Here is a 144,179-nt window from a genome sequence, read left to right as displayed (position 1 = left end):
TTTACTCACCAAATCACATTGATAGAGGGTCTTCAATGTGTCTTCTTTGTGATGTCACACACTGTCACATGATTACCATCATGTGATATGCTTTAAAATGTATTTTTACCTTTATTATACTGAATGACATTGATGAAGCGCCAAAGTCCAGACAAAAGTTATTCAAGTTATAAAATAATTTTTTAGATACAGTATGTCACCCATTATTCTAAATTCAGCAAAAAAAGAAACATCCTCTCACTGTCAACTGCGTTTATTTTCAGCAAACTTAACATGTGTAAATATTTGTATGAACATAACAAGATTCAAGAACTGATATATAAACTGAACAAGTTCCACAGTCATGTGACTAACAGAAATGGAAAAATGTGTCCCTGAACAAGGGGGGGTCAAAATTAAAAGTAACAGTCAGTATCTGGTGTGGCCACCAGCTGCATTAAGCACTGAGGTGCATCTCCTCCTCATAGACTGCACCAGATTTGCCAGTTCTTGCTGTGAGAATGTTACCCCACTCTTCCACCAAGGTACCTGCAAGTTCCCGGACATTTCTGGGGGAACGGCCCTTGTCCTCACCCTCCGATCAAACAGGTCCCAGACGTGCTCAATGGGATTGAGATCCGGGCTCTTCGCTGGCCATGGCAGAACACTGACATTCCTGTCTTGCAGGAAATCACGCACAGAACGAGCAGTATGACTGGTGGCATTGTCATGCTGGAGGGTCATGTCAGGATGAGCTTGCAGGAAGGGTACCACATTAGGGAGGAGGATGTCTTCCCTGTAATGCACAGCGTTGAGATTGCCTGCAATGACAACAAGCTCAGTCCGATGAAGCTGTGACACACCGCCCCAGACCATGACGGATACTCCACCTCCAAATCGATCCCGCTCCAGAGTACAGGCCTCGGTTTAACGCTCACTCCTTCGACGATAAACGCGAATCCGACCATCACCCCATGTAAGACAAAACCGCGACTCGTCAGTGAAGAGCACTTTTTGCCAGTCCTGTCTGGTCCAGCGACGGTGGGTTTGTGCCCATAGGCGACGTTGCTGCCAGTGATGTCTGGTGAGGACCTGCCTTATACAACAGGCCTACAAGCCCTCAGTAGAGCCTCTCTCAGCCTATTGCGGACAGTCTGAGCACTGATGGAGGGATTGTGCGTTTCTGGTGTAACTCGGGCAGTTGTTGTTGCCATCCTGTATCTGTCTCGCAGGTGTGATGTTCGGATGTACCGATCCTGTGCAGGTGTTGTTACACGTGGTCTGCCACTGCGAGGACGATCAGCTGTCCGTCCTGTCTCCCTGTCTTAGGCGTCTCACAGTACGTACATTGCAATTTATTGTCCTGGCCACATCTGCAGTCCCCATGCCTCCTTGCAGCATGCCTAACACGGAACCCAAACCGGCTGCGCGCATGCGCCATCGTGCGCCATCGTGTATAAATGTATTTTGTTCCCCCACACCAACTGAATCACGACACGCAGGTTAAAATATCAAAACAAACTCTGAACCAATTACATTCATTTGTGTGGACAGGTCGAAAAGCATTAAACATTAATGGCAATTTAGCTCGCTAGCTTGCTCTTGCTAGCTAATTTGTCCCATTTAGATAGCTTGCTGTTGCTAGCTAATTTGTCCTGGGTTATAAACATTGAGTTGTTATTTTACCTGAAATGCCCAAGGTCCTCTTCTCCGACAATTATTCCACACATAAAACTGTCAACCTAATTGTTTCTAGTCATCTCTCTTCCTTCCAGGCTTTTTCTTTTCTTTTTGACATTATATTGCGATTGGCAACTTTCATAAATTAGGTGCATCCCCGCCACTGACCTCGTTCGTCTTCAGTCACCAACGTGGGTATAACCAATGAGGAGATGGCAGGTGGGTACCTGCTTCTACAAACCAATGAGGAGATGGGAGATGCAGAACTTGCATCTGAAATATAACTGATTTATATTTTAGCACTTGGCAACGCAGACGCTCGTTGGCACACGAGAGCAGTGTGGGTGCAATAATTGAATAACATAGTGTGGTTAGCCTATAAGGCACGTTCACTCAAATGAGCAGGGACCCTGGGCATCTTTCTTTTGGTGTTTTTCAGAGTCAGTAGAAAGGCCTCTTTAGTGTCCTAAGTTTTCAGAACTGTGACTTTAATTGCCTACCGTCTGTAAGCTGTTAGTGTCTTAATGACCGTTCCACAGGTGCATTTTCATTAAATGTTTATGGTTCATTAAACAAGCATGGGAAACAATGTTTAAACCCTTTACAATGAAGATCTGTGAAGTTATTTGGATTTTTACAAATTATCTTTGAAAGACAGGGTCCTGATAAAGGGACATTTCTTTTTTTGCTGAGTTTATATATTGTTGCAAACACTAACACAATTATGCCATGGGTGTTCATTTATATTTTTAGGATGAATTTCTACATTTTAAAAACACTTTTGTCATTAGAATTTTAACCCGGACAGTTACACTGCAGGACATTTTGACGCTTTAGAGCTCAAAATGTAATAGTTTGCAAAACAAATATTTCTGGGTCAAAAGAAGGGTACGAGTTGAGTGATTTAATATAATATTCATACATATTTATCTTTTTATGTTAAATGAATGGCCTTTGGACACCAAATTTACACGTCTCGTCTTTGACCCTTTTCATAACCTTACAGTCACAAGGATTTGGCAAAGTTAGTCTTGTCCCTAATGTCTTTTAAAGTGAGAGTTTTTTTTTGACTGAAATTGCATTATCAAGATGCTTTCCTTTATTTGAAAGATGGGTTTGAATGTCTATGCTTCTTGCTGGTTGTTTGATCTGATCTCTTCTTTTGTTCCAGCTGTTGGCATTGGTTCCTGGTGCTTCCATATGACGCTGCAATATGAGATGCAGGTGAGCTGACTTTTAGTATCTAAAAATAAATCATGATTTGTCAGCATACTGTATGCATCCACCATAGATCACTGTGTTCTCATAATTGCATGGACTTTTTCAGCTGTTAAGGACATAAAAAATGACACCTCATCGTTTCCTGCAGAATGCTCAAACTGTTTTTCAACTCTCCTTATAAGTAAGGTTGGCGCCGACCATCCCATTATACATCACTATCTGTGTCTCTGCTGTCTGTCCCCCACAGTTGCTGGACGAGCTGCCAATGATCTACAGCACCTGTGTCTTTGTCTACTGTCTGTAAGTACCCAACATAATGAATTTACACTCCAACTTTCACAGTGCCATGGCCATTGAGCAGCCCAGGCCCAAAGCCCACTGAAAGTAATTTGAGGGCAGTGTACATGTGATCAATGAAAAGTTAATCCAATCCTACAATTGATTTATTTATCCCAAGAAAACACACCTTTTTCATGGCTATAGATGACATGGTACAGAATTGATGTCTATTGATTCAGTGCCACTTGCACTTCCCCCATTTTAACTGGGTCATCGTTCCTCATCTTGCTCTCCATCCCTCTCAAAAGCCTTACTGTATACTGTATGTCTATAATTACAAATATGTGTTTCATTAGAGGAATGAGAAATTAATTCATTTTTTTCTGTTGCAGATATGAATGCTTCAAGCAAAAAAACACTTTGGGTGTATTCCCTATCATGTTGTTATTCATCTTCAGTGTCTCAGTCAGTGTGGTGAGTGTCTTATATTTCCCACATAACTGTTTTGCCCCTTTTCATTCCATGACTATATCTCAATGATTAATGTCACTATCTCAAATCTCTTTTTCCCAGGTGTATTTACAATGGAAAGAGCCAGTCTTTCACCAGGTAAGAAAGAGAGTACATTTTCGCTCTTCGGTGAGCATGCTCTTTGTTTGCTTTTAGAGTTTACTGTTTCATTAGTACATATTGCCCCTGGCTAACTGTGGAAACAGCCGGACATGAGGTCCTGTTAGATCCAGTTAGATTGCTATTGTGGCATGTCCGCTCAAATGTCTCTGTTCAGGAATCTAATATTTTGCAGCATTGTCACTTTGGGCTATTGACAATGTCGCACAACACCTTTTGACTATGGCTCAGTCTGATCTTACAACTCCAGGTTACAGTTGTATTATAAACTCCTCTCTAGCATACCTCACAATAGTCAGTGTGGCTGTGGATATTGAGAGTCTAGAGAAGCGTCTGTGTTGCTCCACAACAACAGAAACAACGTGACAAAGCAACCTTTGTTTACACTTCAGAGCCCTCTCTGCTTACTAAACCCCACCGCTCCATGGTGGCACACATTTAGCCATAAACATGCCCACAACAGTCAGTTTTAGCAGACATGGAATTGATTTATTAGATAATTACAAGAAGTAGGCTGCTCCAGCCATAGACAACATTACATACATAAAAAATGATTGAGGATAAAAACACATTAAAGCCCAAAGGCTTATTTCCATTGTGGTCCTTGGAGACAGTTAGATTGCAGGTGGTCATGAGCTCTATATCAGCATATTATTTAAATGGATTCTTACCAAACTGATGCAAGTATTTGATTTTCTACAGTGTACCCATTTAGATACAATACAACAACGGTGACCATTTATACGTTCCATTAACCGTCACAAAATAGCAGTCTTTATTTGAGCATGGATTTAGCACAACCTGGTGGTTGGAACATGTACACACTGTACAGTAGTGTGGTCTATCAAGGTCCTTAGTGTTGAGCAGATTGGTATAAAACATGTGCATTATACACTTCATTTCACCTCTGTTCTGAAAACACCAGGTTTAGGCTACTGTAAAATATGACAGGTCTAGATTTGGTTGCTTTTCAAAATGTGTTCTTTGTGTGTCCTCACCCCTCAGGTCATGTATGGTGCACTTGTAGCATGCTTGGTGATGCGCTCTATCTTCATAGTTACATGGTAAGTGGCAGTGTGGCAGCAGAAATGTGGCCCGGTAGTTTGGGAAATTAACTGAGAGGTCAAGAGTACATTTATTATCCTTACAATGTACATCAATTGTTTAATAGCCACTCATTCACTGGATTCTGCTGGTATCCTGATATTTGTGATTCTGGATGACTTTTTCAGAAACTACAGTACAAAGTAGGGCTATGTTATAACAGTGTTTATACATCTCATCGGACTCCCTGTGTTTCCATTGCAGGGTGTACCCCTGGCTCAAACCTGTGTGTTACATCTCCCTGAGTGTCTTTCTGCTGGGGTTCATGTTGTGGAACATTGATAATCTGGCCTGTGACTCACTCAGGTGAGTACAATCAAATGACAAACGCTGCCAACAGAATATGGACATCCATTTGTAGACAGAATCAAAATGTAAAACTCTCTCTCTTTGCTCGACACTCTCCTTTTAGATCCACCAGACAGAGACTGCCCCCTGTTGTTGGGGCGGTGACACAGTTCCATGCCTGGTGGCACATCCTCACAGGCCTGGGCTCCTACCTACACATACTCTTCAGGTAAGCCATGAATAGATCTATAGGATTTAAATAGGGTCTGCTCTTTGTATTTGTTCCCACTTAAATTGATTTATGCAGCTTCAAGAACATCGTCATTGTTTAATGAAAACAATTGATTGGTATCTTGCGTAGTTTATGATTTAAGTATAATGACTGATTAGATGATTCCTACAACAATGTATCACAAAAAAAATCTAAAATGTTCTGTTGTCACGTAGCCTCCAGATAAGGTCAACCTTTCTCAAACACAGACCAAAAGTAAAGGTAAGCGTTCTTTCCTCCCAGTTCTTCAACACATCCCAGTCCTATGCTTGTGTATATGGCACCACAATACCAACACTAACTTAACACTGGTCTACAATGTGTTCAATCAGTTCCTATGTGGAGTGTGGCCCATGTTGCACATTGAGGCACAAAAGACTAGCTGAGTGACTGGGGACCATGAAGGATGGTGACTGCCATTAAACAGGCATCAGCACAGAGACCTGACCTGCCAGTCTGCCAACCCCCCTCTGCTGTCTATGGGACATATGTACCCCACTACCAGAGGGCAGCCAGGCTACACCCCAACCTACCACTCCGGGGACCCTTTGGTTCTGCACTGTGACGATTTGCCAAGTACAGTATAGCATTGAGAGTTTATATGGAATTATCTGATTTTTCACTTTCATCTATCAACATATAGTAGATTATTAGATTTTGGTGGTGATGTTGTAGTGACATTTTGTTTAAATTTACTCGAACATATTTCCTGGAATATGGATACCGCAAAAAAAATATATATATATAAATCATACTAGTGTATCTATTAGAGGTCGACCGATTATGATTTTTCAACGCCGATACCGATTATTGGAGGACCAAAAAAAGCCGATACCGATTAATCGGCCGGTTATTTTTATTTTATTTGTAACAATGACAATTACAACAATACTGAATGAACATTTATTTTAACTTAATATAATACATCAATAAAATCAATTTAGCCTCAAATAAAATGAAACATGTTCAATTTGGTTTAAATAATGCAAAAAAAAAGTGTTGGAGAAGAAAGTAAAAGTGCAATATGTGCCATGTAAAAAAGCTAACGTTTAAGTTCCTTGCTCAGAACATGAGAACATATGAAAGCTGGTGGTTCGTTTTAACATGAGTCTTCAATATTCCCAGGTAAGAAGTTTTATGTTGTAGTTATTATAGGAATTATATGACAATTTCTCTCTATATGATTTGTACTTCATATACCTTTGACTATTGGATGTTCTTATAGGCACTTTAGTATTGCCAGTGTAACACTATAGCTTCCATCCCTCTCCTCACTCCTACCTGGGCTCGAACCAGGAACACATCGACAACAGCCACCCTCGAAGCAGCGTTACCCATGCAGAGCAAGGGGAACAACCACTCCAAGTCTCAGAGCGAGTGATGTTTGAAACGCTATTAGCTCGCACCCCGCTAACTAGCTAGCCATTTCACATCGGTTACACCAGCCTAATCTCGGGAGTTGATCGGCTTGAAGTCATAAACAGCGCAATGCTTGATGCGTTGCGAAGAGCTGCTGGCAAAACGCACAAAAGTGCCGTTTGAATGAATGCTTACGAGCCTGCTGGTGGTGCCTACCATCGCTCAGTCAGACTGCTCTATCAAATCATAGACTTAGTTATAACATAATAACACACAGAAATACGAGCCTTAGGTCATTAAAATGGTCGAATCCGGAAACTATCATCTCGAAAACAAGACGTTTATTCTTTCAGTGAAATACGGAACGGTTCCGTATTTTATCTAACGGGTAAGTCTAAATATTCCTGTTACATTGCACAACCTTCAATGTTATGTCATAATTACGGAACATTCTGGCAAATTAGATGTCCCAAACTTGCAAACACACTGACTCTGCGTGCAATGAACGTAAGAGAAATTGACACAATTTCACCTGGTTAATATTGCCTGCTAACCTGGATTTCTTTTAGCTAAATATGCAGGTTTAAAAATATATACTTCTGTGTATTGATTTTAAGAAAGGCATTGATGTTTATGGTTAGGTACACATTGGAGCAACGACAGTCCTTTTTCACAAATACGCACCGCATCGATTATATGCAACGCAGGACACGCTGGTAACGCTAGTAATATCATCAACCATGTGTAGTTAACTAGTGATTATGATTGATTGATTGTTTTTTATAAGAAGTTTAATGCTAGCTAGCAACTTACCTTGGCTTCTTACTGCATTCGCGTAACAGGCAGGCTCCTCGTGGAGTGCAATGTAAGGCAGGTGGTTAGAGTGTTGGACTAGTTAACTGTAAGGTTGCAAGATTGAATCCCCGAGCTGACAAGGTAAAAATCTGTCGTTCTGCCCCTGAACAAGGCAGTTAACCCACCGTTCATAGGCCTTCATTGAAAATAAGAATGTGTTCTTAACTGACTTGCCTAGTTAAATAAAGGTGTAAACAATTTTTTTTAAATGGACAAATCGGTGTCCAAAAATACCGATTTCCGATTGTTATGAAAACTTGAAATCGGCTCTGATTAATCGGTCGACCTCTAGTATCTATTGTAACATTCAATATAACACCTTAGCATATTCACAAACCATAATAACGTCAGGTAGTCGGCATTAGCTGGCTGTATGTCATGGTTGTGTTTAGACCTGGGAACTGTTTGTTACCCATCCATCCTCCTCTGAGGGAATCTGGTCTAGATGATGCAGTGTGTTGGTCACAGACGGGACTGAAACAGGGACACAGGAAAAGGTTTGATGTCCATTTCTTTCCTCTGCAAGGGATTGGTCACACAGGAAAACTCTGACTTCAATATTTGATTTATGCCAAGTGTGGATCTGCATTGCAAAATCTGAAGTTGCTCTGAGATTGTGTTTTTGATGATTTCTTTAATATTATTAACAAATCAAAGGGATATGATACAATTTCATCTAAGGATTGTTCCACTGCACAAAATTCAGTATCATGTATATCATAGTGGGAATTCCACATGGTCATTATTTTCATGTGTACTATTACAAAAAAAGTGTATTTCCCAACGCAAAATATCATAAAGGCTTACCTAAAACATATACCCTACCGTTCAAAAGTTTGGGGTCACAAATGTCCTTGTTTTTGAAAGAAAAACAAAAAAAATTGTCCATTAAAATAACATCAAATTGATCAGAAATACAGTGTAGACATTGTTAATGTTGTAAATTACTATTGTAGCTGGAAACAACAGATTTTTTATGGAATATCTACATAGGCGTACAGAGGCCCATTATCAGCAACCATCGCTCCTGTGTTCCAATGGCACATTCTTTAGACTAGTTGAGTATCTGGAGCATCAGCATTTGTGGGTTCGATTACAGGCTCAAAATGGCCAGAAACAAATAACTTTCTTCTGAAACTCGTTAGTCTATTCTTGTTCTGAGAAATGAAGGCTATTCCATGTGAGAAATTGCCAAGAAACTGAGATCTCGTACAATGCTGTGTACTACTCCTTTCACAGAACAGTGCAAACTGGCTGTAACCAGAATAGAAAGAGGAATGGGAGGCCCCGGTGCACAACTGAGCAAGAGGACAAAAGTACAATAGAGGGTCTAGTTTGAGAAACAGACGCTCACAAGTGCTCAACTGGCAGCTTCATTAAATATGACCCGCAAAACAACAGTCTCAACGTCAACAGTGAAGAGGCGACTACAGGATTCTGGCCGTCAGAGTTGCAAAGAAAAAGCCATATCTCAGACTGGCCAATAAAAATAAAAGATTAAGATGGGCAAAGGAACACAGACACTGGACAGAGGACAGAGGAACGACACATATATGTCTACACTGTATTTCTGATCAATTTGATGTTATTTTAATCTACAAAAAAATATTTTCTTTCAAAAACAAGGACATTTCTAAGTGACCCCAAACTTTTGAATGGTAGTGTTTTATCTGCACAAGCTTTGATATTGCTGTCAAAACAAGGAATGGGGGATGGGAAAATAGTGTTTTGACTGACCACTGACCCTGACTAAATAATTTGGAGTGGTTTGTTTTTGGATGGATTTGTCAATTGATATCTATACTTTGTCTTAGCAATGAATACAGGCATCTGCATGTCTGCAATGTTTAAATTATTATCATTGTCCCGTATTATCCCACACACATTTGCCTGAAGGATGACACTTTTGAACCTGTTAGTATCTACTGTACCGCTCAGTTCATGCATATCTTTTCGAATGGCCACTAGATGGCATGGATTGCCATATTTCAGTATCTGGTTATGTTCATTTGCCAAAGGATCCTGTCCTGTGAAAGGTTTGCCTGCTAAACACCCTCCGGTTTTATTTGTTTAACTCTTACGGGTCACAAATGTAAACATATTGGGGAAATACTGTAGCTCACAATGCAGCATTTTGGGGATGTGGCTATGTGAAACTTCATGTGACTTTGATCTTCAAATGTGAAAATGTAATGTACTTATGTATGGGAATAATATATATGTCTCTTAAGTAATGGAATAACACAGATATGAAGTGAATACAGAGTGTGATACAAGAACCCATTAACCTTATGGAGTACCTGAACTGCTACATGCTCAGACATTGTGACACATGCATATCAGTGTTTTGATTAGTGTTACATTCGCATGGTCTTTGTTCTCAAACCTTAGATTAGGTTACAATAATGTTTATATGTTCAGCAGCACCATATGAAGGAGAGATAAGTAGTCATTTAGAAATTACAATGTATTTAATGACCTTAATCACTGCTTGTAAAATTTGGAAGGTGGACGGTTATTACTGATAAAAGGCGCCTTGTTTCAAGTGACCTTGATGTTCACGATCAATCTAAACTGCTTAAATAAAATCCCCTGTGTGTTTTAGGAACACTTGTCTACTGTGATAAAGTGATAAAGCCAGTGAAAATAGCTTTTTTTGGATGATGCTATAGACCATGTAATAATCATTCATAACCTGTCTTGTCTGATGTTCCAATCTTCCAGTATAGCTACATAATACATATGTCTTTTGTTTTATGTAATCTGTTATCTAATCGATAGCCAGGAGCTACTGTAGTTGTACATAAATACTCAATCTGATGATTCTGGATGACAGAATCACAATCGTCTATATATTTAGTTTGTTTAGTTGGTAAATGTTCAAAGCTAAAACCTGTTATTCATAATCTAAGCTCATGGTGGCAGTGTTAACAGAAATAAATCTCAGGTTTACAACACACCCAACGCTTCTACAGTAGCATGCTATGCTTGTTTAGTGATGAATACAGTGGAAAAATACTGATCACTAAAGAAACACCCATGAATGATTCATGGTTTTGATACCATGTCTGCCACCACTTTTATATATCTTATCATAATGGAGCATAATTGTAACTAGTCGGACATAGTGTGTTGGGTCATGCACCTTTGAGATGTGTCAGATAGTAGTAGTGAGCTACGTCACTGTTGGTTTACTGCCAATAAAGAGACAGCATATTTACCTGAATGACTAGTGACATGCTGAAGTCCAATGTACTACTTACTGAAAGTGAACAACATTCAAGATGTACTGTAAAGTACTACGTTCAATCAAAGTGTATGAGGAGTAAGAGCAAACAGCCCCAAGCCAAAATATCCATTTGTAAGGGGAAGATTGTAGAAGGTTGTTTTTGATTGTTTGAAAGCTTTACTGAGAGACATATTACATAATTGCCCCTCCTCTCTTCTTTGTCTCACTTGTAAAATGTGTAGTACATAGGCTAGGCAATATTGACTCACTGTCATGTGAGTATGTAGGAGCATAATGATGTCTGGCTGTTGTGTTGACATGAAACTGCAAACTGATGTGGAATTCCCACAGAGCATGGAAGGCACTTATGACCAGGGGAAACCAACTGTGTGTTGGTCAGGAGTATTGATAGAGAATTGTCTGTTAATTGAATGATTAGAATATTCCGCCCTGAAACATATAATTGTATGGAATTGATTAGAATGTATAAAATCATAATCAATAAATGTGTAGTCCTAGTCAGAATCAGGGTAAAACAATATGTCTTTATGGTATTTTAAATACAGACTGTCTGAGCTTGGTGCCGACCTGACTAGAGATTTAGGAGAGAACGGGGAGTACGTCTCAAGGACAAGGTCACTATCTCTGTCGGCTGGGTAGTGAGACAGACAGTGTGTGTAACGGCTGTCGTAGGTGGAAGAAGGTGAGGACCAAGGTGCAGCGTGGTACGTGTTCATACTTTCAATAATGGAACTGAACACTGATTAACAAAACACAGAGAACAACCGAAACAGTTCTGTCTGGTGCAGACACAAAAACAGAAAGCAAACACCCACAACCAAAATGGGGAAAACAGGCTACCTAAGTATGATTCTCAATCAGAGACAACGATTGACAGCTGCCTCTGATTGGGAACCATACCACGCCAAACACATAAAAATACCAAACATAGAACAAAAACATTGAATGCCCACCCCAACTCACGCCCTGACCAGAGAGTAATATAGTTAAATTGGGTGATGTACCTGGAGAACATAATTCTCTTATCAAGTATGCGTTATCCAAGAGTCAAACACTTAATGCAAGGATTCATCTCCCAAAAAACATTACAATTAGTATTTCCTTTAAGTCACCATGCCGTTAGAGTCTGATCAGACAAGTCTGAAAAATGCACTGGGCGACAAAAAATATATGAAATGTTATTATTATTTTCTACTACAAACCTCATTAAAAAAGGTTCACAGAACAGATATGGAAGTTTTTACAGTTTAGACTCTAGAGGCAAGTCAGAAAAAATCTGTTCCACCAAAGAATTACAACACAGCTAATCTGCCCCAGCTCCTTCTCATCGAATCAACAAGCTGTTCAACACTAAACACACAAAATCACACAAAATCACTATCCCATTTTCCAAGCAGGTTCTCTAGGGCTTTTAGGAAATGTGTGTATTTCCTGCCTCAATAATTACAGTAGATTATTTGTTTTCATAGATAGGGATTTTATCAGATCAACCCAAGAACTACATGTCATTTTGTTTTTTGTTTTTAAGCATCTTTGAGATGATTTTATAATGAAAAGTGCTATATAAAATAAATGTATTATTATTGTTATTATTACTCTTAGTTTTGTGAATTCTATGAATTATTTTGCAATCAAAAGAGTTTCTGGGTTCAATGACTGAGAACATTCTTCTTGGGCTGTGAGAATACAAGATTTATCTAACACATTAGATAGTGAAAACTATGAATTAAATGCAAATAAACTCAAGACAAAACCACAAAATACAAGTATTGATTTCAATTAGATTTGATCATGTATCTTGTGCATCTCAGTTTTGTCCCTGTATTTAGTTGAGCAAGTACCAATGCATGTACTGTAGAAGGTATACAAACGTGTGGAAATTAGGTAAACATAAAAAATAAATAAAAAAAACTGAAGTTTTCGGTAGTGGTAATCAATCTGAAGTCCCTGAGTCATTCTTCCTGTGTAATTAACACTCCCTGCTCTGAGACGGTAATATCACTGGGCAGAGCTCTGGACGTGTGCTACCTTTGCATGTCGTGTTTCAGTTAATATGTAATCTAAGAGCTGGGAACAACATGGTGTAGGTAGAATAGTTTCCTCACATAGAAACCTGGGACATACAGTACATTAAAGTACATATTATGATTCTCTGTCTCTGCTCCTTATTGATTGTTTTTGTTCTAAGGTTCACATTCATCCCCGTTCTCTCTTGCAACAGAGATGTTATTTCAATGAAACAGACTAACCTGGATAATTAAAGGTTAAACAAGGCAACAGTAAACATGTCGTCCCTCACGAATGACGCAGCAACCCCCTTGTGCCAATTGAGATATCGTGTGACTAACAGATTTCAGTTAATCACTATATTTCCCACCTTGGGCCAATCAGTGTAATTTTGTAAATGGCGGATCTCTATGGCAAGACGCATAATTCACTCAAGTTTAGTCAAAATCGGGCCAGTACTGTCTGATATATCAAGTGACTAACGTACTAATGGACGGAAACAGATCCAAAGTCCCCTCCCCTTCATCGTGGGGGACAATAAAAATATTTTGTGCCCAAATAGGGTGAAGGGTCAGAAAGTTACAAACTTATTTAAACTGTACAAAAATATAAATGCAACATGTGTTGGTCCCAAGTTTCATTATCTTAAATAAAAGTTCCCAGAAATGTTCCAAAAGCACAAAAAGCTTATTTCGCTCAAGCCTGCTGCTTCGCTCAGTTGTGTCTGTTTTTTTTTAAAAGTCTTATGTTTTCTATCTTGTATTTATTCATTACACTGTATGTAATACAAAATGTGCAGTATTTTCTGAACAAAATGACATTTGTGCAGGTACATATCTATAGGGGAGGCATGTTCAATGGGAGGCATTGGAACTGTTCCATCAGATGATTCCTCCCCATAAAACCATGGTTTCTCTCTTTTTAGCATTTCAGGCATTGGGTAGGTACACAGGTGCTACTGTAGGCTGCTATGTGACAGCCTGCAGAACAGCCACAGAGCCACTTGTATCCTTAGGGGTTACTGGCACAGGCTTAGCGTATACTAAAGGCCAAGCCAACATTTTAATGAGAGCAATACATGCATGATGAAGGCCATTAGCAAAGAATAAGACCCAGCGTTTCCTGTTTCAAAATGATTCAGCATGAGTTGCACAAGACAGAAAACTAGCTATGAGTTTGTTTTAGTGGTCACACGCCCTTGGCTTGGGTTGCATCAGTTTGAGCTGATTTATAGTTGTCCAAATGTTGATGTGCAGCAATTACGAATTTGGACCATCATTACAGCATATCAGTCAAACATGATGGAAAAGGAGATTGCAGCAGTGGTGTTTTTCCTGAAAAGACTGATCAAGAAGGTGGAAAAGTTGGAGACCCAGAAAGTGGACATGTTTGTGGAGCGGTTGACTGTTGCCCTGCAGGAGAATTCAGGGTGCATTGGTACCCTTCAGACCCCAAGGGAGACACACCCAGCCCTTCACAGACAAAATGTCTGGAATCTGCTGGCCAGAGAGGGGGGCATGGGTACTAGGGTGGAACTCCAGGCCTCGCTTACTGTTAGTGACCACTGTAGCAAGTGTTGACATTAGTATTAGCCTGTTCCAGGGGGAAAATCTGTCGATGTGCCCTTGAACGATTCATCTAACCGTAAATCGCTCGGGATAAGAGCGTCTGCTAAATGACTCAAATATAAATAGGGCAGCGTGGGTGAGACAGGTATGAGTCACTTAATGAGAGCTTAACAATTAGGAACTGAGTCATGTCTGGAATACCAAGATTAATAGATTGTTCAAATACACTAAATTACCAAAAGTATGTGTGAGCCGTTCTGTGAGCTTGTGTCCACTTCGCGTCTGAGCTGTTGTTGCTCCTAGACATTTCCACTTCACAATAACAGCACTTACAGTTGACTGGGGAAGCTGTACTGTAGCAAGGCAGAAATTTGACCAACTGACTTGTTGAAAATGTGGCATCCTATGAAGGTGCCACGTTGAAAGTCACTGTGCTCTTCATTAAGGTCATTCTACTACCAATGTTTGTCTATGGAGATTGCATGGCGGTGTGCCTGATTTTATACACTTCTCAGCAACGGCTGTGGCTGAAATAGCTGAATCCACTAATTTGAAGGAGTGTCCCATACTTTTGGATATGTAGTGTAGTTAATGATAGTTTCCAAGATGGTGGCACAGTAGGACGTTTATATCTATCTTCGTCTTATCCCTTATAAATAGCCGGTCTTTTTCATATATATCTTAATCTCACTTCTATCTACGAACTAAATATACTGCAACCCACCTCACCCAATGTGGTACGGATCTGCTATTTTTATTCCTTACAACTGGAACTTCCATCAGGAGCTAGCCAGCTAACTAGCTACTAGTCTTTGTTAGTCACGGCTAGCTGTCCTCTCCTTTTTTCCCCGGAATCAGCCAGCCTTAGCTCAGACAATCACCTGCCAGTATGCACCGCGCGATATCAACCCAGAGCATATCGGACTGATTCTCTCTACCATATCACCGGATTCCTGCCGCTCTGGATCAATACACTGGATCATTAATCCTAGCTAGCTGCTAGCTAGCTAGCTAGCTGCAAACGACTGGCTACTGATAGCTAACGCCTCTGTCCCGGAGTAAGCACCAGCTAGTCTCGAGCTAGGCCCATATACCAACTAATTCTAGGGCTACAATTACCTCCTTTGCCAATCGGCCTGGACCCTTTATTGTCAACATGGAGCCCCACCGCTCCACCATGATTGGACTGCCGACGTGATCGCCTGATGTGGTCTCAACAGGCTATTCTGTTACGATATCGCCGCAGAACCATCCACTAGCCCCGGCCCATTAGCTTTTTCTGAATGCTGTGTCCCCTGCTCGCCCAGTGTAGTAGTGAATACCGTATAGCACCCTGTCTAACCTATTGCTACTCTTTTGACCCTATGATCACTTGGCTACACAGCTGATGCCCCCTGGACTGTTTCAATAACGCCGTACCTCATTTTGTTTACCTGTCGGCCTCAGCCTCGAACTCAGGTCCTGTATGTATCTAACTGACCCGCTCGGCCATTTCTTCGCCATTTACCCGTTGTTGTCTTAGCTCTCCTGATCAACACCTGTGATTGCTTTATGCCTCTCTAATGTCAATATGCCTTGTTTACTGCTGATTTGGCTAGTTTTTATTGTTTTATTTCACTGTAGAGCCCTCAGTCCCGCTCAAATTGCCTTAGATAGCCCCTTCGTTCCACCCCACACACGAGGAGACCTCACCTATGTTAATTGATGCCTCCAGAGACAAAACATCTCTTATCATCACACAACCCATAGGTTTACCTCCACTGTACTCACATCCTACCATGCCCTTGTCTGTATATTATGCCTTTAATCTATTCTACCACACCCAGAAATCTACTCCTTTTATTCTCTGTCCCCAGCGCACTAGACGACCAGTTTTTATAGCCTTTAGCCATACCCTTATCCTACTCCTCCTCTGTTCCTCTGGTGATGTAGAGGTTAACCCAGGCCCTGTAGCCCCCAGTTCCACTCCTATTCCCCAGGCACAGTCATTTGTTGACTTCAGTAACCGTAAAAGCCTTGGTTTCATGCATGTTAATATCAGAAGCCTCCTCCCTAAGTTTATTTTTTCCACTGCTTTAGCACACTCCACCAACCCTGACGTCCTAGCCGTGTCTGAATCCTGGCTTTGCGAGACCACCAAAAATTCTAAAGATTCCATCCCCAACTATAACATTTTCCGCCAAGATAGAACTGCCAAAAGGGGTGGAGTTCCAATCTACTGAAGAGACAGCCTGCAGAGTTCTGTTATGCTATCCAGGTCTGTGCCAAAACAGTTTGAGCTTCTACTTTTAAAAATCCACCTTTCTAGAAATAAGTCTCTCACTGTTGCCACTTGTTACAGACCGCCCTCAGCCCCCAGCTGCACCCTGTACACCATATGTTAATTAATTGCCCCGCATTTATCTTCAGAGTTTGTACTGTTAGGTGACCTAAACTGGGATATGCGGCCATTCTACAATATAAGCAAGATGCCCTTAATCTCACTCAAATTATCATGGAACCTACCAGGTACAACCCCAAATCCGTAAACTCGGGCACCCTCATAGATATCATCCTGACCAACCTGCCCTCTAAATAAACCTCTGCAATCTTCAACCAGAATCTCAGCAATCACTGCCTCATTGCCTGTGTCCGTAATGGGTCCGCAGTCGAATGCCCACCCCTCATCACAGTCAAACGCTCCCAAAAACACTTCAGCGAGCAGGCCTTTCTAATCAACCTGGCCCGGGTATCCTGGAAAGATATTGACCTCATTCCATCAGTTGAGGATGCCTGGTTATTCTTTAAAAGTGCTTTCCTCACCATCTTAAATAAGCATGCCCCATTCAAAAAAAATTGAAATGGGAACAGATATAGCCCTTGGTTCACTCCAGACCTGACTGCCCTAGACCAGCACAAAAACATCCTGCGGCGTACTGCATTAGCATCGAGTAGCCCTGTGTTTCTTGTTTTGTTCTATGTAAATGTATTTACTAAATACAGTCCCTGAACTTGCTTCCCGACTCCCAGTGTAAAGGGTACAGAATAATGCTTCACCAAAGCGAAGCATCAGGGAGTGTTTTTTTTTGTTAGTATGGGTGACGTTGGGTCCGGGTGTTGCTACTGGAGCAACCGGGGACGCCTCAGCTGGCTCGTCAGGCTTCCATGCCTCAGCTGGCTTGACGAGTTTACAGACCCGGTTGGCCTGTCAAGTGTCCGTTGTCGAGTCTACCGAGGATGCCTTTGAAGAGGGGGATGACCGCGGCAGCTTTCCAATCTTTGGGAATCTCAGACGATACGAAAGAGAGGTTGAACAGGCTAGTAATAGGAGAGGTTGAACAGGCTAGTAATAGGGGTTGCAACAATTTCGGCAGATCATTTTAGAAAGAGAGGGTCCAGATTGTCTAGCCCGGCTGATTTGTAGGGGTCCAGATTTTGCAGCTCTTTCAGAACAGCAGCTATCTGGATTTGGGTGAAGGAGAAGTGGGGGAGGTTTGGGCGAGTTGCTGTGGGGAGTGCAGTGCTGTTGACCGGGTTAGGGGTAGCCAGGTGGAAAGCATGGCCAACCGTAGAAAAATTATTCTTGAAATTCTCAATTATTGTGGAATTATCGGTGGTAACAGTGTTTCCTAGCCTCAGTGCAGTGGGCAGCTGGGAGGAGGTGCTCTTGTTCTCCATGGACTTTACAGTGTCCCAGAACTTTGAGTTTGTAATACAGGATGCACATTTCTGCTTGAAAAAGCTAGCCTTAGCTTTCCTAACTGCCTGTGTATATTTGTTCCTAACTTCCCTGAAAAGTTGCATATCACGGGGGCTGTTCGATGCTAATGCAGAACGCCACAGGGTGTTTTTGTGCTGGTCAAGGGCAGTTAGGTCTGGAGAACCAAGGGCTATATCTGTTCCTGGTTCTACATTTTTGGAATGGGGCATGCTTACTTAAGATGGTGAGGAAGGCACCTTTAAAGAATAACCAGGCATCCTCTACTGAAGGGATGAGGTCAATATCCTTCCAGGATACCCGGGCCAGGTTTAGAAAGGCCTGCTCGCTGAAGTGTTTTAGGGAGTGTTTGACAGTGATGAGGGGTGGTTGTTTGACTGGAGACCCATTACAGATGCAGGCAATGAGGCAGTGATCGCAGAGATCTTGGTTGAAAACAGCATATGTGTATTTGGAGGGCAAGTTGGTTAGGTTGATATTTATGAGGGTGCCCATTTTTACGGATTTGGGGTTGTACTGTAACGCTAATCTTCCTCTTCTGATGAGGAATAGGATGGATCGGAACAATGCGCAGCTTGGTAAGTGTTCATGTTATATTTATTAGAACAGAAACACTAAACAAAATAACAAAGAGAGTGAAACAAAATGAAAAAGTCCTGTAAGGTGCAGCAACACAAAACAGAAAACAACTACCCACAACCCATAGTGGGAAAACAGGCTGCCGAAGTATGGTTCTCAATCAGAGACTACAAATGACAGCTGCCTCCCAATCGAGAAGCATACCAGGCCAAAACCAGAAATACAAAACCTGGAACAAAACATAGAATGCCCACCCCAACTCACGCCCTGACCAAACTACAATAGAGACATAAAAAAGGAACTAAGGTCAGGACGTGACATGTACCTAGTGGGTTCATTGATAAATTGCGTGAGATTTAGGGCATCAAGCTTAGATTGTAGGATGGCCGTAGGTAAGGTGACAGACACTATCTAACACTGATCTGAATAAAAGGCATGGCAAGTCACATCAATTTCTAATGACTAAATGTACTCTAAACAGTATGATGGGAAAGTAAAGACTAGTGTTTAAAATTCAAACACTTCTGATATATAGGTGTTGCCCAGGTTGGAAACTGACTGGAAAAAGCTGACTATCATGTTTAATCTTGCATTCTAAATGCCTGTGTTTTAGATGACGTTGAGGTTATAAATGCCATCTCCCGAGTGGCGCAGTGGTCTAAAGCACTGCATCTCAGTGTTAGAGGCGTCACTACAGATCCTGGTTCGATTCCAGGTTGTATCACAACCGGCTGTGATTGTGAATCCCATAGGGTGGCGCACAATTGGCCCGGCGTTGTTAGGGTTTGGCCGGGGTAGGCCGTCATTGTAAATAAGAATTTGTTGTTAACAGACTTGCCAAATTAAATAAACATCTCATGGTTTTACAGTGTAGGCCTACGCAAGTAAATATAATATGTTTTTGTTGTTGTTGTTGAAGTTACTGGTATTTGAAAAAAGGTATTCAATATTACAGTTAAGCAGCATTAAGCAGTCTCACAAAGTAAGGGATACGGCTGTTGTAATATCTGTCAGTATGAGTAGGGGGAAGGTTTGTGACTGGATCGTGTGGATCTGCCACTGACATGGCCTCTCATCTGAGGAGACAGCCATTGCTTTAATCCTGGGATCTTCTGGGCAAGGATCTGCAGAGGTGGGACTCCAAGGACTGCAAGCCCAGGTCATTGTATGCAGATTCGTAGGAGGCGTCGGTGGAGGCCATGATGATTTTGGTTGAATGCCTTTTGATCTTTTCAAGTTGTTGTGGGCTGTGAGACCTGGTGCCACACCGGAGCTGCATAATCAAGCGCTGGACTGACAAAGCAGATGTTGACTGTCAGAGGGTGGGTTGCATGTGAAGATGGTTGCATGTCCCATTTTATATTGGCTTGGAATGTCACGCTGAGCGCTTAGGCGCTGGATACTACCTCAAGTGGAGCGGTAGCCTCGAGGTTAGGGAGGTGGGCCGGTATTCGAATCCCCAAGCTGCCTGTGGGGAAATCTGCAGGGAGTGAGCGAAAGGGCTTGTATATCCTGTAAACTACCTACCGCTATTGTGCTCTTCAGCAAAGCACTTTACACCTAAGTGATCAAGGGGCGCTGCTCGGCAGTATAAAGAATATCTATGCAAATGGCCCAATAAAGCAAGTATTGTCTTGTATAGAGAACATATGGCTGCAATTTTCTTATTTTACATCTTGCTCTACTTGACTTCTACTTAAAGGGTAACTCCAAACCTGTGTACATAGGTGAAAGCTGCGTGTTTCTATGATCTGTGGTTAAAAAGATAGAAGAAAGGTCCTAAAAAATGCTTTTCTGTGACATCACTGGGTAAGATTAAAAGGAAGAAAAACAGTGATTTTCAAAACCAGGGGCGATATTTTCTTGCTCACCGCAAATATCATAATGTTTGAAAATCATTGTTTATAAAATGTTTCAACTTTTGATGATGTCATCAGGTATAACTTTTTAATGTTATATTTTTTTCTACAAAATATAGAAATGAACTATTTTCACATAGACTGGAGATAATGAACATGAGGTTGAAAAGTAGGGGAGTTGCCATTTAACTTTTATTTGAGCATAAAACAAGGCTATTTTTGCCTCTGTATGTTTTTATTTGGCTACAATGGGAAGCTGTGTACGGTTATTGTAACTGAACTTACTGAGAACCACCACAACTACAGACTTACAGTCAAACTGCCAGACCATTCTGAATCTGAAGCAAGGTTCTAATTCACCAACTCCAAATTCTGCAGTATAATTTAGTTTAATTTGTCGGAGCAATTGCTACAAAATAAGCACAAACATGCACAAATTGGGTACAAGGTACCTTCCCATACCTTGTCTTCAGAAAATAACAGGGATGTTTATGAGTCTTGCAAGACAGAGGAGATTGTGTAAATTTATATAACATGTTGGTTGACATCCCAGAGATAAAATTAACTGTGGTGCTGATAGATACTGCTGTGCTGGCAGACACCCCATAACAACTCAAAGCGATGTCATGTCAGATTCATGTGGCATAGGTTTCCTCACTTTGACGAGACAGGCATCACCCTGATCACCAGCCTGTGGTCAGATACACAGTACATCCTTACATGGACGGTGCCTATGAAAACATTGAGATGAACAACATGCTGTTTTTCAAAGATACTGTAGCACTGCACAGGAATAATTTGAATCAAATTAACTGGTTGATAACAAATGCTTTGATGTGTCAATAAATATCCTGCTGTTGCAACTCAATAATAGGAGAGTGACAGTAATTGACAAGAGCGTTGAATGTAGGTACTGCATAATGTGATGAATTAACACATGACATGTTTGTTTTTCGTAGTGAATGGTAATTTGTTTTGTATCTTTCATGCTCCCAGTGAATCAGCAAAATCTCCTCGAGGGCTACCCCATAAACATCTCAGACTTTGGCTTCCCCTCCAGGGTGAAGGCACAAGTGCTGGAGGTACTCCTTAGACCTATCTAAGACTCTGCCATAGACTGACTCCTTTAAGACGGGCTCCCTTTAGACTGACTTTACTCCCATGAGACTTCCTCTTTATCTGCCCACTAACACTGTCACATATAATGATTCAACAAATGTGGGTAATGTGGTTATGTCTAATATAGTTACAACATATGCTAACAATTATATTGCATCTTCTGGAACAATGGATCAAGAAACTGTTTTGCTCACAGAAAACGTCAGTTTATTGTGTTCAACAAGGGGAACCATGTTGGTTTCAACCAGAATGGATATTAGGCTACATGTACTGTGTATCATAACCTGGTGGGTGGCATTTCTGATTCTGATTGATCTTCAGGTATGATGAGGAAACCTACTGCCCAACTGTGGCCAGGCATACATGACCTGGATGCAGCCATTGTATATGAAGGTAGCTATTGTATATAAATTGCATCCATGAAAATCAGATACCTTTCTAAGTCCTCCCCCAAACCATAAATACATACCATAGAACTTGACTTATGACTGATTTTGAATGTCATCGCACTCCACATACTAATCTACCTGTTTTATTTCCAAAATAATTAAACTACTTCCTATATTTTGAGTATAAAAATGACCCCAAATGCAAACATGTCACTGCCACGGGGCCTGCATATGAGTTACTGGACTGTAGACTGTACAGAACAAATTAACGACAACAACACGCTAAAGAGGCTGATATATCTTCTGCTCAAAGTCTTACACGCTACCTGGCTTCACCCCAGAGACGGTTGTCCAAATTAGGGAGGACAATAGAGGAATGTAGTCATATGCATGAAATAGATGTGTCATTCTGTTGTGGTGAAAACCACAACAAATTGGTTTACATCACAGGAGACTTACGCCATTCACAGGTTTTCATTAAATAGACTGGGAAATGTCTTTTTACAGTATCCCACAGCTGTAAGCAATTAAATGCTTGTTTTGAAATCCTGGGATGAATTGACAGGATGCTGTCTGATGAAAGATGTTGCATGATTATGTGATGTGACACTACTTGATAATGATGGCATGTTTACCATATTAATGATTGTCACGTATACTCCCTCTCCGGCACTCGAGGTCACCAAGGCTGCTCATTATTATGCACACCTGTCACCATCGTTACGCGCATCAGCGCCTCATCAGACTCACCTGGACTCCATCACCTGCCTGATTACCTTCCCTATATAAGTCACTCCCTTAGATTATTTTCCTAGGTGTTATTGTTTCTGTTCCAGAGTTAATGTCTTTACCCTACCTGTGCTTCTTGTTTTGTCCTATGTAAATGTATTTACTAAATACACTCCCTGAACTTGCTTCCCGACTCCCAGTGTAAAGGTTACAGAATAAAGCTACATCAAAGGGAAGCACCAGGGAGTGTTTTTTTGTTTGTTAGTATGGGTGACGTCAGGTCCGGGTGTCGCTACAGGAGCAACTGCGGACGCCTCGGCTGGCTCGTCAGGTTTCCATGGCCAGAGAATTGAATGTTCATTTATATACCATAAGCTGCCTCAAATATAATTTTAGATAATTTGTATAGCATTGTAGCTGGGCTCTGCCTGGCCAGAGAGGGGGGCACGGGTACTGAGGTGGCACTCCAGGCCTGGCTTACTGTTTGGGACCACTGTTGCAAGTGTTGACGTTAGTACAGTATTAGCCTGTTCCAGGTTCACTGAGTTGTTGAGGGTAACTAATAGAGCAAGCAATAATTAATGGGTGGCAGGTAGCCTAGCGGTTAAGAGCGTTGTGCCAGTAACTGAAAGGTTGCTGGTTTGAATCCCCGAGCTGACTAGGTAAACAAATCCGTCAATGTGCCCTTGAGCAAGGTACTTAACCATAATTGCTCCTGTAAGTTGCTCTGGATAAGAGTGTCTGCTAAATGACAAAAATTAAAATAGGGCAGCGTGGGTGAGACAGGTATGAGTCACTTATTGAGTGCTTGCCAGTTAGGAACTGAGTCATGCCTGGAATACCAAGATTCATAGATTGTTCAAATACACTACATGACCAAAAGCATGTGGACCCCTGCTTGTTGAACATCTCATTCCAAAACCTTGGGCATTAATATGGAGTTGGCCCTCCTTTGCTGCTATAACAGCCTCCATTCTTCTGGGAAGGCTTTCCACTAGATGTTGGAACATTGCTGCGGGGTCTTGCTTCCATTCAGCCACAAGAGCGTTAGTGAGGTCGGGCACTGATGTTGGGCGATTAGGCCTGGCTCGCAGTCGGTGTTCCAATTCCTCCCAAGGGTGTTTGACTGGGTTGAGGTCAGGGCTCTGTGCAGGCCAGTTAAGGTATGCCACACGATCTCGACAAACCATTTTTGTATGGACCTCGCTTTGTGCATGGGGACATTGTCATGCTGAAACAGGAAAGGGTCTCCCCCAAACTGTTGCCACAAGGTTGGAAGCACAGATTTGTCTAGAATGTAATTGTATCCTGTAGCGTTAAGATTTCCCTTCACTGGAACTAAGGGGCCTCGCCCGAACCATGAACAACAGCCTCAGACAATTATCCCTCCTCCACCAAACTTTACAGTTGACACTATGCATTCGGGCAGGTAGCGTTCTCCTGGCATCCACAAAACTCAGATTGATCCGTTGGACTGCCAGATGGTGAAGCATGATTCATTACTCCAGAGAATGTGTTTCCAATGTTCCAGAGTCCAATGGTGGCGAGCATTACACCACTCCAGTCGACACTTGGCATTGTGCATGGTGATCTTAGACTTATGTGCGGCTGCTCGACTATGGAAACCCATTTCATGAAGATTCCGACGAACAGTTCTTGTGCTTTCATAGGCAGTTTGGAAATCGGTTGTGAGTGTTGCAACCAGGAACAGACCATTTTTACACCCTACGTGCCTCTGCACTCGGTGGTCCCGTTCTGTGAGCTTGTGTGAACTTCCACTCAGCGTCTGAGCTGTTGTTGCTCTTAGACATTTCCACTTCACAATAACGGCACTTATAGTTGACTGGGGCAGCTATAGTAGGGCAGAAATTTGACGATCTGACTCGTTGAAAAGGTGGCATCCTATGAAGGTGCCACATTGAAAGTCACTGTGCTCTTCAGTAAGGTCATTCTACTGCCAATGTTTGTCTATGGAGATTGCATGGCGGTGTGCTTGATTTTATACACTTCTCAGCAACGGGTGTGGCTGAAATAGCTGAATCCACTCATTTGAAGGGGTGTCCACAAATGTTTGTAGATATAGGGTAGTTAATAGTTGTATCAAAGCCATTAATATATTTAAGGTTTATATATATTTAAGGTTTATTTTGAATTGTACTCATTTGCAGCTTAAAGCTGAATTGCAGCATACATACATTGTAAAACTACGTTTTCAGGATCTGATCACACTGATCATTTTCTGTAACACTTTTTTAAATACGGAAAGGCATTTAGAATTTCAATGAAAATGCGTCAAAGTATTTAGATTGCAAACACTAACACTTTTTAAACACATCAACACATGTATTCAGCACAAGGTGTTTCATTTTTAAACACTAAATCACTGGAGGTGTTGTTTTAACACTGTAGGGTGTAAAGCCATATTTTAATATTTCCCAGCATGCCTTTCAAGTGAATGTGAGAGAGACATGGTTGTTGTATTCAATAACTTCTATTCCTGGAGCTAATTATTGTGTTTAAATTAAAAGTAAATCCTTTATGATATTAAAGATTTCATAAGACCTAGTTATCCTCAACATTGTTGTCTGAAAAGCTTTGCTCATGAGCAACATCAGATCTGCAATTCACAATACACTAGTTTGTGTAGTGATTAGTAATTCTAATCCAGCCAGAGGGATATTATCCAAGAATTTGAATATTTCATCAATCAATATCTGCACTCAAAATGACTACTATGATGTAGAATATATTAGACAATACAACCTAAAACATCTAAACAGGAACAACCATCTCAGTAACGGGTGCAATAAATCCAACCCCTACAGATTGGATTAGTTTAGAAAAATGTAAATTATTTATCTTTGTATAGTATGAGATAATAATCAATCAATGTGCATGAGATATAAAAACAAACTATTCTATAAAACCTGTTGGGAAGTATGATAATGTCGCCCTACCACGTCTTTTTCACTCAGAGAATTAACGGAAATTAACTCAACTGTAATGGTTTTCTTCATCTGAACGAGAGGCGGACCAAAGCGCAGCGTGGTGGTTATTCATGTTTTAATAAATCACTTCACATGAACAAACTAACAAGAAATGTGAAACCGCAAAACAGTCCCGTCTGGTGCAAACACAGAGACAGGAACAATCACCCACAAACACACAGTGAAACCCAGGCTACCTAAGTATGATTCTCAATCAGAGACAACTAATGACACCTGCCTCTGATTGAGAGCCATACTAGGCCGAAACATAGAAATACACAAATCATAGAAAAACAAACAGACGGCCCACCCCAACTCACGCCCTGACCATACTAAATAATGACAAAACAAAAGGAAATAAAGGTCAGAACGTGACATCAACGCAGTTGAGTAACAACAACATAGCGCGATTGAAAATATTTCTTGAATCAAACGTCCTGTTCAGTTGCGCTGAAATGTAGGTATCCCAGAGATCAAATTAACTGTGGTGCTGATAGATATTGCCGTGCTGGCAGACACCCCAGAGCGATGTCATGTCAGATTTATGTGGCGTAAGTATCCTCACTTTGACGAGACAGGCATCACACTGATCACCAGCCTGTGGTCAGATATACAGTACCTCCGTACATGGACGGTGCCTATGAAAACATTGAGATGAACAACATTCTGTTTTTCAAAGATACTGTAGCACTGCACAGGAATAATTTGAATCAAATTAACTGGTTGATAACAAATGCTTTGATGTGTCAATAAATATCCTGCTGTTGCAACTCAATAATAGGAGAGTGACAGTAATTGACAAGAACGTTGAATGTAGGTACTGCATAATGTGATGAATTAACACATGACATGTTTGTTTTTCGTAGTGAATGGTAATTTGTTTTGTATCGTTCATGCTCCCAGTACTGGGCAGTGAATCAGCAAAATCTCCTCGAGGGCTATCCCATAAACATCTCAGACTTTGGCTTTCCCTCCAGGGTGAAGGCTATAGATGCTGCACTTCACTTTCACATTGCCTGCCTCACAGTGTTCTTCACCGGGCACAAGTTCTGGAGGTACTCCTTAGACCTATCTAAGACTCTGCCATAGACTGACTCCTTTAAGACGTGCTCCCTTTAGACTGACTTTACTCCCATAAGACTTCCTCTTTATCTGCCCACTAACACTGTCACATATAATGATTCAACAAATGTGGGTAATGTGGTTATGTCTAATATAGTTACAACATATGCTAACAATTATATTGCATCTTCTGGAACAATGGATTAAGAAACTGTTTTGCTCACAGAAAACATCAGTTTATTGTGTTCAACAAGGGGAACCATGTTGGTTTCAACCAGAATGGATATTAGGCTACATGTACTGTGTATCATAACCTGGTGGGTGGCATTTCTGATTCTGAATGATCTTCAGGTATGATGAGGAAACCTACTGCCCAACTGTGGCCAGGCATACATGACCTGGATGCAGCCATTGTATATGAAGGTAGCTATTGTATATAAATTGCATCTGTGAAAATCAGATTCATTTCTAAGTCCTCCCCCAAACCATAAATACATACCATAGAACTTGAGTTATGACTGATTTTGAAAGTCATCACACTCCACATACTAAACTACCTATTTTATTTCCAAAGGAATTAATCTACTTCTTCAAGGGGTATGTTGAGTATATATATTTGACCCCAAATGCAAACATGTCACTGCCACGGGGCCTACCAATGAGTTAATGGACTGTACAGGACAAATTAATGACAACACGCTAAAGAGGGGAGATGGCTGATCTATCTTCTGCTCAAAGCCTTACACTCTACCTGGCATCACCCCAGAGACAGTTGTTAAAATTAGGGAGGACTCAACAGAGGAACGTAGTCATATGCATGAAATAGATGTGTCATTCTGTTGTGGAAAACCACAACAAATTGGTTTACATCACAGGAGACTTACGCCATTCACAGGTTTTCATAAAACAAATTGGGCAATGTTTTTTTTTTTACAGTATCCCACAGCTGTCAGCAATTAAATGCTTGTTTTGAAATCCTGGGATGAATTGACAGGATGCTGTCTGATGAAAGATGTTGCATGATTATGTGATGTGACACTAATTGATAATGATGGCATTTTTACCATATTAATGATTGTCATGTATACTCCCTCTCCGGCACTCGAGGTCACCAAGGCTGCTCATTATTACACACACCTGTCACCATCGTTAAGCACACCAGCGCATCATCAGACTCACCTGGACTCCATCACCTGCCTGATTACCTTCCATATATATGTCACTCCCTTAGGTTCTTTTTCTAGGTGTTTTTGTTTCTATTCCAGAGTTTATGTCTGCACACTACCTGTGTTTCTGGTTTTGTTCTATGTAAATGTATTTACTAAATACACTCCCTGAACTTGCTTCCCGACTCCCAGTGTAAAGGTTACAGAATAAAGCTACACGAAAGGAAAGCACCAGGGAGAGTTTTTTTTGTTGGGTGTCCCTAGCATTGCCAAAAGACAACGATGGCGCCGACAGACATGGCAGCTCTGCTTCCAGACGAGAAGGAAAGTATTTTTGCGTGTTATTTCTTACATTATTAGCCCAGAACATTTTATGTGTTATTACATACAGTTGAATTCAGAGGTTTACATACACCTTAGCCAAAGACATTTAAACTCAGTTTTTCAAAATTTCTGACATTTAATCCTAGTAAAAATTCCCTGTCTTAAGTCAGTTAGGATCACCACTATTTTAAGAATGTGAAATGTCAGAATAAAGCAGAGAATTATTTATTTCAGCTTATACATCTTTCATCACATTCCCAGTGGGTCAGAAGTTTACATTTACTCATTTAGTATTTGGTAGCATTGCCATTAAATTGTTTAATTTAACTTGGGTCAAACATTTCGGGTAGCCTTCCCCAAGCTTCCCACAATAAGGTGGGTGAAATTTGGCCCTTTCCTCCTGACAGAGCTGGTGTAACTGAGTCAGGTTTGTATGCCTCCTTGCTCACCCAAGCTTTTTCTGTTCTGCCCACAAATTTTCTATAAGATTGAGGTCAGGCCTTTGTGATGGCCACTCCAATACCTTGACTGTGTGATCCTTAGGCCATTTTGCCACATCTTTGGAAGTATGCTTGGGGTCATTGTCCATTTGGAAGACCAAGCTATAACTTCCTGACTGATGTCTTGAGATGTTGCGTCAATATATCCACATAATTTCCCTTCCTCATGAAGTCATCTATTTTGTGAAGTGCACCAGTCCCTCCTGCAGCAAAGCACCCCCACAACATGATGCTGCTACCCCCGTGCTTCACGGTTGGGATGGTGTTCTTCACCTTGCAAGCCTCCCTTTTTCCTACAAACACAACAATGGTCATTATGGCCAAACAGTTCTATTTTTGTTTCATCAGACCAGAGGACATTTCTCCAAAAAGTACGATCTTTGTCCCCATGTGCAGTTGCAAACCGTAGTCTGGCTTTTTTATGGCGGTTTTGGAGCAGTGGCTTCTTCCTTGCTGAGCGGCCTTTCAGGTTATGTCGATATAGGACTCGTTTTTCTGTGGATATAGATACTTTTGTACCTGTTTACTCCAGCAAGGTCCTTTGCTGTTCTGGGATTGATTTGCACTTTCCACACCAAAGTACGTTCATCTCTAGGGGACAGAACGCGTCTCCTTCCTGAGCAGTTTGACGGCTGCGTGGTCCCATGATGTTTATACTTGCGTACTATTGTTTTTACAGATGAACGTGGTACATTTAGGCATTTGGAAATTGCTCCCAAGGATGAATCAGATTTGTGGAGGTCTGCAATTTTTTTGAGGTCTTGGCTGATTTCTTCTGATTTTCCCATGATTTCAAGCAAGGAGGCACTGAGTTTGAAGGTAGACCTTGAAAAACATCCACATGTACACCTCCAATTGACTCAAATTATGTCAATTAGCCTATCAGGAGCTTCTAAAGCCATAACATAATTTTCTGGAAATTTCCAAGCTGTTTAACTTTAGAGTACCCCCCTTCTCAATTTCCGCCTAAAGACACACCCTAATCTAACTGCATGTAGCTCAGTCCCAGAAGCAAGGATATGCATATTCTTGGTATCACTTGAAAGGGAACTGTCACGTTCTGACCTGTATTTCCTTTATTTTGTATTTATTTAGTATGGCCAGAGCGTGAGTTGGGTGGGCAGTCTGTTTGTTTTTCTATGTTTTGGGGGATTTCTATGTTTCGGCCTAGTATGGTTCTCAATCAGAGGCAGGTGTCATTAGTTGTCTCTGAGAATCATACTTAGGTAGCCTGGGTTTCACTGTGTGTTTGTGGGTGATTGTTCCTGTCTCTGTGTTTGCACCAGATAGGACTGTTTAGGTTTTCACTTTTCTTGTTTTGTTTAGTCTGTTCATGTATAGTCGTCTTTATTAAAAACATGAATAACCACCACGCCGCATTTTGGTCCGCCTCTCCTTCAGATGAAGAAAACCGTACAGGAACACTCTGAATTTTGTGGAAATGTGAATTGAATATAACACAAAAGATCTGGTAGAAGAAAATACAAGGAAATAAACATACATTTTCTGTTTTTTTATTGTTGTTGCATCTTTCAAATGAACAAGAACAGCCAAACATACAGATAGGATGCTGGGGATGATTTGAATGAAGACCATAAGATAGCAACAATAGCTGAGCAAAGTTTTAGACAGAACTTCAAAAATGAGTGAGCTGCATGACGTCACCCAGGTGTCCCACACAAATGTACCCAAGTGGCCAAATTGGTACAGTGATACATTTTGAAGGAAAGAGCTATATACAAATTACATAAATGCTATTCTAACACACCCCACAAAAATATTAAAAAAATAATAATTAAACAAAACAAGGGTAACTACTTACACTTTCTATTTACAATATTGTGAAGACCCTCAGTCCTCTACACAATATTGTGCTGCTGGTGCCATGGCCCATAGCAGTCTCTTTCTGCTGTAAAGCAGAGGCTTACTGAACAGGTGGTGCAGGTGATGGGGCATTTCCTGTGACAAAGGGCACATTCATGCCTGCAGAGATGAATCTGGGCAGGTGAACACCACTGGTTGGAGCAGAAGAGACAGAGGTAGAGGGGACAGAAGGTGCTGCATTGGACTTGCTGTAGCTAGCAAGCTCCTGGATAAGCAGCTCCCTGAAGGCTAGCTGTGAGATGGGGGGCTGTCCACAGCTCTTGGCCATTTCCTTCTGGAGGATGAAGGCTTTCACCACAGCAATGTTAATGAAATTATAGAAATATTTCTTATACCATTTCATGGTCTTGTGGACAACATTGTAGTATCCTATCAGTGCATCTGAAAGGTCCACACCTCCCATGCCCTTGTTGTAGTCCTTCACAGCAGCTGGAATCGGAAAAAAAGTGGTCCATGCCCCGCTACCGTCCTTCACATGCCTGACAACGTGATCACCACTGAAGGACTTGTGGATAGTTGTGCACATGACCACCTCTCTGGTATCCATCAACCTTACAAAGAGCAGGCCATCTTCACGAATCCATCGCATGGTACCCCGCTCAGCCCGCTTAGGCATGTCATTCACCTTTGTTTTTGGAAAGCCCACTCTGTTGGTCCGAATGGTGCCACAAGCCCACACATCCTGCTTTCTCAGCTCTGTAAACAGGGTAGGGCTTGTGTTGAAGTTGTCCACAAACAGTTTGTCGCACTTCCCCAGCAGTTGAAAATCCAATAACTCCATAACGGAATCATAACTCAGTCCATTACCGGTACCGGAAAGCGGTCTCGCTTTCTCTATCAATTTCCTCTATAATTTGGGTTAAATCTGTATACCTAGACTTTGTTTTAGCTTTTCCTGATTTATTCGCCATAATATATATATATAAACTTGCTGAAAATGCTATTGACTATGTACTGCTATGCGTAACACTCGTGGCTCTGTCAAGTAGGATTTGCAATGGCGAATGAACCTCTTTTACGCCAGAGTTTACGACAAAGGCTGATCTTCGAACGTATAACCTTTACATATTGCAGTTTACCTAAGCTCATTGGCTATCTTCCAAGCTAGATTTCAAGAAGATCAGTGGTCATTGGGCCAAAATAGTCAATCAACGATAGACCGGTCCTACCATTGGTGCGCAATGAGGTCATTGATTGGTGTCTTCAAATCGGTCAATACGTCCCGGGAAAAGAACCATCAAGTATGGTTGTGTTAATAACAACCAGAGGATTGCAATGAAACCAACCATGACTGGATAAACGTTTTGTTTAGTGTTGTTTAGTGTTTAGTGTGTTAGGCTATATAAATGGATGTTATCAAACATTCACTGTGTAGTTAGGACACTTGGCATTGTCACCAGAGGAAGATCTTCAAATGTAAGCGATTTGTTATTTCTGACTTTCGTGATGGTAATGCTTGGTTGGAAAATACTAGTAATACTTGTGTGTGCGGGGCGCTGTCCTCAGAAAATCTCTTGGTTCGCTTTCGCAGTAAAGCCTTTTGGAAATCTGACACAGCGGCTGGATTAATAAAACGTTCATCTTTTAAATTATGTAAGATGCATGTATTTACAAGAATGTTTAATACAACAAATGGTGTATTTAGAATATTAGCACTCTGCAGTTTCACCGGATGTTGGCCTGGTGGGACGGTAGCGTCTCACCTACCCTAAAGAGATTAAAGGCACAGTCAACTTAGTGTATGTAAACCTTTGACCCACTGGTCAATTTGTGGAGTGGTTGAAAAATGAGTTTAATGACTCCAACCTAAGTGTATATAAACTTCCAACTTCAACTGCATAGCCGGAAATACGTTTGGATATCAGAAAGGCTGTAACTCACCAGCATTATGCACAGAAATATGACTTTCCTGATTGGATCCTTTGTTTGTACCCCCAGGGCAATTGAAGTCATCCCAGAGGCTGCTCCAAAACACAGTCGGTGGAGAAGAAGTATTCGGAGTGGACTTCTAGTCCGAGGCGTGCACACCATCCACTGCTTCCGAGTATTTTACCCGCTAATGTTCAGTCCTTGGACAATAAAGTAGATGAGCTCAGGGCGAGGATCTCCTTCTAGAGAGACATCTGGGACTGTAACATATTCTGTTTCACGGAATCATGGCTCTCTCCGGATATACTGTCCCCATCCATACAGCCAGCTGGGTTCTGAGTATATCATGCACACATGAATAAATAACTCTCCTAGAAGAAGAAAGGCGGTGGTGTATGTTTCATGGTGTGATTGTGATGACTTCCTGTCCTTTTGTTCACCCGACCTAGAATGTCTCACAATAAAATGCAGACCGTATTACCTCCCAAGACAATTATCTTTAATTATACTAACAGCCGTGTATATTCCCCCTCAAGCTGATACCACGACGGCCTTAAAGGAACTACACTGGACTTGTGCAATCTGGAAACTACATCCTGAGGCCACATTTATTGTAGCTGGAGATTTAAAAAATCTAATTTGAGGAAAACGCTACCGGAGTTCTATCAACACAATGCCTGTAGTACTCGTGCTACAAAAACTATCGACCATGATTATTCCCCCTTCCGGAATAGCTACAGGGCACTCCCACGTTCTCCCTCCATTTTGCTCCTCTCTTCTTATAGGCAGAAACTCAAACAGGAAGTACCCGTGCTAAGGTCTATTCAATGCTGGTCTGACCAAGCAGAATGCATGCTTCAATATTATTTTGATCACACGGACTGGGATATGTTCTGGGTTGCCTCAGAGAATAACACTGACGTATACACGGACACGGTGACTGAGTTCATCAGGAAGTGTATAGAGGATGTTGTTCCCACTGTGACTATTAAAACCTATCCAAACCAAAAACCGTGGATAGATGGTAGCATTCACGCAAAACTGAAAATGCGAACCATCACATTTAACCATGGCTGGGTGACCGGGAGTATGGTAAAATACAATATTCTCTCTGTAAGGCAATCAAACAGGTAAAACGTCAGTACAGAGACAAAGTGGAGCCGCAATTCAATGACACAAAACATATGTGGCAGGGTCTAGAGACAATCACGGATTACAAAGGGAAAACCAGCCACATCCCGGCCACCGACGTCTTGCTCCCGGACAAGCTAAACACCTTCTTCGCCCGCTTTGAGGATAACACAGTGCCACCAATGCGGCCCGCTGCCAAGGACCCTCCTTACCTGACACCCTAGACCCACTTCAATTTACATACTGCCCCAACAGAGCCACAGATGATGCAATCGCCATTGCACTGCACACTGACCTGTCCCATCTAGAGGAGGAATACTTATGTAAGAATGCTGTTCATTGACTATAGCTGAGCCTTTAACACCATAGTACCCTCCAAGCTCAACATTAAGCTTTGGGCCCTGGGTCTAAACCCCGCCCTGTGAAACTGTGTGGACTTCCTAACGGGCTGCCCCCAGGTGGTGAAGGCAGGAAACAACACCTCCACTACGCCGATCCTCAACACAGGGGCCCCACAAGGGTGCGTGCTCAGCCCCCTCGTGTACTCCCTGTTCCTCCATGACTGCGTGGCCACGCACGCCTGCAACTCAATCATAAAGTTTGCAGACAAGGTCCCTGGTGGAGTGGTGCCAGGAAAAAAACATCAACAAAATGAAGAAGCTGATCGTGGACTTCAGGAGACAACAAATATAACACACCCCCTATTCACACGACAAGACTAAAGTGGAGAGTGAAAAGCTCCAAGTTCCTCGTCGTACACATCACTGACAATCTGAAATGGTCCACCCACACAGACAGTGTGGTAAAGAAGGTCCAACAGCACATCTTCAACATCAGGAGGCTGAAGACATTTGGCTTGGTCCATAAGGCCCTCATAAACATTTACAGATGTACAATTGAGGGCATCCTGTCGGCCAGGATCACTGCCTGGCACGGTAACTGCACCGCCTGCAACCACAGGGCTTTGCAAAGGGTGGTAAGGTCTGCCCAACGCATCACCAAGGGTACACTGCCCTCCAGGACACCTACAGATCATGAAGGACATCAGCTGGTGCGCAATGTCTAAAATGAAAAATCTTGAGGTATTGCTCGCCTGAAGTAGAGTACCTTATGATAAGCTGTAGACCACACTATCTACCAAGAGAGTTCTCATCTATATTATTCGTAGCTGTCTATTTACCACCACAGAACGAAGCTGGCACTAAGGCCACTCTCAACCAACTCTATAAGGCCATAAGCAAAGAAGAAAATGCTCACCCAGAAGCGGCACTTCTAGAGGCCGGGGACTTTAATGCAGGCAAACTAAATCAGTTTTACCAAATTTCTACCAGCATGTCACATATCTATGCATAGTCACGTCACCTCTACCTACATGTACAAATTATCTCAACTAACCTGTACCCCCGCACACTGACTCGGTACCCCTGTATATAGCCTCGTTATTGTTATTCTTATTGTTACTTTTTCTTATATTTTTACTTTAGTCTATTTGGTAAATATTTTCTTAACCAACAGTGCAGTTCAAGAAGAGTTAAGGGCTTATAAGTAAGCATTTCACGGTAAGGTCTACACTTGATTTATTTTGATTTGAACCACCCGAGCCATGACCTGTTCACTCTGCTATCATCCAGAAGGCGAGGTCAGCACAGGTGCATCAAAGCTGGGACCGAGAGACTGAAAAACAGCTTCTATCTCAAGGCCATCAGACTTTTAAATAGCCATCACTAGCAGGCTACCACGCGGTTGCTCTACCCTGCACCTTAGAGGCTGCTGCCCTATGTAGAGAGACATGGAATCACTGGTCACTTTAAATAGAACACTAGTCACGTTAATAAAGTTTGCATACTGTTTTACTCATTTTATATGCTTTTCACCCAGTTTAACTTCTCCCTTTCCTACCGCCCGGGTTCCCCTCAGTATCTGCCACCCGGGCTCCCGTCGGACCCTGGCCTATATACGACAATGCTTTTGGTGGCCTACCATGGTCCCTGACGTGTGTCCGCGTTCGTCGACGCCTGCACGATCTGTGTGCAGAATAAAACTCCTTGGCAAGCTCAGCTCTGGCTGTTCTCCTTCAACCACTTCCTGTCACTCATCGTCCTTGGTCACACATATCCCTGGACTTTGTGGCTGGACTTCCCCCATCTGATGGCAACACCATCATCCTTACAGTAGTGGACTGGTTTTCCAAGGCCGCCTGTTTCATTCCTCTCCTCAAGCTACCCTCTGCCAAAGAGACAGCTCACGGTGCAGCACATCTTCCAGATCCATGGACTCCCAGTGGACATGGTCTCTGACCGGGGTCTTCAGTTCTCATCCCAGGTGGAAGGCCTTCTGCACGCTCATCGGGTCGTCGGACAACCTGTCCTCCGAGTTCCACCCCTGTCTAACGGCCAGTCGGAGCGAGCCAATCTGGACCTGGAGAAAACTCATCGCTGCCTTGTCTCTGCCAAAACCACCACCTGAAGCCAGCAACTCATCTAGGTTGAGTATGCCCGCAACACCCTCCCCTACTCTGTCACTGGTCTCTCGCCGTTTGAGTGTTCCCTGGGATATCTGCCCCCGATCTTCCCAGAGGAAGAGGTCGGCATACCCTCTGCCCAGATGTTCGTCCGCTGCTGTTGCCGGACCTGGAAGAGAGCTCGGTTGGCTCTTCTCAAGACTACTTCCAGGTATCGATGACAGGCAGACCACCACTGGCTTTTCACTAGGGATCTGCCCCTCGGGCCCTTTCCCCATCTCCAAGATTCTTAGCCTCCCTGCTGTTCATTTTCTGCTGCCCCACACCCTCTGTATACATTCCACTTTTCATGTGTCTAGGATTAAACCTGTGTCTCACAGCACTTTGTCTCCTGTTTCCAGGCCCACCCCTCTCCTCCGTCTCATCAACGGCCAACTAGCGTACACGGTGAGGCGCCTCCTGAAGGTTTGACCGCGGGGCAGGGGATTCCAGTACCTGGTTGACTGGGAGGGTTATGGCCCGAAGGAGAGGTGCTGGATCCCCGCTAGGGACATCCTGGACCCAGGCATCATCGCTGAGTTCCACCGCTGGCACCCCGGTCAATCAGGTATTGGTCAATCAGGTATGCACCCAGGTAGGACACCAGGTTGCTACTGTCACACCCTGATCTGTTTCACCTATCTTGGTGCTTGTCTCCACCCCCCTCCAGATGTCACCCATCTTCCCCATTATCCCCGGTGCATTTATACCTGTGTTATCTGTCTGTTGCCAGTTCATTTTGTCTCATCAAGCCTACCAGCGTTTTTTCACGTACTCTCTTGTTAGTTCCTGTTTTCTAGTTCTCCCGGGTTTTTGACCATTCGGCCTGCCCTGACCCTGAGCCTGCCTGCCATTCTGTACCTTACGGACTGCCCTGGATTACTGACCTCCACCTGCCCTTGACCTGTTTATCTTCCCCCTGTTTCGAAAATGAACATTTGTCACTTTGAACTTTGTCTGCATCTTGGTCTTATCCTGAGGTCTGATAATTTAGCTGATTTGACTATTGATTTGATTTTTGTGTCTGAATCAATTTGAGGGTATTTTTTCCTCCAAATTATAGTACATAATGAACAGTTAGATGTAGTGATAAAAAGTACACACTTCATTGGGATATAACATGATTACCATAACAATCAATGACAAATGACAAATATGACAATGTGTAAATATAGTAGATGAAGGCAGGGTTTTTGTCTTTGTCATAATTCCTTTGTTGTGGAAAATGTATTTGGTGATGTCATCACCTTGATTTCCTTCCTCTTGTTTGATGGAGAGGGTTTTGACAGTTATTACTCACCTGAGACATTGCTCAACTTCCCATGCTTTAAGCGTATATAAGACATCCCCTGGCCACACACCACACAAACAAGAACCTCTCAAGAAAGAAGCATCATGAAGACTTTCAATCTGTGCTTACTACTAGTCAACCTGGCAATAGTGGTTTACTCTTTGCCAATATTGCCACCTACTGAAGAAGATGAAGCCCTTGCAGATGTATGATTATTGTCAAATATTTTGGAAGGAAGGTCTTTATGGGTTTTACAACTGAAAATATGATGGACCAGATGTGTTCATGTAACTTCATATGGCTCAGTCAGGTTGAATGTGTTATATTATATTCATAACACTGTAGTAAATGGTACTATCATTATAACATCATGCTTGCTGTGTTTTCTGTAGACATACCTGAAGAAGTTCTTTAACCTGACGGAGGAGACGGGTCCAATGTTCAGACGGGGGCCCAGCCAGCGGAGCAGGAAAGTCAGCGAGATGCAGAGGTTCTTTGGCCTCAAGGTGACAGGAACCTTGGACGCTGAGACCGTAAAGATGATGAAGAAGCCACGCTGCGGGTTACCTGACGTCCAACTCGGCCGATTCACCACCTTCGATAACCTTAAGTGGCCAACAAACCAGCTTACCTACAGGTGAGAGGAGTGAGAAAAACAAGTTGACCATGGTGAATTGATACTAAGCAAAAATAGGGTTTGTAATGTTAACATTTAGTTAGTTGCAGTACCAATTAGGTTGTCTGTAAACTTTGAGAAATACACTAAACTACACCAAACTGTTTGTTGCACTCACCACGGTAGGTCGCTCTGGATAAGAGCATCTGCTAAATGACTCAAATGTAAAACAAAATGTAAATGTGTCAATCATAAAGGTTTTGTATTTGCAAACATCAAATTATACACAGAGACACTGTGAGTGATAGGCCAAAGTCAGGGTTTGCTTAACAAACCCCCCAAAAAATTCTACATTGAGAAATATTTTTCTAATGTTGACTGTTGGTGTATTGTCTTTTTCAGAATTGAGAACTACACTCCTGACATGTCTGTGGCTGAGGTGGACAACTCCATAGAGAGAGCACTACAGGTGTGGGCCAAGGTCTCCCCCCTAAGGTTCACCCGTATCTACCGCGGCACCGCTGACATCATGATCTCCTTCGGCAACAGAAGTAAGAAACTTTTATCTTACCTAACACAATGTTAATATGACCAACTGAAACAGAATTCATTCAATATTTAGAAAGTGTAACCTGGAATTAATTGGATGGGATTCTGAATGTTTGTCAAAGCTACTAATAACCTATTATAACAATAATATTGGTAAAATACAATAGGTCTGATGCACCAACATGTCATGCTGTACATATACACTAAGAATGTATACATTTAAAGATCCACTCCATATATACACTACCTTTCAAAGGTTTGGGGTCACTTACAAATGTACTTGTTTTTGAAAGAAAAGCCAATTTTTTTGTCCATTAAAATAACATCAAATTGATCAGAAATACAGTGTAGACATTGTAAATGTTGTAAATGACTACTGTAGCTGGAAACGGCTGATTATATATGGAATATCTACATAGGCGTACAGAGGCCCATTATCAGCAACCATCACTCCTGTGTTCCAATGGCACGTTGTGTTAGCTAATCCAAGTTTTAGAAAACCTTTTTGCAATTATGTTAGCACAGCTGAAAACTGGTGTGGTGATTAAAGAAGCAATACAACTGGCCTTCTTTAGACTACTTGAGTGTCTGGAGCATCAGGATTTCTGGGTTCGATTACAGGCTCAAAATGGCCAGAAACAAAGAACTTTCTTCTGAAACTCATCAGTATATTCTTGTTCTGAGAAATTAAGGCTATTTCATGCGAGAAATTGCCAAGAAAGTACATTAGTGTCTAGTTTGAGAAACATAAATAATTAACTGTAATTGCTGCCAAAAGGTGCTTAAACAAAGTACTGAGTTAAAGGTCTGAATACTTATGGTAATGTGGTATTTCAGTTTATGTTTAATACATTTGCAAACATTTCTAAAAACCTGTTCACAAGTCCTCAACTGGCAGCTTCATTAAATAGTACCCACAAAACACCAGTCAACGACAACAGTGAAGAGGTGACTCCGGGATGCTGGCCTTCTAGGCAGAGTTACAAAGAAAAAGACATCTCAGAATGGCCAATAAAAATAAAATAATATGTTGGGCAAAGGAACACAGACACTGGACAGAGGAAGATTGGAAAAAAGTGTTAATGACAGACAAATCTAAGTTTGAGGTGTTCGGATCACAAAGAAGAACATTAGTGAGAGGCATAAAAAATGAAAAGATGCTGGAGGAGTGCTTGATGCTATCTGTCAAGCATGATGGAGACAATGTGATGGTATGGAGGTGCTTTGTTGGTGGTAAAGGGGGAGATTGTACAGGGTAAAAGGGATCTTGAAGAAGGAAGGTTATCACTCCATTTTGCAATGCCATGCCATACTCTGTGGACAGTGCTTAATTGGAGCCAATATCCTCCTACAACAGGACAAGGACTCAAAGCACAGCTCCAAAATATGAAAGAACTATTTAGGGAAGAAGCAGTCAGCTGGTATTCTGTCTATAATGGAGTGGCCAGCACAGTCACCGGATCTCAACCCTATTGAGGTGTTGTGGGAACAGCTTGACCGTATGGTACATAAGCAGAGCCCATCAAGCCAATCCAACATGTGGGAGGTGCTTCAGGAAGCATGGGGTGAAATATCTTCAGATTACCTCAATAAATTGACAACTAGAATGCCAAAGATCTGCAAGACTGTAAATGCTGAAAACGGTGGATTCTTTGACGAAAGCAAAGTTTGAAGGACACAATTATTTCAATTAAAAATCATTATTTATAACCTTGTCAAAGTCTTTACTATATTTCCTATTCATGTGTCCCTGAACAAAGTGGGGGTCAAAATCAAAAGTAACAATCAGTATCTGGTGTGGCCACCCGCTGCATTAACTACTGCAGTGCATCTCCTCCTCATGGACTGTGCCAGATTAGCCAGTTCTTGCTGTGAGATGTTACCCCACTCTTCCACCAAGGCACCTGCAAGTTCCCAGACATTTCTGGGGGGAATGGCCCTAGCACTCACCCTCCGATCCAACAGGTCCCAGATGTGCTCAATGGGATTGAGATCCAGGCTCTTTGCTGGCCATGGCAGAACACTGACATTCCTGTCTTGCAGGAAGTCACACACAGAACGAGCAGTATGGCTGGTGGCATTGTCATGCTGGAGGGTCATGTCAGGATGAGCCTGCAGGAAGGGTACCACATGAGGGAGGAGGATGTCTTCCCTGTAATGCACAGCGTTGAGATTGCCTGCAATGACAACAAGCTCAGGCCGATGATGCTATGACACACTGCCCCAGACCATGACGGACCCTCCACCTCCAAATTGATCCCGCTCCAGAGTACAGGCCTCGGTGTAATGCTCATTCCTTCGACGATAAGCGCGAATCCGACCATTACCCCTGGGAAAACAAAACCGCGACTCGTCAGTGAAGAGCACTTTTGCCAGTCCTGTCTGGTCCAGCGACGGTGGGTTTGTGCCCATAGGCAACATTGTTGCTGGGGATGTCTGGTGAGGACCTGCCTTACAACAGGCCTACAAGCCCTCAGTCCAGACTCTCTCAGCCTATTGCGGACAGTCTGAGCACTGATGGAGGGACTGTGTGTTCCTGTTGTAACTCAGGCAGTTGTTGTTGCCATCCTGTACCTGTCCCACAGGTGTGATGTTCGGATGTGCCGATCCTGTGCAGGTGTTACACGTGGTCTGCCACTGCGAGGAAAATCAGCTGTCCGTCCTGTCTCCCTGTAGCGCTGTCTTAGGTGTCTCACAGTACGGACATTGCAATTTATTGCCCTGGCCACATCTGCAGTCCTCATGCCTCCTTGCAGCATGCCTAAGGCGTGTTCACGCAGATGTGCAGGGACCCTGGGCATCTTTCTTTTGGTGTTTTTCAGAGTCAGTAGAAAGGCCTCTTTAGTGTCCTAAGTTTTCAGAACTGTGACCTTAATTGCCTACCATCTGTAAGCTGTTCGTGTCTTAATGACAGTTCCACAGGTGCATGTTCTTTAATTGTTTATGGTTCATTGAACAAGCATGTGTTTAACCCCTTTACAATGAAGATCTGTGAAGTTATTTGGATTTGTACTAATTATCTTTGAAAGACAGGGCCCTGAAAAAGGGATGTTAAATTTTTTGCTGAGTTTATATATATATATTTTAATTTCTTTGTTGAAAAACATCATTCCAAGTATAATTAGTAAAGTCAGTCGTTGACTTTGAGTAAAAGTTAAAAAGTTAAGATACCTTAAGAGACAATTACTCAAGTAAAAGTGAAAGCCATCCAGTAAAATACTACTTTAAAAGTCTAAAAGTATTTGGTTTTGAATATACTTAAGTATCAAAAGTATATGTAATTGCTCAAATATACTTAAGTATTGAAAGTAAAAGTTTAAATAATTTCAAATTCTCTATTTTAAACAAACTAGATGGCACCATTTATTCACTGATAACCAGGGGCACACTCCAACACTCGGACAAAAGAAGCAGTGTTTAGTGAGTCCACCAGATCAGAGGCAATAGAGATGACCAGGGATGTTCTGTTGATAAGTGTGCAAATTTGACCATTTTCCTGTCCTGTTAGACATTCAAAATGTAATGAGTACTTTTGGGTGTCAGGAAAATGTATGGAGTAAAAAGTACATTTTCTTTAGGAATGTAGTGAAGTAGATATAAAATATAAGTAGAGTACAGGTACCCCAAAAAACAACTTAAGTAGTACTTTAAAGTATTTTTACTTAAGTACTTTACACCACTGAGTAAAGTACACACACTTAAGGGTGAAAAAACAAAATAGTGTTATTTTTTACACAATTGCTAAATTCAGTTGGTCTGGTGGTTGCACTCTGATATCATTGGCCTCCCCCTTGCTTATGGCAACAACAGAGGAGCAATAGTGGAAAGGCCAAACCCCCCCAACTTGTTCCATGTAATTAGGAGCCCTGCACCATCTACTAAAATGCAACTTTTGTGGGGTAAATCAGGTGATAACTGAGGTGCTAGGGAGGCTGAATTGGGTCTTCAAAACTGAAACATGAAAGATGGACACTTAAAGCTCTCAGAATGTTTGAGTAGCAGGGTTAGAAAGGGAGAGCGGGAGATATAGTACCTGTGGAGGATCCACTCTTTACATTCCTCCTGTCAGAGCACAGTGCAGGTATATTCAGACATTATTACAGTATTCCCTGACAAAAAGCTTTGAAACAGAGGTGCACCCTACGCCCTTCCCACTTACATAACCAACATCACCACCACTCGTAAAAAAAAAAACACATGACATCAGTATCAGATCACTGCTTGTCCCCCTCACTGTAATCTGTCTACAGTTTGACGAGTTGAAAGAGTGTTAATTAGAGTCACTTTGCCTTATTACATTGGGCATCGGTTTGAGAAACTAACATAAATAAAAATAAAAAAATTATACAGTATGCATTTGTCCTCATCTCTGATGGCTCATACTATTATTTCTCCTGTCTGTGTAGATCATGGTGATTTCTACCCCTTCGATGGCCCTGAAGGCACCCTGGCCCATGCCTTCTCCCCCGGCGCTGACATTGGAGGAGATGCTCATTTTGATGATGACGAGTACTTCACATTCAGCTCAACCAGAGGTGAGAACCTCTATCACAACAATAAATGTGGAACATAACTTAATTTACTACATTACCCTGTTTCAAATGTAGGACAATCCTGGGTGAAGTGTCAGGTAGCCGAGGGGTTAAGAGCATTGGGTCAGTAACAGAAAGGTTGCTGATTTGAATAACCAAGTCGACTAGGTGAAAGATATATCAATGTGCCCTTGAACAAGGCACTTAATCCTAATAGCTTTTGTAAGTCGCTCTGGTTAAAAGCGTTTGCCAAAATGTAAATGTCATGAAAATGTCCACAACAGAGTAGAAGAATTATATATTTTCATCATATAGGGTACAACCTGTTCTTGGTGGCTGCCCATGAGTTTGGCCATTCCCTGGGTCTCAGCCACTCCAACGACCCTGGAGCGCTGATGTTCCCAGTGTACAGCTACACAGAGCCCAGCACCTTCTCTCTGCCTCGTGATGATGTCACCGGTATCCAGTACATATACGGTCAGTATTAAATTATCTTTTCTCTTTCTGACCTGTTTGATTTACATTTATATTGCTGTATTCCACTTCTTTTGACTGACTAACAAAAAGGCTCATGCTAAAAATCTCCAAGTAACACATTTTATGAGACTTTCCAATATTGGAACCGGAACTAATGAGTATCTGTGTCCTCCAGGCCCAAACCCAGATGTTAACCCCAACCCAGATAAGCCCGACCCTACACCTGTTTCCACCCCTGATGCCTGTGACCCCACCCTGGTCCTGGATGCTGTCACCACTCTGCGTGGGGAGAAGATGTTCTTCAAGGGCAGGTACAGCACATCATGTAGCCTAGATCAGATGTTCAGTGACTTATGGTAACCTACAGCTCAGACACAGTCAATGAATGACACTGTTTCCCAGAGAAACAAAATGGTTGCCTTTTAATCTGTGATCCAGAGCTCTAACGTTCTGATGACTTCCCTTCATCTTTAGGTTCTTCTGGCGTATTTACCCTCAGAGCAGCAAACCACATCAGAACCTCATCAAGACTTTCTGGCCTGAACTCCCCGACAACATCAATGCTGCTTATGAGAGCCAGCTATCTGACAGAGTGTTCCTCTTTAAAGGTATTGCCTCAAATTAGCCCTTGTATGGCTGTAGTCTCCACATGGTGTCTAGACAACAACTGTGGAGGCTACAGCCATATCAGTGCTAGCCTCACTCTTTGCCTGTAATGAATACTGTGTGAATGCATTGAGCTGTTTATTGGAGTCAAATCTCAGTAATACTCTCTCTGTCCCTGCAGATCATCAGGTCTGGGCTCTCTATGGCTATGACATCGTCCCCGGCTATCCCAGAAACCTGAAGAGCTTGGGTCTGCCCAGGACCGTGAAGAAAGTTGACGCCGCCTTGTACGATGAACATTCTCGCAAGACCTTGTTCTTTGTTGGCGACAACTACTACAGGTTAGTGGAGTATAGTATATCAATACAAGCAATGTAATTTTTGGTCACTTTTTCTATGTACTGTATGTTGCCATTATACTGTATATTTATGTCAAGAGTATCACAATCTCACTAATATTGCTGTTACCGTAGTTACGATGAGGAAATGAAAAGCATGGACAGAGGTTTCCCCAAGCGTGTGGATGAACAGTTCCCAGGCATGACAAGCAAAGTGACTGCAGCCTTCCAAGTCCGAGGTGAGTGTGATACAGCATCTAAGCACACAACTGTGCATTACAAGCCAAGGAGACGTAAATATACAAAATATTATTTCCTACCTTCTAAAGTATTCATTGAATATAAGAAAATCCCCTTAATAGTCCTTTTAAGTCATATTTTAGATTTTCTTGAGCATTGATAGTTTGTCAGTGTGGCATGTCGCTAACCTCTCTACCCTATATGTTTTTTAGGCTTCACCTACCTCTATAGTGGCCCCTACGTATTTGAATACAACATGAGGACCAGAAGACAGTTCCGCGTGCTAGGAAACAACTACTTCCTGCCTTGTTAGACCATCGACCATGATGAAACGCTTAAGAAGCAGCCGTGAACAATTATGAATTTAGCCAAATTACAAAGTTGTTTCAAACATGAAGTTGTTGTATTTTTGGGAGATTTTACAGATTTGTTTTCTCAGAAATATTATTGCCATATATCTATTTAAATATATATTTATGTATCTAAATTATTTTATATTTTTCTTGACTAAATAATCTGAAAACATGAATGTATATTAAATAAAGGACGAACATATTTGTATATGTTGCATATTCAAATAAATTCCAAGTTTTTGTGATTCTTTGTTTTTGGCTTTTACTATTTATTTTTTATTTCACCTTTATTTAACCAGGTAGGCTAGTTGAAAACAAGTTCTCATTTACAACTGCGACCTGGCCAAGATAAAGCATAGCTATTTGACACATACAACAACACAGAGTTACACATGGAATAAACAAAACATACAGTCGAAAAAAAGAAAACAAAAAGTCTATATACAGTGAGTGCAAATGAGGTAGGATAAGGGAGTTAAGGCAATAAATAGGCCATGGTGGCGAAGTAATTACAATATAGCAATTAAACACTGGAATGGTAGATGTGCAGAATATGAATGTGCAAGTAGAGACACTGGGGTACAAAGAAGCATGATAAATAAATACTGTATGGGGATGAGATAGGTAAATGGGCTGTTTACAGATGGGCTATGTACAGGTGCAGTGATCTGTGAGCTTCTCTGACAGCTGGTGCTTAAAGCTAGTGAGGAAGATATGAGTCTCCAGCTTCAGTGATTTTTGTAGTACGTTCCAGTCATTGGCAGCAAAGAACTGGAAGGAAAGACGACCAAACGAGGAATTGGCTTTGGGGTTGACCAGTGAGATATACCTGCTGGAGCGCGTGCTACGAGTGGGTGCTGTTGTGGTGACCAGTGAGCTGAGATAAGGCAGGGCTTTACCTAACAGAGACTTGTAGATAACCTGTAGCCAGTGGGTTTGGCGACGAGTACGAAGCGAGGACCAACCAACGAGAGCGTACAGGTCGCAATGGTGGGTAGTGTATGGGGCTTTGGTGACAAAACAGATGGCACCGTGATAGACTGCACTCAATTTGTTGAGTGTTGGAGGCTATTTTATAGATGACATCACCGAAGTCGAGGATCGGTAGGATGGTCAGTTTTACGAGGGTATGTTTGGCAGCATGATTGAAGGATGCTTTGTTGCGATATAGGAAGCCAATTATAGATTTAATTTTGGATTGGAGATGCTTAATGTGAGTCTGGAAAGAGAGTTTACAGTCTAACCAGACACCTAGGTATTTGTAGTTGTCCACGTATTCTAAGTCAGAGCCGTGCAGAGTAGTGATGCTGGACGGGCGAGCAGGTGCGGGCAGTGATAGGCTGAATAGCATGCATTTAGTTTTACATGCGTTTAAGAGTAGTTGGAGGCCACGGAAGGAGAGTTGTATGGCATTGAACCTCGTCTGGAGGTTAGCTAACACAGTGTCCAAAAAGGGACCAGAAGTATACAGAAGTATACAGAACTATGGTGGACTTATGGTGGAAACATTATGAAGCATAGATGTTAATTTGAACCCTTTTCTGATGAAACCTAAGACAACTTTACCAAACAATTAACTTAAACAAATATACAACCAACATGTGGACATCCCTTCAAATGAGTGGATTTGGCTATTTCAGATAGACCCGTTTCTGACAGGTGTATCAAATTGAGCACACAGCTATACAATCTCCATAGACAAACGTTGGCAGTAGATTGGCCCATACTGAAGAGTTCAGTGACTTTCAACATGGCACCGTCATTTGATGCCACCTTTCCAACAAGTCAATTCGTCAAATTTCTGCCCTGTTAGAGCTGCCACGGTCAACTGTTGGTGATGTTATTGTGAAGTGGATACATCTTGGAGCAACAACGGCTCAGCCGCAACATGGTAGGCCACACAAGCTCACAGAACGGGACTGCTGAAGCGCATAAAAATTGCCTGTCCTCAGTTGCAACACTCACTACCGTGTTCCAAAATGCCACTGGAAGCAATGTCAGCACTATAACTGTTTGTCGGGAGCTTCATTGAAATGGGTTTCCATGGCCGAGCTGCCGCACACAAGCCAAAGATCACCATGCGCAATGCCAAGCGTCGGCTGGACTGGTGTAAAGCTCAAAGCGCCATTGGACTCTGGAGCAGTGGAAACGCATTCTCTGGAGTGATGCATCACGCTTCACCATCTGGCAGTCCGACAGACGATTCTGGGTTTAGTGGATGCCAGGAGAATGCTACCTGCTCTAATGCATAGTGTCAACTGTAAAGTTTGGTGGATGAGGAATAATGGTCTGGGGCTGTTTTTCAACTTTCGGACAAGGCCCCTTGGTGCCAGTGAAGAGAAATCGTATCGTTACAGCATCAATGACATTCTAGATTATTCTGTGCTTCCAATTTAGTGGCAATAGTTTGGGGAAGGCCCTATCCTGTTACAGCATGACAATGCCCCCAGGCACAAAGCTAAGTCCATACACAAATGGTTTGTCGAGATCGGTGTGAAAGAACTTGACTGGCCTGCACAGAGCCCTGACCTCAACCCCATCAAACACCTTTGGGATGAATTGGATAGCCGACTGCGAGCCAGGCATAAGCACCCAACATCAGTGCCCGACCTCACTAATGGTCTTGTGGCTGAATGGATGCAAGTCCCCACAGCAAGGTTCCAACATCTAGTGGAAAGCCTTCCCAGAAGAGTGGAGGCAGTTGTATCAGCAAAGGGGGGACCAAATCCATATTAATGCCCATGATTTTGAAACGAGATGTCTAAGGAGTAGGTGTCCACATACTTTTGGCTGTGTAATGTATCTATATTAGGGTACATGAAAGCATAACAAATGGAATTGATCATATAATAAGATAGATGGAGAATAACAATGAAGAAACACTGTGGCATACCCATTTCAATTTCATGCATGCAGCACACTGATTCAGTATACCGCAAAGTATTGAAGTACATTATATGGTGTGTGGCTTTGATCTGATCAGCCTAGACTGCTATGTCTTTGATTATTTCCATACTACAATTTTTATGACAAAACTCAGAACCGCTATGGCCATATGAAACAATGTCCTCTTGTAATAAAATACAAAGACCAATGAGTATGAGCAGTGGAAAGAAACCATGAACTTACGTGGCAGTCCCCAGGCTAGAGAAAATAAGGTATGAATCTCCAACTCCATGTACTGCTTTGCTTGGTCAAACCCACATTATAGTCCAGTGACGCAGGACAAAATCAGAGGTAAGTGTTGCACAGATAACAATTATATGTTACAAAACGTTAGAAACAGGTTATCTGTTGTCACATCAGTATGAGGCATCGTGACGACGCAGTTGCAAGGCATTGGGGCAATGATCCTGCCTTAAAAGAAATGTCAATTAAGTTTTTAGAATTGCCTAATTCCCTGTTTCCGCTCTTTGAACTCAAAATAAACACACTGCACTAATCTGGGCAGTTACTTACAGTAGGTTAAGTGAAGCCTCAATATTGCCTACCCTGGAAGCCTGTGTTTCAGACATTAGGAAGTGGATGGTGGCAAATGTTTTACTTTTAAACTCGGACAAAACAGAGATGCTAGTTCTAGGTCCCAAGAAACAAAGAGATCTGCTGTTGGATCTGACAATTAATCTTGATGGTTGTTCAGTCGTCTCAAATAAAACTATGCAGGACCTCAGCATTACTCTGGACCCTGATCTTTCTTTTGATGAACATAATCAAGAATATTTCAAGGACATTTCAATTTAGTAACATTGCAAAAATCTGAAAAAAATTATGCAGAAAAGCTAATCCATGCTTTTGTCACTTCTAGATTAGACTACTGCAATGTTATACTCTCCTGCTACCCAGATAAAGCACTAAATTATCTTCAGTTAGTGCTAAACACAGCTGCTAGAATTCTGACTAGAACCATATTTCTCCAGTGCTAGCCTCTCGACATTGGCTTCCTGTTATGGCTAGGGCTGATTTCAAGGTTTTACTGCTAACCTACAAAGCATTACATGGGCTTACTACCACCTAAATCTCTGATTTGGTCCTGCCGTACATACCTACTGTACACGTACACTACGGTCACAAGACACAGGACTCCTTATAGTCCCTAGAATTTATAAGCAAACAGCTGGAGGAAGAACGTTCTCCAACAGAGATCCATTTTTATGGAATGGTCTGCCTATCCATGTGAGACGCAGACTCGGTCTGGACCTCAAAGTCTTTACTGAAGACATCTCTTCAGTAGGTCCTATGATTGAGTGTCGTCTGACCCAGGGGTGCGAAGGTGAACGGCAAGTCACTGGAGCGATGAACTGCCCTTGCTGTCTCTGACTGGGTGGCTCCCCTCTCTCCACTGGGATTCTCTGCCTCTGACCCTACTACGGGGGCTGAGTCACTGGCTTACTAGTGCTCTTTCATGCTGGCCCTAGGAGAGGTGCGTTACTTGAGTGGGTTAAGTCACAGATGTGATCTTTCTGTTCGGTTTTGCGCCCCCTCGGGCTTGTGCGGTGGAGGAAATATTTGTGGGCTATACTCAGCCTTGTCTCAGGGTAGTAAGTTGGTGGTCGGTTGATATCCTTCTAGTGGTGTGGGGGCTGTGCTTTGGCAAAGTGGGTAGGGTTATAACCTGCCTCGTTGGCCCTGTCCGGCGGACGGGGCCACAGTGTCCTCCGACCCACCCGTCTCAGTCTCCAGTATCTATTCTGCAATAGTCTATGTGCCGGGGGGGGGGGTAGGGTCAGTCTGTTATATCTGGTGTAATTCTCCTGTCTTATCTGGTGTCCTGTGTGAATTTAAGTATGCTCCCTAATTCTCTCCCTCCCCTCCTGGAGGACCTGAGCTTTAGGATCATGCCTCAGGACTACCTGGCTTGATGACACCTGGCTGTCCCCAGTCCACCTGGTCGTGCTGCTGCTCCTGTTCTGCCTGTGGCTAGGGAATCCTGCCCTGTTCACCGGACATGCTACCTTGTATCAGACCTGCTATTTTAGACTCTCTCTCTACCACACCTGTTGTCTCGACCTCTGAATGCTTGGCTATGAAAAGCCAACTGACATTTATACCTGAGGTACTGACCAGTTGCACCCTCTACAATCACTGTGATTGTTTTTTGACCCTGCTGGTCATCTATGAACGTTTGAACATCTTGAAGAACAATCTGGCCATGTACTCTTAAAATCTCCACCTGGCACAGCCAGAAGAGGACTGGCCACCCCTCAGAGCCTGGTTCCTCTCTAGATTTCTTCCTATGTTCTGGCCTTTCTAGGGAGTTTTTCCTAGCCATCATGCTTCTACATGTGCATTGCTTGCTGTTTGAAGTTTTAGGCTGGGTTTCTGTATAGCACTTTGTGACATCTGCTGATGTAAAAAAGGTTAATAAATAACCTTGATTGGTTGAACAAGTTTCTCCCACAAGAAAATATTCCACTGTGATTTATCCAGATTTTGGAATACTTCTGAATGCTTGCTTGGATTTAATTAACCCGCAACTTTAAATAATAAGCGAACAATATAATTATTTTCTTCTCAATCCTTTTTTAATGTTTTTACATGTTGTGTAAATTTCAGTGTGTATCCTGTATGTTAGAGGCTGTATGCAAATTTGCTGTAATCAGGACGTCAGAAGCCAGCCATACAGTATAATGGTAACGCATCCTGAGTCTTGCCTGTCTGGGCATGAGTAAAGTAAACATTTGCAGAGAAACCTCTCTCACCTCTGGCTATTCTTGTACTTTAGCGTGTCCTTCAAAGCTTACTTAAAGTACTTTAGATTGACAGTTGTGCATATCACAGGGCTCTTGGTGTAGGAGTGGGTGTCGGATTAGCTACACGTCATTTGGGGGATTCAGGATTTCCCCCAGTTTTCCAATCCAGATCTAGCAGCTGACTCACGTATTCCCAGCAATACCGTACTTCCCTAATGGCAATTGCCAGCTAAAACACACCAACCTAACTTGCTTTTATTTGTTTGATCACAGAGAGAAGTAAAGTTCTTCATACTTGATTTGAGGTTTTTAACCCTAACCAAATTTGGTATGCATCCGACTTTGGGATACAACATTTGCATTCGTCGTTTTGGTTTGTGTTGTAAGTAGGCATTGATCAATGCCAAATGTTAAAATCTTCTTACCATCACAACTAAGCCAATATGACTATGGAGGTAGGCTACACAACACACGCTCGTCTTCCGTCATGTTCCATTCATGTCTGTTCTAGGTTATTGGCAAACAGGTAATTCTCATAGGCTCCATTACACAATCGGCTGACCAAGAGAGATATAGCTTTAATTGTTCACATAAAGTAATGACAATGTGCTGAACACAACAAGTGTAGACTACCGTGAAATGCTTACTTACAAGCCCTTAACCAACAGTGCAGTTCAAGAAGAGACAGTGCAGTTCTAGAAGAGTCAACAAGAGGCAACGCATAAAACATAACCTATGTAACCTATGTATTATGAAGTGAAATGGTTGATTAAGCAAGGTAAGCAATTAGACAATTATAAGTGATGAGTCTATAGGCTACACATCAGTCATAATAACTGTATATCAGTGAGCCAAGAATGATGCTTCATGTGCGTAAAGCACCAAGGAGCATTTGCCTAATTGATGAGTGCAGAGATGTCATCAGTGTTCCAGCCAAAGCTTCAAAGATTCTTGTGGAATTGTTTTGTCTGTAATACATTTCCAACCTCCAGCTCTGGGAGGATCACTGCTGTCAAACAGCTTGTTGTGAAGGGGAAATTAAACAAAGACATTTATACAACGGCTGAGTCTAATCCTGGATGCTGATTGATTAAAACTGCATTCCAGCTGGTGCCTATTCCACAAATTGCCACTGGCTAAATCTATGACGTTGAAATGCCTATTTACTCTTTCCCATCTGAATGCGCAATCCACTTTCTCATCAGCTCAGCTGGGCAATTTACATACTAGATCTACACTGTAGAAACAATCTAGACATTATGCCGCATTTCCTTTAGACTAGCATTTGGTTTTCAACAGCGGAGATTTGTAATAACCTTGCTGTCTGTCTCTCTGACATTTGCAACATTGTTTCAATATTGAAATTCGATCTCCAGCTGTCCTATGGTAATGAGACAGACAGGCTGGCAGCCTTTCTCAGCCAGTCAAAATCATGAATCCGCATCATTTGTATTGATATATATGTTGATATATACAAAGAAATGTCAATAGAAAAACACAAAATGTCATTCCAGCTTAATTAAGTTTAGCTGTGTAGTTGGCTCTCTCTTCAGTTCAGCAGCCTGGCAAGAAAGCACATTTCCTATACCAGGTGAAATCGCACATCATTAGCTCATTGTTATGGATGTCACTAGAAAAAAATCACTAAAAAAATCACTAGAAAAAAAATCACTAGAAAACCGCATAAACAAACACAAATGCAGCTACTTTGCTGTTATTCTGGCTGCACTGTTGGCTAGCTAGCAAGCAAGGGATAAGAACATTGCTAGCCATCATTTGTAATGGAACATTTAGAAAGAACGACTGGGTCCATAGAGGGCTTGCAGTTGATATAAAAAGCCTCCTGGTGGCCATGTTGGAAGACCACCGCATTAATTCTTCTGACAACAACAGCCGAGTGGCTACCCCAAACTGCACGACAACAGTGCCTAAAACTAGTTGATTCATCAAATTGTAACGGAGACGCTGGGAGTTGAGAATCAGGTGCAGATGAACCATATAATAAAATAACAAACATGAAACGAGACAACATAACAGTATCGTCTACGCATAAGCACAGGAACAATGATGATAAGGAGCCGGCCAGTCCGGGCGGCGAAGGTGGAAATCATGGATGACGTTGGGATCCAAAATGTCCTCCACCGGAACCCAACACCGCTCCTCTGGGCCATACCCCTCCCAGACCACCAAATACTGGAGCCGACACACACAACATCGGAATTCCAGTAGAGATCTGACGGAATAGGCCAGACTCCCCTTGATATCCAGGGGGGGGGGGTTTCGTGGGGTACAGCATCAGCTAGGGGACCAGGAACCACCGGCCTGAGAAGGGAGACATGAAAAGAAGGTGAGATACGGTAGTGCCTGGGATGTTGTCACCATATATGTTACCTTGTTGACTCTCCGGAGAACCTTGAACAGCCCCACAAACTGGGGGCTCGGTTTCTTGCAGGGCAGTGGAGTGGGAGGTTCCTGTTAGAGAGCCAGACACGATCCCCAGGGTGGAACACAGGGGTCGTACCAATACAAAGAACATTACATTTTAAAGAGAAGATCAAAATGACGTCATCAGTTCTCACACTTTCTCCGATCCACCTGTCTTCAGGTCTGGAGATTGTCTCCTACTCCCCTCATAAAGCAAACATTCCAATCTGTCTAAAAGATATACTCTTCTCCACTAATGGAACATCAAAGAACATTCTTATCTGTCTAAAGAGATATACCCTCCTTCTCCCTTAAACCCGCAAGGTACAGACAATTCATTCGTTTTAACTACATTTTCAGTCCTAGTTTAACTAAAAACCCATACATTTTCATACCACAACATAATAGTATTAAAATAAATAGTTATAATTTAAATGTATACATAATTAATCATTTCAACTATAATTTCCTCCAACACAAAGTCAATGGGATAGATCGGACTAGGGAAGCTGAGGCACAGGAAGGAGAAAGATTTTCCCTGTTGGAGCGTTCCGGGGGGATTTGGTTTGGGCACATTCGGAACAGAAGTTGACGTCACAAGTGACATCCTGAGCCAAGGTGGGCCACCATTATTTCTCAGAGATGGATTGGGTAGTGCGAGAAATACCTGGATGTCCAGCGACAACAGCTGTGTGTGCCCAGGTCAGCAGCCGGTCCCTTATCCCCGTTGGAACGTTGATGTCCTCGGGAGGACAGTTAGTGGGTGTGGGCTCCCTCTCCAGAGCCTGGCGGATGTCCACATCTACATCCCAGACCACAGCAGCTACAACTCGGGAGGATGGGATTATAGGAGCATCATGGACAGGACCCTCTCCCGAATCGTAGAATCAGCTTGGCACAGATTCAGCCTTCTCGCTGTCCGTATGTACTCCAGGTTCCGATGGTTGGTGAGGATGAGGAATGGTTCCTTGGAACCCTCCAGTCAGTGTCTCCACTTCTCTAATGCAGACAGACGTCGTAATTCCTCTCTGCAGGGACAGTTTCTTAGAGTAATATGCACACGGGTACAATTTCTGTGGATAACCCTGTCTTTGAGACAGAACTGCCCCCACGCCCACCTCTGAAGCATCCACCTCCACCACAAAGGATATCGTGGGATCTGGGTGTTTGAGCAATGGGGCGGATTTGAAACGTACCTTGAGTAGACAGAAGGCCTCGTCGGCTGCTGGGCTCCACACCAACCTACGGGGACCATCCTTAAGGAGAGAGTTGAGAGGAGCGGTGGCGGAGCTGAAATTCCTGATGAAATGGCAGTAGATGTTGGCAAACCCCCCAAAACTGATGTAACCCCTTTATGGTGGTTGGGACTTGCCATGACCTGACCGCATCTACCTTTTTCTTGCCCATCCTCACTCCCTGGGGCTGATTTGGTAGCCTAAGGAGACAGCCCTCTGATGAAATTGGCACTTCTCAGCTTTGACGAACAGGGGGTAAGCCAGGAGATGTTCCAGACGCTGAGAGTCAACAACCAGTTGCAAGTGAAACGTTTAATAAAACAACAAACATGAAACGAGACAACATAACAGTAGCATCAACGCATAAACACAGGAACAATACTTACTGAGGAAAGAACCAAAGGGAGTGACAGACATAGGGGAGGTAATCAGGACCAGGTGAGTATCATGATGACGTTCAGGGGTGTCACGTTCTGACCTTAGTTCCTTTGTTTTATCTTTTGTTTTAGTATGGTCAGGGCGTGAGTTGGGTCGGTTGTCTATGTTAGTTTTTCTATGATTTTCTATTTCTGTGTTTGGCCTGGTATGGTTCTCAATCAGAGGCAGCTGTCAATCGTTGTCCCTGATTGAGAACCATATTTAGGGAGCCTGTTTTCGATTGTGTTTTGTGGGTGGTTATTTTCAATCCTTGTGTGTCTGCACCAGACAGAACTGTTTCGGTTGTTGCTTTGTTGTTTGTTATTCAGTGTTCAGTTTTTTCATTAAATAAGATGAACACTTACCACGCTGCGCTTTGGTCCTCACCTTCTTCCCAAGACAGCCGTTACAGAACCACCCACCACCAAGAAAGGACCAAGCAGCGTGGTAACGGGTAGCAGCAGCAGCGGCCGAAATCGCAAGACTCCTGGACTTGGGAGGAGATTTTGGACGGCAAGGGACCCTGGGCACAGCATGGGGAATATTGCCGCCCCAAGGCAGAGCTGGAGGCAGCTAAAGCGGAGCGGCGGTGGTAAGAGGAGGCAGCATGGCAGCGCGGTTGGAAGCCCGAGAGGCAGCCCCAAAAATGTATTGGGGAGGCACACGGGGAGTTTGGCTAAGTCAGGTAGGAGACCTGAGCCAACTCCCCGTGCTTACCGTGGAGGGAGAGGGACCGGGCAGGCACCGTGTTATGCCTTGAGGCGCACAGTGTCCCCGGTGCGTGTGCATAGCCCGGTGCGGTACATTGCAGCGCCTCGTATCGGCCGGGCTAGAGTGGGCATCGAGCCAGGTGCCATGAAGCCGGCTCAGCGCATCTGGTCTCCAGTGCATCTCCTCGGGCCGGTGTACATGACACCAGCCCTACGCATGGTGTCCCCAGTTCGCCAGCACAGCCTAGTGCGGGCTATTCCACCTCGCCACACTGGCCTGGCTACGGGGAGCATTCAGCCAGGTAGGGTTGGGCAGGCTCGGTGCTCAAGACCTCCAGTGCGCCTCCACGGTCCGGTCTATCCGGTGCTGCCTCCACGCACCAGCCCTCCGGTGGCAGCCCCCCGCACCAGGCTGTCTCTTCGTCTCCTTCCTACAGGTGCTCCCGCCTGTCCAGAGCTGCCAGAGCCTTCCTCCTGCCCAGCGCTGCCAAAGTCTCCCATCTGTCCTGAGCTGCCAGAGTCTCCCGTCTGTCCGGAGCTGCCAGAGTCTCCCGTCTGTCCGGAGCTGCCAGAGTCTCCCGTCTGTCCGGAGCTGTCAGAGCCGCCAGTCTGTCCGGAGCTGCCAGAGCCGCCAGTCTGTCCTGAGCTGCCAGTCTGTCCTGAGCTGCCAGAGCCATCAGTCAGCCAGGAGCTGCGAGCCGTCAGTCAGCCAGGAGCTGCCGGCGCCGTCAGTCAGCCAGGAGCTGCCGGCGCCGTCAGTCAGCCAGGAGCTGCCGGAGCCGCTAGTCAGCCAGGAGCTGCCAGAGCCATCAGTCAGCCAGGAGCTGGCAGAGCCGTCAGTAAGCCAGGAGCTGCCGGAGTCGTCAGTCAGCCAGGAGCTTCCAGAATTGCCCTTCACTCTGGAGCTGCCGGAGTCTCCCGCCTGTCCGGTGCTGCCGGAATCTCCCGTCTGTCCGGTGCTGCCGGAATCTCCTGTCCGTCCGGTGCTACCGGAATCTCCCGTCCGTCCGGTGCTACCGGAATCTCCCGTCCATCCGGTGCTACCGGAATCTCCCGTCCATTCGGGACCCGTGGCTTGGGTCCGAGGTCCGAGGTCGGCGGCGAGGGTCGCCACGTTAAAGAGGTCACGGAGGGAGAGAGGCGGTAGAGAGGCGGAGAAGGACTGTGGTGGAGTGGGGTCCATGTCCCGCGCCAGAGCCACCACCGCGGACAGACACCCACCCAGACCCACCTCCACCCTTGTGTTTTGTGGGTGGTTATTTTCAGTCTTTGTGTGTCTTTACCAGACAGAACTGTTTTGGTTGTTGCTTTGTTGTTTGTTATTCAGTGTTCAGTTTTTTTATTAAATAAGATGAACACTTACCGCGCTGTGCTTTGGTCCTCACCTTCGTCCCAAGACAGCCGTTACAAGGGGAGCGCAACTATTTTTGCCAGGCAAACGTAATGATGAACCCCAGGACCGGTAGCGGCAACATCGAACACCAGAGGGGAGGAGCGGGAGTAGAAATGACACAAATTGTACAATATTATGTCCATATACAGTGCATTCTGGAGAGAATTCAGACCCAACGACTTTTCCACATGTTGTTACGTCACAGACTTATTCTATAATGGATTAAATTGTTTTTTCATTATCAATATACACATAATACCCCACAATGACGAAGCGAAAATCCTTTTTTTTTTATTTAACACATTTATAAAAAATAAATACCCTATTTACATAAGTATTCAGACCCTTTATGAGACTGGAAATTGAGCTCTGGTGCATCCTATTTCCATTGATCATCCTTGAGATGTGTCTACAACTTGATTGGAGTCCACCTATGCTAAATTCAATTGATTGGACATTATATAGAAAGACACACACCTGTCTATATAAGGTCCCACAGTTGACAGTGCATGTCAGAGCAAAAACCAAGCCATGAGGTCAAAGGAATTGTCCGTAGAACTCTGGAGACAGGATTGTGTCGAGGCACAGATCTGGGGAAGGGTACCAAAAAATGCCTGCAGCATTGAAGGTCCCCAAGTACACAGTAGCCTCCATCATTCATAAATGGAAGAAGTTTGGAAACCTCAAGACTCTTCATAGAGCTGGCCCAGCCAAAATGAGCAATTGGGGGAGAAGGTCCTTGGTCATGGAGATGATCACTCTGACAGAGCTCCAGAGTTCCTCTGTGGAGATGGGAGAACCTTCCAGAAAGAAGGACCATCTCTGCAGCACTCCACCAATCAGGTCTTTATGGTAGAGTGGCCAGACAGAAGCCACTCCTCAGTAAAAGGCACATGACAGCCAGCTTGGAATTTGCAAAAGGCACCGAAAGGATTCTATGGTCTGATGAAACCAAGATTGGACTCTTTGGCCTGAAGGCCAAGTGCCACATCTGGAGGAAACCTGGCAGGGACTGGGAGACTAGTCGGGATCGAGGGAAAGATGAACGGAGTAAAGTACAGAGAGATCATTGATGAAAACCTGCTCCGGAGCACTCAGGACCTCAGACTGGGGCGAAGGTTCTACTTCCAACAGGACAACAACCCTAAGCACACAGCCAAGACAACGCAGGAGTGGCTTTGGGACAAGTCTCTGAATGTCCTTGAGTGGCCCAGCCAGAGCCCGGATTTGAACCCGATCAAACATCTCTGGAGAGACCTGAAAATAACTCAGCAGCGACTCTCCCCATCCAACCTGACAGAGCTTGAGAAGATCTGCAGAAAAAAACGGGAAAAACTCCCCAAATACAGGTGTTCCAAGCTTGTAGTGTCATACCCAAGAATACTCTAGGCTGTAATCGCTGCCAAAGGTGCTTCAACAAAGTACTGAGTAAAGGGTCTGAATACTTACGTAAATGTCATATTTCAGTTATGATTTTTGTTTATACATTTGCAAAAATTTCTAAAAACCTGTTTTTGCTTTGTCATTATTGTGTATTGTTTGAACGATTGATGGGGGGGGGGGGGGGGGATTAAAACATTTTAGAATAAGGCTGTAACCTAACAAAATGTGGAAAAAGTCAAGGGGTCTGAATACTTTCTGAATGCACCGTAGCCTGGAGGACATTATTGTCCAAAAAACTCATATATAAATACTCATATATATTCATATGATAACCCAATGATGATTTGATATCTATTCATAAGAGGTGGGAAAATGTATGGACAGTACAGCATAGGACAAAGGCCTCAATGGGATAGGACAACCTGATGTGTTGACAATTGGTTGTTCGAACCCAACAATGGATTTAATTTTTATATGACACTAAAAATTAAACACAACCAAACACTTAAGAGCCCTGATGGTGTAGATGACCTGCAAATGTGATATTCTAACATCAGGTCTGCTTCTCATTTGTTTATGTACTGTAGGTTCACCAGCTGACCTATATCAAGACATCCATGTCGACTGGATTCCCACTAAGAAGATGAGCAATGCTGCAGCAGCATCAGTTTCTACTTCTACTTTGTCCTTTTCCAGATATGAAAGGAGACATCCCTCAGTTATACGACATTGTTGTCATAAGTAGAGAACAACTTCACCTTGTCGTCATCTTTTAAGATTACTCTACTTTAATAATAGGCTATATTGTTGTATGGGTTAAATTAAAAGTATTTTGTCATCTCTGCTTTGCCTACCCCCATTGAATAAAAATTATTTATTATTTTACCTTTATTTAACTAGGCAAGTCAGTTAAACCGGGTCCGGGAGCGTAATCATCGACTGACACTAATTAGCATAACGCAACGGACAAAAATATTCTTAGAAAATATTCCTATTCATGAAAATCACAAGTGAAATATATTGAGACACAGCTTAGCCTTTTGATAATCACCCTGTCATCTCAGATTTTCAAAATATGCTTTACAGCCAAAGCTAGACAAGCATTTGTGTAAGTTTATCGATAGCCTAGCATAGCATTTTGTCCAGCTAGCAGCAGGTAACTTGGTCACGGAAATCAGAAAAGCAATCAAATTAAATCGTTTACCTTTGATGAGCTTCGGATGTTTTCACTCACGAGACTCCCAGTTAGATAGCCAATGTTCCTTTTTTCCCCCCCAAAAAATTTTGTAGGCGAAATAGCAGTCACGAAAACTCCGAAAAATATTCCAAATTAGCTCCATAATATCGACAGAAACAGGCAAACGTTGTTTATAATCAATCCTCGAGGAATTTTTTAAATATCTATTCGATAATATATCCACCGGGACAATTGGTTTTTCAGTAGGACCGATTGGAATAATGGCTACCTCTGTATTTTACTCGAGAATCACTCTGGGAGCCATCAGGTGAACAGTTGCGCAATGTAGCCGCTTACCGGTATTCTTCAACATAAATGCGTAAAACTACGTCACAATGCTGTAGACACCTTGGGGAATACTATATATTCGGCCCACTTGAACTTTGCGACCTTTTGCCACATTTCAGGCTTCAAACATAAAGATATAAAACTGTATTTTTTTGTGAAGAATCAACAACAAGTGGGACACAATCATGAAGTGGAACGACATTTATTGGATATTTCAAACTTTTTTAACAAATCAAAAACGGAAAAATTGGGCGTGCAAAATTATTCAGCCCCCTTAAGTTAATACTTTGTAGCGCCACCTTTTGCTGCGATTACAGCTGTAAGTCGCTTGGGGTATGTCTCTATCAGTTTTGCACATCGAGAGACTGACATTTTTTCCCATTCCTCCTTGCAAAACAGCTCGAGCTCAGTGAGGTTGGATGGAGAGCATTTGTGAACAGCAATTTTCAGTTCTTTCCACATATTCTCAATTGGATTCAGGTCTGGACTTTGACTTGGCCATTCTAACACCTGGATATGTTTATTTTTGAACCATTCCATTGTAGATTTTGCTTTATGTTTTGGATCATTGTCTTGTTGGAAGACAAATCTCCGTCCCAGTCTCAGGTATTTTGCAGACTCCATCAGGTTCTTCCAGAATGGTCCTGTATTTGGCTCCATCCATCTTCCCATCAATTGTAACCATCTTCCCTGTCCCTGCTGAAGAAAAGCAGGCCCAAACCATGATGCTGCCACCACCATGTTTGACAGTGGGGATGGTGTGTTCAGGGTGATGAGCTGTGTTGCTTTTACGCCAAACATAACGTTTTGCATTGTTGCCAAAAAGTTCCATTTTGGTTTCATCTGACCAGAGCACCTTCTTCCACATGTTTGGTGTGTCTCCCAGGTGGCTTGTGGCAAACTTTAAACTACACTTTTTATGGATATCTTTAAGAAATGGCTTTCTTCTTGCCACTCTTCCATAAAGGCCAGATTTGTGCAATATACGACTGATTGTTGTCCTATGGACAGAGTCTCCCACCTCAGCTGTAGATCTCTGCAGTTCATCCAGAGTGATCATGGGCCTCTTGGCTGCATCTCTGATCAGTCTTCTCCTTGTATTATGAGCTGAAAGTTTAGAGGGACGGCCAGGTCTTGGTAGATTTGCAGTGGTCTGATACTCCTTCCATTTCAATATTATTGCTTGCACAGTGCTCCTTGGGATGTTTAAAGCTTGGGAAATCTTTTTGTATCCAAATCCGGCTTTAAACTTCTTCACAACAGTATCTCGGACCTGCCTGGTGTGTTCCTTGTTCTTCATGATGCTCTCTGCGCTTTTAACGGACCTCTGAGACTATCACAGTGCAGGTGCATTTATACGGAGACTTGATTACACACAGGTGGATTGTATTTATCATCATTAGTCATTTAGGTCAACATTGGATCATTCAGAGATCCTCACTGAACTTCTGGAGAGAGTTTGCTGCACTGAAAGTAAAGGGGCTGAATAATTTTGCACGCCCAATTTTTCAGTTTTTGATTTGTTAAAAAAGTTTGAAATATCCAATAAATGTCGTTCCACTTCATGATTGTGTCCCACTTGTTGTTGATTCTTCACAAAAAAATACAGTTTTATATCTTTATGTTTGAAGCCTGAAATGTGGCAAAAGGTCGCAAAGTTCAAGGGGGCCGAATACTTTCGCAAGGCACTGTATATATTTACGCTCAGTGTGTCGTCTTGATCGCTGGTGAAAAGTATTTATTTTGTAGAATTGTCCGTCTCTCTCTCTGTCTTGGTTAGAGGGGATAGCTCAAAGTGACATTCGTTATAGAATGGATATTTCGGCGGTTGTCGTTCTTTCAATGATACCGAATTCCGAGCTGCAGACTAGTAATCAATATCAAAGACTTGTTCTTATTCTGTCGGTATCGATAGTCTAAGAGTTTAACCACGTGGTATGGTTAAAAGATTCTACAACCTTTAGCCATCTTGTAATTGAGGTAAGCTTGGTCTACAACCTTTGTCCCCCTCCTAATGGAGAAAAACATGGTCTGCTGATAATTTCTCAAAGTTGGGTTTTATTTGGAATGGCAGAAAAGGGCTGTGCCAGAATGTCTGACCCTAATTCCCTCCAATTGGGAATTGTATTTTTCTTCATTAAACAGTCCACAATCATATTACACCATTATACAAACAGTATCATACTCACTCATTCTTCTTATACAACAATTAGATGTAAACCTCATATCTGAGGCTATTATATAAACAGCGTTATGGTAATGTGGCCACACCGTCTCTCTTGAGTTTTTAGAATTGCCTAATTCCCTGTTTCCGCTCTTTGAACTCAAAATAAACACACTGCACTAATCTGGGCAGTTACTTACAGTAGGTTAAGTGAAGCCTCAATATTGCCTACCCTGGAAGCCTGTGTTTCAGACATTAGGAAGTGGATGGTGGCAAATGTTTTACTTTTAAACTCGGACAAAACAGAGATGCTAGTTCTAGGTCCCAAGAAACAAAGAGATCTGCTGTTGGATCTGACAATTAATCTTGATGGTTGTTCAGTCGTCTCAAATAAAACTATGCAGGACCTCAGCATTACTCTGGACCCTGATCTTTCTTTTGATGAACATAATCAAGAATATTTCAAGGACATTTCAATTTAGTAACATTGCAAAAATCTGAAAAAAATTATGCAGAAAAGCTAATCCATGCTTTTGTCACTTCTAGATTAGACTACTGCAATGTTATACTCTCCTGCTACCCAGATAAAGCACTAAATTATCTTCAGTTAGTGCTAAACACAGCTGCTAGAATTCTGACTAGAACCATATTTCTCCAGTGCTAGCCTCTCGACATTGGCTTCCTGTTATGGCTAGGGCTGATTTCAAGGTTTTACTGCTAACCTACAAAGCATTACATGGGCTTACTACCACCTAAATCTCTGATTTGGTCCTGCCGTACATACCTACTGTACACGTACACTACGGTCACAAGACACAGGACTCCTTATAGTCCCTAGAATTTATAAGCAAACAGCTGGAGGAAGAACGTTCTCCAACAGAGATCCATTTTTATGGAATGGTCTGCCTATCCATGTGAGACGCAGACTCGGTCTGGACCTCAAAGTCTTTACTGAAGACATCTCTTCAGTAGGTCCTATGATTGAGTGTCGTCTGACCCAGGGGTGCGAAGGTGAACGGCAAGTCACTGGAGCGATGAACTGCCCTTGCTGTCTCTGACTGGGTGGCTCCCCTCTCTCCACTGGGATTCTCTGCCTCTGACCCTACTACGGGGGCTGAGTCACTGGCTTACTAGTGCTCTTTCATGCTGGCCCTAGGAGAGGTGCGTTACTTGAGTGGGTTAAGTCACAGATGTGATCTTTCTGTTCGGTTTTGCGCCCCCTCGGGCTTGTGCGGTGGAGGAAATATTTGTGGGCTATACTCAGCCTTGTCACAGGGTAGTAAGTTGGTGGTCGGTTGATATCCTTCTAGTGGTGTGGGGGCTGTGCTTTGGCAAAGTGGGTAGGGTTATAACCTGCCTCGTTGGCCCTGTCCGGGGGACGGGGCCACAGTGTCCTCCGACCCACCCGTCTCAGTCTCCAGTATCTATTCTGCAATAGTCTATGTGCCGGGGGGGGGGGGGGGTAGGGTCAGTCTGTTATATCTGGTGTAATTCTCCTGTCTTATCTGGTGTCCTGTGTGAATTTAAGTATGCTCCCTAATTCTCTCCCTCCCCTCCTGGAGGACCTGAGCTTTAGGATCATGCCTCAGGACTACCTGGCTTGATGACACCTGGCTGTCCCCAGTGTACCTGGTCGTGCTGCTGCTCCTGTTCTGCCTGTGGCTAGGGAATCCTGCCCTGTTCACCGGACATGCTACCTTGTATCAGACCTGCTATTTTAGACTCTCTCTCTACCACACCTGTTGTCTTGACCTCTGAATGCTTGGCTATGAAAAGCCAACTGACATTTATACCTGAGGTACTGACCAGTTGCACCCTCTACAATCACTGTGATTGTTTTTTGACCCTGCTGGTCATCTATGAACGTTTGAACATCTTGAAGAACAATCTGGCCATGTACTCTTAAAATCTCCACCTGGCACAGCCAGAAGAAGACTGGCCACCCCTCAGAGCCTGGTTCCTCTCTAGATTTCTTCCTATGTTCTGGCCTTTCTAGGGAGTTTTTCCTAGCCATCATGCTTCTACATGTGCATTGCTTGCTGTTTGAAGTTTTAGGCTGGGTTTCTGTATAGCACTTTGTGACATCTGCTGATGTAAAAAAGGTTAATAAATAACCTTGATTGGTTGAACAAGTTTCTCCCACAAGAAAATATTCCACTGTGATTTATCCAGATTTTGGAATACTTCTGAATGCTTGCTTGGATTTAATTAACCCGCAACTTTAAATAATAAGCGAACAATATAATTATTTTCTTCTCAATCCTTTTTTAATGTTTTTACATGTTGTGTAAATTTCAGTGTGTATCCTGTATGTTAGAGGCTGTATGCAAATTTGCTGTAATCAGGACGTCAGAAGCCAGCCATACAGTATAATGGTAACGCATCCTGAGTCTTGCCTGTCTGGGCATGAGTAAAGTAAACATTTGCAGAGAAACCTCTCTCACCTCTGGCTATTCTTGTACTTTAGCGTGTCCTTCAAAGCTTACTTAAAGTACTTTAGATTGACAGTTGTGCATATCACAGGGCTCTTGGTGTAGGAGTGGGTGTCAGATTAGCTACACGTCATTTGGGGGATTCAGGATTTTCCCCAGTTTTCCAATCCAGATCTAGCAGCTGACTCACGTATTCCCAGCAATACCGTACTTCCCTAATGGCAATTGCCAGCTAAAACACACCAACCTAACTTGCTTTTATTTGTTTGATCACAGAGAGAAGTAAAGTTCTTCATACTTGATTTGAGGTTTTTAACCCTAACCAAATTTGGTATGCATCCGACTTTGGGATACAACATTTGCATTCGTCGTTTTGGTTTGTGTTGTAAGTAGGCATTGATCAATGCCAAATGTTAAAATTTCTTACCATCACAACTAAGCCAATATGACTATGGAGGTAGGCTACACAACACACGCTCGTCTTCCGTCATGTTCCATTCATGTCTGTTCTAGGTTATTGGCAAACAGGTGATTCTCATAGGCTCCATTACACAATCGGCTGACCAAGAGAGATATAGCTTTAATTGTTCACATAAAGTAATGACAATGTGCTGAACACAACAAGTGTAGACTACCGTGAAATGCTTACTTACAAGCCCTTAACCAACAATGCAGTTCAAGAAGAGACAGTGTAGTTCTAGAAGAGTCAACAAGAGGCAACGCATAAAACATAACCTATGTAACCTATGTATTATGAAGTGAAATGGTTGATTAAGCAAGGTAAGCAATTAAACAATTATAAGTGATGAGTCTATAGGCTACACATCAGTCATAATAACTGTATATCAGTGAGCCAAGAATGATGCTTCATGTGCGTAAAGCACCAAGGAGCAATTGCCTAATTGATGAGTGCAGAGATGTCATCAGTGTTCCAGCCAAAGCTTCAAAGATTCTTGTGGAATTGTTTTGTCTGTAATACATTTCCAACCTCCAGCTCTGGGAGGATCACTGCTGTCAAACAGCTTGTTGTGAAGGGGAAATTAAACAAAGACATTTATACAACGGCTGAGTCTAATCCTGGATGCTGATTGATTAAAACTGCATTCCAGCTGGTGCCTATTCCACAAATTGCCACTGGCTAAATCTATGACGTTGAAATGCCTATTTACTCTTTCCCATCTGAATGCGCAATCCACTTTCTCATCAGCTCAGCTGGGCAATTTACATACTAGATCTACACTGTAGAAACAATCTAGACATTATGCCGCATTTCCTTTAGACTAGCATTTGGTTTTCAACAGCGGAGATTTGTAATAACCTTGCTGTCTGTCTCTCTGACATTTGCAACATTGTTTCAATATTGAAATTCGATCTCCAGCTGTCCTATGGTAATGAGACAGACAGGCTGGCAGCCTTTCTCAGCCAGTCAAAATCATGAATCCGCATCATTTGTATTGATATATATGTTGATATATACAAAGAAATGTCAATAGAAAAACACAAAATGTCATTCCAGCTTAATTAAGTTTAGCTGTGTAGTTGGCTCTCTCTTCAGTTCAGCAGCCTGGCAAGAAAGCACATTTCCTATACCAGGTGAAATCGCACATCATTAGCTCATTGTTATGGATGTCACTAGAAAAAAATCACTAAAAAAATCACTAGAAAAAAAATCACTAGAAAACCGCATAAACAAACACAAATGCAGCTACTTTGCTGTTATTCTGGCTGCACTGTTGGCTAGCTAGCAAGCAAGGGATAAGAACATTGCTAGCCATCATTTGTAATGGAACATTTAGAAAGAACGACTGGGTCCATAGAGGGCTTGCAGTTGATATAAAAAGCCTCCTGGTGGCCATGTTGGAAGACCACCGCATTAATTCTTCTGACAACAACAGCCGAGTGGCTACCCCAAACTGCACGACAACAGTGCCTAAAACTAGTTGATTCATCAAATTGTAACGGAGACGCTGGGAGTTGAGAATCAGGTGCAGATGAACCATATAATAAAATAACAAACATGAAACGAGACAACATAACAGTATCGTCTACGCATAAGCACAGGAACAATGATGACAAGGAGCCGGCCAGTCCGGGCGGCGAAGGTGGAAATCATGGATGACGTTGGGATCCAAAATGTCCTCCACCGGAACCCAACACCGCTCCTCTGGGCCATACCCCTCCCAGACCACCAAATACTGGAGCCGACACACACAACATCGGAATTCCAGTAGAGATCTGACGGAATAGGCCAGACTCCCCTTGATATCCAGGGGGGGGGGGTTTCGTGGGGTACAGCATCAGCTAGGGGACCAGGAACCACCGGCCTGAGAAGGGAGACATGAAAAGAAGGTGAGATACGGTAGTGCCTGGGATGTTGTCACCATATATGTTACCTTGTTGACTCTCCGGAGAACCTTGAACAGCCCCACAAACTGGGGGCTCGGTTTCTTGCAGGGCAGTGGAGTGGGAGGTTCCTGTTAGAGAGCCAGACACGATCCCCAGGGTGGAACACAGGGGTCGTACCAATACAAAGAACATTACATTTTAAAGAGAAGATCAAAATGACGTCATCAGTTCTCACACTTTCTCCGATCCACCTGTCTTCAGGTCTGGAGATTGTCTCCTACTCCCCTCATAAAGCAAACATTCCAATCTGTCTAAAATATATACTCTTCTCCACTAATGGAACATCAAAGAACATTCTTATCTGTCTAAAGAGATATACCCTCCTTCTCCCTTAAACCCGCAAGGTACAGACAATTCATTCGTTTTAACTACATTTTCAGTCCTAGTTTAGCTAAAAACCCATACATTTTCATACCACAACATAATAGTATTAAAATAAATAGTTATAATTTAAATGTATACATAATTAATCATTTCAACTATAATTTCCTCCAACACTAAGTCAATGGGATAGATCGGACTAGGGAAGCTGAGGCACGGGAAGGAGAAAGATTTTCCCTGTTGGAGCGTTCCGGGGGGATTTGGTTTGGGCACATTCGGAACAGAAGTTGACGTCACAAGTGACATCCTGAGCCAAGGTGGGCCACCATTATTTCTCAGAGATGGATTGGGTAGTGCGAGAAATACCTGGATGTCCAGCGACAACAGCTGTGTGTGCCCAGGTCAGCAGCCGGTCCCTTATCCCCGTTGGAACGTTGATGTCCTCGGGAGGACAGTTAGTGGGTGTGGGCTCCCTCTCCAGAGCCTGCCGGCGCCGTCAGTCAGCCAGGAGCTGCCGGAGCCGCTAGTCAGCCAGGAGCTGCCAGAGCCATCAGTCAGCCAGGAGCTGGCAGAGCCGTCAGTAAGCCAGGAGCTGCCGGAGCCGTCAGTCAGCCAGGAGCTTCCAGAATTGCCCTTCACTCTGGAGCTGCCGGAGTCTCCCGCCTGTCCGTTGCTGCCGGAATCTCCCGTCTGTCCGGTGCTGCCGGAATCTCCCGTCCATCCGGTGCTACCGGAATCTCCCGTCCATTCGGGACCCGTGGCTTGGGTCCGAGGTCGGCGGCGAGGGTCGCCACGTTAAAGAGGTCACGGAGGGAGAGAGGCGGTAGAGAGGCGGAGAAGGACTGTGGTGGAGTGGGGTCCACGTCCCACGCCAGAGCCACCACCGCGAACAGACACCCACCCAGACCCTCCTCCACCCTTGTGTTTTGTGGGTGGTTATTTTCAGTCTTTGTGTGTCTTTACCAGACAGAACTGTTTTGGTTGTTGCTTTGTTGTTTGTTATTCAGTGTTCAGTTTTTTTATTAAATAAGATGAACACTTGCCACGCTGTGCTCTGGTCCTCACCTTCGTCCCAAGACAGCCGTTACAAGGGGAGCGCAACTATTTTTGCCAGGCAAACGTAATGATGAACCCCAGGACCGGTAGCGGCAACATCGAACACCAGAGGGGAGGAGCGGGAGTAGAAATGACACAAATTGTACAATATTATGTCCATATACAGTGCATTCTGGAGAGAATTCAGACCCAACGACTTTTCCACATGTTGTTACGTCACAGACTTATTCTATAATGGATTAAATTATGTTTTTTCATTATCAATATACACATAATACCCCACAATGACGAAGCGAAAATCCTTTTTTTTTTATTTAACACATTTATAAAAAATAAATACCCTATTTACATAAGTATTCAGACCCTTTATGAGACTGGAAATTGAGCTCTGGTGCATCCTATTTCCATTGATCATCCTTGAGATGTGTCTACAACTTGATTGGAGTCCACCTATGCTAAATTCAATTGATTGGACATTATATAGAAAGACACACACCTGTCTATATAAGGTTGACAGTGCATGTCAGAGCAAAAACCAAGCCATGAGGTCAAAGGAATTGTCCGTAGAACTCTGGAGACAGGATTGTGTCGAGGCACAGATCTGGGGAAGGGTACCAAAAAATGCCTGCAGCATTGAAGGTCCCCAAGTACACAGTAGCCTCCATCATTCATAAATGGAAGAAGTTTGGAAACCTCAAGACTCTTCATAGAGCTGGCCCAGCCAAAATGAGCAATTGGGGGAGAAGGTCCTTGGTCATGGAGATGATCACTCTGACAGAGCTCCAGAGTTCCTCTGTGGAGATGGGAGAACCTTCCAGAAAGAAGGACCATCTCTGCAGCACTCCACCAATCAGGTCTTTATGGTAGAGTGGCCAGACAGAAGCCACTCCTCAGTAAAAGGCACATGACAGCCAGCTTGGAATTTGCAAAAGGCACCGAAAGGATTCTATGGTCTGATGAAACCAAGATTGGACTCTTTGGCCTGAAGGCCAAGTGCCACATCTGGAGGAAACCTGGCAGGGACTGGGAGACTAGTCGGGATCGAGGGAAAGATGAACGGAGTAAAGTACAGAGAGATCATTGATGAAAACCTGCTCCGGAGCACTCAGGACCTCAGACTGGGGCGAAGGTTCTACTTCCAACAGGACAACAACCCTAAGCACACAGCCAAGACAACGCAGGAGTGGCTTTGGGACAAGTCTCTGAATGTCCTTGAGTGGCCCAGCCAGAGCCCGGATTTGAACCCGATCAAACATCTCTGGAGAGACCTGAAAATAACTCAGCAGCGACTCTCCCCATCCAACCTGACAGAGCTTGAGAAGATCTGCAGAAAAAAACGGGAAAAACTCCCCAAATACAGGTGTTCCAAGCTTGTAGTGTCATACCCAAGAATACTCTAGGCTGTAATCGCTGCCAAAGGTGCTTCAACAAAGTACTGAGTAAAGGGTCTGAATACTTATGTAAATGTCATATTTCAGTTATGATTTTTGTTTATACATTTGCAAAAATTTCTAAAAACCTGTTTTTGCTTTGTCATTATTGTGTATTGTTTGTAGATTGATGATGGGGGGGGGATTAAAACATTTTAGAATAAGGCTGTAACCTAACAAAATGTGGAAAAAGTCAAGGGGTCTGAATACTTTCTGAATGCACCGTAGCCTGGAGGACATTATTGTCCAAAAAACTCATATATAAATACTCATATATATTCATATGATAACCCAATGATGATTTGATATCTATTCATAAGAGGTGGGAAAATGTATGGACAGTACAGCATAGGACAAAGGCCTCAATGGGATAGGACAACCTGATGTGTTGACAATTGGTTGTTCGAACCCAACAATGGATTTAATCTTTATATGACACTAAAAATTAAACACAACCAAACACTTAAGAGCCCTGATGGTGTAGATGACCTGCAAATGTGATATTCTAACATCAGGTCTGCTTCTCATTTGTTTATGTACTGTAGGTTCACCAGCTGACCTATATCAAGACATCCATGTCGACTGGATTCCCACTAAGAAGATGAGCAATGCTGCAGCAGCATCAGTTTCTACTTCTACTTTGTCCTTTTCCAGATATGAAAGGAGACATCCCTCAGTTATACGACATTGTTGTCATAAGTAGAGAACAACTTCACCTTGTCGTCATCTTTTAAGATTACTCTACTTTAATAATAGGCTATATTGTTGTATGGGTTAAATTAAAAGTATTTTGTCATCTCTGCTTTGCCTACCCCCATTGAATAAAAATTATTTATTATTTTACCTTTATTTAACTAGGCAAGTCAGTTAAACCGGGTCCGGGAGCGTAATCATCGACTGACACTAATTAGCATAACGCAACGGACAAAAATATTCTTAGAAAATATTCCTATTCATGAAAATCACAAGTGAAATATATTGAGACACAGCTTAGCCTTTTGATAATCACCCTGTCATCTCAGATTTTCAAAATATGCTTTACAGCCAAAGCTAGACAAGCATTTGTGTAAGTTTATCGATAGCCTAGCATAGCATTTTGTCCAGCTAGCAGCAGGTAACTTGGTCACGGAAATCAGAAAAGCAATCAAATTAAATCGTTTACCTTTGATGAGCTTCGGATGTTTTCACTCACGAGACTCCCAGTTAGATAGCCAATGTTCCTTTTTTCCCCCCAAAAAAATGTTGTAGGCGAAATAGCAGTCACGAAAACTCCGAAAAATATTCCAAATTAGCTCCATAATATCGACAGAAACAGGCAAACGTTGTTTATAATCAATCCTCGAGGTATTTTTAAAATATCTATTCGATAATATATCCACCGGGACAATTGGTTTTTCAGTAGGACCGATTGGAATAATGGCTACCTCTGTATTTTACTCGAGAATCACTCTGGGAGCCATCAGGTGAACAGTTGCGCAATGTAGCCGCTTACCGGTATTCTTCAACATAAATGCGTAAAACTACGTCACAATGCTGTAGACACCTTGGGGAATACGGAGAAAAAGTAATCTGGTTGATAGCCCATTCACTGCTCAATAGGGACGCATTGGAACGCAGAGCTTTCAAAATATGAGTCACTTCCGGATTGGATTTTTCTCAGGCTTTCGCCTGCAATATCAGTTCTGTTATACTCACAGACAATATTTTTACAGTTTTGGAAACTTTAGAGTGTTAGTGTATCCTAAGCTGTCAATTATATGCATATTCTAGCATCTTGTCCTGACAAAATATCTTGTTTACTACGGGAACGTTATTTTTCCAAAAATGAAAATACTGCCCCCTAGTCACAAAATGAACAAATTCTTATTTACAATGGACAGCCTACCAAAAGGCAAAAGGCCTCCTGTGGGGACCGGAGGATTAAAAAAAATAAAAAAATAAAAATAAATACAGTATAAATATAGGACAAAACACTCAAAACACTCAATCACAACAAGAGAGACAACACAACACTACATACAGAGAGACCTAAGACAAGAACATAGCAGGGCAGCAATGCATGACAACATAGCATGATAGCAACATAACATTGTAGCAGCACAAAACATGGTACAAACATTATTGGGCACAGACAACAGCACAAAGTGCAAGAAGGTAGAGACAACAAAACATCACGCAAAGCAGCCACAACTGTCAGTAAGAGTGCCCATGATTGAGTCTTTGAATGAAGAGTTTGAGATAAAACTGTCCAGTTTGAGTGTTTGTTGCAGCTCATTCCTGTCGCTAGCTGCAGCGAACTGAAAATAGGAGCGACCCAGGGATGTGTGTACTTTGGGGACCTTTAACAGAGTGTGACTGGCAGAACGGGTGTTGTATGTGGTGGATGAGGGCTGCAGTAGATATCTCAGATAGGGGGAGTGAGGCCTAAGAGCGTTTTATAAATAAGCATCACCTAGTGGGTCTTGCGACGGGTATACAGAGATGACCAGTTTACAGAGGAGTATAGAGTGCATTGATGTGTCCTATAAGGAGCAGTGGTGGCAAATCTGGTGGCCGAATGATAAAGATCATCTAGCCGCTCGAGAGCACTGTCGTGTCTTTACTATCATTAAACTGAAGACGTTGTTTTTATCAAAGATTCTCTGTAATTAGTTACTCGATTAAACTGAATAATCATGTAACTGTAATTAACTAGGAAGTTGGGGCACCAAAGAAAGTATTCAGATTACAAAGTTATAATTTCCCAATATAACTTTTCAGATATTTTCATATCTGATCAATAGTCTTCTGATTAATGATTTATTTATTTTACCTCACGTTAGTCTCATTCCAAACGTCATAAACTGTTGGTTATCTGCACGAATCATCTTCACGATGAGTCATCCATACATCAATTGTCTTGAATCATTTATTTATTACTAAGTAATTCACAGAAATGCATAAACAAACAGTAAATATGGTTACATGAAATGATAGAATGTGCCCTAGTGGGCTGAACCGTCATGGCGGCTTGTTAGACAAAGGGGAAATAAGGGGTCGACTAAGAAGTCCCTACAGAGTTAATTATAACAATTAAAATGTGAATCCCTTACACATGAACGCTCACTCATTCGGGAACAATTACAATCAATATATATATTTATATACAGTGCCTTGCGAAAGTATTCGGCCCCCTTGAACTTTGCGACCTTTTGCCACATTTCAGGCTTCAAACATAAAGATATAAAACTGTATTTTTTTGTGAAGAATCAACAACAAGTGGGACACAATCATGAAGTGGAACGACATTTATTGGATATTTCAAACTTTTTTAACAAATCAAAAACGGAAAAATTGGGCGTGCAAAATTATTCAGCCCCTTTACTTTCAGTGCAGCAAACTCTCTCCAGAAGTTCAGTGAGGATCTCTGAATGATCCAATGTTGACCTAAATGACTAATGATGATAAATACAATCCACCTGTGTGTAATCAAGTCTCCGTATAAATGCACCTGCACTGTGATAGTCTCAGAGGTCCGTTAAAAGCGCAGAGAGCATCATGAAGAACAAGGAACACACCAGGCAGGTCCGAGATACTGTTGTGAAGAAGTTTAAAGCCGGATTTGGATACAAAAAGATTTCCCAAGCTTTAAACATCCCAAGGAGCACTGTGCAAGCAATAATATTGAAATGGAAGGAGTATCAGACCACTGCAAATCTACCAAGACCTGGCCGTCCCTCTAAACTTTCAGCTCATACAAGGAGAAGACTGATCAGAGATGCAGCCAAGAGGCCCATGATCACTCTGGATGAACTGCAGAGATCTACAGCGGGGTGGGAGGTGGGAGACTCTGTCCATAGGACAACAATCAGTCGTATATTGCACAAATCTGGCCTTTGTGGAAGAGTGGCAAGAAGAAAGCCATTTCTTAAAGATATCCATAAAAAGTGTAGTTTAAAGTTTGCCACAAGCCACCTGGGAGACACACCAAACATGTGGAAGAAGGTGCTCTGGTCAGATGAAACCAAAATGGAACTTTTTGGCAACAATGCAAAACGTTATGTTTGGCGTAAAAGCAACACAGCTCATCACCCTGAACACACCATCCCCACTGTCAAACATGGTCTACAACCTTTGTCCCCCTCCTAATGGAGAAAAACATGGTCTGCTGATAATTTCTCAAAGTTGGGTTTTATTTGGGAAGGCAGAAAAAGGCTGTGCCAGAATGTCTGACCCTAATTCCCTCCAATTGGGAATTGTATTTTTCTTCATTAAACAGTCCACAATCATATTACACCATTATACAAACAGTATCATACTCACTCATTCATCTTATACAACAATTAGATGTAAACCTCATATCTGAGGCTATTATATAAACAGCGTTATGGTAATGTGGCCACACCGTCTCTCTTGAGCTTCCCAAGTTGTGACAAACGCACCAGTTCGCAGCTGGATTCTTCACCGATCTTTTACACTTTCTCTGGAACATGAAATTTGTTCGTACCTCAAGTTCTGTGAGGTGGAAGGATTTCCTTTGTCCTCTGTGAAAGTTGACCCTCTCTCTAATACTGTGTGGCCATGAGGCAGGGTCTTCTGAGGAATTTACGACCTCTGACCACAGCAGTATGGTTGTAGAAGCAGAGAGCGGGGGATGGTGCTCGCTGTACTCAAAGAGGCCAACGTCATGGCAGCACCCTTACCTTTATCTTTAAATGATGTCTCCGTAATCTAGCATGGGTAGGATGGTCATCTGAATCAGGGTTAGTTTGGCAGCTGGGGTGAAAGAGGAGCGATTACAATAGAGGAAACCAAGTCTAGATGTAACTTATGCCTGCAGCTTTGATACGTGCTGAGAGATGGGCAGTGCACCGTCTAGCCATACTCCCAAGTACTTGCATGATGTGACAACCTCAAGCTCTAAACCCTCAGTAGTAATAACATCTGTGGGAAGAGGGACATTCTTCTTACCAAACCACATAACCTTTGTTTTGGAGGTGTTCAGAACAAGGTTAAGGGTGGAGAAAGCTTGTTGGACACCAATAAACTTTGTTGTAGAGCATTTAACACAAAATCCAGGGAGGGGCCAGCTGAGTATAAGACTGTATCCTCTGTATATAAATGGATGAGAGAGCATCCTACTGCCTGAGCTATGTTGTTGATGTAAATTGAGAAGAGCGTGTGGCCTAGGATTGAGCCTTGGGGTACTCCCTTGGTGACAGGCAGTGGCTGATACAGCAGATTTTCGGACTTCATACACTGCACTCATTGAGAGAGGTAGTTAGCAAACCAGACCAAAGATCCCTCAGCAACACCAATACTCCTTAGCCGGCCCAGAAGAATGCAATGGTCTACCGTATCAAATGCTTTTGCCAAGTCAATAAAAACAGCAGCACAACATTGCTTAGAATCAAGGGCAATGGTGACAATATTGAGGACCTTTAAGGTTGCAGTGACACATCCATAACCTGAAAGGAAACCTCTCAACGTAACCAAGCCTAAGGAGATGATTGTGGACTACAGGAAAAGGAGCACCGAGCACATCCCCATTCTCATCGATGGGGCTGTAGTGGAGCAGGTTGAGAGCTTCAAATTCCTCGGTGTCCACATCAACAACAAACTAGATTGGTCCAAACACACTAAGACAGTCGTGAAGAGGGCACAACAAAGCCTATTCCCCCTCAGGAAACTAAAAAGATTTGGCATTGGTCCTGAGATCCTCAAAAGGTTCTGCAGCTGCAACATCGAGAGCATCCTGACCGGTTGCATCACTGCCTGGTACGGCAATCGCTCGGCCTCCGACCGCAAGGCACTTCAGAGGGTAGTGCGTACGGCCCAGTAGATCACTGGGGGAAAGCTGCCTGCCATCCAGGACCTCTACACCAGGCGGTGTCAGAGGAAGGCCCTAAAAATTGTCAAAGACCACAGCCACCCCAGTCATAGACTGTTCTCTCTACTACTTTATGGCAAGCGGTACCCGGAGTGCCAAGTCTAGGACAAACAGGCTTCTCAACAGTTTTTACCCCCAAGCCATAAGACTCCTGAACAGGTAACCAAATGGTTACACGGACTATTTGCATTGTGTTCCCCCCCCCCCAGCCCCTCTTTTATGCTGCTGCTACTCTCTGTTTATCTTATATGCATAGTCACTTTAACTATACATTCATGTACATACTACCTAAATTGGCCTGACCAACCAGTGCTCCCACACTTTGGCTAGCCGGGCTATCTGCATTGTGTCCCACCACCCACCAACCCCTCTTTTTACACTTCTGCTACTCTCTGTTCATCATTTATGCATAGTCACTTTAACGATACCTACATGTACATACTACCTCAATAAGCCTGACTAACAGGTGTATGTATATAGCCTTGCTACTCTTTTTTCAAATGTCTTTTTACTGTTGTTTTATTTCTTTACTTACACACACGCAATTTCATCAGGTAACATGAATACAAAGCCAGTGAAAGGTGGTTAGAATAGGCTGGAAGGCCAAAAGTGTGTAACCAATAGAGAGTCATAGTCCTGAGTGTGGGAGCCCAACTTATAGCCCAACTAGTATCTTTCTTTTACAATTAAAAAATATTTAGCATAGACAATGTACTTGTTGCGGTAGTCTTAGACAAACCATCTTCATTATCACAGTGGCACCTCCAACAGCCACTCAGACCTTCTGGGATTAAAGTATCTGGCATTGAACTTGGTAGTAGTAGTTGTACGTTTTAAATTTCCAGACATTTCACCACCTAGATTACAAGGTAGAGGTCGACCGATTAATCGGAATGGCCGATTAATTAGGGCCGATTTCAAGTTTTCATAACAATCGGTAATCGGCATTTTTGGACACCGATTATGGCCGATTACAATGCACTCCACGAGGAGACTGCTTGGCAGGCTGACTACCTGTTACGCAAGTGCAGAAAGGAGCCAAGGTAAGTTGCTAGCTAGCCATAAACTAATCTTATAAAAACAATCAATCTTAACATAATCACTAGTTAACTACACATGGTTGATGATATTACTAGTTTATCTAGCTTGTCCTGCGTTGCATATAATTGAGCGGTGCTAAACAAGCAGTGCTTGTTAATTTATCATCGAATCACAGCCTACTTCGCCAAACGGGTGGTGATTTAGCAAGCGCATTCGCGAAAAAAGCACTGTTGTTGCACCAATGTGTACCTAACCATAAACATCAAGGCCTTTCTTAAAATCAATACTCAAGTATATATTTTTAAACCTGTATATTTAGATAATATTGCCTGCTAACATTAATTTATTTTAACAAGGGAAATTGTGTAACTTCTCTTGCATTCTGTGCATGCAGAGTCAGGGTAAATGTAGCAGTTTGGGCCACCAGGCTCGTTGCGAACTGTGAGAAGATAATTTCTTCCTAACAAAGACCGTAATTAATTTGCCAGAATTGTACATAATTATGACATAACATTGAAGGTTGTGCAATGTAACAGCACTATGTAGACTTAGGGATGCCACCCGTTAGATAGAATATGCAACGGTTCGGTATTTCACTGAAATAATAAACATTTTGTTTTCGAAATGATAGTTTCCGGATATGACCATATTAATGACCTAAGGCCCGTATTTCTGTGTGTTATTATATTAGAATTAAGTCTATGATTTGATATTTGATAGAGCAGTCTGACTGAGCGGTGGTAGGCAGCAGCAGTCTCGTAAGCATTCATTCAAACAGCACTTTCCTGCATTTGCCAGCAGCTCTTCGCTGTGCTTTAAGCATTGCGCTGTTTATGACTTCAAGCTTATCAACTCCCGAGATTAGGCTGGCAATACTATAGTGCCTATAAGAACATCCAATAGTCAAAGGTATATGAAATACAAATGGTATAGAGAGAAATAATGACTAAAGTCCTATAATTACTACAACCTAAAACTTCTTACCTGGGAATATTGATGACTCATGTTAAAAGGAACCACCAGCTTTCACATGTTCTCATGTTCTGAGCAAGGAACTTAAACGTTAGCTTTTTTACATGGCACATATTGCACTTTTACTTTCTTCTCCAACACTTTGTTTTTGCATTATTTAAACCAAATTGGACATGTTTCATTATTTATTTGAGACTAAATTGATTTTATTTGTGTATTACATTAAGTTAAAATAAAAGTGTTCATTCAGTATTGTTGTAATTGTCATTATTACAAATTAGTATATAAAAATTAATCGGTATCGGCTTTTTTGGTTCTCCAATAATCGGTATCGGCGTTGAAAAATCATAATCGGTCGACCTCTATTACAGGGGTTGGATTTGCACTAAACAATTTCATATTAGAACAAGGCATTGACAAAATATAGTATAATAATTAGCCTCATACATTGTCTACTGGTATCGTTTTTAAATTGAGAACATATAACTGAACAATGTAAACAATGTGTGAGCTAAGCTATTCTCTACTTCAGATGCACAATGTCAAGGGGTGCATTGCACATGCCCATGAGGTTAATGCCATCATATTGTAGGCCAGTGGTTCCCAACTCCGGTCCCCAAGTACCCTCAACAGTGCAGTTTTAGTGTAGCCCAGGACAAACACACCTGATTCAACTTGTCAACTAATTACCAGGCCCTTAATGAGTTGAATCAGGTATGTTTGTTTTTCAAGATGAAAACTAGTTCAGCTTGAATAATAGTTAAGTTAACAATTAAGACAAGTTTAAAACACTTAACTTCAACGAATCAACACTATTTCATATAATGCCAAGGTGTACAAGAAAGCTAACTCACATGTAAAGGTTAGACATTTTAGTTACAAGTAGGCTATTACTAGTAAAGCAACATTTCAGGTGAACAAAAAAAAGTCAATACCAGAGGTATTCACTCCACTGATTCCTGATCTACTGGGTGAGCAGACTTCCGTTCCAGCCCAGCAATAGCACACTTGATTATTAACTAATTAGCTTTGATACATTGAATCAGGTGTGTTAGTGCTGGGCTGGAACAGAAGCAGGGTTGGCCTACTCCAGTTGTGATAGGTTTATACATTGTATATAACTTGTAAACTGTATTTTTGTTCACAAAATTTGCCAACATAGGTACAGATATAATCCATGGTATACAAGAAGGTACCCTTATTATCTTGGGACATTCATTGGGACCTCTTCATCTACAGCCAGGGTTTCACGGCTCTCTATCTGAGGACAGAAAACATCACAAAGAAACAGGCTGCATTATAGTAAAATTAGACAGCTGCTGAATATTATGCTGCTCTATCCAGAGTAGCCTAATCTCCCTTCTCTGACAGCTGGAACTGCTAGATAATCCTTTCACATTTAATACTAACACATTATATAAACTCTTTATATTGTTTTATTTACACTTTAAAGGTGACAAGGTGATAAATTGGACAGATCGAGAGAAAGAAAAGCAGTTTTCCCACACATCTCCTCTCCTCACTATCACGCATTAGTTTTGCTTCCCCACCCGCCATTTTTTTAAAGACCAGAAGGACCTCATTGCCTTCTTGAATTTTGCAGAAACGGGCAGCGTGGGGGTCATGTCATTAATTTTGTTGGAAAGGGGAGAAATTGTGCTTTACAATGGTATTGATCTGGAGGTATTACGTTTTTGGGGCGCTAAAATAAGGTTAATTGTATGGACCAAGGCGATGTACAAAAGTGAGTGAGTTTACGTTAATATGAAGTTAGCAAACTGGTGATATTTAATTGACTTAGCTAGCTATGCTGTATGTAACGTTAGCTGACTACGGTAGCGATTTGAGTTAGCCTGCACACTACGTTTCTGTAGCAAGCTAGCTAATAATACATAGTTTTTGATCATTTTCAAAATATATTAACTTACTTGAATAGGTTCTCCCACTGCGTCGGTTTTCTGGGTCCTTAGAAAAAATAACTACTGAGTAATCTTCCCGAAGTTTCTGGTGGTAGCTGTTAATAATGGGATATGTAGGAGGGTGAGCCGGTCAAGGATCGATTCAGACAAGGTGGTCTATTGTATGACAAGTGACAGTTTAATTATGAGTAAAGATATCTGGTACAACGTATACGGGCCATTTCATTCGGTTCTTAAGGAACCAGCAGAAAAGAGCGCAGATAACAGAGTGCACATGTCTCATATACAGAACAGAAAGTAGGTTGATTCTAGAAGATCGGGTCTTCGGGTTGGTTCAGGCTGAGGTGTAGTCTTCTTGGATTGGCCCTGTTGGGCCGTCCGTCATCCCTCTGAGTCTTGTTCTTTGTCACACAATGTTCAGCTAAAAAGGAGATTAGGTGTGTGCGCTGTCCTCAGTCACACAATGTTCGGCTAGAAAGGAGATTAGGTGTGTGCGCTGGTTTCTGCAAGTCAAGGCTGTCTCTTCCTCCCAATGTGTGGGTGTATGTCTTATCTGTGTGTCCTCGGCAGTTAGTGTGTGTAATGTGTGTGTGCTGTGTGTGTGGGTGTGGGAGCTATCCTGTATGGGACCTAACATGTTTTACTGTGAAAATACGTTGTCTCAGTTATAGCAATGTAATAGCAGTAGGCTGGTCACCTGCATAAGAAATAGCACTTCCTTACAAATCCCTCTCTTCACGTCTCCCCAGAGACGTGACACAACCTAACTAGATCCAGACACAAAAAGAAAACTTTTCCCAGAAGGAAAAGTTTTGTGATTCCCTCTCTTCACATCTCCTAAGAGATGTGACATAAACTAGGCTAACAATTACAAAGTTTAAAATACCTTCATGTTCTCCATTCGATCCCACTATGTACTAGATTGGCTACCAGCCACCTAGGAACTTGCAACCCTCATGCCAAAAGAGAACAACAGCTCATTGAAAAACAGAACAAAAGAAAATGGTGTGAAATTTAAGCCCCCCTTTTTGACACCCACTAGGGTGTCACTCATTATCCCTTATTTCAGCAGTCATAGCATTTCATGAAAAGAAAAACAAAACCTAGTAGGCACTCTCAACCTCATCCTCAAATTCGGGCAGGTCATTAGCAAGCAGAGGAAACATCTGGGAAAGGGGGGAAGGGTCAATAGCTCTAGAGATAACCCTAGTGGTAAGGGAACGGATACATGGAATGCAACAGCATCCACAGAGAACCAAAATGGCCGCGAACACCGAAATGGAGACCAAAATGGAGGAGACCAGGGTTTTATATTTACCAAAGGCACTCATCCAGGAGTCCCACATTGAGGTATCAATCCCAGAATGAGATTTCATTTTACCATTAAGAGTCCTCAAACCTTCTAGGGCTATGGTCAAGCTACCATCGGAGGCTGTGTTATTAGGGATGAAAGTACAACACTGTTCACCAAACATAGTGCAAGCTCCACCTTTCTCTGCCGGTAGCATATCCACTGCAATGCGATTCTGGAATGTATTCTATCCACATTTTTATTAACAGTGCACCACCAACAAATGGAGGACTCAAACCCAGCTGCCACCTGATCCACCAACTTGTACTCGTCAGGAACTCCCCTTGGGACTCCAATGGCGTCTATGTACGTCGGATCACCACTAGATGGGGTGGTGGCACGCCTGGAACGTCCCCTGGATATTCAGGGTTCACCCTCTGGACCCTAAGGATGAGGTCTCCAGCCTCTGTAGGGTAGATAGAAACAGGCAAAAGGAGAGTAACAAGTGCACAGCTTCCAGTAGTATTGGAGGGTAATTTATCAAACAGGACAGTGTTGCCACACCACCACCTCACATCTGCTCTGGATATTGGACTGAAACTCCCAACAATGTTGATTGTATCCAGACACCAATTCCCAGGAACCTGTCCCACATTAGTACCGCCTCCCGTCATTTTGACACAGGTGAAATGTGCCCTGGCAACCTTGTTGGAAAACAATGGTTTCCTAGCAGTAGATTTAGTCATGGGATAGACAGCATCCCAGGCAGAGCAATTACAACTGGGGTTATCCGTAGTCATTAATGGGATTAAACATGTTAGAGTCACATCTGTAACAGACTTCTTAAAACACGGTATGATGCAAGCAGCACAACACATCAATAATAAAAATACTAGAATTAGGGTCAGAAATCCAGTAACCACCATACCAGTGTACTTACCAAACCAGGCTCCCAACCAAAAGAACAGTCCAGACTCCTCCACCCCCGCCATGGTCCTCATCTCAGCAGATAGTGCACCAAGCCCATTAAAGGCCTTAGCTATACCACCATCTGGAGTGGTGTTATTAGGAATATACGTGCAACATTGTTCACCGAACATCTTGCAGACTGTCTGGCAACCCTAGATGTGGCCTCAAGCTGTTCAGACAGACCAGTGAGTGCATCACGGGGGTAATTCACAAAACGCTGTTGATTATAGTAGATATAACTGATCCATGCAGTCCGTCTAGCATCCACTATGGCTGGACCTATAATAGGTAGTAAGTGCCAGAGTCCATCATTCCTACCCAAGGCCTGAAACTCATGAGGAACCCCCACTGGCACTCCCAACAGGTTAGTGTGTATGTCAACTACATCCTCTGTCCATGGAGCACTACATATATGTCTCCCATGGGATGGAATGTTTTCAGGTCCCCTGGATACAGAACCCAACAGCTGTTCAGAAGTAACATCAACAATGGTCAGTGGAATTATCAAACTGGTCAGAGCACACGTACCTTGCCAGTCTCCTCTAAGAATGGGTCTCAGTACTCTTTTGGGTCCACATATCCACCACACATCAGCCAGACCACTAGTTTGGTTTAGGCCTGTAACTGGCCAAGTGGCATAAATGGTTATGTTACTGCTGCAATCAGCTTCAGGCAATCTCCCATTGTCCATGCCACTACCTGTACCCGTGATGCAACTGTAATTGCCCCCATATGCCTTAACACCCCAAGGGGCCCGATGAGGAGGTACTGTAGGAAACACAAGGCTCAAAGAGGAACAGAGGGTTGAATTGGGCTGAACCTGGTAAAAACCTCTCAGAATACACAACCACCCCTCTCCTATAGCAAATGGGTGTGTAGCCAGAACAAGTCTAGCATGACTACAAATAGTGCAGTCCTTTCTTCTCAGGGTTTTAGCTGTGTACCTCATATAAGACAGCCACAAATTGTCCCTACCATCAAAACCAGTCTCAGTGCCTAATTGATCAATAGCTGTGTAGTCTCTAACATTAATTACCTGAATGGGATTTTTTAACACAGTGGTGGTAGGTGGCAGGTTCGGTCCAGGGGTGGTAGAGGAGTGTGTCTGGCCCTGGTTCGTCTGGGACCTCTGGTTTTGGCAGCTCCCTAATAGAAAACACATCCATCGTGTCTGTCCCGGTCCTTTGTAGTCCGAGGGTGTAAGTGCCTGCATCAGAGAGCTTAATAGTTTTGATGGTTAGTAGGATTTCATCACCTTTACAAAGTTCAACAGTGCTCCCAGGTTTTCCCCATATGATGGAAAACCTATCCACCTTTGTGGGATCCCCTATGCTATAAGAATACCCTCTTCTCCAATCCTAGAATTGTCCCAAGTTGGTTATCATGTAATCCCCATATGGACACCCTCCCCCATTACACAGGTACACTGACACTCCTGTAAAGCCCCACCCTCTCCCAGAGAACACATCACTAGCAAGAGCCAGACACATCTTCACTTCTATGAACAAAAACAGGGGTGACAGGACAGGGAGGGTTACTTCATTCGAGAGATGGCCCCCGGAATTCTGTTAATTCCAGTTCTCCTCTCGAACACTGTTTTTTGTTCGACAGTGTCATGTGTCCTACCCTCCCCCGTGCGATATGAATCCGGGTAGCTCTTTCAGCTAGCTGTCACCAGGAGTCCTTGTATGGTCCCCCCAACAAGCCTCTGGGACTGGATTGAGTGACTTCACCTGTAGTTCACCTGTAATGCATAAAATCCTGGACATACAGGCTTGGTTAACAAACAGTTTCTCATATGTTTTATCTGATTATATCTTTAGTTTCTTATCCAATAGGCCCCATCCTATCCTAGACCACAATTTACCCATCCCCCTTTTGATACCTGGCTCTGCCCAGGTAACAACCTTACCTACTCTAAATAATGACTTAGGTAAGATTAGTATATTATCCTTCTGTTCTGACATTATCATGTAGGAGCGCCCCTTTCATTTTCCACATGTCCAATTCTCCCTTTTGTCTCCACTCAGTAACTGTTATCTACACATTCTGTTATCTTTGCTCGTCCTGGCTCCCTTTTAAAACTTATCCTCTCTGCTCTCCAACCTTCAAGGTCTCTGCAGTGCAGGGGAGGGCTCTTCTGTCTTTTCCCCTTATCTGTCTGTAGCTCGTTTTCTCATGTTTCCAAATTTGAACTAAATGTCTCACTGTTTGGCTTTATCTAAACTCATGGATTTTTTTTTTTTTAGAAAAACATGTCTATGGTGGCACTTTCTAAAGTCCTTATATAGGTTAATTAAACCCCACTATAATTAATTTACCTTAAAAAATAAAATATAAAATAGAAAACAAACCGTATTACCCATGACCACAAATTAAATATTCAAATGGCACCCCCTATATACAGGTGTTAAAACCAAACACAAATATCTAAATTTCTTCCCTGCCCTGTTGGCTCAAAATATGTCCCAAATACTTAACATGAGTCTACCATAAATAAAACTTATCCTAGCTAATTTTTCACACCACGTTCATCAGAGAAAATATATTGACACTATAATGTAAATTTCACTGCATTTTTGTATTAAATTACCTTAATATCAGTATTACAAATTACCCTAGATTCTCCATCCAAATGGCTTTCCAATGAGGCTGATCAGACCACAAAGGAAAGTTACAATGGAGGTCATAAGTCATACCACCTTCCCTGTGTTTGATTACCAATTTCAAACCAGTTGTAACTTTAGTTAACGTCAACCTGCTCCGCCACAGGAGTGCCATCTGATGCACTGTCCAGCTAGACCAGTCAGGACCAGTCTCTGCCACTAAATTCTTCCACGTCCATTTATTATACCCCCCTTCTGTCATGTACCACACTGATCTAGACCAACTGATTGCATGAGTACCATAACCGCCACCTGAGCTTCCAATAACACCCCAGGTAAGTATAACAGTGGTAGTAGCGTTAGGCGGGATACACAGAGTAGCTGACCTAATCAATTCTGCAGTACACTCAAAGTCATTATTCTGAACTTGACGTTTAGACAGAACATGCGTATCCGAGAATATTGAAGCATTGGTGATGTTTAGCTGGGTAGTCTGTTCCTGGTCAGTGATTATACGCTGGGCTGCCCATATCATTACTCCCAATGTCAAAACAACATTGACTATAATTAGGACAAACAATGGGCCAGAACAACCCAGTCTTTCCCATGGTCTCCTAGCCCTTCTAGCCCATGGTGCTACTCTAGTGTCCCTATCATCTGAGGATGGGAGTCTCCTCCACATGATCAGACGGGAGGGATGTCAGAATTTGAATTCGAATTGGATGTGAGTAAATCACTTCTTACTTCAGCCAGAGTTCTGGCAGGGGTTGGGGCTGGTGTACAATGTGTCAGGTGGTGCCAAGGTGCGCCTAATTTACCTTTGACCTGGACTGAGTGTGAAGTAACCTCCTTCACTTCGTACGGTCCAGTCCACCTGGGATCAGCCCACTTTCTCTTGTGGACCTTGATCCTTACCCAGTCCCCAACTTTTACCCTTGGTTGTTCCGGGACGTCAGTCAGCTCCCTCTCTGCAACACGGTGTATCTGTTTGGAGAGAGCTGCAGACAATTCCGTCAATTTCTTCACATAGTCAGACATCCCTATTTGGTGCACATCAAGAGGGGGCATATGACCTCCCTCTCTTGGTGGCCCTGGCATTACTCTACCTGTCATTATTTCATGGGGTGAAAGATGTGTCCCTGCACCTGGTGAGGACCTCATGGCCATCAGTGCCAGGGGCAGGGCTTCCACCCAGGTCAATTTGGTCCCTGCACACACTTTAGCTATCTTAGCTTTCAGATTTTGATTACAGCGTTCCACAAGGCCCTGCGATTGCGGCCTATACACAGAGCCAAACTTGTGTGTAATGCCAAACCTCTCCTCCACCTGTCTTAGGTGCTGATTTGACGTGTTTTTTTTTAGAAATATTTTGTACACTCTTTGGATATACTTAGCCCGTCACTGGCTCGTGCCAGTGATGTATTCTTAGGAGACACTATTACTCGTACTCTGTCTTAACTCAGAGCCTCTCCGTCATATATCCAGAATTTTAAACAATAATGTTTTAATGATTAAACACGAGCCACCAATTCAGGAAATGATTATCAACATAAACTATGTTTTAACAATTTGGATAATAGAGATTTTTTTTTTTTTTTTTTTTAGGAAATACTTTTCTCACAATAATTTTAAATATTGGTAATAATATCAGGGACTTGTGAAACGCCGTTTACATTTAGTCTATAGTCAACACACAAATATTATTACATGGACATAGTTTTAAACACAATTGTTCAATTAGAACATCTTATTCTATGACATCACACATTAGTACATTTATCACATTCATTCTGGCCACAACACAAAGCGGACTTTTCAGTCCAACATATCTTAATCATACATTAATCTATTGTAGACACCTCACCGGACACTACCAGCTATTGGATTTTAACCTCACCGGACACTACCGGCTATTGGTTCTATCTAAAACACTAATTGGATTTATCTTTTGCAGATGAATGATCGAATCATACTCAGATGTTAATGATAAAACTGATCACGCCCTTTTTCAGACGCCCGAACGAATATCACTTATACATAGAATATAATCCTGGTCACATCAATACTCAATAATAGACCACCTTACCAGACACAGCTGGACCGGTCACTAGCCGGACTATCGGTGAAAATCTATCCTAGACTATATTATTTATTCCTTACTGGTGTCTGCCACCAGACCGTTCACAGCCGGACTATCAGAATATTCTATTAATATTAGGTCTACTACTAAATATCCCTTACCGGTGTCTGCCACCGGACCGTTCTCATGCCGGACTATCAGAATATTCTAACTACTACTCATCCCTTACCGGTGTCTGCCACCGGACCGTTCTCATGCCGGACTATCGGGATATTCTAATTACCACATATGTTTACTTCACTGTCAATTTCAAGTCCATTATTTACGTAAAATTTACACAAAAATTCTTACCCACACTCGGTACTACTGATCGTAATTTGGTATGACTATTCGACAATATGCAAAGTTTGATAAAACAGGTTTTGCTTACCTTATTTTGTGGTCGACCAGAGATCAGTTTCCCGAGTTGAGCAGAATTGTTGTCCACCCCCGAATGGTTTTCACCTGTCCTCCGGGAACCGTCCTTTCACCAACTCGCCCCCTCACACCCACATCAACCACTCTGGACTGGGTCGTTAGTAACCATCCTCTGCTACCAAGTTTCTGTTAATAATGGGATATGTAGGAGGGTGAGCCGGTCAAGGATCGATTCAGACAAGGTGGTCTATTGTATGACAAGTGACAGTTTAATTATGAGTAAAGATATCTGGTACAACGTATACGGGCCATTTCATTCGGTTCTTAAGGAACCAGCAGAAAAGAGCGCAGATAACAGAGTGCACATGTCTCATATACAGAACAGAAAGTAGGTTGATTCTAGAAGATCGGGTCTTCGGGTTGGTTCAGGCTGAGGTGTAGTCTTCTTGGATTGGCCCTGTTGGGCCGTCCGTCATCCCTCTGAGTCTTGTTCTTTGTCACACAATGTTCAGCTAAAAAGGAGATTAGGTGTGTGCGCTGTCCTCAGTCACACAATGTTCGGCTAGAAAGGAGATTAGGTGTGTGCGCTGGTTTCTGCAAGTCAAGGCTGTCTCTTCCTCCCAATGTGTGGGTGTATGTCTTATCTGTGTGTCCTCGGCAGTTAGTGTGTGTAATGTGTGTGTGCTGTGTGTGTGGGTGTGGGAGCTATCCTGTATGGGACCTAACATGTTTTACTGTGAAAATACGTTGTCTCAGTTATAGCAATGTAATAGCAGTAGGCTGGTCACCTGCATAAGAAATAGCACTTCCTTACATAGCAGAATGCAGCCAGCCATGTGAACGATTGGAGGCAGCCAACAGACTGACAACGGTTTTCCAACGCGTTTTCCAACACGTCTGGTGTGATTGCTAGGTGATTTGTGACACAACACAAAAGTCTATAGATAAGTACAATGCTGATTCGTCTGTTTTTTTTGTGGTATCGATGCTGGTATTTGGTTGGGGAATGGGGATACGTTTTCATGAATTTAATTAATCAATAAATGTGGGGAAACAGAAGACCTGCAAAAATAATATGTTTTGTTTAAATTCCCTTGGTGCAACTGCATGGTATTTACAACTATAATGAGTCAAACAGGAAAACGCTCATCCAGAGACGGCGCTGGGGACTTTAATACAGGGAAACTTAAGTTAGTTTTATCTAATTTCTATCAGCATGTTAAGTGTGCAACCAGAGGAAAAAAATTCTAGACCACCTTTACTCCACACACAGAGATGCATACAAAGCTCATCCACCATTTGGCAAATCTGACCATAATTCTATCCTCCTCATTCCTGTCTACAAGCAAAAATGAAAGCAGGAAGCTGCAGTGACTTGGTCTATAAAAAAAGTTGTCAGATGGAGCAGATGCTAAACTACAGGACTGCTCTGCTACTGTAGCACAGACTGGAATATGTTCCGGAATTCTTCCGATGGTATTGAGGAGTACACCACATCAGTCACTGGCTTTATCAATAAGTGCATCGAGGACGTCGTCCCCAAAGTGACTGTACGTTCATACCCCAACCAGAAGCCATGGATTACAGGCAACATTTGCACTGAGCTAAAGGGTAGAGCTGCCGCTTTCAAGGAGCGGGATTCTAACCCAGAAGCTTATAAGAAATCCCGCTATGCCCAACGACGAACCATCAAACAGGCAAAGCGTCAATACATGGCTAAGATCGAATCGAATATACATGCAATACATCATCCAAATTGCATGATAGCCCATGACTACTGTAAGTGGTTAAATGAACATTTTCAATTTTTTTAAATCCTAAAACAACAAATTAGGCCAACCTTATTATAAATTAGGACATTATCACAGTCAATTATGAATAGTAATAATTCTTCACATTTTACAGGTGAAACATCCATGCTGAATGCATGCTAACCATTTGATCCCAATCAGTTTCATGAAAATATGCCTTCTGGTCTTCTTGAAAGATCTAAGGGTGGCTAACCAGCTGAACTAATCTAATTTTAGAGCAGATGGAGTGAGACACAGCCACCGCACGAGAAAATAAATCAACATTTAAGCACAATCATCCTAAATTGTCATAAGAAATGACATGGTGTTTTTGGTATAACAGTAGCCTGACATTATCATGCTGTTCTATTCGGTTTGTTAAGTAGAATATGAAAGTGATTTTGTGAGACATAGCACCAGTGGCAATTTTAACATGTAAATCTTTTAAAAAACATAGCTGATATGGCTGACTTACTTAAACATGTGGTTTCTACTGGTAATTGAGATGTACAAACTATGGCATAAAGGGAAGACAAGCGGATAAGAGGCAATCCGTAATTTCAATTAAGACTATGAGCGAGCAAGGACGGACGTAGTCAATATAACTATTTGTTCAGCACTTTTGAAATGTACAGTTACAGAATTCAGAACATGGGCCGTTCTTACATTATTCTCCCTGTACACCAAGTCAGAACATTGGATGAATAAAGGGGACATAAGCAGACAATGACAGATCTTACAATATTTAATAATGACTGTTAAGTGTCAGTGTAATGCGGGTAGGACGAAGTCAGGCGCAGGACACAGAACTGAGTGAAAATGTACTTTCCTCTGAAAAATCACAAACTAGTTCCATACAGGGAAAAATATTCCAGCTCGACACAAAAGAGCGACCACTTAACAAAGAACAAACACGCACAAAACCATGTGGGAACCAGAGGGTTAAATAGGGAATAAATAAAAATGTAATGGAAACTAGGTGTGTACAATCAAGACAAAACAAATGGAAAAAGAAACGTAGATCGGTGGCGGCTAGAAAGCCGGTGACGTCGACCGCCGAACACCGCCCGAACAAGGAGAGGCACCAACTTCGGCGGAAGCCGTGACAATGTGTAACGGTTCTCTAGTGGTGTAGTAGAGGCGGACCAAATTGGTGGTTATTCATGTTCTTTAATTTATAAAGACACTACACATGAAATAACTAACAAAAACAATAAACGTGAGAAAACCTAAAACAGTCCTATCTGGTGCAAACACAAAGACAGGAACAATCACCCACAAACACACAGTGAAACCCAGGCTACCTAAGTATGATTCTCAATCAGAGACAACTAATGACACCTGCCTCTGATTGAGAACCATACTAGGCCGAAACATAGAAATACCCAAAACATAGAAAATCAAACATAGACTGCCCACCCAACTCACGCCCTGACCATACTAAATAAATACAAAAACAAAAGAAATAGTTCAGAACGTGACACAAGGACATTGCTCTAAATCAGGCTACAGGCTACATGTGCACCACCAAGTCAGAAAAATATGCAACATTCTGAGTGGAAAAGGGACCAAATTATTAGGGTGAGGCACATGGGCTACTAACAGCTTACTACACAACATACACTTACAATTACTTTCTTAGCTACAGTATACATATCTCCCTGGCATGTTACATAATTTATTCAGCAGCATACAATACATTTTTGAACTTGTTGTGCTGTGCTCACTTGAACAGGAAGGTGGCGAGGCGGTCCTTTGTGGGCAAATTTTGTCATCAAACTTTGTCATCACAGTCCGGCATTTTCTGGATTTATGGAGCTTTCAAGACAACTGAGAACTCAGAAAAACAAGGTTGAATCGTGGCGTTAGTGATCTTCAGGTCGGAGCTCTAGAAAGAGGCCCGAGTTCCCGACTTGGAATACCGATTTGGATGACCATTCAAAAAGTATTTTCCCAGTTGGAGCAAATTTTTTCCAGTTCCCAGTTGTCACTGAAGTCTGAGATTTACATATGTTTTGAGCACGGCAAATGTTATGCTGAATTGACAGGCCAATGTTGAATGTTTATCATTTTAAGCTTGGAAAAGAGACACTTGAACCCAGACTTGGACCACACATCCACTCCACTGAATAGCAGGCTAATGATTACTTTGCAATGCTTGCAGTTAGCCACTGATTCCTTCCAAACCACTAATTGTTGAATTTGCAATTTCCAACTTGTTTGTGTAATGTTTATGTCCAATGAGCACCTATAAAACTTATCTATGATTTCTCTTCAATTGACAAGGATTGAAAAGGATTAGTAGATTGTCGACTTCATTCATGATGATGACTGCTAGCTTGCTAGCTAAGATTTTGAAAGTTGATGTTGACATGATCAGTCCAATCAAAGCTACATTAGATATAACGTGATTTGATGTAATTTTATCTGTGGCCAATGACCTTGAGCCTTCTTAGATGGGCACTTCTAATGTAACTATATGGCAACACCAAAGGGGCTTGAATTGTCGAGCTCCCCCCATAAATTTTGCAGTGATGTAGAGTCCCCATGAGTGACAGAACACTGAGCCAATCACGGCGCAACTAGAGAACATTACCAACCAGAGAACATTGCCGCTGCCCCACCACCACAGACAGCACGGTGCTAGGCTGAAACACATGCATTTTGGAGCTGCCTTACTCAAGAATGCAAAACAGAGACCAAATCAAAATATATTTGTCACATACACATGGTTAGCAATATCTAACATGTAATCTAACAATTCCACAACAACTACCTAATACACACACATCTAAGTAAAGGAATGGAATAACAATATATACATATTAGCATATGAATGAGCAATGACAGAGCGGCATAGGCAAGATGCAATCGATGGTATAAAATGCAGTACATACACATGGGATGAGTAATGCAAGATATGTAAACATTATTAAAGTGCCATTATTAAAGTGACTAGTGATCCATTTATTAAAGTGGCCAATGATTTCAACTCTGTATGTAGCCAGCAGCCTCTCTGTGTTAGTGATGGCTGTTTAACAGCCTGATGGCCTTGAGATAGAAGCTGTTTTTTGCTCTCGGTCCCAGCTTTGATGCACCTGTACTGACCTCGCCTTCTGGATGGCAGCGGGGTGAATAGGCAGTGGCTCGGGTAGTTGTTGTCCTTGAGGATTATTTTGGCCTTCCTGTGACATCGGGTGCTGTAGGTGTCCTGGAGGGCAGGTAGTTTGCCCCTGGTGATACGTTGTGCAGACCGCACCACCCTCTGGAGAGCCTTGCGGTTTCCACCTTCTCCACTGCTTTCTGCTGTCCAGTCAATGTGGATAGGGGGGTGCTCCCTCTGCTGTTTCCCGAAGTCCACGTTCATCTCCTTTGTTTTGTTGACGTTGAGTGAGAGGTTGTTTTGCTGACACCACACTCGGAGTGCCCTCATCATTGTTGGTAATCAATCCTATTACTGTTGTGTCGTCTACAACCTTGAGGATTGAGTTGGAGGCGTGCATGGTCACGCAGTCATGGGTGAACAGGGAGTACAGGAGGGTGCTGAGCACGCACCCTGTGGGGTCCCAGTGTTGAGGATCAGCGAAGTGGAAATGTTGTTTCCTACCTGTCAGGAAGTCCAGGACCCAACTGCACAGGGCAGGGTTGAGACCCAGGGCCTATAGCTTAATGATGAGCTAGGAGAATACTACCATGTGTGTATGCGGCTTTATTAACTCAAAGATTATATATATTTTTTACATTATTTGCAAACTGATATGTATTAATTCCAAAATAACATAAAAAAAATATATATATATATATATTTTTTTAAAGCTAAACAGGTTGCCACTGCATAGCACCATTCTGAGAAGTGGCAGAGCGTCGCTGATTATGAGGGTTGGATGACTTCATGAGTTTTATCAATGCTCTATGAAGTAAGTGTCAGATTCAGTTGACTACAATTTTTTTTTACACCATTGCAGCAGCGCAAAAGATTTGGGTCTGACCAAAAAGCATTCGGGGCTAAAGCTCCGCAAGCCTCATTTCAAAATCATGGGCATTAACATGGAGTTAGTCGCCACTTTGTGGCTTTAACAGCCTCCACTCTTCTGGGAAGGCTTTCCATTAGATGTTGGGCTGCGGGGACATTCTTCCATTCAGCCACAAGAGTATTAGTGAGGTTGAGAACTGATGTTGGGTGATTAGGCCTGGCTCGCAGTTCCAATTAATCCCAAAAGTGTTCAATGGGGTTGAGGTCAGGGCTCTGTGCAGGCCAATCATGTTCTTCCACACTGATCTCGACAAACCATTTCTGTATGGACCTCATTGTCATGTGGTAACAGTAAAGGCCCTTCCCCAAACTGTTACCACAAAGTTGGTCATCTAGAATCAGAATCATCTAGAAAGTCATTGTATGCTATAGCATTAATATTTCCCTTCACTGGAACTCAGAGGCTTTGCCCGAACCATGAAAAACAGCTCCAGACCATTATTCCTCCTTAACCACCACACTTTACAGTTGACACTGCATTTGGGCAGGTTAAACCCAGATTCGTCCATCGGACTGTCAGATGGTGATGCGTGATTCATCGCTACAGAAAACACATTTCCACTGCACCAGAGTTGAACGGCGGCAAGCTTTTCACCGCTCCAGCTGGCGCTTGGCATTGCGCATGGTGATCTTAGGCTTGTGTGCGGCTGCTAGGCCATGGAAACCCATTTCATTAAGCTCCCGACAAACAGTTCTTGTGCTGATGTTGCTTCCAGTGGAAGTTTTGAACTCGGTAGTGAGTGTTGCAACTAAGGACAAGTGATTTTTACGCACTACAGTCCTGTTCTTTGAGCTTGTGTGGCCTACCACTTCATGGCTGAGCCATTATTGCTCCTAGACGTTTCCACTTCACAATAACAGCACTTACAGTTCAACGGGGCAGTTCTAGCAGAGCATAAATTTGATGAACTGACTTGTTGGAAAGTTGGCATCCTACGACGGTGCCATGTTGAAAGTCACTGAGCTCTACAGTACAGGCCATTCTACTGCCAATGTTTATCTATGGAGATTGTATGGCTGTGTGCTCGATTTTATACACCTGTCAGCAACGGGTGTGACTGAAATAGCCAAATCCACTCATTTGAAGCGTCCACATACTTTTGGCCATGTAGTGTATGTCTGGTGGAATGATGAAATAGTATCAATACATTTATCAAAGTAACGTTTTTAATGAAAATATGTCAATCATTGTTTGAATATGTTGGTAATATGTCGTATAAAAGTGATAATGCCCTCAAAGCCAGCGTTTGGACGATTTATTGGCATGGTTTGCCGGCCTGAGACAAAAAACTCCCATGCCAATATATACTCCAAACTCCGTCCTCTCGGCGCGTTATCACTAAAATAAGAGTTCTGCATAATATGCATATTGTGATCATTGCAAATAATCTCAAAGAATTGTATTCAATTAAAAAACTATATTTTCAGATGCCATATTTATCTAGGATGCAGTTAATCAGAGTACATATTTTTTCTGCATGTTTAAATAAAGTAGCTGATGTGCCATTTGTGGCCTGACAATGAGTGAGGCATCACAAACCAGATATGACAGCCTCACAAGGAGAAGCCCCATGTTTGCATACTTTCTCTTCCTTGCATTAACAAAGCCAATCCTAATCTTCCCCCAGATCTACCCCACCTGGCCTGTCCTCCCCCTCCTTCTCCTCCCACGTCATTGATAACAGTCCCTCATTTCCTGAATAGGACCTGCTCAGACAGAGTCTGGAATGCTGTAGAGCTCAATCATGCATGCAGTGCCAGGGCCCTTTGGATACCCTAAACAATTTTTGGGAAATGAGAAACAATCTATCATCACACCCATTCTAATGTGTGGTGCCTGGGATCTGGGCTATATAAGGAGAGGTGCAGAGGGCTTAGGGCAGTCAGACTTTCTCCTCTGCAGTAGAAGGTTACATTCATGGGAAGATCAGTGTTTACCGTGTTACAGACAGTGGCTGCTTTTGCAATTTGTATAGCAGCCCCTACTACAAGTCAAGATGTCACTCTGTCTTCAGAAGACCTGCAGGCCAGAGCTAAGGTAAACTATTGCTAATTACTGTAGTTCTATATGTGTGTGTATTATTTAATATTTACATGTAGTGTACATATTTATCATTAAATGTTACGTTGTTTCTTTGACAACACAATGGAATGTACCAATTGAAACAAACAGTACAGAGATAAACTACCCACGGTTTGGTTGATGGACAATTGTGCGTCAACCAAACCGTTAAACTGTACTCGACCACGGACCACTAACTGTCCATTTTTACAAGATTGACAGTTAGCTCTCTGTACAGGCCTATCTATCCCAGTTTTACTCGGTTGCTGGCTCCACCAACTCCATCATGTCCAGGCGAGTGATGGACACCCCAGTGGACTCATTTGAGAGAGACCTGAGGAGCATGCAGGACTTCTTTGGGCTGGAGGTGACAGGCAGGCTGGACTCAAACACCCTGGAGGTGATGGCCAAGCCCCGATGTGGGGTCACAGACGTGGCCCGCTACGGACACTTCCAGGGCAAGCCCCGCTGGAAGCAGAGCATCGTCACTTACAGGTAGCCTAGATACCGGACAGAGACTTCAGAAATTACCAATTGAGTACAAACTACTTGAATCAACTTTGTTTCCACATCATAAAAAAACGTAATGTTTTTTACATGTTTTATATCAATGTGTTCGTGATGATGTTGAATCAACATGGAAATCTGAATGGATTTTTTAAAAGTCAGCAATGTAAAGACATTTCTGGAATTTAGTATTTTTTCACCTAAGCTTTAACCTAAATCCTACATGGTTCAAATGTTGTTGATTTCAAATCAAATCAAATTGTATTTGTCACATGCGCCAGGTTTAGACCTTACAGTGAAATGCTTACTTACAAGCCCTTAACCAACAATGAATTTAAGAAAAATAGATATGTAAAAAAAATAAACAGAGAGTAGCAGCAGTGTAAAAGAGGGTGGGGGTGGGGGGGTACAACGCAAATAGTCTGGGTAGCCATTTGATTTGCTGTTCAAGAGTCTTATGGTTTGGAGGTAGAAGCTGTTAAGAAACCTTTTGGACCTAGACTTGGTGCTTCGGTACAACTTGCCTTGCAAATCTTTTCAGTCTCCTGAGTGGGAATAGGTTTTGTCGTGCCTTCTTTACGACTGTCTTGGTGTGCTTGGACCATGATAGTTTGTTGAGGATGTGGACACCAAGGAAGTTGAAGCTCTCAACCTGCTCCACTACAGCCCCGTCGATGTTAATGGGGGCGTGCTCGGTCCTCCTTTTTCTGTAGACCACAATCATCTCCTTTGTCTTGATCATGTTGAGGGAGAGGTTGTATCCTGGTACCACATGGCCAGATCTCTGACCTCCTCACTATAGGCTGTCTCATCTTTGTCGGTGATCAGACTGTTGTGTCGTCGGCAAACTTAATGATAGTGCTGGAGTCATGCTTGGCCATGCAGTCATGGGTGAACAGGGAGTACAGGAGGGGACTGAGCACGCACCCCTGAGGGGCCCCGTGTGGAGGATCAGTGTTGCAGATGTGTTGTTACCTACCCTTACCACTTGTGGGCGTGTCCAGTTGCAGAGGGAGGTGTTAAGTCCCAGGGTCCTTAGCTTAGTGATGAGCTTTGTGGGCACTATGGTGTTGTATGCTGAGCTGTAGTCAATGAATAGCATTCTAATGTAGGTGTTCCATTTGTCCAGATGGGAAAGGGTAGTGTGGAATGCAATAGAGATTGCATCATCTGTGGATCTGTTAGGGCGGTATGCAAATTGGAGTGGGTCTAGGGTTTCTGGGATAATAGTGTTGATGTGAGCCATGACCAGCCTTTGAAAGCACTTTATGGCTACAGACATGAGTGCTACGGGTCGGTCGTCATTTAGGCAGGTTACCTTAGTGTTCTTGGGCACAGAGTCTAACATGTTGGTATTACAGACTCAGTCAGGGACAGGTTGAAAATGTCAGTGAAGACACTTGCCAGTTTGTCAGCGAAAGCTCGCATTCCTGGTTATCCGAAAGGAAACACTTTGACGTTTGTGGAAATGTTAAAGGAATGTAGGAGAATATAACACAATAGATCTGGTAAAATATAATATAAAACAAATATATATATATTTTGTATTTTTTTGTACCATTTGAAATGCAAGAGAAAGGCCATAATGTATTATTCCAGCCCAGCTGCAATTTAGATTTTGGCCACTAGATGGCAGCAGTGTATGTTCAAAGCTTTAGACTGATCCAATGGACCATTGTATTTCTGCTCAAAATGTTGTATCAAGACTCCCCAAATATGCCTATTTTGTTTATTAATAACTTTTCATGTTCAAAACTGTGCACTCTCCTCAAGCAATAGCATGGTATTATTTCACTGTAATAGCTACTGTAAATTCGACAGTGCAGTTAGATTAACAAAAATGTAAGCTTCATGCCAATTTAAGATATGTCTATGTCCTGGGAATTTTTCTTGTTACTTACAACCTCATGCTAATCACATTAGCCTACGTTAGCTCATCCATCCCGTGGAAGGGACACCGATCCCGAAGAAGGTTAAGGTCTTACTCATATCGGCTGCGGCGAGTGTGATCACACAGTCATCTGGAACAGCTAATGCGATCATGCATGTTTCAGTGATCCTTGCTTTGAAGCAAGCATAGAAGTTATTTAGCTCATCTGGTAGGCTTGTGTCACTGGGCAGCTCTTTGGCTGTAATAGTTTGCAAGCCCTGCCACATCCGACGAGCGTCGTAGCCGGTGTAGTACGATTCGATCTTAGTCCTGTATTGATGCTTTGCCTGTTTGATGGTTCGTCGGAAGGCATAGCGGGATTTCTTATAAGCTTCCGGGTTAGAGTCCCACTCCTTGAAAGCAGCAGCTCAGCCCTTTAGGTCAGTACGAATGTTGCCTGTAATCCATGGCTTCTGGTTGGGGTATGTACGTACAGTCACTGTGGGGACGACGTCCTCAATGCACTTATTAATAAAGCCAGTGACTGATGTGGTGTACTCCTCAATGCCATCGGAAGAATCCCGGAACATATTCCAGTCTGTGCTAGCAAAACAGTCCTGTAGTTTAGCTACTGCTTCATCTGACCTCTTTTTTATAGACCAAGTCACTGGTGCTTCCTGCTTTAATTTGGTCAGATTTGCCAAATGGAGGGCGAGGGAGAGCTTTGTACGCGTCTCTGTGTGTGGATTAAAGGTGGTCTAGAATCTTTCTCTCTCTGGTTGCACATTTAACATGCTGATAGAAATTAGCTAAAACTGATTTAAGTTTCCCTGCATTAAAGTCCCCAACCACTAGGAGCGCCGCCTGTGGATGAGTCTTTTCCTGTTTGCTTATGGCGGTATACAGCTCATTGAGTGCGGTTTTAGTGCCAGCATCGGTCTGTGGTAGTATGTAGACAGTTACGAAAAATACAGATGAAAACTCTCTAGGTAGATAGTGTGGTCTACAGCTTATCATGAGATACTCTACCTCACATGAGCAAAACCTCGAGACTGTCTTAGATATCGTACACCAGCTGTTGTTTACATATATGCATAGGCCCCTGCCCCATGTCTTACCAGAGGCTGCTGTTCTATCCTGCCGATAGAGTGTATAACCTGCCAGCTGTATGTTCTCAATGTTGTTGTTCAGCCACGACTCGGTGAACCATAAGATATTAGAGTTTTTAATGTCCTGTTGGTAGGATATACGTGCTTTCAGTTACTCCCATTTATTTTCCAGCGATTGAACGTTAGCTAGCAGGACGATGGCAGATTTTTGCAGATTTGTTTTGCGAAATTTCCATTTCAGTCTCCAGCGAATGATGGGGATCTGGGCCTGGTAGGGTGTTCCCCTTCAGCACCATCATATTATCCTTTCAACATACGCCTAGTTTCCTGAATCGGGTCACATTTCAGTGGCTTTTTATTGTCCCCGGCACAAGGTGCACCTGTGTAATGATCATGCTTTTTAGTCAGCTTCTTGATATACCACACTTGTCAGGTGGATGGATTATCTTGGCAAAGGAGGAATGCTCACGACCAGGGATGTAAACAAACTTGTTCAAAATTTGAGAGAAATAAGCTTTTTGTGCATATGGATTTTTATTTTTTCAGCTCATGAAACAACACTTCACATGTTGCGTTAAAATTGTTTGGTTTTTATTCAGTAGACATATGAGCACCGGTGGAATTAGAAAAAAACTGTTACACCAAATCCACACGGTTACACCAAATCCATCCATATTGGTTTTGAAAATGGGGATCGGTATATTCCTACACTACTAAACAGAAGTGTGTGATTTTCAAAACATAGCAAACATAATTGGATTTGCAAGTTATGACACATGGCAAACAAACAGGATGATGAAAAGCCACAACAAGTACATGATGGGCATTTGGATAACCAATACATAATACGATAGTTTCTCCTATGTATTTTCCCAGAATTACTGAGTACACGCATGACCTGAGTCGGCGTGAGGTGGACTCCACCATCGCCCAGGCCTTCAAGCTCTACAGCGACATCATCCCACTGGACTTCAAGCAGATCTACAGTGACACCGCTGACATCATGATCCTGTTTGGAGCCAAATGTGAGTTCTATTCAGTCACTCCCGTTCAGAGATAGAGTTGATATGTTGAACCACAAGCATGTTTTGTATTTGTTAATTTAAGAGCAATTGTATTAAGAATACTGTTTCTTCCCTTTTTAAACCAGACCACGGTGACTTCTACCCCTTCGATGGGCCGAATGGTGTCTTGGCCCATGCAAACTCTCCAGGAGAAGGCGAAGGTGGTGACACACACTTTGATGAAGATGAGTCTTGGACTCTGAGCCAGAGAGGTACAGGATCAAAGAAACAACACCAATAAACCCTACAGTTGCTGTACTAAAATACTTCAAATCAATTCTGACAGTACCATCATAGTTTTTACCTAAGCATCTCTCTCTGACTCTACAACAGGGATAAACCTGCTTCTGGTGGCGGCCCATGAGTTTGGCCATGCTCTTGGATTGGCCCACTCACGAGACAGCTCAGCTCTGATGTACCCCACATATCACTTTGTGAACACAAAAGGATACAGGCTACCTGCAGACGACAGGCGGGGAGTACAGGCCTTGTACGGTGAGTGAGTGTTCAGCCCACTGTGAGAAGGTGGCGACAATTAAATATTAAACGGCTACATCAGGGCCCTTATTCATAAATTGTCTCAGAGTAGGAGTGCTTTTCTAGATTCTGGTCCCCCCCCTCTTATTTATTCTTAAAGAGAAAACTCATCCTTTATCAGCTCTTCTACTCAGACACTTCGTGAATATGGGCCCTGAACCTCACAGTACTAGGGAAAATGGTACTGTGTATTAACAGAATATCTATTTTCATAACCTAATATTTCATGTAGTCATTGAAACATTACTCTTCAATTTGTAAGGTGTCCGGACAACACCAGGTCAGCCGGAACCAACAAGACACAAGCCTAAACCAAAGCCCAAACCAGAACCTAGACCAAACCCTCCAGAAAGATGCAACAGGAACCTTGTCTTTGATGCTGCCAGTACCATTCGGAATGAGCTGTACTTCTTCAAAGATGGGTGAGACGAACACACTAACATTCTTTCAATAAGTTTTCAAAGGGAAGGGTACACTGCCGCTACCTTGCTTTCCAACCAAGGTGCATGAATTGAGGAGCAAACTTTGTTTTCGTGTTATAATCCTGTGTATATTTTGAGGACCACAATGGAAATACGTTTTAAAACTTTTGTGTCATCCTTGATTAATTTACAGGCATTGTACATGTGTGGTTGAATTGTCTTTAAAAATTGTAAAATAAATAGATACAAATTTAAACCTGAGGTAAGAAGGAGATTCAGGAACACTTAGAGGACAATGGAATTAAATAAAAAAGCTAATTTATTACAACAAGTAGAACATGTTTTTTTTTTATATAGTTTTACAAGTTTAATCAATTTTTTTGTATCATGCTGTAAGCACAATTTATTTTGAAATGTAGATGCTTCATAGAAAGTGATGTTGTATATATCATAAAATGTGCAAGGAATCTTCCTATTGTTGCAATGCAAGCAAGAAAAGTATTGTCAAAATCCTGAAACACATTTTCGATTTGTTTATCAGGTATTACTGGAAGAAGAGTGGCTATTGGAATGGAGTAATGACGAAGACAGTGAAGGGAACCTGGCCTAGCATTAGCCATGTTGATGCTGCATATGAATACAAGGGTCAAGACATCGCCTTACTATTTGAAGGTACACAGTATTAACCTATCCTAGGCCCAGCCCAAGTTGCCCAACCCAGTAATCCAACAAGTGCACAGTTAATTCTCTTGCTTTAGTAATAGCAGTGGTTAGATACCCTAGGTACTCAATTTTCTGGCACTGGTTTGAGTGGGAATGATAGAGATCCTGCTCTCTCCCATATCTGTAATATACACTGAGTATACCAAACATTCCTAATATTGAGTTTCATCCCCCTCAAACATTTTGGATACTCAGTGTGTAACGATCCTAATCTTTTCTCCAACATTTCTTCTCACAGGAAGAAGGTACTGGGGCACCAGAGGCCTTACTGTCCTATCAGGTTATCCCAAATCCATCTACAACTTTGGCTTCCCCTCATACGTAACCAAGATAGACTCTGCAGTTCATGTGGCATCCACAGGGAAAACCCTTTTCTTTGTGAGAAACAAATACTGGAGGTGTGTGACAGTCAGGCAATACATGTGGCTAAATATCTTATTAACTAATGGTCTCCTATTGTATTCAAACTCATATTGAAACCAAATGTACTGCAGTATCCTAAATGTGTTCCGATCCATGCCACAGCTTCAATGAAAGGATGAGCACAATGGACCGTGGCTACCCCAGAAGCATCTCCCAGGATTTCCATGGTATTGGCAGGAAAGTTGATGCTGCTTTTGAAAACCATGGTAGGTGGTGGTGACACTGAAGACACAATACAATCAACCTACCTCAAGCCTTGACATGTTGCTAATACATCTTCTGTGTTTTCTCCTTCAGGTTACCTGTACTTTTCAGATGGCCCCAGGCAAACCGAATACCACTATCCATCAAAGAAGGTGAACCGTGTCTTGTTGAACTATGGATGGCTGGACTGCTACTAAAAAGAGAATCATTAATAATTTTCAGCTGTACAAAGTATTTTTGTTGTCATCAAGAGCTGTGACTACACCCAATTAGCAATATAGTATTTTTGTTGTTATCAAGAGCTGTGACTACACCCAATTAGCAATATAGTATTTTTGTTGTCATCAAGAGCTGTGACTACACCCAATTAGCAATATAGTATTTTTGTTGTCATCAAGAGCTGTGACTACACCCAATTAGCAATATAGTATTTTTGTTGTCATCAAGAGCTGTGACTACACCCAATTAGCAATATAGTATTTTTGTTGTCATCAAGAGCTGTGACTACACCCAATTAGCAATATAGTATTTTTGTTGTCATCAAGAGCTGTGACTACACCCAATTAGCAATATAGTATTTTTGTTGTCATCAAGAGCTGTGACTACACCCAATTAGCAATATAGTATTTTTGTTGTCATCAAGAGCTGTGACTACACCCAATTAGCAATATAGTATTTTTGTTGTCATCAAGAGCTGTGACTACACCCAATTAGCAATATAGTATTTTTCTAGATATATGCACTTTCAACGATGACTTTACTGATACCAGTTTTGGAACAAGTGCTCAATTTGATCAGAGAACATTATCATGACGAGACCCAGATGCAGAAACAGGAGGCAGATGGTGGAAGTCTTATAGTGTTTAATAATCTAAAAGGTGTAGGCAAGAGAATGGTCATGGACAGGCAAAAGGTCAAAACCAGGAGTCCAGGAGGTACAGAGAGGCAGAAAGGCTCATGGCCAAGGCAGGCAGAATGGTCTGGTAGGCGGATACAGAGTCTAGAACAGGCAAGGGTCAAAACCAGGAGGACTAGAAAAAAGAGAATCGCAAAGGCAGGCGTACAGTGGAAAAAACACGGGTTTTCTTGGAACATAGAAGACGAACTGGCACAGAAAACACAGGGATAAATACATTGGGGAAAACAAGAGACATCTGGAGGGGGTGGAGACAATAACGAGGACAGTTGAAACTGATCAGGGTGTGACAACATGTCTGAATTTATTGAAATATGTTGAAAATATCTTTCTACAACTTGGGAGTGCATGGAGTTTATTGAGGAATATGTGACAGACACAGTCTATTTCATATATTCATAGTGCATTTGCTATGAACAATTGTTACAGGAAATTACTATCCTTCCTTGCGGAGGATTTGAATGGGTGAGGGAAGCCTAGATATAGAACATTTCACATGAATTTAAACTATGTCACTACGTCATGTATTTTTTTACTGAAAGATACTGTTGTAAACAGGCCTTCAGGCAGGGAATCTACAACAGTTTGAAACTAGAAAGTTTGAGCTAGTTTATTTGCACTGATCCTAAGTAAAATGGTGGACGCATTCAAACTAGAATTTCTGTCCATGGCGCTTCCTCACTCTCCAACCCATGGAAATATAATACATGTGCTTGACTTGTGGAGCAAACTGACATGAATAGAACATTTAGCAACTCTTCATTGCTTCTTTATTGTTGTTAAACCAACAAGTTTAGTCCAACCGGCCTTTGGCCTTCCTAAGGGTCTTTACTGACTGACCTATGAAAGAGAATTTTATATGTTTTCAAAATGGGACCAATCACAATATTGCCAATCTATTGGTCAGTTCAAAAACCCATTGCCCAGATTTTTGACCCTGATGGGGGCCCAAAGGTGTTGATAACCTAACAATGAAGAAAACAATTTTATCTACGCCCTACTTCCACTGTCTTTGAGTTGCTGAATTTTCTTCACTGCTGTCTATGGTTGGGAAGAACTTTTGATAGCTTTTGATAAACATTCGGATGAGGATTGTAACTCTTTGAGCGGAGTGGCAGGTTCAAGATCATCTCTCTTGGGGGCCAAGGAGCTGTGACTTGTCCATAACTCTGCACGGATCATTCAGGGCACCTTTTTTGATCCCCACCTGGTTATAATATTTTTTGTTGTTACCTGTTTTGCATGTTATTTTGGCATTAATACGTGTGTCACACATCAGTTTGCAAACAATAAAGCCGCATACAAACATGGTCTCTGTTTTGCTTTCTTGAGTAAGGCAGCTCCAAAATGCAGGTGTTTCAGCCTAGCTTAGTGCTCTCTGTGGTGGTGGGGCAGCCAGCAGAAAATAAAGAGTGTAGGGGTTGGTAATGTTCTCTAGCTGCGCCGTAATTGGCTCAGTGTTCTGTCACTCATGGGTACACTACGTTTTGAATGGTCATCCAACTCAAAATTCCAAGTCGGGAACTTGGGCCTCTTTCTAGAGCGCCGACGTGAAGATCACTGACGTCATGATTCAACCTTGTTATTTTGAGAGTTGAGCCTTTAAAAAGTCAGTTGTCTTGAAAAAACAAAAAATCAAGAGAAAGTTAGACTTTGATGACAAAGTTTGATGACATAATTTGCCCTCAAGAATGACCGCCGCGTCACCTTCCTGTTCAAGTGAGCACAACAAGATGAGTGCAAAAATCTATTGTATGCTGCTGCATAAATTATGCAATATGCCAGATATGTATACTGTAGCTAAGAAAGTAATACAAAGTGTATGTTGTGTAGTAAGCTGTTAGTAGCCCATGTGCCTCACCATAATAATTTGGTCCCTTTCCCCTTCAAAACTTAGCCTACTATTCCGACATGGTGGTGCACATGTAGCCTATAGCCTGCTTTAGAAAAATGTCATCATCGAATATTGTAAGAGCTTTCATTGTCTGTTTAAATGCTCCCTTTCGTTATCCACCTGACTTGGTGTACAGGGAGAATATTGTAAGAACGGCCCATGTTCTGAATCCTGTCGCTGTCCATTTTGAAAAGTGCTGAACAAATAGTTATATTGAGTACGTCCATCCTAGCTTGCTCATTAATATCTTAATTTAAATGATGGATTGCCTTCTATCCACTCGTCGTCCCCTTATGCCACAGTTTGTACATCTCAATTGTCAGTAGAAACCACATTTGTTTAAAAGGCACATTTGTTTAAAAGGCAGTAAATGAGGCTAAATTAACTGTTTTGCTGCCAGACAAGTCTACGGTGATAGCCAGGTGTAGCAGTTGTAAGGATCCACTCCATGGTGCTGAAAAGAAAGCTCTGTGTAGGCCCTAACAGTTTGTGGGCACCTTTTGTCACCGTTATAGTGCAATTAATGTATTGTTTAGTGTGGTGTTTTTGCTTCGCTGGCATGCATTTAAAACTTTTGTTTTTTTGCCTCACCAAGATTTACAATCTAAAATTTCCAATGGCACAGATATCATTAATATAATAATATTATTTAAGTAAAAGTCAGGAGAGACTTTGCATTGAATGAATAGCAAAGGAATAATGTTCATGAATCATGTCCATTCTTGTTTACTTCAAATGTCTAAAAGAGAGCGCTTTCCTTAATGTGGAACGTTTCTAGAACTACAAGTCTACAATCATAGTTTGTCTACAACATCACTGACTACAATGACCACAATGCACATTGACATAACACATTTTCCATACACACCTCTCGCCCTGATTGGTCCATTGGATTGGCTCTGTGCTTGGTCGAGTCCCTTTCCGGTGTGTCGTGAGCAACAACAGTGGAATTGGCGATTTGCCTTCAAAAGAAAAGGCCCTATTGAAACTGATGCAAAAGGATAACATTTTCGAAAACATGCCACAATTGGACCAGTAATGCTAAACAAGGTAGGAATGTTGTTATATAAATTAAACAGAAGACAATTATTAGTTAATTTGACAAATCAGTAGAACACACTGTGGACGTATTTGAATTCAGAATTGCATTGGAGGCATACTTATATGCACTACAGCCTAACTGTCACGGCTCTCGTCATAATGAGGATCGGACCAAAACGCAGCGTGGTAAGTGTTCATGATTCTTTATTAACCAAAACACTTGAACAAAATAACAAAGTGAAGAAACCGAAACAGTTCGGTAAGGTGCATAAACTATACAGAAAGCAACTACCCACAAAACACAGGTGGGAAAAAGGCTGCCAAAGTATGATTCCCAATCAGAGACAACGATAGACAGCTGCCTCTAACTGGGAACCACACTTGGCCAAAAACAAAGAAATAGAAAACATAGAAATAACAAAACTAGAATGCCCACCCTAGTCACACCCTGGCCTAACCAAAATTGAGAATAAAAGCCTCTCTATGGCCAGGGCGTGACACTAACAGCCTAACCTGCACCCATGAAATGGTGTATCAGCTCACTCAGTGACACCCACAGAACATAACTATGTAGAGTTTACACACAGGACTTGACTGTGGGAAACCAGGCTCCAAGCTCGAGACCTCCAGTGCGCCTCCACGGCCCAGTGTATCTGGTGCCTCTGCCAAGAACAGGACCTCCTGTATGTCTCCCCAGCCTGGTGAGCCTTGTGGCAGCTCCATGTACCAGACTGCCCATACGTCTCCTCACTCCAGTGATGATCCATGGCAAGAAGCCTCCAGTGATGATCCATGGCACGAAGCCTCCAGTGATGAGCCATGGCACAAAGCCTCCAGTGATGATCCATGGCAAGAATCCTCCAGTGATGATCCATGGCAAGAAGCCTCCAGTGATGGTCCATGGCAAGAAGCCTCCAGTTTTGATCCATGGCAAGAAGCCTCCAGTGATGATCCATGGCACGAAGCCTCCAGTGATGATCCATGGCAAGAAGCCTCCAGTGATGATCCATGGCACAAAGCCTCCAGTGATGATCCATGGCAAGAAGCCTCCCGTGATGATCCATGGCAAGAAGCCTCCAGTGATGATCCATGGCACGAAGCCTCCAGTGAGGGGTCATGGCACGAAGCCTCCAGCGACGGTCCCCATTCCGGAGCCTCCAGCGACGGTCCCCATTCCGGAGCCTCCAGTGACGGTCTCTAGTCCGGAGCCTCCAGCGACGGTCTCCAGTCCGGGGCCCGCGACGTGGGTCTCCAGTCCGGGGCCCGCGACGAGGGTGCCCAGTCCGGGGTCGGCGACAAGGGTGCCCCGTCCGGGGCCCGCGACAAGGGTGCCCAGTCCGGGGCCCGCGACGTGGGTCTCCAGTCCGGGGCCCGCGACGAGGGTGCCCAGTCCGGGGCCCGCGACGAGGGTGCCCAGTTTGGGGCCCGTGACGAGGGTGCCCAGTCCGGGGCCCGCGACGAGGGTGCCCAGTCCGGGGTCAGCGACGAGGGTGCCCAGTCCGGGGCCCACGACGAGGGTGCCCAGTTTGGGGCCCGTGACGAGGGTGCCCAGTCCGGGGCCCGCGACGAGGGTGCCCAGTCCGGGGCCCGCGACGAGGGTGCCCAGTCCGGGGTCAGCGACGAGGGTCTTAAATTATTTAGTGCAATCCTTGCTCCTGTTGTTCGAGACCTTAAAGTGTTAGAGAGTGATGGCATTGTGGTTCCTTTATACAGTGGTCATGTTCGTGGCAGTGTGGTCCATAATAATCTGGGCCTACATAGTTTGTTTGGCCTGGTGGAGTCTTTTAGCGCAAGGTATTGCTGTAGGTTCGGTCTTGCAGAAAAATATGACTTTCAGACAGAATTCTCTGAAGATTGTGTTGCGAACTAAATAAATACACACTGCTACTCTCAGGAAATTAATAGGAATTTTTGGTGTGAAGCGTTCGTATTTATTAAACTCGTTTTCACACAATTGAGAACTTCGTATTAAACTATTTTCACACAATTGAGAACTTCTCAGTTGATGTGATGCAAGATGTTTTAGAGGGTGTGGCCCATTGCGAGTTGAAGCTATTATTTCTTTATCTGAAAGAAAAACATGTAACATCTGCAGAATTACATTGAAGAATACAGTTTTGATTATGGATTCATGGAAAGAAACAATAAACCAGTGGCTGTGAATTTATCAGAAGGATCAAATGATTTGGGACTTAATGCAATTCAGTCATGGTGCCTATTTATTTTGGGGGGTTTGGTAACATCTACTGACCAGCACTGGGGCCTACTCCTTTTATTACTTCAAATAGTTAACATAGGATAAAATATTATGTTAACAGGGGGTCTCTGTGTTTATTTAAAACATTTGATTGTGGAGCACCACAAACCATTTTAACAGTTTCTTCCCCAGATTTTGTTTTTACCAAAGCACCATTTTCTAATCCATTATCCCCACTGCATCCAGTATACTGGACCTGTAATTCATAGTTGGTGTATACGGTATGAAAGTAAGCATCATTTTTTCAAAAAACAACTAAAATCTTTAAAAAATATATTACCAAAACTTTGGCAGAAAAACACAAACTATATGGCGTACAATTGTCAATCCTCAACACTTTTTAGTCAATTAGACATGGCTCCTGGGAACATGGTGTCTTTGAATATGGTGAAAGGTGGTTCTATGATTGCTATGGCAATGCAAGTGCCTCTTGGCACTCAGGTTTTAAAGATGGCGCCGAAGAACATGACTGACATTTTACCAATTGTGCAATTTTGTAATCTTTTTGCATTTTGTGTAACTTATTTTTTTACTTATTGTGTACATAATGTTGCTGCTACTGTCTCTTATGACCGAAAATAACTTCTGGACATCAGAAAAGCGATTACTCACCGCGGACTGGACAAAACCTTTTCCTTTAACGAGTCCAATGAGAAGGATTTCCTGCTTTCACTGGAACAGGCCCAGATCCACGCCTTTTGCGTGAAGAAAAGATGCCGGAAAAGGGGACGCAGATCGGGGATCCTTCTGAGAAGCCGGAGTTGAGCGAGTAAACTCTCAATTCCTTCCATTCTCCTTGCTGACGTGCAATCGTTAGAAAATAAAATTGATTACCTACAATTAAGATTATCCTACCAACGGGACATTAAAAACTGTAACATCTTGTGTTTCACCGAGACTTTTCTATTCCCTGGCAGAACAGAGACGCTATCTCTGGTAAGATGAGGGGTGGAGGTGTGTGTCTTTTTGTCAATAACAGCTGGTGCGCATAGTGCCCATGAAACTCATCACTAAGCTAACTCTGGGACTAAACACTTCTCTCTGCAACTGGATCCTGGACTTCCTGACGGGCCGCCCCCAGATGGTAAGGGTAGGCAACAACACGTCTGCCACGCTGATCCTTAACACTGGGGCCCCTCAGGGGTGTGTACTTAATCCCCTCATGTACTCCCTGTTCACCCACGACTGTGTGGCCAAACATTAAGTTTGCTGATGACACAACAGTGGTAGGCCTGATCACCGTCAATGATGAGATGGCCTGTAGAGAGGTCAGAGAATTGGCAATGTGGTGCCAGAACAACAACCCCTCCCTCAATGTGAACAAGACAAAGGAGCTGATCATGGACTACAGGAAAAGGCGTGCCGAACAGGCCCCACTTAACATCGACGGGTCTGTAGTGGAACGGGTCGAGAGTTTCAAGTTCCTTGGTGTCCACATCACCAACGAACTATCATGGTCCAAACATGCCAAGAGAGTTGTGAAGAGGGCACGACAAAACCTATTCCCCCTCAGGAGACTGAAAAGATTTGGCATAGTCCCCAGATCCTCAACAGGTTCTACAGCTGCACCATCGAGAGCATCCTGACCGGTTGCATCACCGCCTGGTATGGCAACCGCTCAGCATCTGACCATAAGGCGCTACAGAGGGTAGTGCGAATGGCCCAGTACATCACTGGGGCCAAGCTTCCTGCCATCCAGGACCTCTACACCAGGCGGTGTCAGAGGAAAGCCCATGAAACTGTTAGAGACTCCAGTCACCCAAGTTATAGACTGTTTTCTCTGCTACCGCACGGCAAGCGGTACCGGAGCGCCAAGTCTAGGACCAAAAGGCTCCTCAACAGCTTCTACCCCCAAGCCATTAAACTGCTGAACAATTCATAAAATTCACCACCGGACAATTTACATTGACACACGCACCTCCCCTTGTACACTGCTGCTACTCGCTGTTTGTTTGTTACCTACGCATAGTCACTTCACCCCCACTTAGTACATGTACAGATTACCTCAACTAGCCTGCACACTGACTCTGTACCGGTGCCCCCTGTATATAGCCTTGTTATTGTTATTATTATTGTGTTACTTTTTATTATTACTTTTTATTTTAACCTACTTGGTAAATATTTTCTTCTTCTTGAACTGCACTGTTGGTTAAGGGCTTGTATAAGTAAGCATTTCACGGTAAAGTCTACACTTGTTGTATTCGGCGCATTTGGCAAATAAAGTTTGATTTGATTTATGAAAGTGCACTGGGTTAAATATCATGGCTTTGTTTACCGTCTACGCCTGATTATCTGTGGTAAAATTGAATCTGAAATGTCTCTGTTTTATCAAATTGATTCTGTTTTGATAATAAAATGGCAAAGTGTTGCTGTTCACTGTGCCTTTAATTACTCTAGCTTTTCAAGAACCTTTCCATGCATATGAAGTAACCAAGTCAAAACATGATTTTGTTTTCTTTCATGTCAACAACCTGCATTATCATAGACCATTTGATATACAAATGTTGTATGGAATGAATGACATCTCTTTTTGTTGACCATATTGCTTTCTCTGGTGAGCTTGTCACTTGTGATGTTGACGTTGATGTGTAAATGGTTACACTGATTAAAGGCAAGGTGAGGGATGGATTGATGTGCCATTAACATTGAAATGGATGACATTTACAATAAATGTTGGACTTTTATCATGTGTAATTGTGTTTATTCACATACATTGACACCAAGTTAAGTAATTGGGTAACCCTACTGTGCAGTAGAGAAAAAAAAACAAGTGTCAATTTTAACTCAACTTTGATAATACTTAACTCTAAAAAGAGTGATTGAATAACACTGGAGATTGTAACTAAACCTGTGTTAAATATTATTAAATGTTACACATTTGTGTGTGAATTTTAAAACCAATTTGAGTCAAATTAACTCTGAAAATATGACACTACCTGTAGAGTAACTTTAACACTATGTAGACTGGGACCAATTGTTATCTGAAACAGTGTTGAATTCAACTCTATAGGAGTTAAATTAACACTTACATTTTTACTGTGCAGCTACGTTTGGCTACATAGTGGAATTCCCATGACAGAGTAACGGTTAATGTGATTGGATGTTCATTATTTGACTAGGGTGCCTGTATTTGACATTGTGTTGTTATTTCGCTGAACACAAGATGGTTTAATTGTATTTTTAACAGTGAACTGAGGCTACTCGGGCGATAGAAAAACTCACCCAAATGTATAGCCCCGTTGGAAAAAATAAATGGACTGTTTGATAATGTGAATAAAAAAATAGTGTCAGAGGATGAGGAGTTGAGGCATGTTTACTTCAGCAAAGTCCCCCTGAGAGCAGTATTCCATAAAGAGAATGGTAAGTACCATAGTCTGAGTGCATAGCCTTCTGAAACGGTGTCTGCTGCATGTCTGTTGCTACATTACCTGGGATAGAATGGTGAGCCAAGAGGGGATCTGAGTTTACAGAAAGACAAAAAGAGACCAACATTTCAATGTCTGTTTTTTCAAGTATTGGGTTGATAGCCCAAAGTAACCGATGCTATTTGGCATTCAGAGAACTGCTTCATAAATAAAACTACCATGTTTTCTTAAGGACAGAGACTCATTCAAACATTCAATCATTTGTGTGCTTGAGACAAACCTCTCTGTGTGCAGATTAAGTTGATTCTGATTGGTGATTTGGATTCCAGGCACAGTGACTGCAGCCAATGCCAGCACGCTGAACGACGGGGCGGACGCACTGGTCCTCATGACAGCCGACGCAGAAAAGAGACTCAACGTCACCCCATTGACAAGGATCATCTGTAAGGCTCCTACCTCCAATACATGACCCATACTTCAGTTATGCAATACTGTGGCTCGCTGTGTTGAGTTTGTAGGATAACAGTGCAGGAGGATTCCCAGGAACATCCTGAACATTCACCTTAATAACATTCAGAAGTGATAATACAACTTAAGAGTCTGTTTGATGTAGGTTGTTGACTTGCAGGACAGTTTTGATATATACTGAACAAAAATATAAACGCACCATGCAACAATTTCTGAGTTACAGTTCATGTAAGGAAATCAGCCAATTGAAATAAATAAATTAGGCCATAATCTACTGATTTCACATGACTGGGGCGCAGGCATGGGTGAGCCTGGGAGTGGTTAGGCCCACCCACTGGGGAGCCAATCTGAAAGAGTTCTTCCCCACAAAACAGCTTTATTACAGACAGAAATACTCCTTAGTTTCATCAGCTGTCCGGTTGGCTGGACTCAGACAATCCCACAGGTAAAGAAGCCGGATTTGGAGGTCCTGGGCTGGCGTGGTTGGTTATACGTGGTCTACGGTTGTGAGGCCAATTCTCTAAAAATGACGTTGGAGGTGGCTTATGGTAGAGAAATTAACATTAAATTATCTGGCAACAACTCCTGTGGACATTCCTGCAGTCAGCATGCCAATACATGTTCCCTCAACTTGAGAAATGTGTGGCATTGTGCTGTGTGACAAAACTGCAAGTTTTAGAGTGGCCTTTTATTGTCCCCAGCACAAGGTGCACCTGTGTAATTATCATGCTATTTAATCAGCTTCTTGATATGCCACACCTGTCAGGTGGATGGATTATCTTGGCAAAGGAGAAATGCTCACTAACACGATTGTAAACAATTTGTGGACAAAATTTGAGATAAGCTTTTTGTGCATATTGGACATTTCTGTGATCTTTTATTTCCGCTCATGAAACATAGGACCAACAATTGACATATTTTTGTTCAGTATAGTTTTAAATGTTATACATGTAATATTTCTACCTGCAACTAGACCCATATTTTTATTGAACCTTTATTTAACATATGTCAATTATATACCAGTAGTAACAAAAAAATAGAAATCAATGAGTAAAACATACTTCTTAGAATGCGGCATGGCGCTAATGATTTTTTACTGTCATTAACCGGTCCGGCTGTTGTGTATTCAACTTCCTGTATTACGATTCGGTCTCGTTCATAAATTAGTCAAATGAAAAGCTTACCTTGACTTGGAAGAGTTCCAGTGTTGTGTTGGCCAGCTAGCTAACATAGCATCCCCTGTGAGCATGGTGTTTAAGTAGGCTAATCTAGCTAGCTGCATTTGCTAGCTAAGTAAGTGAAAGTGAAAAAATTACCAACTCTATCTCTATCTTGTTCAAAACCGTTAAACTATTGTCTTTCTCCTTGAGTCAACTACTCATCACATTTTATGCACTGCAGTGCTAGCTAGCTGTAGCTTATGCTTTCAGTACTAGATTAATTATCTGATCCTTTCATTGGGTGGACAACATGTTAGTTCATGCTGCAAGAGCTCTGATAGGTTGGAGGACGTCCTCTGGAAGTTGTCATAATTACTATGTAAGTCTACGGAAGGGGGTAAGCTGTCCTCCGGCTACACAATGGCGCTACCCTATGTGCTGTTGAGGCTCCTGTAGACCTTCATTGCAAAACAATGTTTTTTATTCAATTATTTGGTGACGTGAATATACACTGCTCAATAAAATAAAGGGAACACTAAAATAACACATCCTAGATCTGAATGATTGAAATATTCTTATTAAATACTTTTTTCTTTACATAGTTGAATGTGCTGACAACAAAATCACACAAAAATTATCAATGGAAATCAAATTTATCAACCCATGGAGGTCTGGATTTGGAGTCACACTCAAAATTAAAGTGGAAAACCACACTACAGGCTGATCCAACTTTGATGTAATGTCCTTAAAACAAGTCAAAATGAGGCTCAGTAGTGTGTGTGGCCTCCACGTGCCTGTATGACCTCCCTACAACGGCTGGGCATGCTCCTGATGAGGTGGCGGATGGTCTCCTGAGGGATCTCCTCCCAGACCTGGACTAAAGCATCCGCCATCTTCTGGACAGTCTGTGGTGCAACAGTCCATGTTGGTGGATGGAGCGAGACATGATGTCCCAGATGTGCTCAATTGGATTCAGGTCGGGGGAACGGGCGGGCCAGTCCATAGCATCAATGCCTTCCTCTTGCAGGAACTGCTGACACACTCCAGCCACATGAGGTCTAGCATTGTCTTGCATTAGGAGGAACCCAGGGCCAGCCGCACCAGCATATGGTCTCACAAGGGGTCTGAGGATCTAATCTCGGTACCTAATGGCAATCAGGCTACCTCTGGTGAGCACATGGAGGGCTGTGCAGCCCCCCAAAGAAATGCCACCCCACACCATGACTGACCCACCGCCAAACCGGTCATGCTGGAGGATGTTGCAGGCAGCAGAACGTCCTCCACGGCGTCTCCAGACTCTGTCACATCTGTCACATGTGCTCAGTGTGAACCTGCTTTCATCTGTGAAGAGCACAGGGCGCCAGTGGCGAATTTGCCAATCTTGGTGTTCTCTGGCAAATGCCAAACGTCCTGCATGGTGTTGGGCTCCTTCTCCTCCTTGCACAAAGGCGGAGGTAGCGGTCCTGCTGCTGGGTTGTTGCCCTCCTACGGCCTCCTCCACGTCTCCTGATATACTGGCCTGTCTCCTGGTAGCGCCTCCATACTCTGGACACTACGCTGACAGACACAGCAAACCTTCTTGCCACGGCTCGCATTGATGTGTCATCCTGGATGGGCTGCACTACCTGAGCCACTTGTGTGGGTTGTAGACTCCGTCTCATGCTACCACTAGAGTGAAAGCACCGCCAGCATTCAAAAGTGACCAAAACATCAGCCAGGAAGCATAGGAACTGAGAAGTGGTCTGTGGTCACCACCTGCAGAACCACTCCTTTATTGGGGGTGTCTTGCTAATTGCCTATAATTTCCACCTGTTGTCTATTCCATTTGCACAACAGCATGTGAAATTTATTGTCAATCAGTGTTGCTTCCTAAGTGGACAGTTTGATTCCACAGAAGTGTGATTGACTTGGAGTTACATTGTGTTGTTTAAGTGTTCCCTTTATTTTTTTGAGCAGTGTATTTAATATAGTTTTATCGAAAAAGATAACTTTTTAATTTAAAAAAAATGTTAGTTTTTATCAAATCAAATGTATTTATATAGCCCTTCTTACATCAGCTGATATATCAAAGTGCTAAAATAAGTTACACAAAATGCTAAAAAATTACAAAATTGCACAATTGGTAAAATGTTAGCCATGTTCTTCGGCGCCATCTTTAAAACCTGAGTGCCAAGAGGCACTTGCATTGCCATAGCAATTTTTACCATATTCAAAGACACCATTATCCCAGGAGCAATGTCTAATTGACTAAAAAGTGTTGAGGATTGACATTGTACTCCATATAGTTTGTGTTTTTCTGCCAAAGTTTTGGTAATATATTTTTTAAAGATTTTAATTGTTTTTTGAAAAAATTATGCTTACTTTCATACCGTATACACCAACTATGAATTACAGGTCCAGTATTCTGGATGCAGTGGGGATAATGGATTAGAAAATGGTGCTTTGGTAAAAACAAAATCTGGGGAAGAAACTGTTCAAATGGTTTGTGGTGCTCCACGATCAAATGTTTGAAATAAACACAGAGACCCCCTGTTAACAAAATATTTCATCCTATGTTAACTATTTGAAGTAATAAAAGGAGTAGGCCCCAGTGCTGGTCAGTAGATGTTACCAAACCCCCCAAAATAAGTAGGCACCATGACTGAATTGCATTAAGCCCCAAATCATTTGATCCTTCTGATAAATTCACAGCCACTGCTTTAAATCAAATCAAATCAAATCAAATGTATTTATATAGCCCTTCGTACATCAGCTGATATCTCAAAGTGCTGTACAGAAACCCAGCTTAAATCCCCAAACAGCAAGCAATGCAGGTGTAGAAGCACGGTGGCTAGGAAAAACTCCCTAGAAAGGCCAAAACCTAGGAAGAAACCTAGAGGAACCAGGCTATGAGGGGTGGCCAGTCCTCTTCTGGCTGTGCCGGGTGGAGATTATAACAGAACATGGCCAAGATGTTCAAATGTTCATAAATGACCAGCATGGTCAAATAATAATAATCACAGTAGTTGTCTAGGGTGCAACAGGTCAGCACCTCAGGAATAAAAGTCTGTTGGCTTTTCATAGCTGTTCGTTGAGGGTATCTCTACCGCTCCTGCTGTCTCTAGAGAGTTGAAAACAGCAGGTTTGGGACAGGTAGCACGTCCGGTGAACAGGTCAGGGTTCCATGGCCACAGGCAGAACAGTTGAAACTGGAGCAGCAGGTGGACTGGGGATAGCAAGGAGTCATCATGCCAGGTTGTCCTGAGGCATGGTCCTAGGGCTCAGGTCCTCCGAGAGAGAGAAAGAAAGAAAAAGAGAAAAAGAGAATTAAAGAGAGCATACTTAAATCCACACAGGACACCGGATAAGACAGGAGAAATACTCCAGATATAACAGACTGACCCTAGCCCCCCGACACATAAACTACTGCAGCATAAATACTGGAGGCTGAGACAGGAGGGGTCAGGAGACACTGTGGCCTCATCCGATGATACCCCCGGACAGGGCCAAACAGGCAGTATATAACCCCACCCACTTTGCCAAAGCACAGCCCGCACACCACTAGAGGGATATCGTCAACCACCAACGTACCATCCTGAGACAAGGCCGAGTATAGCCCACAAAGATCTCCGCCACGGCACAACCCAAGGGAGGGGGCGCCACCCCAGACAGGAAGACCTCGTCAGCGACTCAACACACTCAAGTGACGCACCCCTCCTGGGGACGGCATGGAAGAGCACCAGTAAGCCAGTGACTCAGCCCCTGTAATAGGGTTAGAGGCAGAGAATCTCAGTGGAGAGAGGGGAACAGGCCAGGCAGAGACAGCAAGGGAATGTTTTTATGAAATTCACTAAGGAGAATGATCCTCCTCTTCCTCCTCTGAGGAGCCTCCACTGGATGACAACTACTGTAACATTTGGCCACCGCTTCCCTCCAAATGATGTGAAGAGAATCTGTCTGTTGTTATCAAGATTGCCTCAAAAGCCCAGGCTTCTCACGTTCCAATAGTTGAGTCAATGAGACAAGTTTTGGAAGGATGGAAGCGAGATAAGTGGCCCAGTGTTTCTTTTTCAGGTTTCATGCGTGGTCATCTTGCCATAGGGAACTTAGGACTGACTTGCTGTCAGTAAAAATGTTTATTTTATTACCTCAGTCACCTCTCATCCATGGTTTAATTAAATAAAACAACCAGTTGATTTAACTGAAACAAGAAAGCAAATGTTCATCCCACCAATGCCAAAGATATGTCAAGTTGTTCTGTCCAATTAGGCCTATATATTGTTTCCCCTTCTTTCCAGGCAGAGAACTTAGTCATAGTTAAATATTGACTGAGTACTTAGGTAGTGTATCAAAGTCCTGAGGCCATAGAGTTTCCGTGTGTAGACATTTCAAGGGCCTGTTGTGTGTAGCTATCCTCTCAAGAACCTGGTCATAATGCCTTGCCTGGTTATTGATTAACAGCCAAGAAGACTTAACATGTCCAGAGAACCCGGGGCCTTTGTATACACAGTAAGAACAACTATTTCACCATCTTTTCACGTCATTCTATTGAATTTGTTTAGGTAATTGCGGTCCCATGTGGCTCAGTTGCTAAAGCATGTCGCTTGTAAAGCCAGGGCTGTGAATTCGATTAACATGGGGATCAGTCTGAAAAGAAGTGTGAAAAATGGATAAGAACGTCTGCTAAATGACTAAAATGTAATCTAAGAAGGAGAGGTTTTTATGTATATAATAATTGTATAATATATATATTTTTTGTAACATGTATTCTTTTCAGTTAGAGTGTAAAAAATATATTGCATGTGATTTTAAACATTCAAACGGTCTTTTCTCAATTACATACACCTCGCGTCCACTCTCCTCATCTCCTTCTCAAAACCCAATGGAGGGGAAGGTCAGAGAGGGACCACTGGCATTCTCATCCAATGCGTTTTGAGATGGAGATGAGGAGAGAGGATGCGTGGAGTGTGCAATTGAAAAAAGGCCCATGTATGGTCATTGGGGAGACAGGTGACCGCCTACTTCCGGTCCTAGACAACAGTGTGTTAGTGCTATCGTTTTCATTGGTCAGAAGCTTAGTGGTCTCGTCATTTTCTTTGGCCACCATGGAGTCTTCCAATAAATGAGATTAATTTAACATACAATGTAATGACCTTACTTGTAGAGTTTGTAATATACGGTAATGTAAATGAATTGGAGCAGGTGTGAGGGTGGAAGATTCTGGCAATATAACCTACAAAATCTACAAAAGCACACAAATATAATCTAGGCTACTGCCCAGTTAAATATTTTTTATGCATTATTGTCACAATGTTATTTAATTTTGAAGGTTGGTCTTTAGGGAGCGGCAGGTAGATAGCCTAGTGGTTAGAGTGTTGGGCCAGTAACCGAAAGGTTGCTAGATTGAATCCCTGAGCTGACAAGGTAAAAATCTGTCGTTCTGCCCCTTAACAAGGCAGTTAACCCACTGTTTCTAGGCCATCATTGTAAATAAGAATTTGTTCTTTACTGACTTGCCTGGTCAAATAAAAAAATATGTGTGCAGGTTTCACAGGTGTTTTGGATGGTTGTCTAGTTATTATTCACACATGACCTGGAAGAGATGACAATTAGATTGTTAGTGGAGATTGCCATGCAATGAGAATCCAAACATCCTATAAAGAGAGGAACAACATGGTTATGAAATTATTCTGTTTTCATAGAGACATTTTATACTCCCTTCTCAGAGTTAGCCACAATATCCTCAATAAAGCTCATACTGTGTATGTCAATCCCACAGAAGTGATCATAATGCAAAACCTACCCCTAAAAGCAGATGTGTCATGACTGTCCTGTAAGGATCCAAATAGGTCAGATCAGCTTTGCAATAAGGTGGGTGAAGGGAACTGGTCGGGGGTTGGCACCTCACGGACTGTTGTAAATCAAGGACAGAGCATTCAACTATCTCCATCTCCAAATTCACCCATCGAATATGCCTTTGTCTACACAGACATCAAAACTACAAAATAACACATATGGAATCATGCAGTAACAAAAAGTGTTAAAAAAATATAAAATATATTTTAAATTATTCAAAGTAGCCACACTTTGCCTTGATGACAGCTTTGCACACTCTTGGCATTCTCTCAACCAGCTTCATTATGAATGCTTTTCCAAAAGTATTGAAGGAGTTCCCACATATGCTGAGCCCTTGTTGATTGCTTTTCCTTCACTCTGCGATCCAACTCATCCCAAACCATTTCAATTGGTTTGAGGTCGGGTGATTGTGGAGGCCAGAACATCTGATGCACCATCACTCGCCTTCTTGGTCAAATAGCCCTTACACAGCCTGGAGGTGTGTTTTGGGTCATTGTTCTGTTGAAAAACAAATGATAATCCCACTATGTGCAAACCAGATAGGATGGCATATCGCTGCAGAATGCTGTTAACTTAGCATGGCTAAGTGTGCCTTGAATTTTAAATAAATCACCAACAGTGTCACCAGCAAAGCACCCCCACACCACCACCTCCCCCTCCATATTTCATGGTGGGAACCAGACATGCAGTGATAATCCGTTCACCTACTCTCACAAAGACACAGCGGTTGGAACTAAGAATCTCAAATTTGGACTCATCAGACCAAAGGACAGATTTCCACTGGTCTAATGTCCATTGGTATTGTTTCTTGGCCCAAGCAATTTTTCTTATTGGTGTCCTTTAGTAGTGGTTTCTTTGGAGCAATTCAACCATGAAGGCCTGATTCACACATTCTCCTCTGAACAGTTGATGTTGAGATGTGTTTGTTACTTTAACTCTTAAGCATTTAATTTTTGCTGCAATCTGAAGTGCAGTCAACTCTAATGAACTTAGAGGTAGGTCTGCAGCAGAGGTAGCTCTGCGTCGTCCTTTCTGTGGTGGTCCTCATGAGAACCAGTTTAATCGAAGTGCTTGATGGTTTTTGCAACTGCACTTGAAGAAACTTCAAAGTTGTTGAAATTTTCCAGGTTGACTGATGACTCATGGCTTAAAAACGTCTTATAGCTGCAATCCTGTTAACGGGAGCGAAATGACAACAGCCAGTCAAAGTGTCGGGCGCCATTTTCAAAACATCAAATTTCTCATAATTAACCATCATCATACCACTGTAAAGCTATTCTTGTTGTTAATCCCACCACAGTGTCCGATTTCAAATATGCTTTACAGTAAAAGCACCACAAACGATTATGTTAGGTCACCACATATTGCCACAGAAAAGCCAAAGAGAGGAGTTTCAAAAAGCAGAAATAAAGATAAAATTAATCACTAACCTTTGATGATCTTCATCAGATGACACTAATAGAACTTCATGTTACACAATACATGTATGTTTTGTTTGATAAAGTTCATATTTATTTATCAAAATATGAGTTTACATTGGCGCATTACATTCACTAGTTCCAAAAACATCCAGTGACTTTGCATAGCCACATCATTCAACAGAAATACTCATCATAAATGTAGATGATAATACAAGTTATAATCATGGAATTATAGATATTCCTCTCCTTAATGCAACTGCTGTGTCTGATTTCAAAAAAACTTTACGGAATAAGCCAGCCATGCAATAATCTGAGACGGCGCTCAGAAACATTTGTCACAATAGCCACCATGTTGACTTCAACATAAACAAGAAATCACATGATAAATATTCCCTTACCTTTGATGATCTATATCAGAAAGCACTCCAGGAATCCCAGGTCCACAATAAATGTTTGTTTTGTTCGGAAATGTCCGTTATTTATGTCCAAATACCTTCTTTTGTTAGTGCGTTTGGTATACATATCCAAACGCTCATTCTGGTCAGCATTACATCGGACAAAAACTTCAAAAAGTTATATTGCAGGTCAAAGAAACATTTCAAACTATGTGCAGAATCAATCATTAGGATGTTTTTAACATACCTTCAATAAAGTTCCAACCGGACTATTCCTTCTTGTCTTCATGAGCCATGGAACGCAAGTGACGACCATGAGGAATAAGCATGATCAGATATTGGCTGACTGCCAGACACCTGACTGATTCTGCCAACATTCACTCCCACAACACCACAGAAGTCTCATTATAATTTCTATTGATGGTTGACATCTAGTGGAACCCATAGGCAGTGCAACATCATTAATATCTCAAGGGGATTTTATTGGGGACTCTGGTGAATACATACAAAGCTCAGATTTCTCACTTCCTGTTTTGATTTCTCCTCAGGATTTTGCTTGCCATATGAGTTCACAGACATCATTCAAACAGTTTTAGAAACTTTAGAGTGTTTTCTATCCAATACTAATAATAATATACATATATTAGCAACTGAGACTGAGGAGTAGGCCGTTTACTTTGGGCAACTTGTTCATCCAAGCTACTCAATACTGCCCCCCAGCCATTAGAAGTTAAGTCACTTTAACAATGCCACTCTAAATAATGCCACTTGGTAATAATGTTTGCATATCTTACATTACTCATATGACATGTATATACTGTATTTTATACCATCTACTGCACCTTGCCTATGCCGCTCTGCCATCGCTCATCCATATATTTATATGTACATATTCTCATTCACCCCTTAAGATTTGTGAGTATTAGGTAGTTGTTGGGAATTGTTAGATTACTTGTTAGATATTACTGCACTGTTGGAACTAGAAGCACAAGCATTTCGCTACACTCACACTAACATCTGCTAACCATGTGTATGTGACCAATACATTTTGATTTGATTTGATTTGTTGTTATAGCTTTACAACTTGTACCGCCCTACAGGTCAGACTGTTCACACAAACTAAGGTGTGGTCATGGCTGTTTATTGTAAGGAGTAAAGAGAGAATGGACTGAGTTAGAGGGAGAGAGAATAAGAAGAAGGGACGTCAAATCAGTGTTCAAAAGCAACAGTTGAACTAATCCAAGGTAAATCTGGTAAAGACAAAAGGTAAAAACTCAAATTGAATCTACTCTAAAAAATAAAAAATAATGTTTTACAAAGATTTGCTGTACATTTATATGACTTTGTTGTTGTATTAACTTGATAAAAAACAATGTTTTACTGTGGCTAAAATCAGAAGTTTCTTCAAACTTTTTCAGATTTGATAATATCTCATCGGAGCATTGAAAGTGGTGTCGACATGAACAATAACAAGGTAACTTCAGTTACACAGTGCATTCGGAAAGTATTCAGACCCCTTGACTTGTTTCACATTTTGTTATGTTCCAGCCTTATTGTAAAATGTATGAAAACATTTTTTTTCAATCAATCTACAAACAACACCCCACAATGACAAAGCAAAAACAGGTTTAGAAATGTAAGCAAATGTATATAAAAAAATGAAATATCAAATTTAAATAAGTATTCAGACCCTTTACTCAGTACTTTGTTGAAGCACAATTGGCAGTGATTACAGCCTCGAGACTTCTTTGGTAATGATGCTACGAGCTTGGAACACCTGTATTTGGGAGTTTCTCCCATTCTTCTCTGCAGATCAGATCAAACTTTGTCACATGTGCTGAATACAACAAGTGTAGACCTTACCGTGAAATGCTTACTTACAGGCCCTTAACCAACAGTGCAGTTCAAGAAGAGTTTAAGAAAATATTTACCAAATAAACTAAAGTAAAACATTTTTTTTAAAGTAGCCATAACGAGGCTATGTAGTCGGACATTTACATACACCTTAGCCAAATACATTTAAACTCAATTCCTGACATTAAATCCGAGGATAAATTCCCTGTCTTAGGTCAGTTAGGATCACCACTTTATATTAAGAATGTGAAATGTCAGATTAATAATAGAGAGAATTATTTAGTTCATCTTATATTTCTTTCATCACATTCCCAGTGGGTCAGAAGTGTTACGACGTCTGCCGAAGTCGTTGCCTCTCCTTGTTCGGGCGGTGCTCGGCGTTCGACGTCACCGGTCTTCTAGCCATCATTGATCCATTTTTCATTTTCCATTGGTTTTGTCTTGTCTTCCCACACACCTGTTTTCAATCTCATTCAATCTCATTACCTGTTGTGTATTTAACCCTCTGTTTCCCCTCATGTCTTTGTCAGAGATTGTTTTATTGTCAGTGTTGTTTATTTGTTGTATTGGTGTGCGACGGGTCCTCGTACCCATGTTTTTCATGTCTATACTTTTTTAGTGTTATGGAGCATGTTCTGTGGACAGTTATTAAAAGACTCCATTTACACTCTATTTTGACTCTCCTGCGCCTGACTTCCCTGCCACCTATACACACGGCGTTGACAGGAAGTTTACATACACTCAATTAGTATTTGGTAGCATTGCCTTTAAATTGTTTAACTTGGGTCAAACGTTTAAGAGTAGCCTTCCACAAGCATCCCTCAATAAGTTGGGTGAATTTTGGCCCATTCCTCCTGACAGAGCTGGTGTAACTGAGTCAGGTTTGATGGCCTCCTTGCTCACACACACTTTTTCAGTTCTGCCCACAGATTTTCTATGGGATTGAGATCAGGGCTTTGTGATGACCACTCCAATACCTTGACTTTGTTGTCCTTAAGCCGTTTTGCCACAACTTAGGAAGTATCCTTGGGGTCATTGTCCATTTGGAAGACCCATTTGCGATCAAGTTTTAACTTCCTGACTGATGTCTTGAGATGTTGCTTTAATATATCCACATAATTTTCCTGTCTCATGATGTCATCTTTTTTGTGAAGTGAACCAGTCCCTCCTGCAGCAAAGCACTCCCACAACATGATGCTGCCACCCACGTGCTTCACGGTTGGGATGGTGTTCTTTGGCTTGCAAAAGTCTCCCTTTTTCCTCCAAACATAACGATGGTCATTATGGCCAAACAGTTCTATTTTAGTTTCATCAGACCAGAGGACATTTCTCCAAAAAGTACAATCTTTTTTCCCCATGTGCAGTTGCAAACCGTAGTCTGGCTTTTTATGGGGGTTTTGGAGCAGTGGCTTCTTCCTTGCTGAGCGGCCTTTCAGGTTATGTCGATATAGGACTCGTTTTACTGTGGATATAGATACTTTTTTGTTGTTTCCTCCAGCATCTTTACAAGGTCCTTTGCTATTGTTCTGAGATTGATTTGCACTTTTCGCACCAAAGTATGTTCATCTCTAAGAGACAGAACGCGTCTCCTTCTTGAGCGGTATGACGGCTGCGTGGTCCCATGGTGTTTATACTTGCGTACTATTGTTTATAATTGCGTACTATTGTTTGTACAGATGAACCTGGTACCTTCAGGCTTTTGGAAATTGCTCCCAAGGATGAACCAGACTTGTGGAGGTCTACACATTTTTTTTCTGAGGCCTATGCTGAATTCTTTGATTTTTTTCCCTTGAAAAAAAGGCACTGAGTTTGAAGGTAGGCCTTGAAATACATCCACAGGTACACCTTCAACTAACTCAAATGATGTCAATTAGCCAATCTACTTAGGGCTAGGGGGCAGTATACTGAATTTCTGCCTGACTGACGTGCCCAAATAAAACTGTCTCTTACTCAGGCCCAGAAGCTAGCTAATTGGTAGAATTCTAAAACTGTTAAAATAATGTCTGTGAGTATAACAGAACTGATATAGCAGGCAGAACCCGAGGAAAATCAATCTGGAAATTTTGCCTTTCCAATGCAGGTCAATGGGTCTTTTAAAAAAAAAAAATTAATCCCAGAATATTCCAAGCGGTTTAAAGGCACAGTCAATTTAGTGTATGTAAACTTCTGACCCACTGGAATTGTGATACAGTGAATTATGTGATAAAGTGAAATAATCTGTCTGTAAACAACTTTTGGAAAAATTACTTTTGTCATGCACGAAGTAGATGTCCTAACCAACTTTCCAAACTACAGCTTGTTAACAAGACATTTGGGGAGAGGTTGAAAAAGTAGTTTTAATGACTCCAACCTAAGTTTATGTAAACTTCTGACTTCAACTGTACAAGGGGTACCGTTACCAAGTCACTGTGTGGCGGTACTGGTTAGTTGAGGTAATTTGTACATGTAGGTAGGGATGAAGTGACTATGCATAGGTAATAAATGGAGAATTGCAGCAATGTACAAAACAAATTGAGGGGGGTCAATGTAATAGTCAGATGGTCATTTGATTAATGGTTCAGCAGTCTTATGGCTTGGGGGTAGAATCTGTTACTTCTCTAGGATAGGGGGCAGCATTTGGAATTTTGGATGAAAAGCATGCCCAAATTCAACTGCCTGCTACTCATCCCCGGAAGATAATATTTGCACATTATTAGTATATTTGGATAGAAAACACTCTGAAGTTTCTAAAACGGTTTGAATCATGTCTGTGAGTATAACAGAACTTATGTAGCAGGCAAAACCCAGAGGACAAACCATTCAGAAATTTTTGTGGGGGTCACTCTTTTCAATATGTTTTCATTGGGAATCCAGATTTCTAAGGGACTTGATTGCAGTTCCTACCGATTCCACTCGATGTCACCAGTCTTTAGAAATTGGTCGAGGATTTTCCTTTGTGTAATGAAGAAGTAGCCCTGTTCAAAACGAGGGTAACTTCATGTGTACTGTTTGAGAGAGGCGCGTGACCAGAAAGCCAGCGTCAGTTTGTTTTCTTCCTAAATTGAACACAGATCATCCCGTCTTCAATTTTATTGATTATTTACTTTAAAAAATACCAAAAGTTGTATTACAAAAGTAGTTTGAAATATTTTGGCAAAGTTTACAGGAAACTTTTGAGATATTTTGTATTCACGTTGCGCAAGTTGGAACCGGTGTTTTTCTGGATCAAATGTGCCAAATAAATTGACATTTTGGATATATATGGACGGAATTGATCGAACAAAAGGACCATTTGTGATGTTTATGGGACATATTGGAGTGCCAACAAAAGAAACTCGTCAAAGGTAAGGCATGATTTATATTTTTATTTCTGCGTTTTGTGTCACGCCTGCAGGGTTGAAATATGCTTTCTCTCTTTGTATACCCTCAGATAATAGCATTGCTTGCTTTCGACAAAAATCCTTTTTGAAATCTGAGATGTTGGCTGGATTCACAACACGCGTAGCTTTAATTTGGTATCTTACGTGTGTGATTTTGTGAAAGTTAGATTTTTATAGTAATATATAAGTATAGTTACTTGAATTTGGCGCTCTGCATTTTCACTGGCTTAGCGTCTCACATATCCCAGATGCGTTTTAAGGAGCCTTGTGGTCCTAGAATTGTCGCTCCGCTACTACTTGCCGAGCAATAGCAGAGAAAACAGTCTATGACTTGGGTGACTGGAGTCTCTGACAATGTTATGGGCTTTCCTCTGACACCGCATATTATATAGGTCCTGTATGGCAGGAAGCTTGGCCCCAGTGATGTACCTTCTGTAGCACCTTACGGTCAGATGCCGAGCAGTTGCCATACCAGGCGGTGATGCAACCGGTCAGGATGCTCTCAATGGTGCAGCTGTAGAACTTTTGAGGATCTGGGGACCCATGCCAAATCTTTTCAGTCTCTCGACGGGGAATAGGTTTTCTTGTGCCCTTTTCATGACTACCTTGGTGTTTTTGGACCATGATAGTTCGTTGGTGACGTGGACACCAAGGAACTTGAAACTCTACCCGCTCCACTACAGCCCTGTTGATGTTAATGGGGGCCTGTTCGGTCAGCCTTTTCCTGTACTCCACAATCAGCTCCTTTGTCTTTCTCACATTGAGGAAGAGGCTGTTGTCCTCTGACCTCCTACCTATAGGCTGTCTCATCGTTGTCGGTGATCAGGCCTGCCACTTGTGTCGTCAGCAAGCTTAAATGATAATGTTGGACTCGTGATTGGTCATGCAGTCGTGGGTGAACAGGGAGTACAGGATGGGACTAAGTACACACCCCTGAGAGGCCCCAATGTTGAGGATCAGCATGGCAAACGTGTTGTTGCCTACCCTTACCACCTGGAGGCGGCCCTTCAGGGTCCTTAGCTTAGTGATAAGCTTTGTGGATACTATGGTGTTGAACGTTGAGCTGTAGTCAAGTCCTTTTGTCCAGGTGGGAAAGGGCACTGTGGACTGCGATTGAGATTGCGTCTTCTGTGGATCTGTTGGGACTTTATGCGAATTGGAGTGGGTCTAGGATTTCCGAGAGGATGCTGTTGATCCCCTCAAGCTCTGTCAGGTTGGATCGGGAGCGTCGCTGCACAGCTATTTTTAGGTCATTCCAGAGATTTTCAACTGGGTTGAAGTCCGGGCTCTGGCTGGGCCACTCAAGGACATTCAGAAACTTGTCCCGAAGCCACTCCTGCGTTGTCTTGGCTGTGTTCTTTGGGTCTTTATCTTGTTTGAAGGTGAACCTTTGCCCCAGCCTGTGGTCCTGAGCAGGTTTTCATCAAGGATATCTTTCCCTCGATCCTGTTTAGTCTCCCAGTCCCTGTAGCTGAAAATCATCCCCACAGCATGCTGTCACCACCATGCTTCATCGTAGGGATGGTACCAGGTTTCCTCCAGACGTGACGCTTGGCATTCAGCCCAAAGAGTTCAATCTTGGTTTCATCAGACCAGAAAATCTTGTTTCTCATGGTCTAAGAGTCCTTTAGGTGCCTCTTGGCAAACTCCAAGCGGGCTGTCATGTGCTTTTGCTGAGGAGTGGCTTTTGTCTGGTCACTCTACCATAAAAGGCTTGATTGGTGGAGTGCTGCAGAGATGGGAGAACCTTCCAGAATGACCACCATCTCCACAGAGGAACTCTGAAGCTCTGTCAGAGTGACCATTGAGTTCTTGGTCACCTCGCTGACCAAGGTCTTTTCCCCCTGATTGCTCAGTTTGGCCAGTCGGCCAGCTCTAGGAAGCGTCTTGGTGGTTCCAAACTTCTTCCATTTAAGAATGATGGAGGGCACTGTGTTCTTGGGGACCTTCAATGCTGCAGACATTTTTTTGTACCATTCCTCAGATATGTGATTTGAGTCAATCCGGTTTCGGAGCTCTACGGACAATTCTTTCGACCTCATGGCTTGGTTTTTAAAATGACATGCGCTGTCAACTGTGAGACCTTACATAGACAGGTGTGTGCCTTTCCAAATCATGTCCAATCAATTGAATTTACCATAGGTGGACTCCAGTCAAGTTGTAGACACATCTCAAGGATGATCAATGGAAACAGGATGCACCTGGGCACAATTTTGAGTCTCATAGCAAAGGGTCTGAATACTTATGTAAATAAGGTATGTGTTTTTTTAGTGTATTTTGTGTGCAAATGTGTCTAAAGACTTGTTTTTGCTTTGTCATTATAGGGTAGTGTGTAAATTGATGAGATACATTTTTTATTTCATTTTTTTTTTAATAAGGCTGTAACGTAACAAAATGTGGAAAAATGGAAGGGGTCTGGATGCTTTCCCGAATGTACTGTATATCTGTCAGATTCTAATGGTGTAAGTCAAAGTGCTCCAATGTATCAAATAATGTATCAATTTCTCTCATTGTAATTAAATGGAAAATCATTCTCCTCTCCGCTTTCCCCAGACACCAGGTCCCCAGTATGTGAACTATGGATTTCAAGAGGGGGCCGGAACTGAAGGAAGACCCCCTGCAAATGCTTCTGCCCCGCAGATGCCCAACGTCCCCCTCTCTGTTTACCCTCAGTACACCCCTCAGACCATCAACACCCACCACACGTTCACCCCTGGATTACCACATCCTGTCCCAGTACGAAAAGGTACAGTATTTACCCTTCTGCTGATATTCCTCAATTGATAAACAATGCCAATATATATATGCAGTATAAGTTTCATACACTGTCGTTTTTTGCCTTCTATTGTTTATTAAAAACATTGTCTGAGCAGCTTTGAGGTGTTCCATTTGGTCTTCATATCTGTTTTGCACGGGATGTCTTGTCTTAATCTCTGTTTTGTCATATGCTATTATAAAGTTTACAGTGCCTTCAGAAAGTATTCACACCCATTGACTTGTTCCACATTTTGTTGTGTTACAGCCTGAATTTAAAATGGATTACATTGAGATTTTGTGTCACTGTCCTACACACAATACCCCAAAATGTCAGAATGGAATTATGTTTTTAGAAATGTTTTCAAATTAATTAAAAATGGAAAGCTGAAATGTCTTGAGTCAAAACGTATTCAACCCCTTTGTCATGGCAAGCCTAAATAATTTCAGGAGTAATCATTTGCTTAACAAGTCACGTACTAAGTTGCATGGACTTTTGAATGACTACCTCACATCTGTTCCTCACACATACAAGTATGTGTACACTCTTAGAAAAAAAAGAACCAATAAGGGTTCTTTGGCTGTCCCCATAGGAGAACCCTTTGAAGAACCCTTTTTGGTTACTATTTTGGTTTCCACGTAGAACACTTTCCACAGAGGGTTCTACATAGAACCCAAAAGAGTTCTCCCTGGAACCAAAAAGGTTAGCCTATGGGGACAGCCAAAGAACCCTGTTTTCTAAGAGTGTAAGGTTCGTCAGTCGAGCAGTGAATTTCAAACACAAAGACCATACAGGTTTTCCAATACCTTGCAAAGAAGGGCACCTGTTGGTAGAGGGTACACAACAAAAAAAGCAAACATTGATTATCACTTTGAGCATACTGAAGTTATTAATTACATTTTGGATGACGTATCAGTCACTGCAAAGATACAGGCATCCTTCCTAACTCCGTTGCCGGAGAGGAAGGAAGACGCTCAGGCAGTTCACCATAAGGCAAGTGGTGACTTTAAAGCAGTTACAGAATTGAATGGCTGTGATAGGAGAAAATGAAGGATGGATCAACATTGTAGTTACTCTACAATACTAACATAAATGACAGAGTGAAAAGAAAGAAGCCTGTACAGAATAAAAATATTCCAAGAACATGGATCCTGTTTGCAATAAGGCACTAAAGTAAAACTGCAAAATATGTGCAAAGAAATTAATTTTATGTCCATAATACAAAGTGTTATGTTTGGGGCAAATCCGACACAACACATTTCTGAGTACCATTGTTCATATTTTCAAGCATGGTGATGGGTATGCTTGTCATTTTTAGGATAAAAAGAAACGGAACAGAGCTAATCACAAAATCTTAGAGAAAAACCTTGTTCAGTCTGCTTTCCAACAGACACTGGTAGACAAATTCACCTTTCAGCAGGACAATAACCAAAAACACAAATTGCTTACCAAAATGACATTGCATGTCTGTGTGGCCTAGTTACAGTTTTGACTTAAAACGGCTTGACAATCTATGGCAAGACTTGAAAATGTCTGTCTAGCAATGATCAATAACTAACTTGACATAGCTTGACAAATTTGTGTAATAATATTGTGCAACATTGTACAATCCAGGTGTGCAAAGCTCGTAGAGCAGTGTTTCCCAAAGGTAAGCACGTTTTGGTTTTTGCCCTAAAACTACACAGCAAAGCTTGATGATTAATTGATTATTTGAGTCAGCTGTGTAGTGCTAGAGCAAAAACCAAAATGTGCACCCCTTGTAGTCAGGAGGACTGAATTTGGGAAACCCTGTCTTACCCGGAAAGGTGATTGTAACATGTATTGACAAATGGGTGCGAATATGTATGTAATTCATATATTACTGTATTTCATTTTCAATACATTTGTAAAAATTTATACAAACATGTTTTCACTGTCATTATGGGTTATTGTGTGTAGATGGGTGAGAAAACAATAACAATTTAATCCATTTGTAATTCAGGCTGTAACACAACAAAATGTGGAATAAGTCAAGGGGTTTGAATACTTTCTGAAGGCACTGTATAGCGTGTTAAGTAGTACTGTTTTCACTTAGTAGCAGTCAACATCTGTAGTCACACAAATGCAAAACAAGCCTTTCCATGTTTCCAGGTTGACAAAAGTAACCAATGGTCAAATTATATGTAAATATCTAGGTCTTGGGTTGAGAGTTCTATGTTAAAAAGTAGAACAAGAGAGCCTCTAGTTGTTTTTATTTTAAGTGTATTTTAAGTGTTGTTTGTTTCTAATCTCTTTCAGTGGTGAAGAAAAGTCGCTGTAAATGTATTGTGGCCTTAATTCTAAGTGTCTTAGTTCTCCTTGGGGCAGCTGGAGCGTTGGTTTGGTATTTCTGTACGTACAGTCTCCTTTCATACAGTATCTCCATTGATGCTCTTGACATAAGCTGACATATTAATAATTTTGACATTATTTATATGCTTTTTATGAAAATACTAGGTTGACATAAGCAAATTCAACTTGCGAATTCATCTTGCTATCCAAATACACAGTTGTCTACGTAGTTTATAGGTGTATCTGGAAGCAAAGGAAAATTACCAAGTAGTTCTTAATCATTGAAAAGGCCAAGAAGAGCAACCTTATAGTCATGGTCAGAGCTGTGATGCCCTGTCTTGTGTGTGTGTCCACAGTGTCCTACCAGTGTGTGTTGGGGAGGTCCTGTAGCGAGGGAGGTGTCTGTCTGAATGCCTCTCAGTGGTGTGATGGCATCAGAGACTGTCCAGGAGGAGAAGATGAGTCACAGTGCCGTATGTCTCCACTCAATCATGTTAATCATTATAAACTCAGCAAAAAAATAAATGTCCCTTTTTCAGGACCCTGTCTTTCAAAGATAATTTGTAAAAATCCAAATAACTTCACAGATCTTCACTGTAAAGGGTGAAAACACTGTTTCCCATGCTTGTTCAATGAACCATAAACAATTCATGAACGTGCACCTGTGGAACGGTTGTTAAAACACGAACAGCTTACAGACGGTAAGCAATTAAGGTCACAGTTCTGAAAACTTAGGACACTAAAGAGGCCTTTCTACTGACTCTGAAAAACACCAAAAGAAAGATGCCCAGGGTCCCTGCTCATCTGTGTGAACATACCTTAGGTATGCTGCAAGGAGGCATGAGGACTGCAGATGTGGCCAGGGCAACATATTGCAATGTCCGTACTGTAAGACGCCTAAGACAGTGCTACAGGGAGACAGGACGGACAGCTGATCGTCCTCACAGTGGCAGACCACGTGTAACAACACCTGCACAGGATCGGTACATCCGAACATGACACCTGCGGGACAGGTACAGGATGGCAACAACAACTGCCCGAGTTACACCAGGAATGCACAATCCCTCCATCAGTGCTCAGACTATCCGCAATAGGCTGAGAGAGGCTGGACTGAGGGCTTGTAGGCCTGTTGTAAGGCAGGTCCTCACCAGACATCACAGGCAACAACGTCACCTATGGGCACAAACCCACCGTCGCTGGACAAGACAGGACTGGCAAATAGTGCTCTTCACTGACGAGTTGCGGTTTTGTCTCACATGGGGTAATGGTCGGAATCGTGTTTATTGTCGAAGGAATGAGCGTTACACCGAGGCCTGTACTCTGGAGCGGGATCGATTTGGAGGTGGAGGGTCTGTCATGGTCTGGGGCGGTATGTCACAGCATCATCGGACTGAGCTTGTTGTCATTGCAGGCAATCTCAACACTGTGCATTACAGGGAAGACATCCTCCTCCCTCATGTGGTACCTTTCCTGTAGGCTCATCCTGACATGACCCTCCAGCATGACAATGCCACCATCCATACTGCTTATTCTGTGCGTGATTTCTTGCAAGACAGGAATGTCAGTGTTCTGCCATGGCCAGCGACGAGCCCAGATCTCAATCCCATTGAGCACATCTGAGACCTGTTGGATCGGAGGGTGAGGGCTAGGGCCATTCCCCACAGAATTGTCCGGGAACTTGCAGGTGCCTTGGTGGAAGAGTGGGGTAACATCTCACAGCAAGAACTGGCAAATCTGCTGCAGTCCACGAGGAGGAGATGCACTGCAGTACTTAATGCAGCTGGTGGCCACACCAGATACTGACTGTTACTTTTGATTTTGATCCCCCCCTTTGTTCAGGGACACATTTTTCAATTTCTGTTAGTCACATTTCTGTGGAACTTGTTCAGTTTATGTCTCAGTTGTTGAATCTTGTTATGTTCATACAAATATTTACACGTTAAATTTGCTGAAAAGAAACAGTTGAGCAGTTGACAGTGAGAGGACGTTTCTTTTTTTGCTGAGTATACTTACAGTATGCTGTTGACCGACACTGTATTCAGGAACCCACTGTTAAAATAAATGTAGATATGGGGGTTGTTCACACTTTGCTATGGTTAATTTTATGATTTTTGTTTTCATGCTTTTCTCCCTGAACTGAACGCTGTTCTAACATCAGTCTCTACTTTCCAGTACGCCTTCATGGGTCTGGTTTTGTGCTGCAGAGTTACTCATCAGACAGTCAGATGTGGAAGCCAGTGTGTGCTGATAACTGGAATGACAACATTGGCAGGGCCACCTGTCAGCAGATTGGATACAGCAGGTGGGTCACCAGGAGATATAGGATCACATACATGTCATAGAGTATCATTTGTGATCACTTTCAAATAAAATCTTATTGGTCACATACATATGGTTAGCAGAGGTTAATGCAAGTGTAATGAAATGCTTGTGCTGCTTGTTTCCGACAGTGCAGTAATATCTAACAAGTAATCTAACAATTCCCCAACAACTACCTAACAACTACCTAACCAACAACTACCTAACAACTATATTTGAGGGGCTGACCATACCTGTCTCTGTTTCCAAGTGGGTCCTATGTTCGGTTCTCACAAAGAAACCCAGGCTCCTTGGCCGTTGATGGCTATATGAAGCTGTCAGGCTTTGACCCTCATTCCCTTCTACAGGGGCAGCTAACCAGCAGGTGACGAGAACATGAATACATCTCATTCAGTCCAGCCTTTTTTTACGGAGTAAATATACCAACATTTAAAAAAACGAAATACCTTTTTTGAGTGGTGGGGAATAATAAAAATAGTCTTCATGTATTGAATTTTCTGTTTTTACATACAGAATTGCTTCTGTAAACCTTTATATGACTCTCATGATGTCATTTCCTCCTGCAGTCCCTACTGCTCATTACAAGCAGTCTCCCTGCAGTGCATTGGTAAGTCATTACTTTACCTTAACACTGATTCTCTGCACAGACACAGCTGACCTTCAGGTTAGGACAAAGCTTATAGAAACTCAGTCAGGAAGGGGACCACAAAGTTCCACAATGTGTATTTTTATGTTTTAAAAATATATAATTGTACTGCTTGCATGAGTTACTTGATGTGGAATAGAGTTCCATGTAGTCAGGGCTCTATGTAGTACTGTGCAGCTCCCACCGTCTTTTCTGGACTTGGGGACTGTGAAGAGACCTCTGGTGACATGTCTTGTGGAGTATCCGAGCTGTGTGCTAGTAGTTCAAACAGACAGCTCCATGCATTCAACATGTCAATATCTCTCACAAATAAAAGTGGTGATGAAGTCAATCTCTCCTCCACTTTGAGCCAGGAGAGATTGACATGCATATTATTAATGTTAGATCTCCGTGTCCATCCAAGGGTCAGCTGTGCTGCCGTTTTCGGAGTCAACTGCAATTTTCCTAAGTCCCTCTTTGTGGCACCTGACCACAGGACTGAACAGTAGTCCAAAACTAGGGCCCAAAAGACCTGCCTTGTTGATAGAGCTTTTAAGAATACAGAGCAATGCTTTATTATGGACAGACTTCTCCCCGTCTTAGCTACTGTTGTATCAATATGTTTTGACCATGACAGTTTGCAATCCAGGGTTACTCCAAGCCGTTTAGTGGCCTCAACTTGCTCAATTACCACATTATTCATAAAAACATTTGGTTGAGGTTTAGTGAATGCTTTTTCACAAATACAATGCTTTTAGTTTTTTTTAATATTTAGGACTAACTTATTCCTTGCCACCCATTATGAAACTAACTGCAGCTTTTGTTAATTGTTGCCGTCATTTCAGTCGATGTGCTAGCTGATATGTATAGTTTTGAGTCATCCGCATACATAGACGCTTTACTCAGTCAGTGGCATGTCGTTAGTAAAGATTGAAAAAGGTAAGGGGCCTAGACAACTGCCCTTGGGAATTCCTGATTCTACCTGGATTTGTTACTTTACTGACTTTATTGTCCCCATGGGGAAATTGTGTTGCAGTGCCATGTATACGTTTAAAGTGGCGTTTAAATACAAAACAAATTGACAATACAACTTTCATAAGTTACATACCAATAATAAGCGACAAGTCTGCTGGCCTTACTGGGTCGATAGGAACATTAGCTTGACCTATTTAGAGTGATATCTCACCTGGCACAAATGATTGTCTAGTTCTGTTTTTCCTGCCGAGGGGTGCCCTACACCCAGAGGGGAGTAGTTCAAAGTCTGGGTACAGGGGGTGGCTTGGGTCTAAAATTATTTTTGTAGTCTTGTGGAAGGCCCTGACCTTAAAGCTCTCATCCAGGCCTGTCTGTTTGACTCCATGTACCTTGCTTGCTGTGGTGATAATCCTTCTCATCATATTTCTCTGGCTGACGGTGGCATTGCCAAACCAACAAATACAAAAAGTTTAAATACTCTCAATGAAAGATTTATAAAATAGAGTCCGTATAGTACAATCAACAATATTTTTATCAGCCCAGAATTATGAGAAAGTACAGTTTCTATTGACTCTTTTTGTAGATCAGGTCTGTACATTTACTCCACTGAAACTTATTGTCCAAGAGGATACCCAGATATTTGTATTCCTCTACAATCTCTATGTTCTGACCACTGATAGATGTTGCAAAGGTAGGTGTTGTACACTTCCTGAAGTATATGCACATCTCTTTGGTCTTGTTGGTATTGAGGACCAAGTGTGATTCGTCACACCACTTTACAAAGTAATTTAGGACCGGGCCATGGTGTTCCTCATCATCATGCAACAGGCTGATCAAGGCAATTTCATCCGCAAACTTAACGAGGTGTCTGTCAGGATGGGAACTAGTACAACTATTAATGTACAAGATGTAGAGGAGTGGGGACAAAACACATCCCTGAGGAGAGCCTGTGTTGGCTTACTTTGACCTGCAGTGATCTCTGGCTCAGGAATTCCAACAGCCACAAAACCAGGAGAGGCTTCCATTAAAGAACACCCTCTGTGTTCTGTTAGACAGGTAAATCTTTATCCACAATATAGCACGGGGTGTAAAGCCATAACACAAGGTTTTCCAGCAACAGACTATGAATGATAATGTCAAAAGCCGCCCTGAAGTCTAACAAAACAGCCCCCACAATCTTTTTATCATCAATTTCTCTCTGCCAATCATCAGTCATATGTGTAAGTGCTGTGATTGTTGAATATCCTTCCCTACAAAACGTGCTGAAAGTCTTGTCAATTTGTTTACTGTAAAATGTATTTGGTCAAACACAATTTCTTCCAAAATTTTACAACGGATTGCTGATTGGTCGGCTTTTTGAGCCAGTAAATGGGGCTTTACGATCCTTATGTAGGGATAATAACTTTTGCTTCCCTCTAGGCCTGAGGGCACACACTTTCTAGTAGGCTTAAATTGAAGATATGGCAAATAGGAGTGGAAAATTGTTCACTATTAGTCTCAGTCATTTTCCATCAAGTTGTCAGACCACGGTGGCTTGTCATTGTTGATGGACAACTATTTTTTCATCTCTTCCACACTTTACGGAATTCAATTTGGTCAGATATACTTGGATGTATAGTGTCATTGTTTGTTGCTGGCAGTCACATGATTTCTGAATTTGCAGTACATTTGTACAGCCATACCCATTTGCCATTTATTTTGCCTCATCCTTCTCAACCATACAATTTTTCAATTCCTAATCAATCCACGGGGATTTAACAGTTTTTACAGCCATTTTCTTAATGGGTGCATGCTTATTAGTAACTGGGATAAGCAATTTCATAAATGTGTGAAGTGCAGCATCTGGTTGCTCCTCATTACACATCACGGACCAACAAATATTCTTTACATCAACATAGGAATCACTACAAAACTTATTATACTGTATATTAGGCCCAGCCTTTGGAACTTTGTTTTTTGGCTACTATATTGTGATTACTACATTCGATGGATTTGGATACTGCTTTCAAACACATTTCTGAAGCATTAGTAAAGATGTGATCAATACATGTTGATGATTTCATTCCTGTGCTGTTTGTAACTACCCTGGTAGATTAATTGATCACTTGAACCAGGTTGCAGGCGCTAGTTACAGTTTGAAGCTTTCTCTTGAGTGGGCAGCCTGATGAAAGCCAGTCAATATTTAAATCACCCAGAAAATATACCGCTCTATTGAAATCACATGTATTTCACACGTCATCCAGATGCTGACTGTTAGCACTTCCCACAAGAATGGGCTTTAGGTGAGGCAGATGAACCTGTAGCCATATTACTTCAACAGTATTTAACATGAGATCCTCTCTAAGCCTTACAGGAATGTGGTTCTGAATATAAAACAGCCACACCTCCACTTTTGGCATTTCTGTATTTTCTGTAGATCTTATAACCATGTATTTCTATCACTGCATCATCAAATGTATTATCTGAGTTTCAGAAATTGTCAGAATATGAATGTCATATTTCATGAACCTTGTTTTTAAGCTGTTAATGTGGGCTATTTTTAACACTTTTCTGGGAAGCTTTAATGTTTTTCTTGCTTTACTGGAAGCATAGCAGAGGTAGACATGCTTTGGTTATTTACAGTATGTTAGTGCAGGGTTTGCTCCTCACAGTGGAGATTCCTGCTTGGGCAGACCACCTCAGTGTTACCAGTATAACTCTGGTTCATAGGCATATGATTACTGCATACAATAGCTGTAGAATCAGCAGAGGCATTCAGGGCAGTGAGGAAAATAAATAAGTTACTTACATTGTGTCTTTCAACGCCCCCAGAATAATGTACATTTGCTGAAGCATTATGACAACTCAGCGACACAATGGGAGGGATTAAATGAGCTGGACTTGGGTCATTGATAAGTCATTGTCTCAATGCAGCCTTATAATGCGGTGAAAGGATCCAGGAACCCAAATGATTTGGGTGGATCCCATCCTCATTATTGACAGGAGATTGACAACCTTCACATTTAGATTATCAGTGTTAAGCAGTAGCTGGTTTACTACTCTGGTCTATATCTTGTCCAGGTACTTTGGGTTGGCTGTGGAAAAATGAAGATTATATAGTTTTTCTTAAGTAGACAACCAAACTGAAGTAAAAACACTAACTCTAAAAGTGCCACCTGGTGGAAATGTTGACCCCCTCGAAATCCTATTTTTGATCGATCTGAAATTGTAGGACTCTGTCAAACAACTAGTTAAAGACAAAAAAACATGTATGATTTCTGTGTCAATATGGGGGAATGGAAAATACTCTTTTGAATTCTAGTGGGTAGGCTAAACTGAAAATATTGACTCAATCATGCATTTTGAGATAAATGCACGAAATTTGGCACAGACATTTAGCCTGTCTACCCATCCACATCACTCCGGCCGAACACTAACGCTAGCGTTTCTTCTTCATGATGACACTGGATTTGCTTTCCTCCCTGACATCTTATTGAATGCAAACAAATTCTGACCATTCTGATTGGTCCCAGATACAGATGGGTTGGACCAGAGCTGGGGCCAGAGCCATCATTGGCTTTTATACTCTAATTGGTTAGAGACTATCTAAACGCTGATTGGTTTTGTACAATGCCCCTCATTTTGATGTGAGCACAAACTTATAGGATTATAGCAACAATAACAAAAAAAAGCAATTGGAACTTAGTTGATAGCCCAAAGTATTCCAAAGTTTGAGCAAAATGTGTGATGGCACCGGCGCCCATATAGCCCATGTCACCCATAACGGTGGCCATCTTAGGTCCTAAAGGTTTGTTATAGCTTAAATCGCCAATTTCTCAACCTCTTAGTATCACAGAAACACAACACCTTGAATGAATAACAGAAAACTTTTCATGATAAATTGCTATGGATAAAATTTATCAAAATAACTTCAAAACTTGACCATTTTTTGTGTTACTGCTTGACAAACAGTCTCTTTGCAATCATTACCAATTTAAAAAATGAGCGCCGTTGTCGCTTTAGGGATATAAATATGTTGGCGCTTTTAGGGTTAAAACCCTCTTATCCACCAGAGAAGTGATCCCTGTTTTGTTCAGTTTGAACCAGACTCGCTACCCCTCTTTGCCCTACAGTAGCTTGTGACAGCCTGAAAGACTAGCTGAGATTTGGCTCTGGGTGCCCAGATTACTTTACAGTTAATCTTGGAAATTAGAAAATTGGGTTAGATTCTGTAATGTTTCTCTGTGTTGTTGTCTTGCTTCCAGACTGTGGTGTGAGTGGGAGCGAGCCCACTAGGAGCCGTATTGTAGGAGGCGACATAGCGGTGAGCGGGGCTTGGCCCTGGCAAGTCAGTCTGCACTCCAACTACCAGCACCAGTGTGGAGGCTCCATCATCAGCCCTGAGTGGATCATCACTGCAGCCCACTGTGTAGAAACGTGAGTGTGACTCAATCTAACCTCGTACCAAAGCTAATGTATTACTTACTACTAAAGACAGAGAGCCGGGTGGTGGACGAGACTAGACTCAATCATTTGTTCCTCTCAGAGGAGATTCCTCAAGGGAGGTAGAGGAATATTATAGTCCTCAATTTTTTAGGAAGAAACATACAAAATAAAAACTATTTTAAAAAATCCTTGTAAATTAAACTCCAGCATGATTTTGTTGTGGGAGCACTACAACAATGAAACCAGCAGAGGGACTTACTATTGTCTGTTTCCTCTGCGTCCTTCTATATGAATTAAATCATTTTCTGACTGAACCCATTTCATTTAAACAAAACCTTCCATGCATGTTTACCCAGGGTAGTAGTGGTCAGAAAGCTACTTTTTTGACCGGATTGCCTAAAACAGTGATTCCCAAACATTTTAATAGTCCCGTACCCCTTCAAACATTCAACCTCCAGCTGTGTAGCCGTGTAGTACTGGGGTCAGCGCACTCTCAAATGTAGTTTTTTGCCATCATTGTAAGCCTGCCACACACACACACTATACGATACATTTATTTAACATAAGAATAAGTGTGAGTTTGTCAACCGGCTCGTGGGAAGTGACAAACAGCTCTTATAGGACCAGGGTACAAATACTAATAATCAATAGTTGTGCTCTTTATTTTGCCATGTTACATAAAACCTTATTTGCTCATTAAAAATTGTGCATAACTCACCACAGGTTAATGAGAAGGGTGTGCTTGGATGGATGCACATAACTCTGCAATGTTGGGTTGTATTGGCGAGAGAGTCTCACTCTTAAATCATTTTCCACACACAGTCTGTGCCTCTATTTAGTTTTCATACTAGTGAGGGCCGAGAATCCACTCTCACATAGGTATGTGGTTACAAAGGGCATCAATGTCTTAACAGTGTGATTTGTCAAGGCAAGAAACTCTGAGCGCAGCCCTAACAAGAATTCTGGCAGTGACTTCTGATTCAATTCAATTTTCACAGAACCGATTGTTGCAATTTCGATGAGGCTCTCATTCAGATATTAGTAAGTGGACTGGAGGCATGAAAGGGAATCCAGTTGTTTGTGTCGTCCGTTTCGGGAAAGTACCTGCGTAATTGCGCACCCAGCTCACTCAGTTGCTTCACTATAAATCATGTTTGACATTGTCCATAAGCTTGACCTTGACATAATGCAGAAAATTCACGAGAGTTCAGGGACCTCGTGAACCATTTTCACTGTAGTGTCCATAGTTACCACTCCACTATGTCTCCCTGTCATGGCTTTTGCGCCATCTGCACAGATACCAACACATCTTGACCACCAAAGTCCATTTGATGTCACAAAGCCATCCAGTACTTCAAAAATATCCTCATGTCCTGGTTTCCAGTGGTTTGCAGAAGAGGGTGTCTTCCTTAATTGACCCCCCATAAACGTAATGGACATATACCAGGAGCTGTGCCAGGCCTGATAAGTCTGTTGACTCACTAGCTTGTGTGCGACGCAGGATTTTTTTCAAAACATCTCCTGCCATATCACTGATGCGTCCTGAAACAGTGTTGTTTAATAAAGGCATTGTCTGTATAGTTTTTTGGGCCTTTTCCTCCAGCATTGTCCCAGCCAAATCCAAGGCAGCAGGAATAATTAAGTCCTCCACAATAGTATGATGCTTGCCTGTCCTAGCCACTCGGTAGCTCACAATATAAGACGCGTCTAGCCCCTTCTTATTAAATGGTATCTGTTGCTTTTACACGTCTTACTACTTGAAAGTCATCTATATTCTCGCTCAAAAACTTATGTGGCTTATTTTTTAAATTGTCATGTTTAGTTTCTAAATGTCTGAGCAGAGTGAAGGTTTCCCACCAGAGAGTAACGGTTAATGTGATTGGATGTTAATTATTTGACAAGGCTACCTGTATTTGACATTGTGTTGTTATTTTTTTTATTTTTGGCTGTCAAACCAGGTTATTCATGCAAGGGGAAAAAAAAGTCACCCAAATGTGTAGCCTCGTTTGATAATATAAATGTACTGTTTGAAAATGTGAAGACATTTTTTTATAATTTAACTTACAAACAGGTTTGTCCAACTATTCTGATTTCTTGAAAAAAAAACTAAAAAATGAATGTCTAGCCTTTAACGTCAATTATTTAAATACGTTTAAGTTAAATACACATTTTCACAAATGTTGTAGCTTAGACCCTATTTTATATAGTTCATCGGTTGAGACATAGCATACTCTTGAATACAGTTTACGCATTTTTAGATAATGTTAAAAGGTAAAAAAATAGTTTGACAACCCTGTATGTACGCTTTCAAATGTTATCACACCCAATACATTTTTTTCACTGATGAACACATGGATCTCCTGAATATTTTGACATTCAGGTCCAAAAAGTCACTTTCTGACCACTTCAACCATTGGTAAAGGTTTTGTTAAAAGGGGTGCAGTCAGAAAGTTATTGAAATCATATGGATCAACCCCTCTGTCATTTTGTATGGTAGGCTATCACAGCCCAGTCAGTGGACGGTGTATGCGGGCTATTTGATCCAGATACAGATGGCTTATGCCACTGGCAATTCAGTGAGACGCATCATCTCTCACGAAAAATACGACAAGCAGACTAAGGATAATGACATCGCTCTTATGAAACTCAACACACCCCTCACTATGTCAGGTAAGTCACTGGTCGATTTCAAACATTTGAAACACATGTTCCAATGGAAAATTACATTGGGGGTTTGGAAAAATAACAGTATGATGTGAATTGATACACATGCATAGTAAAGTTGCATTCAACCTTTTCAATGTTGTGAAGGAGCCCTAACACGGTTAATATTATATATTTGATTTGGAAGTCATATTGGAGTACAACACTCCAAGCCAGTCTTAAATGTTTTGTGTTGTAGATAAGGTGAGACCAGTGTGTCTGCCCAACTTCGGAGTGAATCTGACTCCCCAGCGAGAAGCCTGGATCTCTGGATGGGGGTCCATTAGGAGTGGTGGCAAGACAACTTTTATTACAGGACCAATGACTGTCATTATTAAACACAGGTCATCAGAATAAAATCTATTTGTTGTATTAAATCTTTATGCTTGACAATCATTGCGATGACTCCAGGGTTGGTGTCAGAAAACCTGCGTCAGGCCCGGATCACCATGTACAGCAGACACACATGTAACGCACAGTTGGTGTACAATGGACGTGTCACCACCTCTATGATCTGTGCTGGGACACTGGCAGGAGGAGTGGACTCATGTCAGGTCAGATTCACACTTAAAGTATTTTGTAATAGATATTCATGGGCAGTTTTTTTACTACCTACTTGATGCTACATGTATTCTTTCTTATTTGATATAATGTTTTGATTTGCTGTTTTCTTATTGTGTTCTGATAGAGCGGATGGTGGTATAATGAAGACATGAACACACTCTGGAATGTATAAAGTTATGATCCCATGACGTAATGCTAACTTGGGGGGTAACTTTTGTGTCTTGCAGGGGGATAGTGGAGGACCCATGGTGGCCAAGGAGGGTTCATTATGGTGGCTGGTAGGGGACACTAGCTGGGGTATAGGTTGTGCTCTGAAGAACAAGCCAGGAATCTACGGCAATGTCTCCCACTTCCTTCCCTGGATATATGAACAAATGCAGGTAGGTACTAACAGTCACTAACAGTTAATTTATTGTAAGATAAGAAAATATAGCATTTTATTGTCTCTTTTCATATACATCTGTTTTGCATAACTCTATACAGGACATAAAACATACATAAATATAGAGGGCAAGGGGCTATACAAATTATGTGGACTATTATGTGGATTATTACCTTTAACGTGTTTTATCCACTTTGAATTTCCTTGCAGAAAAATTGATGGAGATACCAATGATGATGGCCTCTTTTGCTTATCAAATTCACCTGTCTGAAATGTGGCTTCTGAATAAATGACACGTACACTGCTTTCAGGGATGATTTTTGGTGCCTGTTGACTTATAGGCAAAGGGTGGCTACATTGAAGAATCTAAAATATATTTTGATTGTTTAACACTTTTTTGGTTACTACATGATTCCATATGTGTTATTTCATAGTTTTGATGTCTTCACTATTATTGTACAATGTAGAAAATAGTAAAAATAAAGAAAAACCATTGAATGAGTATTTGTGTCCAAACTTTTGACTGGTACTGCACATATGATACACACAAAATGCTAGCAACTGCTTATATCTGTGATTAATAAGGGAGTGACTGTTTTATGTGAATTCATTTCCTGGAGCTGTCTCTGTATGGGACACAAAGACATGACTGCTTCCTTATGTGCCAAGATGTGCACTGGGAGTGACTCAGCTTAGGTTTGTGATACCTCCCTCTCAGACCATTGCCTTGGAAGTGTTTTCTTTTCACATACTGAAGGGTTAAAGTCCAGAATGTGTTTCTGTGGAAAACATTGATTGAATGTATAGCTGTAGCCAGCCTCTAACTCAGTGCTTCCCAAACTCGGCCTTGGGAACCCCTAAAACATATTGTTTTTTGACCTAGCACTATATGGCTGACTCAAATGATCATAGCTTGATGATTAGTTGGTTATTTGAGTCAGCTGTGTGGTGCTAGGAGACACCCCTTGGGGTCCCCAGAACAGAGTTTGGGAAACCCTCTTCTAGCTGTAAAATTCTACATTTTATTGTTACAGTTGAAGTCGGAAGAGATTAACGTACTTTGGTGCGAAAAGTGTGAATCGATCCCAGAACAACAGCAACGGACCTTCTGAAGATGCTGGAGGAAACAGGTCCAAAATTATCTATATCCACAGTCAAACGAGTCCTATGTCGACATAACCTGAAAGGCCGCTGAGCGAGGAAGAAGACACTGCTCAAAAAACACCATAAAAAAGCAAGACTACGGTTTGCAACTGCACATGGAGACAAAGGTCGTACTTTTTGGAGAAATGTCATCTGGTCTGATGAAACAAAAATAGAACTGTTTGGCCATAATGACCATCGTTATGTTTGGAGAAAAAAAGGGGGAGGCTT

General features: G+C 42.2%; 4 protein-coding genes across 7 annotated transcripts in view; all 4 read left to right on the top strand.

Moving 5' to 3' along the window:
• The window catches only part of LOC139423074 (alkaline ceramidase 3-like), a 23,873-nt gene extending 15,326 nt beyond the window's left edge, over positions 1-8,547 (top strand). Inside the window, exons 3-11 of the mRNA XM_071174700.1 lie at positions 2,831-2,883; positions 3,128-3,180; positions 3,552-3,633; positions 3,733-3,768; positions 4,795-4,853; positions 5,098-5,199; positions 5,306-5,410; positions 5,629-5,674; positions 5,785-8,547. Coding sequence (XP_071030801.1) covers positions 2,831-2,883; positions 3,128-3,180; positions 3,552-3,633; positions 3,733-3,768; positions 4,795-4,853; positions 5,098-5,199; positions 5,306-5,410; positions 5,629-5,674; positions 5,785-5,838 — 590 coding nt within the window. The 3' untranslated portion in view covers positions 5,839-8,547. The remainder of the gene's footprint in view (positions 1-2,830; positions 2,884-3,127; positions 3,181-3,551; positions 3,634-3,732; positions 3,769-4,794; positions 4,854-5,097; positions 5,200-5,305; positions 5,411-5,628; positions 5,675-5,784) is intronic.
• Positions 8,548-36,761: 28,214 nt separating this feature from the next.
• LOC139423073 (collagenase 3-like) lies at positions 36,762-45,284 on the top strand. The gene is made up of 10 exons (XM_071174699.1): positions 36,762-36,869; positions 37,970-38,214; positions 38,596-38,744; positions 43,149-43,277; positions 43,590-43,751; positions 43,927-44,062; positions 44,226-44,359; positions 44,539-44,698; positions 44,831-44,934; positions 45,148-45,284. The coding sequence occupies exons 1-10, from the start codon at positions 36,762-36,764 to the stop codon at positions 45,246-45,248; spliced, it is 1,428 nt and encodes a 475-aa protein (XP_071030800.1). The 3' UTR covers positions 45,249-45,284.
• Positions 45,285-94,764: 49,480 nt separating this feature from the next.
• On the top strand, positions 94,765-102,072 carry LOC139423072 (matrix metallopeptidase 30). The gene is made up of 10 exons (XM_071174698.1): positions 94,765-94,899; positions 95,162-95,418; positions 99,286-99,434; positions 99,560-99,685; positions 99,807-99,968; positions 100,273-100,432; positions 100,974-101,104; positions 101,394-101,553; positions 101,681-101,784; positions 101,876-102,072. The coding sequence occupies exons 1-10, from the start codon at positions 94,780-94,782 to the stop codon at positions 101,977-101,979; spliced, it is 1,473 nt and encodes a 490-aa protein (XP_071030799.1). The 5' UTR covers positions 94,765-94,779; the 3' UTR covers positions 101,980-102,072.
• A 15,154-nt stretch (positions 102,073-117,226) lies between these two features.
• Positions 117,227-143,307, top strand: LOC139421996 (transmembrane protease serine 2-like). Of its 4 annotated transcripts, none has more exons than XM_071173142.1 (15): positions 117,227-117,371; positions 121,635-121,778; positions 121,953-122,008; positions 128,301-128,493; positions 130,780-130,872; positions 131,169-131,285; positions 132,985-133,114; positions 133,382-133,495; positions 133,698-133,738; positions 138,976-139,147; positions 141,654-141,826; positions 142,059-142,154; positions 142,271-142,413; positions 142,651-142,803; positions 143,016-143,307. In XM_071173142.1, exons 3-15 carry the CDS (start codon positions 121,994-121,996, stop codon positions 143,022-143,024), a joined length of 1,449 nt encoding a protein of 482 aa, XP_071029243.1. In that variant the 5' UTR covers positions 117,227-117,371; positions 121,635-121,778; positions 121,953-121,993; the 3' UTR covers positions 143,025-143,307. The 4 variants fall into 4 exon arrangements, with proteins under 4 accessions (XP_071029243.1, XP_071029242.1, XP_071029241.1 ...); XM_071173141.1 differs by having other exon boundaries at positions 117,231-117,371; positions 121,635-121,800; XM_071173140.1 differs by lacking the exons at positions 121,635-121,778; positions 121,953-122,008 and having other exon boundaries at positions 117,248-117,371.
• The last annotated feature ends 872 nt before the right edge of the window (positions 143,308-144,179 follow it).

The sequence above is a fragment of the Oncorhynchus clarkii genome, chromosome 12 (genome assembly GCF_045791955.1).
Source record: "Oncorhynchus clarkii lewisi isolate Uvic-CL-2024 chromosome 12, UVic_Ocla_1.0, whole genome shotgun sequence".
In the NCBI taxonomy this organism is placed as follows: Eukaryota; Metazoa; Chordata; class Actinopteri; order Salmoniformes; family Salmonidae; genus Oncorhynchus; species Oncorhynchus clarkii.
Note: the sequence above shows the minus strand (reverse complement) of the source record. Positions and strands in the feature narration are given on the sequence as shown.

Coding starts and splice junctions, on each gene's coding strand:
- LOC139423072 (XM_071174698.1), top strand. CDS start 94,780: ATGGGAAGATCAGTGTTTACCGTGTTACAGACAGTGGCTGCTTTTGCA. Junction 94,900..95,161: donor ACCTGCAGGCCAGAGCTAAG/GTAAACTATTGC, acceptor CTCTCTGTACAG/GCCTATCTATCCCAGTTTTA. Junction 101,105..101,393: donor CATCGCCTTACTATTTGAAG/GTACACAGTATT, acceptor TTCTTCTCACAG/GAAGAAGGTACTGGGGCACC.
- LOC139423073 (XM_071174699.1), top strand. CDS start 36,762: ATGGCCCGAAGGAGAGGTGCTGGATCCCCGCTAGGGACATCCTGGACC. Junction 36,870..37,969: donor ATCAGGTATTGGTCAATCAG/GTATGCACCCAG, acceptor TGTTTTCTGTAG/ACATACCTGAAGAAGTTCTT. Junction 44,699..44,830: donor GTTGGCGACAACTACTACAG/GTTAGTGGAGTA, acceptor CTGTTACCGTAG/TTACGATGAGGAAATGAAAA.
- LOC139421996 (XM_071173140.1), top strand. CDS start 117,339: ATGTCCAGAGAACCCGGGGCCTTTGTATACACA. Junction 117,372..128,300: donor CCGGGGCCTTTGTATACACA/GTAAGAACAACT, acceptor CGCTTTCCCCAG/ACACCAGGTCCCCAGTATGT. Junction 133,496..133,697: donor CAGGGGCAGCTAACCAGCAG/GTGACGAGAACA, acceptor TTCCTCCTGCAG/TCCCTACTGCTCATTACAAG.